At 48.4% G+C, this 138,335-nt stretch overlaps 1 protein-coding gene across 4 annotated transcripts; it reads right to left on the reverse strand.

Annotated features, from left to right (window-relative positions):
- Positions 1-13,951: 13,951 nt before the first annotated feature.
- Positions 13,952-109,476, reverse strand: GABRA3 (gamma-aminobutyric acid type A receptor subunit alpha3). Of its 4 annotated transcripts, XM_065689915.1 has the most exons (13): positions 109,383-109,476; positions 109,185-109,271; positions 76,173-76,301; positions 72,338-72,459; positions 47,483-47,550; positions 43,893-44,113; positions 37,750-37,832; positions 33,890-34,033; positions 32,134-32,286; positions 29,678-29,889; positions 21,848-22,128; positions 20,189-20,290; positions 13,952-18,644 (listed from the first exon to the last, which is right to left on the reverse strand). In XM_065689915.1, exons 3-13 carry the CDS (start codon positions 76,259-76,261, stop codon positions 18,614-18,616), a joined length of 1,506 nt encoding a protein of 501 aa, XP_065545987.1. In that variant the 5' UTR covers positions 76,262-76,301; positions 109,185-109,271; positions 109,383-109,476; the 3' UTR covers positions 13,952-18,613. The 4 variants fall into 4 exon arrangements, with proteins under 4 accessions (XP_065545987.1, XP_065545985.1, XP_065545986.1 ...); XM_065689913.1 differs by lacking the exon at positions 109,185-109,271; XM_065689914.1 differs by lacking the exons at positions 109,185-109,271; positions 109,383-109,476 and adding an exon at positions 85,369-85,461.
- Between the last annotated feature and the right edge of the window lie 28,859 nt (positions 109,477-138,335).

A 138,335-nucleotide genomic window follows, 5' to 3' on the forward strand; every position in this document is an offset into this window, starting at 1 on the left:
TAAACTCTCTTAATCTGAAATGCTACACACGTTAATTCTTGCGAAGCTCAAATTTGGGGTCAAATCTGAGCCGAGTCTTCTTGAAGCAGGAGGAGGAGGAGCGGAAGATGTTTGGTGAAGAGAAGAAAGAGGAGACAGGCAAAGTGGATTTTTCTTTAAGCTTGCAGGGAGATACTAAGCTCAATAATCAGACAAGAAAGGCAACGAGCAGTTATCAAAGCAACAGCCGTTTTAAGAGCTGTGCTCATCTGAAAGCGACTCTCAGTTCTTGTGAAAACTGCCACCTTAACAGCTGTCCCAATTAGAGCCAGCCGGAAATTTCCCTATAAACCAGCGCTTTTTGTGTGTCAGAAGATAATTCGCTGAGTCTGGAACGCTCCGAGTTGGCTGAACTCTTGTTGAATCCAAAAGCAGGGCTCCAGCCGGGCCCCGCGCTCAGCTGCCAGGTTTGCGCTAGGAGCGGCGGCGCTGACGGAAAAGTCAATTTTGCTGAGCAGCTGCAGGCGCCAGGAAGCGCCCGGTTCCCATAATTTGTGTTTGGGATTTGGTTTGAGCTAAAAAGGCAACCGAGTTCCTTATAAGCTTGAACGCGAGCCAGCTCGAATTTGCTCATGCCATGATCCCATATGCCTGACCTGCTTTAGGAGCTGCGAGAAGGAAAATGCCCAACCCACAGTGCTGTGGGAAGTCCAATCATAGAATGGTTTGGGTTGGAAAAGTGTTGAAAATCATCTGGTTCCAACCCCTGCCATGGGCAGGGACACCTCACACTAAACCAGGGCACCCAAGGCTTTCTCCAACCTGGCCCTGAACACCGCCAGGGACGGAGCATTCACAGCTTCCCTGGGCAACCCATTCCAGTGCCTCACTGCCCTAACAGTAAAGAACTTCCTCCTTATATCCAATCTAAACTTATCCTGTCAAAGTCTGAGCCCATCACCCCTTGTCCTATCACTACAGTCCTTAATGAAGAGTCCCTCTCCAGCATCCAAGTCCAACACTAGAATTGGTACCACCAGGAAGAGACCTCATGGCTCTGCCCATGTCTGCATGACCCTAAGACCAGCAGGTCTCCCACGGTGTCTCCTTCCCCAGGGTGGCCCTAACAGAAGCATCCCAATTCCACCTTCCTTCTCTTCTATTTTCTAAGGATAGTGAAAGCAGTGACTACAGTTATTAGTTTTTTCCATCTACATCTTTGAAAACTGTTGTGTTATCACTGAATTTTTTCCAGATGCATCTGGAAAACTTCTAAAAGAAGGAAAAGGTCGATAAGGCTTAGTCCAGGAGACCCTGTACAAAGCTTTGCGCAAGCATGGAGAGACTTTAGCTAGCTGTATTTAAATTGTATTTAAGTAACTAAAAAGCCACCAGGTAGAGCAACCAAGACTCCCCCCAGCCACCTTCCAAGGGTCTGCCAGGCTCTGCGGCAGCTGCTGGGGGTGGATGAGTCCCTGGGCCAAACTGGAGCTGTGTTTGCAGGAGAAAAAAAAGAGCTGTTAATGCTCCGCGCACCTCCTGACCAGCAGGGAAAAGTCTTTCTGTGAGCGGTGATGATTAATTACTGACGATAATTAACCTACAACAACAGTGGCACTGAGAAACTAGAGCAAAGGCACATGTCCCATCACATGCAGCTCTGAACGAAAACAGAGCCTCTGCCCCAAAGGGATTTCTTTTTAAAAGCTCCTAGAAATGATGACTGACACAACTGGAGCTTCTCCCCATGCGAGCTCTCCCCAGGGGCGGTTTGCAGGGCACGGAGCCTGCTTGGAGGTAGCAGCCTCCTCTCCCATGCTGCTGGCTGTTGCTCATGGAGGGGCTCTGCTGCTTCATTGGGTGGCTCTGCAGGTCACCAGTGCACCAAGGCTCCCTGTGCCCTAGGGAGAGGGCCTCACTGCCTCCCCGTCACCAGTCCCATTCTGGTGCTCATCACTCTCTGGCCCCATCACCATGGTACTAATGCTGCCCGTTGTGCTGCCACTTAGGTAGGAGTATGGGGCTGGAGATAGAAATCATCCCTTTTCGGTTTGCTGAAGCAATGCTAAGGGCTTCTTGCAAAGGGCTCTCTGAAGCTAGAAAAAAATAAAAGGCATCTGCCACATTCTTCATTTCATCTTGCAAGCTGTGAGATCCCACCCCTCTCACTGACTATCCCTGCTGACATCCCTGCTTCCTACAGAGCAAATGGGCTTGAAACTCTGCAATCAAAGTCATCTGCATTGACTTCCATGGCCTGGTTTCTCTGCCTGGATTCTCCCCATCCCTGTAGCTACCCTGCCTCTTTGCAGCTGGAGCACCAGTGCCTCATCTGGTTTGGGGGTTTGCTGTATCTGCTTCCTTCCCAGAGGAAGAAACCAGAACACTGATGCTGGATGCCAGTGTTCACCTGCAGTTTAGCAGCACAAACACCCCCCGAGCTGCTTTTACTTGACCCAGTCTCAAGGCAGAGGTGGATGTTTCACCATGCACTGTCTCACATCTCTGTTCCATTGCAGGTCTCATCAGCAGCTTGCCTGTCCGTGGGCTCTCTGTTTCCTACCAGACTGGCTCACACAGCAGCCCCTCTTCATGTGCCCTAACCAACCTCCCAAAGAGCTCAGACCCCAGTGGGCTTTCCTGTAGGGCCAGTTGCTCCAGTGGTTGGAAGAAAGTGTCCCCAACCCAGTCACTCTGGAAAGGACTGCCCCTGATTTGTGTCCTGCTTGGAAAAGGACCACAACAGCATCTCTTGCTCTCGAAGAAAAGGTCTCCATGGCAGCTAGAGACAGCGCTAGCGTGACAGTAAGTAAGACTTGATTTTTTCTGTGCAAGAACTTGATTTTTTTTTCTCTTAGAGAAAATGCTTCTATTTTTGACAAAAGGCCTTTTTGAGGTATGAAAACCTCTTATGAAACTTCTCCCACATCAGTGCTTTACATAAACTATTTTTCTGTAGTTGTGTTATTCATTGCACACATTTTACACCAGCATGAACTAGTTTATCTCCAGAGAACAGAGACCAGAGCCAGGCTATGGGGCAGGGCATCCTGCAAGCGACATCCTCTGCAGGTCACCTTGTCCAAGCCATGCCTATCCCAAACAACACTCCAGCCTGGTGCGATTCATCCAAACAGGGCAGAGATATGCTACAGAGAGAGAAAAGGGTCACACCAGCATAAGCATCACCTCTAGCTGTGCAGGCAGAGTGTAAACAGACCAGGAAACATCACATGGATGAACCCTGAGCCACACAGCCTGTGCTGGCAAGAACTGCAAAGGTAAATGGTGTGATGCTGACATACTCCAAAAGAGCCCATGGCCCCAGAGCCCATGCAGAAAGCAGACAGCTACACCCTTGCAAGGACTAACAGTGTGAGAAGTCATCGCATTAGTATCTCAGCTTTTCCTTTCCTCCGAGCCTGAGGTGTCAGGGCTGATAGCAGATAGTTTGTTTCACAGCAGATATACAGCGATAGGTCAGGGAACAAGTGAAAATGCCACCTTTGAGGGGAATTAGATCATTAGAATGTCACAGTAGTACCTTGGGAAGCCAAGCAGAGAGTCCAGGCACAGCTCTTTGCTCCCTCTGCTAGGAGAAGTAAATAACACCTGCCAAGCGAGACCAGGCCTTTCTTCTCTGAAGAGATTACTATTTCTTTCGTATCACCATTGTTTCACACTGCTCCTCCGGCAAGGGAGTCGTGATCTCATTTTCCATTGACACAAAGTCTGGTTTTAGGGGAGTAAAAGCTTTCCCCTACGTTCGGACTAGAGGATGAAGGGAGCGCTCTAGGGGCAGTAGCACAGAAGGGAAACCTCTACACCCAAGCTCCCATCACACCTGGTGAACATCACATTGACAGCAGGGCTATACTCAGGTTATTCCCTTCTCTACCTTCACACCCTCAGTGCTATTTTCCCAATAGTGATGTGGCTTTGTGGGTTTTTGTTTCTGCTCCCACATCCACACTGTTATTTCTCATCATCCGAGTGCCCTAGAGATCTGCCTCCCATCATGTGAAACAGCGTTGTCCATTGAAAAATATTATGGCTTGGGGCTGTTTGCAGCTCTAAAGCTGTTGTGGTTGGAGCCTCAGGGATTTCTTGGTGCTGAGCTCCCCAGTGGTATAATGGAAGAAATAATCCTTATCTTTAGCACGTGGCCTTAGCAGTGAGGGACACTGTGCTGCTATCATCGACCACTGTCCTCGTTGGAAATTTTCCTTCCAAGTATGTATAGAAGGAGACCTGCACAATAACAGCACATTTAAGAAGAGGCCACAGTTGGTAATGCCAAGTCCTCAATGTGCCTCATGTCCCATCTCCCAGCGGCTCCCCAGAGGAGATGCTAAGGAAAGGAGCAGACATACAGACCCTTCCTGCCTTTCCAGAGGGACCCTCCATGTTTCAGCAAGCCATTCCACGTGAGTTGCCATTGTCTTCTTGTCTCCTTGCCTTTCCAGGCTCCTGCTCCCCCCTCTCCCCTAGAAGGGCTGGGAACTGCTTCCCACACAAGATCAGGATGGAAGTGGAGCCAAAGAATGACTTTGTCTGCCTTTGTCAGGCTTCCTTATCTAGATAGCCAGTCACAGGATGGCAGCAATGCCACCACTCCTGGCTTCTCTCTCCTGCTTCCCCTCCAGAGGGCCAGCTTCACAAACATTCCCAAACCTCAGAGCACTCAGCTCCTCCAAGTGCTCTCCCCTTGCACAATGCCTCAGTGCCTAATTGTTCTAATAGTTTCGCAAAGGCTTCATTCATCTTCTGCCATAATTCAAGCCTTTGTTCCCTGCTGGGGTGCAGAGGGAATAAAGCAGCGTGAGGACAATGGGAAATTAGACACTGAGGGACAGATGACTGCTTCCCTTTGACCAAGCACACAAGGAATATCAAAGCTACCTGGGTTTTTGTTTGTCAACACCAATCTGCTCCAGGCAAGATAATAACCACAAATGCATAGGGCTGGGGTGCAGAGAATGGGAAGGGAGCACACTATTGTGCCTGGCTGAATGGTTCGACTGCTGGCAAAGCAGCAACTTTTGTCTACTGATTATTTTTTCCTTGAAGATTACTTCATTGGTTACCTTTTGTGTTCCCCCTTCTCTCTTCACAAGCATCATTTTACTCAGTTTGGAGGATATTTGAGTTTAGGTGTGAAGAGGATGGTGCAATTCAAAACAAGGACTTCTCTAATCCGAACCCCAGCTTCTACAGGAGGCATTAACTCTGCCTTGCTCTCTGACAGCAGCAGTAGACTTTTTTTATTTTATTTTTATTTTTAATGAGCCATTTTCAGCTTGTCAGGCACAGGCTGACCATTGGGTTCCTCTGTCTACAAAGTGGTGTCTGTGCCACGGATCAGCCGGTGAAGCGCCAGCTTGTCCTTTGCTGTCTTTGATTGGATGATGGGAAGATTTTTTAATCTGAAGAATCACAGATGATAGAAAATAAATTAAAACTTAAAAAACCCACACCAAATTCATATTGATTTATGCTAAAATTCATTTTCCCTTTTGTTTGCAACATATCTGAGCATCAGGAGGATTGCGGCTGTTTCACAGTTCTCTGACCAGCTCTATCCCCAAGTACAAGAAATAAGCTGGAAAGATCTGGAGTCACACCACAGAAGCAGGTTCAAGGCAGGGAGACGTAAGAAACAGAATATATTCACAACTGAGGCTTTAATTCTCCAGTCCTTCTGCTGTTTACAAGGATAGGGAGGGAAGGATTGTTTAACTTTGAAACTCCAAAACGGCCTTGGTGTCCACAATGGTTTCAGAGAGTGGTTGCAACACAGCAGGAGCCAGGGATTAAGCTCTAATTCCATGTTTTGTACCTGAAAATCTGTCCTGATCACTAATAAAGTGAATTCTGTGCTCTCAAGCAGTATTTATTTACATCATGCCCAGCAGTAGCAGAGAGCTTTAATGACTGGCAGTTAGCAGGCAGGAGCAAAGCCTTAGCAGCCCTTCAGCTTGAGCTTGAAGCATCCCTGCTGTGCAGAGCAAGGACAAAGAGAGGGTTGGAATAGCTAAGGGATGCTGACTAGGACAGAGGTGCCTTCTCAGAGCCACGGCAGCAGGGAAGCTGGGGTCAGGGCAGAGGGAGGCTCAGAGCCAGCATCCCCATGCTGTCCAGACGTAAGTGGGGGCTCCTGCCCCCATTTATATGAACCTCATTTATTTCAAATGCTGCAGAGGGGAGAGCTGCACTGTGCAATACTCACTCACCTGGCTCCTGCTAAACAGGCTCTGTGCTTCTCTAACTCCTACAAAGAGATGGGGACCCCTCAAGTGCAACAAGTTGTGACTCTGCAGCATGTAAGACCAAGGGCAGAGGTGATCACTGCCCAGAGGGAGGGTAGCAGCCAGCCCCTGCTACTGAAGGTTTGGCTGGGAAGCCACTTTACACAACTGGGGTGAAAACTGCAACCTGGACAAGATCATTGGAGAGCTGCAGCCCTTACAGGCAGTAGGAAAGCAATGGAGAAAGGGGAGCAAGCCTGTATGCCAAATGAGGAGTCCTAGCATGTTCTGGGTTTCCCAGGCTGATGCGAACCCATTTAAGTGCTGTCCCAGAAACCACCCTTTGGTGTGCTGCTGCACTGGCCACAGGGAGATCCTGGCATATGGGCTTTGCTTGGAGGAAACATCACCAAAGGCATTCCAAAGATGTCCTGTGTCTGGCACCAAGCAGGAGGCACTGAGATACTTAAGATGGGATGTAGTGCATAAAGTTCAAGTGTATAATTGTGAAACAGGCAAAGGATGGACAGGGATCAAGGGTTCACCTTCTCTTCTAATGCAAGCACACAAGGAGACATCAGATAGAGGGGGAAAATCATAGCCCCAAACCTAAATGAAGTAGCTCTTTATACCACAATTGAACCAGGAAACTCCCTTCTGCAGGGCACTGTGGACACAGCTGATATGAATTCAAGGAGCAGCTGGACCAACTCATAGAACAACCACCACCATCAGGAGTTATTAGAATATTTTCAGTTCGAAGTAGTTGGACCTACAATAACCATCTAGTCCAACTGCTCAACTTCATTGCTGGCTGCAAAGTAAAGCAAATTAAGGGCATTGTCCAAATGACTCCTTACCAGTGACAGGCCTGGGGCATCAACCACCTCTCTAGGAACCCTGTTGCAGTGTTTGACCACTCTCTTGGTAAAAGCAGGCTTCCTAATGTCCATTCTAAACCTCCCCTGGCACAGCTCTGACCCATTCCCACACATCATATCACTGGGTACCAGGGAGAAGAGATCAGCACCTCCCTCTCTGCTTCTCTTACTCAGGAAGTTACAGAGAGCAATGAGGTCACTCTTCAGCCTCCTTAACATAAGGATAACAGTTAAGCATAAGCATGTAGCTTTTACAGGCAAGTCCCTGAGCCACAGATTGCTAGAGGCTGGGAGAGCACCCTGGTGAAGCTCTGCAAGATGCATGAGAGTGAAAGAGAGCCTAAGATTATAGGAAGTGTCTGCTGCTCAACTGCTATCAGAAATCGGACAGTGTTGAGACAAGGCGTTGGGCTCTCCCAGTACAGCAGCTCTTCTGTGCCTGCAGATTGTGAGCCCAGCAAACACCTGCACTAATGCTGGGTTAATTTTAGGAATACCTGCCTTGTCTCCTGCATGTAGCTGGGCAATATATTTTTAAGTAAACAACTTTGCTTTAAATAAACGCAATTTCGAGGCATACAAAGTGATGCAAAAATTCAGGTCAATTCCCTGAATAGCTTCCACCACCACAAAAAACAACAGACACTCTGAAAGGTTGAGGAAATCACACGGAAAAGGTTTGAAGTCCTTCAGAAACGCTCCGTTTTCACTATCTCCTATATGCTTCTATTTCTAGCACTTCCCATGTACACTAGGGATGGGTTCCTTGTGAGCCCGAGAAGCACAGACCCAATTTGCTTCTCTCCCCTGGGACTACATCCCCCTAAGAGCTCCCTCCTCACCACCTCACTTCATCCTGCCGTGGTGACCTGCTGGCACTCTGGAGGGCTGGTGCAAGTCACAGGAGCTGGATCAGGACCTTGAACTGGCACAAGAATTCCCATTCCAGACGAGTTTCATCTCATTATCCTCCTTCCTGCCCAAACCACCAGCTGTAGCTGAGCTGAAACACCTTCATTTCCCACATGTCTTGAAGAAAACTGCGTTTTCTATGCAGTAGCTGAAGTGTCAAGGGATTCTTATTGACTTTGGCAGAAAGTTGCCCCAAATGGCCACCCTAATCCAGGCAAAGAAAGAGATACAGCATTTCAGAGGGTATAAAGGATGCTGAAGAGGCTTTGGACAGACACTAAAGATCCTGGTAACAGCAATGCACAAGGTTCTCCTGTAACACTGTGATCTGACCAAACAGCTACACTGACCCAACCTTGGATGTCCCCTTGGAGACCATTTACAAGGCTACACAATCAAAGACCCCTAACCAAGGTGTTGCAGGATTCAGATGCCAAATGGCGCCTTTTGTGGCATGCCTTTGGGTTTGGGCTGATTTTCACTTTGAAAGGGACTCAGCACTATACAGCTTCTGCAGCTTTTAACAGTGTCTCCAACCTGGGAACCTCCCTTCAGAAGCCCAGGGTTTCCATCAGGAAATGTCTCCCTACAACTCCAGTTCATACTAACTCATACTCAGAGGGGCTGACATCATCCTGGTTTGATTTGGAGGGAAACCGCAAGCATTCATAATCAGATTTCTGACTAAGCATGTGGATATCTAGGTCTGAGTGAGTATCTTGGCTTCCAGAGTATTTTGACTAATGCAGTACTCATTGACCCAAATTTTGGAAACAAAGATGCTTATTCATTCAGACTGGATAAAACACAACACACTTGGGATGCATTTGGAGCCTATTCAAGGTTGCTCCCATCAGACCTGCTTTTGTCCCTCATACCACCCTAGCAGCTAGGTCTCCTTACTGGGCTTATCCCTGAGGGCCATTGTTTTATCTCCTCTTACAGGGAAAGGATCTCTTCTCTCCAGAGCTGAGTTTTGGGGAAAAGGCAGCATTAACACATTCTGATTGTATTTAACTCCCATTATTTTTGTAGAGTGCCTCATGAAACCTCAGTTCCTCTAAAAGTATTTTCTCCAACTAAATTCCACTCCATTTTCTTCAGGCAATAAATGAATTTTGTTTACAAAGTACTTCAGCAAGACTTGAAATTTCATTTATGGAAAATGGGCCTCAGCCTTCCAAAGCACTCGAAACCATGCTGAAACATGGCAATTTCAAGCACTTACCTGTCTCCTTCCTGCAAGCCTCCAAATCAAAGGTTCCCATGACAACAAAGCCCACTCTCGGTCCAGCAGAATGAATTGTTTGTACCTGACGTCACTATTAGCCAGGACGCAGCAAAATCACACAAATGAGATCCCCAGACAGCAGGGCTGCAGAGAGCCCCAACAAGCACCACAACAATTACACTCTAAGCTTACCAAAGGAAGGGAAATGTCATCCAACTCCCCTTTAAAACAACAGAGCAAAAGGATGACCTCCCCCGTTACCCCTGCAGGGCTACAGGGGCAGACCAGCTCTGCCCTATCACAAGCTGGTCTTGATTTCCACCCTGGGAGGTGGCATAGTTGCCAGCACATCCCAGCAGGCAGCCACTGATGGTCCCAGTAGGGATGCTGACTCCCAGCATGCTCCCAGGAAGCCGGTTTACATTACACTGTCTATATGGAAACCCAAAGAGGAAAAGGTGTTGCTGTTTTGGGTGAAATGCAGCTTCTCACCACCTTGAGCTCCCCATGCCCTCTTACATGATGCACTCAGGGCTCCGTTTCCTCAGCACCTGAAGCATCTTTACCCCACATAAGGATCTCTCTGCATCTCAGCTCTTTACCCAGACAACCACCATGCCCATATAAACTTCTCTACTCCATTGCTTTGGGGTACTTCTGTTTATAAGCATGGGCAGTGGATCCAATCTTCTCCTCCCAATGAGGATGTGAATGAGGTTCTCTCATCCTAGTCAATTGAGGGCTCACACTTGAAAATGAGTGTATTCAAGCAGCAGCTGTTCTCCAGAGGAATGAGGGGGAGCCACTGAGCAATGAATTGCTACAGATGGTCAGTCAAGTGTAATAAATCCTCCTTATCAGCCCTGTCTTGTCACCCCTCATAACTTAAGCTGGGTGTAATAAGGCAGTATGAAGGTAAAGGCCAGCTTGACAGCCAAAGTGGGGATTACAGTCTGGCACAGATATTTAATGACTCACAACAGCAGAAAGAAATTGTAAGAGGAGCCTAAACAGCTTCCCTTGAATGCCAAGGGATGGGCTCATGAGTTATGGTCATTTCCCAGGCTAATGCATAGCTAAGTTAGGGTCAGACTGAAGATTTGCTGCTCCTGGGTTTCTTGAGCAAGAGTAACACCTGCATGTGCTGAAAAAAAATTGTGCACTGACTTTAGAGAAGGTTTCTGTCTACATTATACGCATGTTTATATTTTTAACCCAGATCGCTCATGCTTTTCTTTCTGTCTCTGGATGAACTCAGCAATACCATTTTGTCTCCTGCTCTCTTTCATTCTTCACAAAAGCCCAAGAAGCGCCTTTCCCCTTACAAGCATCTTGCCACCCTGCCAGGAGCCTTTGCTTTCTGGTTGCCTCATTAACGAAGCTGGCCCAGACCAGTCCTTCCCAGGCCTGAAGCTGATAGCACCATGAAGGGGGGTTTGCAGGTGTGAAAACTTGGCTTCTTTTCCCCAGCTGTAATTAAAAATTGAAAATCTGGGTAATTAAAAGTTACTGCTTTTTCCTACCAGCCTTGCCTCACTCATGTCCTGCATCCATCGTAGGGTGACCCAAATCCTACCTGCGGTACCCATGCCCTGGAGCAGGAGCCACAGCAGTACATGGGGTAGACACTTGCTGTTAACACTGCAGGGCTGTCCAAGAATGAGACCCAAGGAGCCTTGTGGTTCCAACACTGGAGATGTCTCCCCTGCTCTGGAGTCAGAGCAGGGCTGGAGCAGGCTCCTCCTGCTTCCCCTGACCAGGGGCACAGGGAGGCATTCCCTGATGCTGTGAGATGAAGGAGCTCTGATGTGGTTGACACTCACTGCTCCAGGGTGTCATTGCCTGGCTCCCACTGCTTGCGACCTCCTTCGGGGTGGAAGAGGACACCTTCATACCCATGAAGAACACTGAGGATGTGCAGAAGGTGCTGAGCACATCCATGCTGGCAAGCAGCCCCCCTTGCTGCTCTGGCTGTTGTTATCACATCACCCATTGTGAAAAGGGAAGGTGGAGGGGGCAGGAGGAAAGTCACAGCCACTTTCTCTGACCTCTGATTGCAGTGAAAGCATGCTTGTGGCAACAAAACCTGGGATCCCCTGTGAGGGCCCTGCAGCCTGCCAACGTGTGAAAGTGTAAGGGAGAATGAATCCCAGCAAGCCACATATCTGCCAAGCAAGAGTGTTCTCCATGGAGCAGGGCAACAGCAAAGTCTCAAACCATGTTCCTGCTGACAAGCTGCTGATGGATGAGTTCAGTCAGGAGGAGCTGCACTTTGCAACAGAAAACACTGTTTGCTTACAAAGCAGCCAGCATGGATGGTCCTGGGAAGAGCCCTGCCAATGGGAGCACTGGACCTACTCAGAGGGTGAAGGAACCACATAAGAGAGTTCCTCCCTCAGAGGGAACCATGCCTTGATGCTTCTGCTCCTACCACCCAAATGCATGAAGGCTACCTTAGGGCTGGTTTTGGGGCACCTCATGAGGAGGTGGTTTGGCATAAGAGGTTTCTGGAACAACCACTCTGAAGGCAGATGACCACTGTGCCCCAGTGGATCTTTCCCTTCATGGGGCTGTGGGGCTGAGCTGTCCCCACATTACAGCCTGGCATAGGGGACACAATTACCTGTTCCCCATCTTCTGTCACCTCGGGAGCCACACATCAGCAGTGCCCCCTTGCCACTCCAACTCCATCCCCTGCCTGCTCTGAGCACTGCTGTAGAACAAGCACCTAATAATAAAACCCGGCTATTGCGTTCCTAAGACACCTGTCAGCCTGAGCACTAAGTGCTGGAGTAATAAATACTTGCTCAGCTCTGCCTCTTCTCTGCCAATTCTCCCGGCTCTGCCTGTTTTCATTAGTATTTCTTTTTCTGCGGACACTGCAATTACACTCTGTTCCTCTTCAGGGCCCTTGTTCCAGGTTCAAATGGAGAAGTGATAATGCAGGGAAGCTTTTCACATCGCTGTTTATTTTTGTCTTCTGAGTCAGGAAGATCTTTTCAGGCTGGGGCCAACCCTGTGCAGTTTTGATTGAGGAAGGACTCGAGTGGCGAAAGGGGTGAAAACTTCAGGTTCCAGCTCTTGCGGTTTAAACAAGTGGTGGGCTCCTTCCTTGCCTGCTCTTGCCGAGGTCGCAAGCTATGCTTCTTCCTTGGGAGAGCATAAGTCTGCAGCCTACACTGCTAAGACCCATGGTAACTCTCCATCTGCCACAGCAGCTGTGAGCCCCGGCACTCCCAAGCCTCTTCTGCCATCCGAATCTCCGAGCAAGGAGGATTCAGCTGAATGCAGCAAATTCAAATGAGTAACTTTTTTATTCAAGGTTGCAATATGTTTGGAGATATTGTCCCGACAGCAAATCCCTGGTGCGGCATCCAGATGGTGCTCAGGGAATCCGGGAAAAGGGGGGAGGGAGTTTCGTTCCTTCTTCAGACATGGAAAATAACCAGTGATGTCACTGGAGCTGTTTGCTTCTCTTGCTATTTCCCATGGTAATTGAGGGGGTGAAAGTCCACACTGAATATGGGGGATTTGGCTAAATTATCAATATCTTTAAGTTAAAAAAAGTCAAAAACGCAGGGAAAAGTCCCAGGGGAGCATAGGCTGTTTCAAACTTAGTGCAATGGGAAAAATTTCAGCATTCGTTGCAGGTGATTTTTCTTCTATTTTTGCATTTGAAGAGATTTACTTCATTTCAGATCTTTCCACCCAGTGAGAAAAAACTTTCCATTACTTGCTAAATACAACTTTTTGTGCATCCAAGGAAGTGTCCAAATGAAGCTCCTACACCTTGCACTTCCTTGCCAGCAGAGCACAGTCACCCAGACATGTCACACACGTCCATCACACTGTGACATGGCATGGCCAGCTACGTGCTATTAGATCTCCAGAACTGGGATAGCCGCAACCAAAACTGCCTTCAGCAAAGGTCTCTGGACCATGGTACATCCCAGGTCATGACTGGAACCTGTTTGGATGGACCAAAGTGATGGTGGAGTTCGTTGTAACATCTGAACAGCCCAGCAGAGTGGGTTGAACTGCCCACAACCTTACCTTGGCACACTTTCAATTTACCACGTCCAAAGACATTTGGGCTAAGGGCCTCCTTCTCCCCACCAGGGTCTCTTTAAGGCATGATTCAACTGGAGAAGTGTATGTGGTGGCTTAGATAAACCAGCTTCTTGGCCAAGGCCTCTTCTGACGGCCCCATAGAGCAGCAGAAAGCTTGAGTCATGTTGTACATAGAGAATTGCCAAAGACCTCTACAGGAAAAGCAAAGTCTAACCATGGGCCACACACTGCAGAGAAAGAACACACCTCAGTGTCTCCTTGCCCACCCATCACAACACCACCATCCCATCTTTGAGTTGATTCTCAAACTCCCCATCTACCCATCTGCCTTGAACATTCGTAGTGCCCTCCACTCCCCTGTCATTGGAACGGAAAACATTTTAAACATGACACAATGGGAGCTCAAGCTCTTCTGTCTCCCCCTGGAATATCTATTTCTTCATGGGTAGCTTGTCTGCTCATCACTGGGACAATCCCCCCAGCTGTGCAGTTAGCCTGAAGCCCAGAGGACTGGCTCCCCAGGCTCCCCATCCCTTTGTATGTCAGCATCATTCAGCTTTGACTGGTTTGGGACAAAACAGCGACACAGATTCTCTTTTTTAATATGAATTTTAATTTGTTTTGATCGGAGTTCGAGAGAGTGGGCAGAGTGGAAAAGCGGAGTGATTTCATTTGGTGTAAAGGTCTAGTCCCGCCCTGTGTGTTAGATCAGGTTAATAGGTGGTCAGAAGAGTCCTCCTCCTCTTGCTGATCTTGTTCATGTAGTTCTTGTTTCTGATGGTTTCTAATCTCTCTTCAGAACTTCACTGTGATTTTTGGAGATATTTTTCTGTTGCTTTAACTTATTGAAAAAGCTCAAAGCTGAAAAAAACTGCAGGACCCCAAATCCTGCCAATTAGAATGGGCAAGTTTTCTTTTTTTTTTTTTCCTTTTCTGGCAAAGGTTGAAAAATACGGTTCAAAAATACAAACAGGCATTGAACATTGCACCAAAAAGCATTTGAAACACAAATCTCAGAAAGAGAAAGAGAGAGAAGAAAGGTCACAGTTTCCATGAGAAATTCCTTAAGAAAGTGGCTACCAGCTAGTCACTAGAGAAAATAAAACTGACAAAAATAATAATAAAAAAAAGCATTTTCTCTAGTTGTTAATTATTTACAGCTGTAATAACAGGATTGTCATGCATTAAAATGCTGCCAGCTAGATCCTTTCCCATAGTGGAATAAAGAAAGTCTCACAAGATGGAAAACAAAGCAGAAGATGTACTGGGGCACAGGGTGAACCTGAGGCAGTGAAAATGAGCATGTTCTCTGGTGATCTGTTGTAGTGTGCTCTTTCCCATGATGGGCTGCCCTAGTATGATGCTGATGTAACTTCTCCTAGGCACTAGGGCTGCAGCTAACGAAGCAGCAGGTACTGTCACCTTCAGGACGTTTGCCTGTGGCTATCCTCAGGTCAGTCAACAGTGGAAATCAAGCTGATGAAGGATGCTTGTGGCTACCGGACTAGATCTAGTCAGCTCAGAAATTCCCTTATGACAAGTGAGAGGAGCCCTTCAACTCTAACCACAGGCTGGCAAAGGCAATGTGACAAAGACCCAGGTTTACCAACTCTCAGTGTATGACTGCTGTTATTTTTGCTGGGTTCCTAGGAGAAATACATAGATTTGTCAGGGGAAACAGAGAGCTGCTTGCAGTATAACAGGAGCCAATGGGCTTAGGAAGTTGACAGGACTTTCAAGCTGCAGTGAAGAGAAAAGCCAAGAGCTTTCGAAGACTGTGGGAGCATTCTGGCTTACATAGCTTACAGAGCAAACCTGGGACCAGGCTTCCCTCTCTAGGCAGATGGAAGCATTAAAGCAGAAGAAATCTGCACTGGTGTGGACCAGGACAGTGAGGATGAGCAAAGAGTTGCTAGAACATCGTATTTTGTCCTAGAGCTTCAAGAGCAAAAACCAGCATAACCCCACTTGTGGTGAAGGATGGCAGGTCAAATGTTAGGAGTAATCCAAGCCTAAGGCTCTCTGCTGTTTGAAGCAGCACAGATCCTCATGGTGGGAAGCAGGCATAGATGCAGAAAGAACCAGCTTTTTTTTTCTTATGGGTGCTAACATCCTTCATTCTTGTGGCTGGGACACTACCATGCAGTGGTGCCACTAACCACAGCCTTTCTCCAGCAGCAGAGGAAGGAATATAGGAGCTACAAATGCTGTTGCAGGATCACTGCCTAAACGTTTCTTCTAAGACAGGGGGAGACAAAAGGCTGACACTGAGGGAAGCTGATGCTGGGTACCACTGCTAGGGGCTGTACATTGCCCATTTGCTTTGGGCTGCCCAGCATCTGTCTTTGGTCCTGCTTGTGCTGGGGTGAGATCAGATGCAGGTCCAGGATACAGCATCAGCAAAGGCCTACGTTTTGCTGACCCCTCCCACAATTAGAACATAATCATCCCACCTGGGATAAAAAAATAGCACATATCAGCACATCCCACCTGGATGAGCAGCAAGCAGTGGCCAAGTGCCAGCACTTCCCTTTGCAGAAGAGCCCAAGCTGAAGCATAGCCGCTGCCTGCAGTGCTCCTCTGGCCAGGCACATCTGGAATGGATCCCACCAGGCTTTGTGCTCCCTCCTGAAGCAGGTTCAGGGTGGAAACCTCACACTCCTTTGCAAAGCTCAGCTATACATTCCCTGGTTGTGCTATGGAGTGAGGACTAATTGCTTACAGCATTCAGCTGTTAAAGAGCCATGCTGCCTTTAACACATCCTAGAGTCTGGAACAGGACAAAAGCTGCCTGGAGAAGTTGTGGTATCTGGGATTAACTTTTCCTGATCGGTGCTGGGCAGTGCTGCCAGCAGTGACCTTGGTCCAGGCAATCCTGCATTGAGACCCCAGGGCAGAGCAAGGCTTTTCTCCCTTGCTTCCTTTGCTCCCTGTGCCTCTCAAAGCCATCTGAGGACCAGCAGAGAGGATGCACATCCTTCCAGAAGATTTAGCAAAGACAATGAGAGGGAAGTAAAACAACTGAAGGTGGCCATTTTCTCCTTCAAAGAGAAAGAGGTTTGACTTTTAGATACAAAGAGGTTGTGAGCATAAATATACACACACGCGCATATATATATGTAAAAACCTTTGGCTGACTGAACAATAACAAGGTCAAACAGTAAATATTTATACCTGGAAGCCATCAATCTCATCTGTGCTGTGGCCTCTTGCCAAAAATGCCTTCAGGAGCAGTTTAGCTTGATATGGAGAGAGGATTGGTGAATTGTTTGAGGGTTTTTTCTCCCTGCTTTGACATTAATAGAGCATTTAGATTCTCATGAATGTGCCTCTCACCCTGGCTGAGCCCTCCCCAGCCCCAGCAGCCACCAGGGAGTCAGGGAAATGGTATTTCTCTCCAGTCTGAAATATCCACATGGACAGTTGGTCGTGTGGGTTACAGTGTGACCCCAGAAGCATGCTGTTTGTGGGAGAGGGCTTGGGGTAAGGGCTGGCCTGATGCTGCGTGGTGCAACAACCCAGTCCCACAGACCCACACTGGCTCTCTGCAACCCAAGCATGTGGTAGGAGGGGTACTATCATGTCCCTCATGTGAGCCCATTGAGACTGCCTGGTCCTCTCCTGCTCATGGCATGCCATGGCAAGCTGCGAGACCACAGTAGCTGTCCTCAATAGCCACTCGCATTTGACCATGATCCTTCCTTTAACAGCAGTGTGTGTTTAACTGCTCTGTGCCTTCAGCAGCTGCTAAGAGGTGCTTCTGCAGCACCCTCCAGGAGACACAACAGCTCCAGGTTTCTGAAGGTCTCCACGAGGCTGTAGAGGAGCAAAGGGTCTTCCCATGCAAAGTGATCCGGAGCAAGAGAAATCCCTTCCTGCTCTGTGATGCAGCCATATAATCCTCCTCAGGGCATGGCTGAAAGGAATCCAAGATATGAAGAACTCGAGGCAGTTGATGAGGAAAGAATGCACCCTGTGTTCATAGGGTAGATTTGCAGAAGCAGGCTGGTTGTGACCTTGTTTGCTCACACAGCTTGTGTCTGGGAACAGCAAGCATGGGGCTTGTTTGCACAGCGGATGTCCTACAGCAAATGAAGTAGGTAGAACCCTGCCAGTGCCCCTGAGCTCGCAGAGATCAAGATGCAGGTGAGCTGTGTTGGCCACAGCACTTGCCTGTAAAACCTCGGGAATACAAAGCCAGGTTTGCCTATGTTGAGTTTAGTGCACAGAGGAGAACCAGGAAGCTCTGTCTTGAGTGTGTCAGTCCTGCTGGATGATGTTCAAGAAGTTCTCGAGATGTTATATGGGGGTAACTCCATCAGCCCTTTGGAATGGGTGGCACCAAGGGACCACATCTCCCCTCTCCCTTGCGTGTCACCCCGCAGAAATGTCACAACACTGACATGCGCTTGCAGTGGCCATGCTCTGCCTCTACTGCTGAACCAGCCCTCACCTCCCCAGGGCTTTGCCCATTTGTGTTGTCAGAGGAGAGAATGGGCAAACTTCAAGCACCAAAATGTCCCTCGGATATTTTCAGGAGGAATGCCACTGCAGGCTTGGGCTGCAGTGTCTGTCCCAGGCGGTGCAAGCTACAGAACAGGAGCACAGACCAAAGAGGTCACTTTTGTCACTCTCAAAGACTTGTAATTCCTACCTAGGAGATTCTCAGCAAGTCAGTGAGGCTTCGGACCTTGCCAGAAGACAAAGAATATTGGAGTATTAAGGTTCACAGCAAAATGAAGTGCCCATGCTGTGCACAAGTATGGATTAGTCTATCAATGGCCACATAGAGATCTATTCCTATACCTGGTTAATTATAAAAACAGAGCCCTTAGACACTATCACAGCAAGCAGAGAACCCCAGTGACTGGTACTAGGTTAGCTCTGGTGTGCTCTTAGAGGAAGCCTCCTCCATCAGCAGCCTCGTGTTAGCAGGGAAGGAAATGTCCCAATTTGAGCCGCTGACAGATTCATAAAAACCAGAACATTATCTTCTCTGTGATGTCTGCTGGCAGGAGATGTTAAACCACTTATTTATAACCATCTTCCCAAAATGCTTCCCTGCTTGGGAGCCAAACTACAAATCCTGTTTGGTTTGTTGTCTTTAACCAAAGGATGCTGGTATTTCTGCTTCCAGCTGGCAAACAGATCCGGAGCCAGTGCCAGGTTTTGGTGGGAATAGACTTGGCTTTCAAGGCGTGTTAACGCAGATCCAGGAAGGCAGCCTTTTATCAGGCAGAGAGCAAAGTTTTTGGAGTCAGGAAGAGCAAAGATGAGCCAGCAGACAGGTGTCACCAGCAAGCCAGATTGATGGGATGTGTCCTGGGGAGGGACAACAGCCTTGGTATCACAGGGAGGGAAAGACCGGGGGAAGATACAGGCAGGAGGTGCACCATGACAGATCGGATCACCCACAAGAGGGAGGAAGCTCAGATGCTGTCCTGATGCTGTGCCCAGCACCACAGAGAGATCCAGCCCCAGCACCTTGAGCATCACCCTGTGGCACAAAGGCAGTGGCTGCTGAGAAGCAATAAGACCTGACTTCATGAAGAGCTCTGCGAAGCTGGCACCGAGAGACCAGGAACATGTAGCGGGTGATGCACGGTAGGATGTGGCCTTTGGGGTGAAGGGGACTTTGGGGAATGCCCAGGCTAGCAGGAGACCACCTCTGCGCCAGGGCCAACTCAAGTCAGCTGAGTCACTGACCCTGTATTTGAACTTGCCTTTGATGTAATTCTGTTTGCAAGCACAATATACTCTTTGTTACCGTTTTATTGTGTTTGGTTTGTTTTTAAGTGTCTCTATTCCATTCACTTAGGCCTGAGTGTTATAGAGACATGAATGTTTTATGAGATATGCTTCATCTACCTTATCTAAGAGAATGACACCAGAGTAGTTTCCTAAACAGGCTCATGGCTGGTCTGTGTGGCACTTCCCAATGGAAAGCCCAAGGAGCAGAAGGGCAGCACAATGACACTCACTGCTAAAGGGGACGGTGCTGGTGTGGAGGGAGCACAGGGGTCTCGGTGGCAAGGGGTCTGGGGACACAGTGGGCTCTGCTGGGGAGGCCAGGCTGTCAGAACACAGCGGCTGCAACAGCAGCAGGCCAGTGCCAGGGGGTGTGAAAGCAGCAGAGATGTCCCCCTTGCCCAGCAGAAGGGCTGGGGATGGTGAACTCTCCCTCTGCTCCTCCAACCCGATGCTGGGTGCAAAGGGGAGAGCTCCCAAGCTTTCCTCTCCTTGCCACCCAGCAGGGAGCCCTCGGGGATGAAAGGCACTGTCAGAATGTTTTGGGGTGTTGATGTTATGGGTGAGGATGGGGAGAGAACCAGTTTCTTCAGTGTCAGCTTGCGCGTCATGCCTAATGCTGCCTGCTGGTGTGGATGTGCTTATAGACCAAATGCACTGGGGGCTGAGATAAATGCCTCTGAGCTCCGCTCCTACTGCAGCTGTAGGCAGGGGGAGTGACTGCACTGCTGTTGAGCCAGCAAGTTTGGTAACAGACGGGCAGGACATGCACCAATGTCACCCATATTGCAGGATAAAGTGCCCTGGCCTTCCTTGCTCTGTCCTGTTGTCCCCATGGATATTCCAGGTGGGGCAAATCCTATGCCTTGTGCTCAGCCCTGCTCCTGCATGGGCAGGGGGAAACTAAGCTTGGCACGGCAGCTCAAAGCAATGCTGAAGACATCACCTTTAGGGTGATGAAGGCATCACCTTGGCCTGTCTGCATGCACCCAAAACATGCTAGGGCAGCTCAGCCAGAGGGCAAGAGGGAGGTTCAGAGAAAAGGGGATGCATCCCATCCTGGAAGCAGTGCTGCAGGCAGGATCAGTGCTCCCCATGGGCTGGGAAAGAGAACTTACCAGGCACAGGATGTCCTTCCTTGTAGCAGGACAGTGTGTCCATGGGTCCGGGCACCAGGGAGGGAAGACAAATGGCTTGGATACCACCATCTTGTGCTGCAGCTGAGAAGGGGACAACCATTGTTTTGGGTCCTTGACTATGGTGGCCAGGAAAGGAGAAAAAGCCTCTCTCCAAGGCACTGGAGGGCTTTCCTTGGAACAGTTAAGGATTGGCTGTTACCTCAATGGCTTTGTGGGATGCACCTGGCTCACACGGCTCTCTGGGACAGCAGTACCACCCTGCTGTTTCAAAAAGCCCCTTCTGCTGTTCTCCCTTGGTGCTGAGGTTGCTCAGCAGGGCTCAACAGGGGCAGGGAGGTGCTTGGGGACTGACCATCCCCTGTCAGAGTGGCCCCTGGCGTGTCCCACAGGAGCCAGCATCACTGCTGCTCTTAACGCACTGGAGCAGGGATGCACCACGAGCTGGACTTGCCCAGGCTGTGCTCCTCCTTGTCAGTGTGCCTTACCTGAGAGGTAGGGGCTTCTCTGACTATATCGATTTGTGAGCAGTGATATACTACTGGGGGCTGCTGAGTAGCCAAACGAAGATGAATGCGGAGCTGGAAGAAGGTGCTGTGAGAGAGAGGAGATGCCAAGAAGGGTAAGTGGATGGGGCCGAAAGAAAGCGATCTGAACCTATCTGAACATGAACTCTATGGCTTCCAGTCCTGATGCTGAATGCATGTAGCCTTACAGCCACCATCTCCTCCAAGGCTCCTGTCTTGACTTCCTGACTGACCCTGAGAAAAACTATTTCTCTGGTAGGAACCATCCCACTCTCTAACACGAATTGCCCCAGGAGTGCAGGGTGCAGACAGACAAGACCTTTCTCACCTGCTTTTGTCTGGGGAGAGACATGGAGGAAACCAGCAGCTGGGTTTGGTGAACACAGAGGAAGAAGCCCTGTAGATACCTACAAGATGCGGCCACCCTGTTCCACCCCTACAATGGCTCCACAGACCGCAGTGGTGGTGGGTTCACCACCAGCGTTGGGCTACATGCTGACCCCTGCTGCTCTGCTCACCTTCATCCACAGCCCAGGGAATACCACTGAGCACAAAGCACCAGGCACAGAAGATCTGACTTATGCTGGAGGCCTCCATATCCCTGAGCCCAGGCCACCATGAGCATCCATCATGTTAGGGCAGTCCATGGTGGAAGAGAAAGAAGGGAGTGGACCATGGCAGCAGCCCCCAGCAGAGTGGAGTGTGGAAAGGCAGTGGCATGCAGACTGTGGGAATGGCAGGAGATGAAGGCAGGGAGAGGGAAGCACAGGGTGACTCGGGCAGATGGGGCACAGCAGACTCACGATGTTAGAGGCACAACTTGTTATGATCCTTTTTTTTTTCCTTTCATCATTAGAGACAAAGTAAAAGGAAATTAAAGCATAAGAGAGGGTGAAATTAAAATCACAGTTTTGTTTACATTATAAAAGAACAATCTAATAGGAATAATAATAATAATAATAATATCAAATAAACAATAATAATTAAGCAAAACAGGAAAGAAGAAAGCCCTGGAGAATTCCTGCCTGGATGGTGCTCAGTGATGGAAGGTTTGTGTGACCGGTTTTATTGTTTGGGGATCATTCCCTTGATAGCTGACTCCCGGTTTACGTACGTGGCCCAGTAGACTAAGTTGAAGATGGCAAAGAGGACTGGAAAGACGATGCGGGACATCTTGTCTACCTTGCTGACGCTGTTGTACGTCTTCTTACTCTCTGGGAGCTTCTCCTCTGTGCGGAGCATCTTGGGGGGTACGTTGGTGGCAGTAGCAGTGGCACCAGCACTCTTGGAGATGGTGGGCAGGCCAGGGTCCTTGGCAATGTTGAGGGCATATGTGGTGCCAACAATGTTGTAGGTGTTGTTGGTTTTCTTCGCTAGTGCCACTGGCTCTTTTTTCTAGGGTAGGTGGAAGAAAAAAACATAATAGAGATGAAGTAACCATAGAACTGCATGTAGAACATTTTGTCCTCTGAATTTACCTGCTTGTCCAGATGAGGAGATGAAAAAGGGTGCAAGGAGCAAGAGACCAAGAAGGCGGCATTGTGGAGGGGAGGGAAGATGTAGTGAGAAGATGGCCAGAACCCATGACATCTGCCACTTGAGGGCTGCTGCAGCATACAGATGTGCTGGACTACGGTGGACCAGCTACTCCATGTAAGCCCAGCACACATCAAAGAGGTCCTGGCCTGGCAGCTATGTCCTGCTGCAAGCCAAATAACTGAAGCCACATAACTGGGTTTGTTGCCTCCTTGCAGTGGCATAAAAAGGTGTGTGCAGCTGCATTTGAGTAGAAGCAGCCCCAGACAGGTCACTCCTTGACTGGCAGAGTGCTACCACGTCCATTTCGTGTATTGCCAGGTCAGTGCAAGTGAATGCAGGCTCGAACTATACAGACTCTTTGTTTTCTCTCTCAGTTGGGCAATGTTTTCTGCTGCATGCAAGGTTCAGCCATGGAGAGACAATGCAGGAATGTAGTCTTTAGCAAAGAACAGCACCCTGTCTGGCCATTCTGAGGGAAAAGCTTGATTTTCTGCTTTGCTGGTCTGCTTCCTGGGCCAGGTGAGAGGAGGAGACATCACAGAAGATTATAGTTCTTGGGGGTTTTGTTGCCGAAATCCAGTGGCTTTAAGAATTTGGGTGACAGCATTGCAGTATTTTACATCGCATTACAAGGCCATATAATACACTGCCTCAGTGCCCTGAATACCTCACAGGGATACTTCACAATTCAATATCATGATGTCCAAAACGCCTCTGGGACTCTTTAGAGCACCTCATGACCTACCCAAGTAAGGTACAGAACAGATGGAAGGCATTTGCACTAGACCTGGATTTCAGGATTGCTCAACACGGTACAATAGGGCAGAGGGAAGCCTTTCATCTTGTCTTTCTAGGGGTTGCTGTAAATCAAAGGAGGTAAGTGCACACCTCCCACAAGGCTCCAGGGACAGCCATGCTGTCCATGCTGAAGGGAGGAGAGCTTGCATAGCAAATGTCACTTATGTGTCAGACAGGATGTACTGAAGGATGATGGAAGATGCTGAAGACAGCTCAGATGTTAATGAAGATAAGTAGTCAGGAAGACGAAGCTAGGCAATCACGATTGGTGATATCATATCATATAAAGCAATCCAGGTCCATCGGGAGAAGCTCATTGAATGAAATCTGTTAATAAGCAGCCACCAGGCACCCTACTCATCCTAGCACTCAGGTACTCCATACAGGTGTCCACTGTAATTACACCAAGAGCCATTGTGAGACATAGTAATGACTCATGGGGGGAATCAAATATCTAAGCTCAGAACAAGGTGTGACTTTGGATCTCATTTTTTATTCAAAAGCGACTGAGACACAAGGTAAAACTCATGCATGCACTTCCCAGGGGTACTTGGCATAGTCTTGCATGTACATATGAAGGAATCGTATATAAAGTGATCATCAGAAGAATGGAAGAATGTGCAGCCAGCAGGACCTGTCCATCTCCCCACCCAAGTCTGGATTAGGTAGCAGGCAGCATTACTGGGTAGCTACTGGGACAGATCTGCCCAGCCTGCTCCGCAGAGATGCTCCAAGGGCTTTAGCTTTCATTCGGTACTTCCATTTTTAATGTGCCCACAATCACCATGGATATTTCTAGTTACCTTAGGAAATGAATTTTCTACAGTGATTTTCAGAGGGACACTAAACCCAGACTTCTGTGCAATCTTTAAACCCTTCTCCAATAATATCATAACCAGGCCTGCAGCCTTGTAATAATGCCAGCAATTACAGAAATTAGCTTGCTGTTAGAAGGAGGTCTAAATATCTTCAGACTGCAGACCACACTAAGGCACTGATCAGACCATATTCATGGTCTTTTATGGGAGAGGGTGTTATGATCTTTGATGATTAACTGAGTGACTGATTTCTGCAATCATTAGAAACACGTTAACTTGTACCCCCTGCACAGCAGGTGAACTTTTCCTGCTAAAGAGCTGACAAGAAGCAAATAAAGGGCTAAAGAGGTTTCACCTTATAAGATATTTAAATATGCTTAAGTATGATTACTTATTAACACAGCTACGGGAGGTAATAAAGCAATTGATAATCAGTAATGAAATGAAAAAGATTGTTGTTCTAGAATGCAATCTGAAGTGCTCTGGGATTATTTTAATATTAATCAGCCACGTTACTTGTTACAGGAATACGATTACTACAAGTGACATGGCATTTTCAACCTGGCTAGCTTTTCTGCCCCAGAGCGTGGAAAGTGGATCTGTCTTGCCTGATCAAAGGCATTAGGAAACAGCAGGCTGAAACAGAGTAAATTCAGATGAATATGAATGCTATGTGTGGTGATAGCAAGCTGCTGCTCCTATTAGTGTGATCCAGAGCACTCAAGCATCAACCTGGGCTTCTCTGGACCTCAGATCAGGCTGTTCAGGTAGTGCAGAGGCTTGGGAGCCTACAGCAAGGGCCTTTTCTCCACCTGCTTAGGAGTCTTCTGCCCTGGTCAGAGCTGGGAGCCTGGGAAGACTTTGGGAAACAACCAGAGCGCTCACTCCTACACCAAGGCACGTGTGTGTGCTCTGGCTGTGCTCTGCCCCTGAGATGTCAGGAGAAATGGGTTCAGCCTGGAGTATACAGGGCTGTGCTTTACAAATAAGTGTTTCAGGCAAGATTTTGACAATCAAACAGAGCAAAATGTGCTTATTGCTGTCAGCTGCAAAGTAGCCCCCAGCCTTCCCCCTGCACCTTCATCTGTGAGGAGTGCCACGTCTTATTGAAACAGAAGGGAAGAGTGGAGGAACAGGAGGAAACCCCACATTTGCTTTGAAGACTCGTCCTATTTAAAACATCGATGTTGCAAAGCAATGCCTGTGTTTATTGCCCAGTTTGGGCACAGGGAAATTGAATTGCTGCACAAAGCTGTCCCTGCACTGCTCTCCTGAGGGAAAAGCTGGTCTAGAGATCAATATGTTCCCCGGATCTTGCAGTCTGACAAGTTCTCCCACAACACACATACTGGAAATGAATGACATTTTTGTTAAATATTCTTGTCTTCAAGCCTCTCTATTGAGGAGCTAATAGCTGAACCTCTAAATTAGGGGAACTACAGGTTCTGCCTATGATCTGCTGGAGAATTAGTTCTCTGCATTGCTGCTTGACAAGAAATTTGGGATGGAAGCACTATTCCTCCGACAGGCCACTCTGAAGGTCACCATCACTAATATGTGCAGTACTTGAGAAATGCAAGGTATCTACCACTTACCATTCTAGAGAAAAGTCACTTTAATGACCTCCAAACAGCTCTAGCTTCTGATACACTTGAATCCTATAATTCAAAGCCCAGCAACTGCAGTTGCTGTTCCAGGAAACATGTCACTCCTTCCTCATGCCAGCCAAAGTTCCCCTCTGCAGTGTGCCAGAGACTTGATCCTATCAGAGAACAGCAGCAAAGTGTTTTACACTGTGATGCCTGTACCCTGAGCAGAGCCAAAGGCTCCAAACAATGCAATCTTGCACTAACAAACAGGCTCTGTCAATGCCAGGTTGCTGTCAGCTGCTGGTGTAACCTTTAGTATCACTCATCCCTCCCATCTCTCCATTCAGATTATGTGGGACTGAGCCCAATGATCTTACGCTCCCTGGATTACCATACAAAGACTCAGAGGTTGGACAGAGTCAGTAATCAGCCCAACATGTCACACAGATAGTGTTGAGAGAAAGAAGGTGAAATGTTGATACATGGACTCTAGTGAAGATGCTGAGAACATGAATCACTTACAGTGCTATGGAGGGCTATAGGTGCTTGCAGTTGCAGTAGGAGAAAGAATATATGGGCTGCAGAGCATGGTCAGCAAGGGAAAGTGCCAGCCAAAACATATTTACTATAGTAAGGCAGAAAAAAAGAGATGAGCCTGAACCACCACGTGGGTCTTTAAGACTTCTAACTGGTTAAAAATGATGACCTGTCAAGGTTGGTTCTAGTTGCTCTCTGTTGTCAAAGGGGATTGAATCAAAGATGCCACAATAGCAAAGAAACAAAGAAGGATCAAAGGCAAACTTTGTAATTGCTGAAGGGTGGATTGCACAGAAAGTTAGGCTTTAGTCAGTGGAAAAGGCACCTAGTGCAAATGGTGAACATGTCTGTCACTTCCAAAATAGAAGAAGAAGGTCATGATGATAATATCTACAGAAGCATTTGAAGGATGCTTTTGTGATGACTTTCTCTTAGCGAAAAGACATATGAAAAGTACATGAATAGCCTGGACCTAACCTTCTTGCCACGCACTATGGGATTATTGTCTTAAGGATGAAAAGGATAAAGATCCAGGACTATTCCTCCATCTAATGTTTTCATGTGTCTGACTGCAGCTACTTGATTGCTTTTGTTGCTTCTTGCCACCCAGGATTTAGGGCAATGTCATACAAACACAGATACAGAGCTAAAGCAGATTTTATGCATAGACATGGCATTGCAGGCGGATTTAAGTAAGCATCTTCCAAAGATCCAAAGCATCTTCCATTCTGAGGAACAGACACTTTTCTTTGTAGGGAATTCCCTGGTAAATGTCATCCTTGCAAACTTCATCAGTTTCCAGTGTCAAAATCATGATGCTAATAGTTGGCTCTCTGAATTCTCACTCTCACAGACACTCAGAAAATTACCTTGTTGGCTCCCTATGGTTGGGATGAGCGGGATGAATCTTACTCTGTTCAGACACAGTCCTTCTGTCCTGATGTGGATCTTTTTAACAGGATATTTTGAGGACATTAGAGACAGGGAGCTTTGCTGGCTACTGAAACACTCACCTTTCAAAGCCTTTGGCCTCTCACTCTTCCCCAGCTGCTGCCATCTCCCACCCTCCTCCTGATGATGTTTTTAGAAATACCATCTTTACTAACAGGTTTTCCACATTGGATCCAGAAACCTCTCCCCCAGTTTGATCTGCACCTCCAGGTTGGTTGCAGCATTCTGCTGTACAGAGAGGGGGAATCCTTCATCCACAATTAGTGATTGCTGATGGCTGACAGGAAAGGCTTGGAAAATCTTTGGGTCCAAGAAACATCAGTAAAATCTAATCAGAGTGTGAGCTAGTGGGAGTTTTTGGTGACATCTATGGTGACATCTGCCTGCCTTTCAGTAGCTCCCAGAACCAGAACCCAGCTGTAGCTATAGCCAGAACATCATCATGATCATTTATGATGCAGAGATCAGTGACTGATCAAGATCAGCTCATCATGTTAGATTCTACCTGAAAAAATGCTCCATTCCACCTAAATCAATGGGTTGGCTGAAGGGGAGAAGGAAAGAATGGAACCAACCTGAGAGAGTGAACACACTAGGGGTACCTGTAGAAACCAGCAGCTTTTGCAAGGGAGTGATTTCTCTACAAAGGTATGGGAAGCATTGCTGGTGCCTACATTTGAGGTGAGGGAAGGGCTGATGCTTATTGATTTACTTTTTTTCCATGTTCATGTAAGGAAACAATCAAACCTGGAGTGAGGATCCTTGCCATCACGTCAATGAGGAACATTCTTTTTGGCTGCAAGGAAGGCTTTCCAGAGACCAGGGCTCAGCCTGGGCTTGTCACTGATAGTTTTACTCCTTGTACAAACACTTTAAAATGCCAATAGTTATTCTTCTGCCTCCTCTTTCTTTTGTGGTTTCAACCACCTGGCTTGTCAATCGCTTCAAGAAGAGCTAATTAAAGGCTGAAACTGAGCCAATAGGCATCTTCATTGCATAGCAATTTCATTGCTTGGAAATATTCAATTGAATAAAGATGAAAAGCAAATATGGTGACACATCATATTCCCAAGCTCCCTGAAATCCCACCACTCTTCAAGGAGCTCTCTGAGCTGCAGAGGCTGGGAGTGGGTTAGACTTCTAAGGTAAAGATCAGGGTTAGCTTGAAAAAGCATCCATGAATTCGGAGTCCTTCCTGATTCTCCAGCTTGACACCAATTGCAGCAAACTCACAGGGAACATCCCCTCTGAAACATTTCTGGTCCTGCTTTCTTTTCTTGTTTGATTACCATGCGAGCAAACATTCTGCATGCTCCTATCCTACTGCTTCAGCACTATTAGCCTTGCAGTGCTGGGTCATTGAATAAATTAAGGAGCACGCTGCTTCTGTGACAAACCGAAGCTTTTGAGCCTTTGCTGCTTTTCCAGCTGTGCCCAGCTCACATAATTGCCCAAACCTGTGTGAATCCTGACTTTTTGCTGATTTGTCAATCCCTGAAAGTAACATGGTTGCTTTGAAGACCTGTTCTGATCCTTCACTCATGCCAGTGACCTGGGAAAAGCTTTTCTCATCTCTAGAGGCCAGATTAGCGTTATTGTTCCCAATGGAAGCGTAAGACCATCAACTGGCCTCCTCTGGAGCCTTTTGCCATGAGTCTATTTTTCAGACAACGGCTGCAAAAGCAAACAGATAAAGTCCAGGAAACACAAGAGAGACATTCAGCACCCTGTGATGGCTGTGATTCTCCATAAGGCCTCTGTTCTCCTGCTTTGACCTCCATACCAGAGAGATGACCAGCTGGTTGTCGTCTTCTCAAAAGTTACTGCAATTCTGCCAGGTATTTGCATACAGCCCCACCACAATTTTGAACAACACATTAAAATGCAAAGGAGAAAAATATAAAGGCTCCAGAACCAGGAACAAGGGCAAAGCTGATTTTCAAATTGATTCAATAAATATAAACAAGGAACAGCATGCTACAGTAAGCGATTTCTCTGTGCAGCCGGGACTAAATCAGTTAGGAAGGAGGGTGCACGAGCAGGGGTAGCGGTGGCTGTCAGGAAGGAAGCTGCCAAAAAGGCTGATCCCAAGCGAGAAGTGAAAACGTGGGTGATGCCAGGCACTAATTTACTGCCAGTTGCTGTTTCTGATTGCTTGCTTCCCACCCACCCTCTTTGCCCGAGCTTACAAAGCAGCAGATGTGGGCAACAGCACGAGCGTTAGACCCCCCCCATCACTGCACCATGCTTGCCCATGTCGGAAGAGACCTACAGTCAGGGATACCAGCTACAGGGGACACAGCAGAGTGAAAACATCTCCATTGGTGAGGAGTGGCATATTTGGGTTTGTGTGGCATGCTAGCAACATGGAGCGGGGCATTTATGGGTTGAAGGGAGAAGACCACCAGCAGAGCAAGACCAATGCATGCACACATTCATGTTTCCACCGGCAAATAGTCATGCAGAGGGACAAAGGGGAAAGTGGGAAGTCATGCCTGGATGTTTTCCTCCAGCTGAGCATGCAAACAGTCCTCCAAGCCCCCCCTCCCTCAAGAACCGCTCCAGTTGAGACCTGAGCTGGGGACCCCAGTAAGTAGCATCCAGCCTCCGGAATAGCTTTGGTGCTGCATGTTACCCACTCCTGGCCCTGGCGCAGTTCTCTCATGCAGCGTTTCTTCACCACCCCCTTCTCCCCTTGGCCACAGGGCTGACCTTCATCTCTTGGGCCTCCAACACCTTCTTGCCATCCCAAGCCCAGCTGCGCTTGGTGAAGTAGTTGACAGTGGCAAATTCGATCAGCGCAGAAAACACAAAGGCATAACAGACGGCTATGAACCAGTCCATGGCCGTCGCGTACGCCACTTTAGGTAACGAGTTTCTTGCGCTGATGCTTAGTGTGGTCATGGTGAGGACGGTGGTGACGCCTGTGGAAACACAGCAGGAGACAAAGATGGTGTGAGACCATACGCTTGTACCCACCCAGTTTCTTCTCAAACCACACAGCTGGCATGTCCATCATGTAGATTTAGGAGCTAAAGCCTAAGCCATGTGGCCCATATTCTCCTTGTAACTTCGTGAGCCTTACCCAGCACAAGTCTGTGATGCAATTCATAGAATAATATATAATACAGTAACAGCTAGATGGTCGGGAACCTCATGGAGGACCAGAAACTGGCCACACATCCAATGTGGTACTCTTAACACTGTGGAAAGAGTGTCTCTTGACCTGCATGGATGAACACCTGGATCAGGGGTCCTGCCAGCACAGCCAGGACCCCATTAGTAGCCCAAGCTGCCAGAATCAGTGTCACAATGATTTATCTTTAAAAGGTGATCTGTTGCAAAATGCCTTTTAAAGCTTTTTTCATTAAAGCAAGCAACCATTGCTATCCATTTTCGCCAATAATGTGCTTTTCAATTAAAAACGCATTAAAAACATTATAAAAATATTGACTAATTTTCACTTCCCTTAAACCATACTCCTGGTAATTGAAGAGTTTCAATAACATTGTTGACAATACTTTCCAAGAGGCAAAAACCCAGGAATAAACAATTGGAGTTCTCATTATTCTCTTAATAGGAAAGCAAGGCAATTTGGGAGCAAAGACATTTTTCACAAAGGTAGGTTTTAATTTTTCAGCCATTGCTCAGTCTGAGCTGCTGCTTGAGGAAACCTGTCTAATTGCAAATCTCAGACAAACATAGGAGGGAATCAAGTACCCCCAGAGAAGGGCTCTCCCCCAGTGTTGGGAGTGCAGGATACTCCAGCACCAATGCAGATGTAAGAGCCCACTGGGGGCATGGACAGACATGGGCTCTGGTGTGCAGTCTGTGGGGCTCAGTCGCAAGTGATTCACAGATAGATGAGTGAGGAAAGTTCATCAATGACTCTCTGTATGTCTGAGCTGGTCCTATTTTCTGTGTGATTTCTCCCTGACTTTCCCTCTTTTCCATTCTGTTGGATGAAAACACCAAAAAGTAGGTGCTAAGGGGTTGTACACTCTCTTCTTCACTGTTATTACTGTTCAATACAGCTCTTGCATTCTGCATGATGCATACCAGCTTGGTCATACTAACCGCCTAGCTCCCTGGGGATTGCTGTAGGATTTGCCTCACCAGGGAAGGGAAAGCAATCTGGTGCTAAGAGGAGAAGCTGGGGTCAACTGTAAATTATAGAGCTTGTTCATGACCCGCATTTCACAAGCCCCACTAAACACAAAAACCATAATGATTCCCTTCTAGTTCATTTAGGAGGGTGCAGAGCCACCTATGGCCCTCTCTGCATCACATTCCAGTCCACAGCACAGGAACAAGCTCTTGTGGAGAGGGTCCAGAAAGGAAGACAGTAGCCTTGTGGGTTTGTGGGATTACTTCTATCATGACCCTTGCTACAAAGAAAATGCTTCATGATCTTTGAAGCCCCACCACTTTCTTCGTTATTCAGAACCAGAAGCAGGAGGTACCATATATCCCCTCTGCCTGGTGATTTTTGTTCAATATACTCTCTGTTAAGTAGTATCTGCTGGGCAATGTAATTTCTAGGAAATATGAACCTACAGTATCACAGCTGGTCTGTGAACATGTGCATGTAGATCCTGAGAGAAAGGTCTTGGCAGGAAAGCATGAAGCAATTCTGTTATTAAATGTTTGTAGAAGCTACTAATGTATGAGCAGTGCCAGCCTGACACTTTGCCTTGGAGAGAAGATCTGAAACCAGCAGCAGGAAATAATAACAATATATTTACCAAGCAGTTCTACTGCCTCAGACCAGGAACTTGTTATGTGGAGCTCTGACCAGGGGCATGATAGCAATTTTAGAAGTAGAGCTTTAAATGCCTCCCCATGAATCTATCCTCTCCTCAACTCAGAAGCCAATATAGATAAGCAGACCCAGCCAATTGCATATAATTAGATGATCAATACCTTGATTACTGTTAATATTTATGGCTTGGCTTGTAGCAGAAACATGGACAAGAGTAATTTTTGCAGTGATTCAGTGGAAGCAGGGGCACTGGGAAGACACTGAGAGCTATTCTGGGTCATGGCAGCAGCTTCACTGATGCTGGTCAAGGCCTGGAGAAGACCAGCTCTGCTGCTCGCTGTATTTGCCATCATTTGGTGTGCCTTTCTCTCCAGCCTGAGAGGGTGCCCCATGCTCCTGGACTCACCAAAAACCGTTCGGGCAGGGACAGACTCCCTGTTAAGCCAGAAGGAGACCTGGGACAGGATGACCGTCATAATGCAGGGTAGGTAGGTCTGGATCACAAAGTACCCGATCTTCCTCTTGAGGTGGAAGTGTGTGGTCATGACGACATACTCCCCTGCGGAGACAGCCAGTTAGAGATGCTGAGCCACTGGTACTTTGCAGGATGGGGCCAGCTGGCCACCAATCCATCTCTAAACCATTAAAGATCCATCCTGAACAAACTTGCAAGTTCTTAGATGAAATGTCAGCGTGTGTGTCCTGCTCCTCATTGACATGCCCTGGTATCTTATGGTACCGCAGGCCACCCTAACAGCAGTGCAAAGGAAGTATGGATGCTGCAGCATGCTGTTGGCACTGACTCTGCACATCCTGCATACACAACCAGGTGTGTGCCCCAGTGTAGCCTTAGTGACTACCACACAGCATTTCTCCTCTCAAAACACTTCTCTGGAGAATTCTTTAATTCACTACAAAATGGTTATGGGACAAAGGCAAATCAATGCCAATAAAGAAAATTGCAAGAGGCCTACCCTGTTTTATCCCTAGCACAAGATGCCTTTCCCAACCCAGTTCCCATCCTTTTCTGCTCCAGCCCGGGCAGCTACGTTGTGGGTAAGATCCCTTAAGCCTAGAGAGATCCTAACAGTGCTTCAGTAGAATTCCAGAGCAAAGGATTGTGTTTTCTCTGACAATTCTGAAAATATTCCACCTTTCCCAACTGTAACTATCTCAGAAATCAGGGCAAGCTCTGTTATTAAAGGTCTAGGCAATAAATCAAAGAAGCAGCCATCCCTGTTTTCCTTCAGTGCCCTATTCCTCCACTCAAAGCTCTGGATATTTTGCTGGATTATTGTGCCTTTTTGTTGTGAGCATGGTTCTGCTAAATCATTACACACAGGAGACTTTAGCAGCTTTCTTGCCACTTCAGGTTATTCACCTGTACGTTTTACTACAATTTAAGTAGGGAGATCGGCCGGATATTATGACATTTAGTTCCCTGGACTCCCCACGTTTCCCCAGGGGAGATGCTATGAGTTGTTACAGACAGACACTATTAAAATCACGTGCAGCAGAGAGGAAATATCCTCAATTGAGAGAGCTACTGATGCATACAGAGGGAAAAATAAAAGAAAATAAAAGCAGAAAGATGAGAGACACACATGAGGTAACAAAGGCTGTCAGTACCTGGATTCAGAGGGGAAAGGAGGAGCAGCAGATGGGAGAGAAAGATGATTAATATTGGTCATTAATCAGAGAAAAAATTAGTTTGGGATAATCTTTTATTCGCTATGATAATATTTGTGTGAGCAGATGTAGTGAAAATCCCGCTGAATATTGTGTTGCATTCACCTCCCCTTCCTGCAATGATCTCCCAAGGGACTGGAATGGGATTCAAGACAAATGAACATGCAGTACCAAGAACCAGCTGGGCAAGGTGGGCAAGTTTTCCACACAACACATCATTCTTAGGTGCCTGAAATCAGTTTTCTAGAGGGTATGGGCAATAAGGCTCTTTCTAAAAGCTAAACCCTTTACTGCATCTTAGTGACTGCTCCAGATGTCCCCCAGCCATATCTCCCGGAAGATGTCTGTTGAGAAATACTTTGGTGATCACTGCCCACAGGTACTGCCTCTATAATAATGCCAAATTGTGGCATTCAAAGGCCATGGTTCCTGGTGTGCTCAGCCCATGCCTCACATTATGGTCCCACAAGTACCTGTGCTGGATCGAACCATCTCCGTCCCAACAACGTGGCCCAGCAGGTCATACTGGTTCAGGCGAGATCCACCCTTTGCTACTTCCACTGATTTATCCTTCCCCAGTGTCCAGGTGTAGATCACCTCTGTCTTTGTGTAGGCATCTATGGAGAAGAATGAAGAATGAGGTTAGTGCTTCTGCCGACCTAAAATATACCAAAATTAGCCTGTAGCCAAATTAGTCCCTGCTGTGCATTCCTCAGAGCCACACGGCTGAGCACAGCCAAGCATGGCCAGAAACCAGGGCTGTTCAGCAACTGTTAAATCAGATGAGCAAAAGGGAGCTTGGGTTTTCGGAAGGGAACTGGAAGAAGGGGCAGAGCGCGGTTGCTGAAAGACACACTGTCCCCTTGTCATGCTGACTCTGCAAGGGCTGGCTCCAAGCAGAGACAAGATAGGAAGGCGTCCAGACCAGCAGGCTGCTGGGGCAGCAGGACAGCCACAGCCCTGCCGTGCCAGGGATCCGGCAGCAGCTGGTGAGAAAAGCTAAACACAAATGGGGTTGAATTTTAGGTTAAAAGGTTATGAATCTCTACCCTCACCCAGAAGCAACCCCCCCGCAGGACCCTCAGCTTTGGAGGTGGCGTGCCCTCCCACCAAGATATTTTTTCTCCTGCATGACCCTGTGTTTGCCAGCCTCCAGGCCAAGCCACCAGGCAGCAAGGGAGGGCAGGGCTGAGACAGCCTGTCCACACTTCACAAAAGAGACAGCAGGCGAGTGCTGCTGGAACTGCTGCTTAGGGTAGCACTGGGCTTGGGGCCAGGGCATCCTTCCAGGAGCCTGCGAGTTCTCCTCTCTACCCCACCTGCCCAACTCCTCATATGCAAACACCTCTCGAACTCACATCGTCACCATCACCTTCGCAAGCTGTTGTGACCAACCCCCTGCCTGTCCTCATAGCTCTCCCAACAGTGCCCGCATGCTCTTGGCTTTGCCAGTCCTGCGGTATCCAGAAACTGCGTCTGTCCCAGCTCTACTAAGAGCTCCTTGTCCCCATAATGCCCAAGCTTCCTGTCCATAACCACTTTGCGCTATTTTTGGCGAGAGCAAAGTTCACTAAACCAATGTTTTAATTCATTTTTACCACCTGCTTCTCCCATTAGACATTAAGGAATTCTTTGGCTGGGGTCAGGTCAAGCAATGGATCAGGTCTACTACAGAAATGTCTCCTGCTTTGTAGAAGACTTTGTCCTGAGACAACCAGATTTCTCTGATGTTTTTAAAACAACCACTGTTATCCCAGCACTGAAGGTTCTGGCAAACCTGTTAAATACTGAGCAGGTGCTGTGCAAAGTGAAGGGAGTGGCTTTGATGATCAGCCAGTGTTTCTCAGCATGCCAGCCCACTGTCTAAGTGGCTCTGATGCAGGCTGGCTCCTCTCATCCGATGTGCAACATTCTGCTTTTCCAACCCCTCCTTCCAGCTCTCAGCATGCTCCTGGAGACCTCCATCCTCCTTCAGGCTTAGCTTTGTACAGCTCTGGCAATGCTCTTCCTCCTTGATGGGCACCACCTTCTGCTCTAGCAGAAGGATTCACCCACCACCCACCATAGACTCTCAGTCTACGAAGGAAACCTGCCCACAGTTTCATTGCCATCATCTCTGAAAACGTGGCTGTCTACATATCTGGTGAGCTGGGGCAGTGTATCTGGAGTCATGGAGGCATGACACCGGTGCTCGGAACATATTTAATTCCATGAAGCTGTTTTGGTTCAGCTCAGTGCCTTTCTTGCAGTGCAGTCCAGTTCAATCCAAACAAGGACAGCTCTTTGACATTTAGTGGAGCTGGTAACTTCAGCAACACCTCCCGCTAGCCTGGTCTCAGACAGCTGCTGTACAAATGTCCTATGACTGGCTTAGAAACAGTTGTTCTTTGCTTCATACATCCATCTTCTAGGGAGCATGTGATAGGTAAAGCCATTACCTTCACTGCACTGTGTCCAAGGAATGATGCAGGTGGGCTGCATTTGAAATGCCTGATGCCCTTACTTCTCCTGCAGCTCTCTGCCTTCCCATTGTGGGTGGTTACAATGGTGGCACAGGGACAGAAGGCAACTGATGAGCCATTCAGCTTGTGGGGATCACTGGAAGATGGTCATTGAGGCAAATTTGTCTATCCTTTGAACAGCATGCATCTGGCCCTGGCATTGTCCTTCTACTTGCAAATCTGACTCACTCTAAGCTTCCTACAAATGAGCAGCTTCCAGCTGCCGATGGATTTTTGGTGCAAACACTAGTTTAATCCTACTCCAACACAGGAGAGGTGAGCTCAGATGGTTTGTGGATGGGTACTTCAGAAAGAGCCATGCTAATGTTAATCAGGGGCAGCTCTCTGAGCTGTTTGTGTCAAAACTCCCATCATTCAGAGGCCAAATCAGTAAGAACTCAGAAGAACCCCAAGGCATGTAGCAGAAATATGTACATTAATCTCTTTTCCTCAGCAAGAAACATTATAAGCAATTAAATGTGGAGTAATCTGCCTTCCTGCAAGTCTTGTAATAATCCCAGAATTTAGGCCTGAGGTATGAGACTTTATATCCTTCCTCACAAGGTCAATTAACATTAATAATTCATTCTGCTCTAAGGCTTGCTATTTTACTGGCCTTAGTGATGTCTTGTGGCAATGAGTTTTACATTTAATTAGGTGCTGCCTAAGAAAAAACTTTTAGTACTTCTGAGTAATCCAGTTCCATAGATGCATTTTGTCATAAGGCAGAGGGGCAGATGCACATGATAAAGATGATTTCTTCCGGTGTCAATCAAACCTTTCAACTTGCTCCTTAGCTAACTCCCAAATGGTTACAGGAAGGAAGTATCAGTTTAGAAAGGCTGTAATTCCTCTGTTTCCTGAGAGTTCAAAAGGGAGCTTGCTGCTGGGGGCTAATTCTTTGGTCAGAGATGGATGAGTCTTCCATCTAACATAGACTGGGAGTGGTGCTCAGTTCATTGGACCTGGAGGAAACTCCAGGCGAAATGGGACTGGGAAGTTTATTTCTACATTATTGTGAATCAAAGGCTTGGAGTTTGGTTCCCACTCACTTTTAGGAACAAAACCAAGAGAAATTTAACTTGCATACGGGAGAGAAAAGGGAACTTGTTTCCAGGCAGGGTATGGGAAGCCCAATCAGAGGAGCAGCTGCAAGCCTGCAAGGCTGGGACTGCTTTCAACTCACCAGCAGCCTCCAAACCTTCTGCAAACCAGGACCCTTGGGTGTTGGGACTGAGATTCCCAGAGTTTCCAAGCCTTTTACTTGAGACCAGCCTGCTTGACAGGCAGAAAAGGAGCAAGGGGTTTGTAAGCTCCATTGGAGCATGGAGCCAGAGCAACCAGAGATTTCAGGCTCTCTCCAGATGGGCAGTTGTGGTGCAGGGCAGCTGGACAGGACACCTAGCAGCAGACTTTGCTGTCTTCCCAAATCTGTCCCCCCAGGATCACCTTGTGATGAAGGGAAAGCATCTCTGAGTTTTCCAATGAGTTTTTCCAGTCCTGCTGAGGCTGGCAGCGCAGGAGAGGCAGCACTGCCCACCCAAGGCAGAGGCAATGGGAAGCTGCTTTTCCCACTTCCCTAATAAACTTACTGCAAAACCAGAGGTATCCAACCCATCCCGTGAGCCTGAACTGACCACGTATTTGCTGCCGCCCATTTCTGACAATGGCAGGAATTGCATGTAGGAAATACCAGAAACAAATTCCTGTCACATTATCGTTAGCAGTAATTAATAACACTGCCACCAAAATACAGGAAAACATCATCCATTCAAAAGACTGTTCTTTAGCTCTGTACCCACCTCCTTGCAGAGGTTGATCAGGGTACTTACAGCTCCCAAATTTCAGCGGGCAAGCGTGCACATCCATTGGGAAGTCCTCCAGGTGCATGGGGCACTCTGCATGAATCGTCAGCCTACAAGACAAACACAGGGTATGATCAGAAACACACTCCTGTGGAGGCTCCCGCCCGGCCCTTCTGCCATGGTGTCTTTGACATGAGTCCATCAAAGGTGGCAAAGGCCTCAGTGTGTTCACTCACCTCTGGGTCTCCAGGCAGAAGGCCATCACCTTTGGAGGGACCAGCAGGCACACAGACCTGGCAATCTTTCCCAGTGTATAAACCCAACCCTCCTGGCTGAGTTCATCTTTATCCACTCAGTGCAATCAGAGTATCTGCCAAAGCCCAAGTCTTCTGTTTGTTTATGCGCTGTGCACAAAGAGCTCATTAGTGCCTGGGGCCAGGGGATGTCTCATGGACCGTGCTGGAAAGCAGAGGGAAAGGGCTTCCAGGGAGCATGGCCTGCTTTTCCTGGTGGTCTCCAAGTTGCCGAGGGCAGGCAGGTTGTTCATTTAGGAAGCCACAGTGCTACTGGGCTTGCGGAACAAAGTCAGACCCATGAAGTCCCTGCAACTTCAGCCAGTCAGAAGTCATCATGCTCACAGGTAACGCATGAAGGGAGCTGGCTTCCCAGCCAAAGACGGAAGGCAATACAGGCATTCCCCCTCCCAGCTCTTCTCCCTTGCCTGAAACCTCTCTGCTTTGCCCCTGTGCATGCCAGAGTGTGCTGGCTCTAATTAGCAGATATTTAAGTGAGCTGTGGAATCAATCACCACTCAGGAGAGCACCCACATCCCCTTCTGTACCCCCCCCACCTCTGGCCTTCATCGTCACCTCCTGCTGCTGGTGAAGGACTCCTCAGCACCGTATGATTTCCCTAATGAAACATCAAAATGTCAAACCAAGAGGAATGTACCTCACTTTCTAGACAATTGCCACTGCCCCTGCAGCACCGGGGTAAAGAGCCTGTTGCAGAAATTCTCACCTTTACTCCTTACCCTGGGCAAGGGAGCTTTATGGCCAGACAGCCACACGGGCTTGTTTCATTGCTCAGATGACCCGTTCAGGTCCATGCATCTGAGCCCTGAAACATCATTATAAAGCCTAAAAGAGCATGTGCGAAATAGCCAAGCTGCCAGCAATCATACGATCCACTGTTGTATCCTTTGGCTCATCTGTCCCAGGTGCTAGCAATAACTTCTGTAGAACTCTCTTGAAATCAAACCCCAGCTCCTCCTGTTTTCTCTTCACTCTGCTGGCACAATGGCACCAAAAGTGGAACATCCAGGAGAGAAACCGTGTTTTTCTCTTTTAAGTCACAGGAAGTCCTTTGAACTGCTCAACACAATGGCAAGAAGCGTGAATCAGGCTAAACATACCTCTCCCAGGGCTGACGGTACAACAAACCACTTCAGCTTCGTTCTCATGGTTACCAGGAGCTTAGCGAAGCCTTTGATGTGTCATTAGAGGCCCTGCCGTTACCTGCGTTGTGCTGCAGGATGAGCGAGAGTCTCAGTCCAATTTCTGGGACGCAAATGTAATAATCCCTTGGTGTCTGTGTGGTACAGAAACATGACAGCACCCTGCACAGCAGAACCGGCTTTGTTTATGCCAGGGATATTGCTTGAGTTTTGTCCTGACTTCTTCTCTAGGAGATCCATTAATAGCCACAGTCAGGCCAGATAGTGTTTATGGTTTAGGCTGTATGAATCTAGGTTAGGTTTAATTGCTGGGGTTTGAGCTTGAAAGCCAAATTGCTTCTAGGATCCTTCTGCTGGATCTGAAAGCACTGAATTCAGTTTGCATCCTCCCCCAGTCCCTGGAGATTTCAGCCCATGATGGCAGAAACACAGTGAGATAAGGTGATCTCTGAAGATTTCTCCCTCCTGGGACAATTTCCTTACAAAAGTCTGCCTGCACAAAAGCAAGTCTGGAAACACAGAGCATTTCTGTCTTTGAATCCACTCTGGAACCTGTAAGACAGGGAAAAGCAGCTTGTGCAAATTTCATCTTGCCTATTCATACGCTTGCATGTTTAGCAGTTTAGTTTTGGTCTGCTTAGGTCTGTTGTCTAGGATCAGACCTGGTGTGGGATGCAGCCAAATAGCTGCCAGTCCGTTCTACCCAGAGGAGCTAGTGCTGGGGTGTCCCAGCTGCTGCTCTGGCAGAAAGGAGAATGATGGTTGTACCTCCATCGTGTGGAAGAACTCTGCAAGCTCCAGCTTACACCTCTCACAAGTTGCCTGGGGTTAAAGACTGAAAGGACAACTCAAAGCCTTTGCCGGGAGACACACTGTGAAACTGGTTTCAAAAAGCAGCCTGGGAACTTTATCTGGGGTTCAACAGCCCCAGAAGGACCGCACGTGTCCCGGGTGCCTCAGCTTTCCTCCCTGCTCTGCCTCACCCAGGGGTTCACCCACCCTCCTCCCAGAGTGCTCCTGCACTGCTGCTAAGGACTTCACGTTGTCTTTAGCCATACGGGTTCCTGAGGCAAAGCCTTTGGGTATGCAGCTGCATGTGTCAGCCTGACAGTTAGAGAAAACATCCTTCAAGGGTATAACTTGAGCACATATTGTCCTGGAACTGCCCTGACAATAACTACCAATCCTCAACATGCCACTCTGACCGTGCCTGTGAAGAGCAGGAGAGCTCTTAAAAGCCTGGATTCACAGAGTTGAATCTCATCAGCATAGCATTAGCCTTTCACTATTTCCATATGCTTCAAGGCCAGGAAGAACCAGAACATTATCTATGTGCCCCACACAATTGGAGCCAGAGAGTACATCCAGAGATCGCTGCAGCAACTGAGTTTTTTGTCTGTATGTTATGTAAATCCAAACACAGTTCCCAGTTTGTTGTACTCAGGTATGACACCAGATCCTTGATGCCCTAGCTGGGCTTTTGGGAACTACTTGGGTCTTGTTTGAGCTCCACAAACAAGACTGCAGTGGCAGGGCTAGATGATAACACTATGCTGCCCATCCTCTCTAAGGCAGCTGGAACAGCAGGGAAGAAGCAGAGGGATCGGTAATCCTGTTCATTCCTCGGCAGTCAGAAGGATGGGAATAGAGCAATGTAATTCCGTGCTGCGGTCACAAAGGCCATCTTGTTACCCAGCTGCCAGTGCCAGAGCCAGTGATCAGATGCTTGCACCCTGATGTTGCACCAGTCCCTGCCGTGACTAAAGGAAATCTCTGGATGCTCCGCTACAGCTGGTGTGTGACTCCTTGAAGCTCAGGTCAGTGATAAAGAGGCTCTCTCTGGGAGCTATAAATATTGTCACACAGGTGTAATTCTGCTGGATGCATGCGTCAGAGTTGCTGTTCCACCAGAGCAACTTCATCTATAAATGTAAGCCTTGACTAAGAGAAGTTGGCTTTCACAGCAGGATAAATAGGAAGAGACATGCCTCTAATTGCACATCAGCAGAACTGATCCCTCAAGGATATTGGCTGGTACAAGGTAAAGGAGAAGGATGTGTCTCAGGAGTCAAACTGCATGGCAATGTACCAGTCTAGACTGAGCCTGCAGAGCATCACCTGGGCAGCTTTGTCAACGCAGGGGAAATCTGGCGCAGTCCAAACTCACTCCCTAGTCAGCAGAACAGACTGTGCCTCCTTGGGATTTGCACTTTTCTGGATGTCAGCTCTGTGGGGCTGAGACTGGCTTCATGCTCCTGCTCCTTCCTTTGGGAAGGACACGAGATGTCCCTGGGTGTGGGGGAGAATGGCGAATGTGCCACTTGGACATAAGACATGAGTCTCCCCTCAGCCCTTTCCTGGGAGGAGGTTTCAAAGCACTTAACAAGCAAGGGTGATTCTGTCATCATCATCGCTTAGCAGGGGAATTGAGGTGTGAGTGCCTAGGAGTGGCAGAGCCAGGTAGGACATAGTCTTTGAGCCTCAGCCTGAGGCACAGTCCTGGATGATGCAGTCTGTGCCCTTGCATCTTCCTCTTTGCACCCCATTAAAAGACCCTTTGTGACCCTAGGCAGGCATTTACATCAGCAGCTGAGAGAAGGGCAAATATCAGATGTACCAGGACAGATATCCCGGATGTGTTGAACTGTAAACGCAGAGGAGCCTTGCTTTACCCCAACACACTGCCCTGTGCAATGCGCAGTGCTTTCCAGATGATCACCTGGCCACCCCTAACCACAGCTCCATACATCAGGCCGGTCCAATACTGCTCAGATCTTCACACACATCTGCACAGCAGTAGCCTGTGCTGGGTAAGGAGCAGATCTCCATGCATTACAGCTCCTGGTACTGTGCCATACATGACAAAAGGCCTCATATCCAATCCTCAGCCCTTGGGTATGTCTGAGTGGGCTTTTCATTTCTTACAAAGCCTTAGAAATGGATTTAAAGGGGACCTGCAAAGGGAGCTCAGATTCTCCTTCATCCCCCCCTTCTCTGGGAGACAGTGAAACTGAAGGATGAGTTGCATTTATCTGAAAAATCCATGACTCCATTTTCTTCAAGAAGCTCATTCCCAAGAGCCTTGTGGTGCTGCTGCCATCCTGGCACCTGCCCAGTCCTAAGCGGAGAAGTAAATGCAATTCTTTCTCAGTCACACAAAGCTTGTTGAAGCTAATGTCTGTTTTCTGAATAAAGAAGTGAAATGATGTGAAAGCCCTGAAATTGAGTCCTTTTTTTTTTTTTTTTTTTTGCAGTTTTATGCCAGTAGCTCCTATAATACTTTACAGTCGGACAAAGATACAAACGGGGGAGTATTAGTCATCCACATGCAGGTCAGAGAGCCGGGAGCAGAACCAAGTCCTAAGGTCGAGTTGGACTTCTCCCTTCATTTACCCCATCTGCCTCAGTAACGTGAGATCACTGACGTGTGGAGACCTAACCCCCCAGGGCACTGGCGGGATTAGCTCATATTTGAGAACTGCTGCACAAAAGCACAACACTGTTTATCAATGTAGGCTGTAAAACTTGCTGATGCTATATAGATTCACAGCCAGCTTAACTATGAAGAGATGAAATTCTGCCTGGTCCTCCAAAAACAGAGGTGAAAGTGCAGCATCTCAGCACACAGAATCCATAGTGAAGCCTGTTATTAGTAAGATCAGCTTGAAGATAGCGGCAGAGAAAATAATTTATGAAAATAAAGCTTTACACCTTCCCAAAACCAACTCTGTACCTTTCTTGTGCATCTATGAGCAGCTTGCTGTTTCATTTATAAGCCCATTTACCTTGGAAGGCAAATTAGTGCATCAACCCCAGGTGGCAAACAGTATTTACATGGGTGAAGACTTTACAAGCATACAGGAGTATCTGAATAGTTGCAGAACAAACATACAATTAACCCAAAGGCATTTCTCTTAATGTTCTCCATCTATTGCAGCTTAGTGGTAGATGTATGTACTAGGGCTGCTTGTGAGAAATCTAGACAAGATGACCGCCCAAGCATGGTTCCCCAAGTGGCTCGTGTTTTAGAAGGAATGCCCCAGTTGCTGGAGCTCACAGTGGGGCTGCACAGGCTCTATCACTGCCTGGGGTCTCATGCTGCAAGGCAACCTCATGTTCAGGGTTCCCACTGAATGCTCAGTGATTTTTTCCTAATGATGATGTGCATTCATTACACAGATTTGGATTTTTGATTCCATGAAACAGGAAACACGCCCCCCCCTCATTGTTCAAACAAGCAAGCTTGGTCTCATTAGATGTTTCAGATAGCTCTGGTGTAACATGCTGAACAAATTTAGCTGCTGGAGAATAACAAATTCTCCCATCTTAATGTTCCCTTACCAGTACTGGAAACCTGACTTCATATCTCATCAGAGCTCAAGAACAAAAATAAACTGGGTGGTGCACCAACTCCACAAACTATGGATCCCAACACTTCTACCTCATCACATAAAAGAGAAAAAACAACATGAAAAATGAGGAAAAAGCTACCTGTAAAAACAAGCTGAGGATCAGTGATGCTATGTCAGTAGGAAGCAAGGATAGCCAGCAAAGCAGCAGCATGAGACTTAAGTGTGTTAACAGATTCAGTGGAAGTCTGCACAAGCCCTGCTGTAATGCAGGAGGGACCCTGAGGATGGGACCCTGAGGTCCCATCCTTGCCTGCATGTGCATATGGATCGAGAAGACCCTGGCCCGGGAGATGCAAACTTACCTCATGGTGTACAGGAGGGTGCCGTTGTCCACCAGGCGCAGCAGCTTGTTGGGTGTTGTCATGTTATGAGCAACAGATTTCTTCCCGTTATGGAAGAAGGTATCAGGAGTCCAGATCTTACTGGCCAGCAGGTTGTTCAAGGGAAGTATTTTCATGGGACCATCAAACTTCAGCCTTTCATCTCTCCAGGACTGCCGGAAAAAGACATCAATAGTGTATTCCTTTGTGGAGAAAAGAGAGGAAAAAGAAGTCTTGTTTCATTCAGCTCTTTGTTGTAAAGAAGCTGCTTCAAGAAATGACACATCTCTTTGGTCACTGAGCTTGTGTTTGGTCATTGACACTGTGTTTTAGCACACTCTGGTCGAAATGAAGTGTGATGCAGTAAGTAGTGATTAGTGGTAGTGGAGAAATCTGTGGAGAAAAGAGGACCTTTACCACACTTTGTATAATGACTTACATTTGTGTTTCAGTGTTTCTGACCACAGCAGACAAGCGGCAATACATCCTCCACTGGCCAATAGTCAGTCCTGGGGTAGCCCTGATGCATCACCACCTTTATTCAGATGTTTCAGGGGAGGAAGTGTCATGACACAGTCTTCATGTTATTTTGGTCCCCAGACCACCTCTAGAAAAGCAGCGAATGAAGGACCTGACAAACTTGCACTACAAGATCTTGTGGCTTTCCCCCCCCCCCCCTTATTTTTTCCCCTCTTATTTATTTTCTTTTTCCTTTTCCTCCTTTTTTTCTTTTTTTCTTTTTTTTTTTTTCAGCTGGTGTAGAAACCCATTTCCCAGGCCAAATTCCAGCCGGGGCAACTGGAAGTCATCTCATTGAGATGTGGCCAAGGCCAGCCCCTTGCCCAGTGCACGCAGCCTCAGCATCCACTTGACCAAGCAGCAAAGGCACTACCAGCTCCACAGCCACCCCAGGGCAAAATGAAACCCATCTGCCCAGTGCCTGGCATAAGGAGCTGCTGTTCCCTATGAGCCATTCAGTGCCCTTTGAGGTTTCATGTCACTTGAAGGAAAGTCTTCGCCTGCCAGCATGGGCTGCAGCACTGCTCACCTCTGCAGCACACACCTCCTCTGGCTAATGAAGGAGCTCATTAGCTCATGAGGCTTTCAGGGAGAGATGGGAGTTTCAGCCGATCTGTGTGTCCCAGCTGTTCTTCCCCTGCCGTTGCAGACTCATAGTCTTTATTTACGGGTTCCTGGAGGCTGCAGGACCAACTAAACTTATCATTGTGAGTGATTTCTTTCCTGCAGCTCTTCTCAGCAGCATTTAAAAGCAGCTGCGCATCAGTTTCCTACAGGTCAGAGGAATTCCTACAGGTTTTGCAGCAGATGGCAGCTGAATGAAAGCATCTTGGTGAAGAAATTCATCCCCGCTCCCAGGCCACAGAGCCACTGCTGCTCAAATGTGAAGTTTCTGAAGCCTGGCTGGGAGAAGGAAAGAGAAGATCCTCCATTCCCACAGGCTCTGCCCTAGATAAGGTATTCTGCCCTTCATGGAAGTGATCTTCACTTTGTGGTTTTAAGCTCAGTAAAGGAATGAAACCAAAGGAATGAGCTTGTGTGCAGCCTCAGGAAGTAGGTTTGGGAAAGGTCTTTATCAGAAAAGCCAACTTATTCTTAACTCCCTGTTCCAATTAAAGAAACAAACAAAGAAGCAAACTTTCTTAACAACTTCCCAGGGTCTGTTTTCCTTCTTTTATGCAAAGGAATTTTTCCCTGAGAAATAAGAAATTGTGTTCAGATTCTTCTTCTCTTTTCTATATTTCTTTCCATGAGAGCATCATTCCAAAGTTACCCCTTCCAAGAAGCACATTTTGTTCTACTTTATGCTCTTCTCCACCTTATAGAAGTGATCAGAAACATCAAGACCCAGTCTGTCTCCAGAGTCCATGCACCAAAGTATAAAACTCCCTTGAACTTGGTTTCTTCCTTTCAATTTTCTGTGGGCTGAGGCAAAGCTACAAGAGCTCAGTACCAAAGATTCAGGTATGTGTCAAGTCCTACCAGGCTCTGTTTTTCAAACCAAACTGAAAGAGAGATTAGAAGTCGCTTGGAGCGTCTCAGGGAGAAGGTCTACACGTCCTCCTCTATGCTTCAAAACCAGCTGCTCTCCTCTGCTCTCCACAGCAGCTTTACCTGCCTCTCCTCCATCATCATAATTACAGTCTCTGTCTGCATCAGGATGTGCAGGAGCGGCTTTCCATCACAGTGAGTAATGGCTGTGGGAGGGACGGGAGCAGGATCACCGGGCAGAGGAGAGCAGGGAAGGAGGAACTTCCCCACTTCCCAGATGAAAGGAACCACTGAAGAAGAGCAGGCTCTCTCCATGCCTCCTAACGTTTATCTTTCTCATGTTTCTGAACGTATGTAGCACCAGAATGGCAGGCTAAAACACATTTGCTATCCATTTGTAAAATACATGGAACTAAAGCACACGAAGGGGAAATAATTTATTATTCTTTAACTATCTTCCTGATTTCAAATTCATTTTGTCAAATCACATTGCAGAGAATACCTTCCTCTCTTCAATACCTCATATTTCTTCTTCACAGTTCATTATACACACTCCCTTAATCAAATACGCTCCACCTTGGAAGTAATTATCAGATACTCCCCAAGGGCTAAGATTGCTGAATATATTATGGGTCTCTGCTGCGGTAGGAAAGCAAACGAGATGGAGAGGGAACTGAGATGAGATTAATGCTCTTGGCTACACTGACACGAACTTCTAACTCTGGAGCGAGTGGTCTTTGCAAAGCAGATCATCCAGTTCATTTTCCTGACCCTGCTGCTGAGAGCAATGCCTGCTCCTTTTCCCAGAGTATGCTTCCTGCAAGGCCAGGACTGCCCAGAGCTGCGCTGGGCTATACCAGCACCAGGTCATGTCTGGGACTGGATGTGCAGGAGGCTCTTAGTCCTGAAGGCATGGCCAGCTCTGTGCGACTGGGCATGCAGCATGTGGAATGTAAGCTGCAAGAAACGCTCTTGAGAAAGCTCGCTATTAATTATGCTCCACAGTCCTGTTTTAATTAGGAGACAAACTGTTGTGGGAATACAAGCCTAAATTCAGACCTCAGGCTTTTTCATTAATAATTTTCCCAAACATGTCAAAATATTGCAATCAATTCACTCTTTTTCTTTTTTTTTTTTCTCTTTTGCCTCCCTTATAGTTCAGGCACGAAGGACACTTTGATGGTGATCTTCAGGCACCACCAGCAAAACAGCACAGGTCCTGACATCTCCCCCTCTTCCCAGGTAGCACCCTCCTTCCTCTACACAGTGAGGTCAAGGAAAGCTAGCCACAGTGTAGGTGTTTGTCAAGGCATGTAATGGGTGGTGCATGCTACACACAGGTCTTGGTTGTGTGGGCAGACCTCGCCATTTCATTAGGTTGCACTTGCAAGAAAGAAGAAGACCCAAAACTGCAACGTGTGCTTGAGTGTTACAAAGGCATTGACCCTCCAAGGTTGGGTTCTGAAAGACCAAGATTGTCTATGGATGAGGATGGGACATGTCCGCTGATGCTGCAGGAGAAACCAACATCCCCCATGAGGCAACCAGACAGTGGCACCTACCATATCCGTGTCTGAGACAGGGCCGAAACTCGTCACGTAAATGTCTGTCTTGACTTCAGTTACACTGTCTGGGACAAAAAACAAGAGAAAAGAGGGAAAAAAAGCAATTAGAAAACTGAATTTCCTTGTGCAAGGAAAGGGTTTGGTTGTGTTACATGGCGGGTTTTCCTGCCAGGCGCCTCTCTGGTGAGCCCTCAGCAAGCTGGCATCCTGCTCTCTGCTGTGCCCTGAACAATGGCCAATTTTATCACTCCTAATTGGGCAAATTAATCTCTGATGTAGCTCTGCTCCCTTCCATGCTTACACTGAGGATGAATATGCCCTGCACAGCCAGACAATGCATATTTACAAATTGTATGTGTCTACATGATACATAACATGGTACAGAGCCACTCATTTTCAATACAGAGGTAAGCCCTGATGCTTTGAAACGCCTTTTAATCTGAAATGCCTTTGTGTCTCCCAGCCTGATAAACAGCCTAGCAATGTACCAGTGGTTTCAGGAAACCCTGGGTTTGTTACAGCTTCAGGCTTATCGGTATGTAAAAGGAATCAATATTCTGATTGCCTTTCACTGCCGTCGTGCTTGCTGCTCTCCTAAAAGCCTTGCTCTGGTGAGCGACTGCTCTTGCAAAGCTGCTGCTCGCCTGCATCACACTCTCCCCTGCATCCCAGCATGTGCTGCCCTCCTGGATGCTGAACAGCAGCCTCCCTGCCCCAGTCAAACTCCAGAGCCCCAGGTCCTACCCCAAGCACTAAAACCCAGGTGAAACCTTAACCACAGGCCTTCAGGTAAAGATAAACTGAAGTACTTTGCAGAACAGAGCCACCAGCGTGTGTGCTGAACAGCACATACAGCTCTCGTTCCTGACTTCATTACAATTTTGGCATGTTTCCTAATTGAAATCTCTGCTGCTGTCCCATTTTGCAGGGAAATCAAGGCACAGTAAGTTGCCAGATTCCTACACTCTGCCCACTAGGCTGTACTGAAGAAATGATGGATGAGGTGCATTGACTTTACCATAAATCCTCACCACTTTAGGGATAGTTCATGCCATTGTGTTCCTTCTGCATTGCATTAGCTGGCTCAGAGCTGCTTTCCCAATGAAAGAGCCAATTTAGAGCCCCAAAGAATTCATGGTTTATGCACATTACCTCATATTAGCCACTGCAGAAGCTTTGCCAGTAGCCTGGATGGCCCGTTGCTCAATTCAGTTAAGGAAATCCGTCTGTCCCCTGACAGTTATTTTGCAGTAGTATGAAGCTTAGTTTTGTGCTTCAAAGTTTTGTATCCAAAAATAAGATAATGCATTCTGGCAGGGTTTTCTCCTTAATGGCTAAAATATACATATACATGCCTTTAGTTATTATGGCTGGAAAGCTTCTGACGCAGCCTTTGGCTGATATTACTGTGCTATATAAGTAACCCTTGATCTCATCTTGATGTGATAAAAAGGAGGTTAAAGAGAAATATGTATGCGGTACACTTTCTGAAACACCCAGAAGCCGACAAGACATCATCCTGAACAAAATTAGTTACTTCTGAAAGACTTAAAACACTCGGAGTATTCTCTCCATCTCCAAACAAGTCCCCGAATGAGATACACAGCAGACAAGAACATTTAGTGAAGCGAAGCTCTTTCTGCTAACACATGCAGTGAGAGAAAGCTAATTATGTTTTAGAGAAAACACAAACTATCTCTCCCTTCCCCTCCTCCCTTCTTGGCATTCAGTCTGCCCAAGATAATAATCTACAGCCATGGTTATCAGATGAGGATCCATGGTTGTCCATGGCCAGTGAAGCCAGTCCTTGTAAGGTGCATAATGATTTGACCACTGCACCTTAGGGGGCAGAGGGATCCACGACAGGACCCATGCTTTACAGTGTGATCCTTGGGATCCAAGGGAAGGGATTCAGGAAATGATGAGGAGGTAAAAAGGCAGAACTAGTTCTGGACATCTTTTAATAGGATGCTGCTATCTTTACCTGAGCCTTTATGTCCATATCCTGCTGTCACAGAGCTTGAGAGACCCTTTACCACCGCTTCAATCAACTGGCAAATCCAATCAAAGATAGGCCATTAATTTACTAATTACAGCCCAGGTGTGAAGAGGATCCTCATTTCCAGGCTGCAGATGTACCCCCTGGGCCAAGTCATGCAAACCCGCTGAACTTGGTGGGACCCTTTTGAAGGACCTTTCATGGCAAAAGGCAGACTGAACTTTCCCTATTAATATGTGCTGCTAAGGGCAGGATTGAGTTGGGATTTCTGAAATTCAATCGTTGCTGCGCAAGTAGAGATTTCAGCAGAGCTGGGAAATCCAGAGATAAGTAAAACACCAGCAGAACAGAACAAGCTCCAGCCTCAGAGATGTGCTTCCTTTGTGATCCTACAGCCAAAGAGCATCTGCACTGCTTGCAGCTCTGCCCGAGCTCATCAGCTCTGTATTAGTGAGGTGATCTCCTCCAGAGAAATCAGGAGCTCCCCAGCCAGCCTCCCCTCTCCTTACCCTCACACCTACACACCCGGAGCCTAAACAAGAAGAAACTGCATCTACTGCAGCAAGAGCAAGGTAGAGAGGAGCATCTCCTGCCTCTGCTCACAGACATGGCAGCAAAATGCTCATCCTTCTCCATCCACAGCCGCTCTCACTGCAGCTTTGTTGTCTTGCCCAGTTCTCACTAAAGATTTAATGGTTACGGACTGTACAGTAGAGGATCAGGCACTTTCCCTAGACCTGCTGAGGAACATTAAATGTCATTTTCTTCTCCTAGCATCATCCTTCTCTGTGACTCAAAGTTTTTTTACATGCACAAGTGAGTTGAGCATTCGAGCCTGCTGCGGTGGCAGGCAGATGCCGCCAATCCTGTTTTATAAGTGAGGAAACAAAAACAGGAGAGACTTGGTTCAGGTGGGAAGCTGGAGTGGAGCAAGGACCAGAGCCCACCTCTGGCTGCCACAGGGAATGGTGCATTGTTGAGTCTCACAGCGCCCCAAGTTGCTGCCACCTGGAGACTGTCACAAAACAAGAGATTTTCAGGTTCAGTGTTTAAACATGGGCAGAATTTAGAGACCCGAAGGGCATGCCGTGTTCCCAAGCCATTTGTCTGAGGCTCATTCCCTTTTCCCATTTATAGGCTCAGTTTATCGCCAAGCTTCAGCACAGCTTTCTTTCTAAAACCATCTGGAGCAAGTGTGTGAGCAGGAACAAGGTGCTGCAGGTCAGTCACAGCCACCACTCCCCCAACACAGGCCAAAGCCCAGTCCCTGCCAGGCAATGCTGCCTTGCTCCTGCCTGCAGAAATCCCCCACAGCTGGGCAGATCTGCAATGCAAATGTACAACAAAAGCTGTAACATCCCTTCCCACAGTGTTACCATGGCACTCCCTACACCTGCCCGCGCTTTAAAAGCTACCCCTCTCCTCCAACAATTCGCGATGCCAGATCTAGCTGCTGGAGCAGGTGATAAACATCCCTATTAGCTCTGCAGAGGGCAGATCCTGCCACCAGGATCCCACACCAGCAGCATCAATTGCTTCACTTGTGCATGCAGAAGGTGTAAAGCAGCAGTTGTTGCTGCTGAGGTGCTTCAGAGTTTCCATTTCATCCTCCCCTCCCTACTCCAAGTCCCCATGTCCCATCTTCCTGGCCCTGGCTCAAGGCAGACATCCCCTCTTCCTGCAATCTCCCTTTAAGTGCTCATGACTCCCTGCGCCCGTGAGGAGATAGCTATTATTTACACAATGACGGAGTGCTATTTTTACTTGCTTCTTGGAAGCACTAGGAGCATTAGCAGAGCTGGAATACAAATCACACTGCCTCACTGCCTCTCCCCTCACCAGCTGCGGATGGTAGGGCTGCCTCTACAAGTGATTATGAGAGGCGGGGGGCACAGGGGGCTGAGGAGGCTCTTATCAAACATCCCGCTGCACTCATCAAGTGCTGTTTATTTAAGAATCTCAGCTGTAATATAATCGACTCGGCCGATCGTGTTTCAGCTCTTGAGGTTTGCGGATGTGCTGAACACAGTCACGTTTCCCAGGCAGGGGTTCCCAGAGGCTATGCCGCAAGCTGGCACAAATGATGTGCCTGCATCCGAGCGCTGGAGGCTCCCAAACCATGTGCACTATTGAAACAGGGGCAAAGCCACTGCGGCTTCATGCAGGGGATTCCTGGCTGCTGCTCTGACGTCAGAAAGGCTGCACAGCCCTATCTTGGAGATGAGCTGGATAAGGGAAGGGATGGGGACCTCCTGGAGTCTGTGCTCCTTGTGGCAGTGCCCCAGCTCTGCCCCAGGGATGTGCAGGGTTCTGAGGTTGCTCAGAGGCAACGAGCCCATCTGTACTGGTGTTTGCATGTGTGGCGGCATGGCTGAGACTAGAAAGGAGGAGAGTGCTGTGCAGGCTCTTCTGCACCCAGGGGTTCAAACCCTCAATCTGCCCCAAGCCAGCTCCTAGAGGTAGATGTTTCCACACTGGGCTCCTGTCGTGGTTTAAGCCCAGCCATGTAGCCACTCTCTCACTCCCCCCACTTCCTCTCCCCGCTCCCAGAGGGATGGGGAGCAGAATCGAAAGAATGTGGCTCCCATAGGCTGAGGTAAGAGCAGTCCGGTAACTAAGATATAACACAAATCACTGCTGCTACCACCAATGATAATAATGATAAGGGGAATAACAAGGGAAGAGAACACAACCGCTCACCACCCGCCAGCCGATACCCAGCCCGACCCCAGCAGTGATCTAACCCTTCTGGGTAACTGCCCGCAGTGTATGTACTGGGCACGACGTGCTGTGGTATGGAATACCTCTTTGGTCAGTTTGGGTCAGGTGTCCTGTCTCTGCTTCCTCCCAGCTTCGCCTCCTCCCTGACAGAGCATGGGACTCAAAAAGTCCTTGGTCAGAGTAAACATCACTGAGCAGCAACTGAAACCATCGGTGTCATCAGCGCTGTTCCCAGGCTGAAAGTCAAAACCACAGCACTGCACCAGCTACTGAGAAAGAGAAAAATGACTGCTACTGCTGAACCCAGGACAGCTCCCTATAACCTGCTCGGGATTCCATCCAGCCCAATATCCTATCTCCAAACTAAAAAGTGCATTAACAGATTGATAATACCCCTTAACACCCTCCTAAACTGCAAACGCATTTAGCCTCAGCTCAAGGGTTTCTCAATTTGATGAGATCCCCTTATTTCAGTGATCCTTTTCCAAGGACCAATCCAGTGTCCCATCAAATGTACAATATCCTTTGGGAAGGACTCCCACTAGCCTGCACTGAGGGTAGTGTCACTGTGAAGAGAGCAGGGATGCTGCATAGCTCTTTCCCGAACATAAAGCAAATACACTGAACAGGATGGTGCTTTACAGCTGACTCAGCATCCCTGAGAAGGGAAACACAAGAAATTAGTTCCTACTACCAAATGACATCTCGTGCCTTCTCCCAAATCCCAGCCGTGCCTATTAATAAGCAGCAGAAGGTAATTTTTGCTGCTGTAAATGGAAGCTTTTTGGGTGTTTCATTCTTCGGTTTCTCAGCCTTTCACTGGGGTGACTTAATTTTCCTTCCAGTTTTAGCCTCTGGAACAAAAGAGGTTTCCATGACCTTTACTACACGCCTCATGAGCCCACTGGAGCCAAGCTGCACCACAATCCAAGGCAGCCTTTGCCTTTGGAGGCGGCACAACGCAGCCCGCAGCCAGAAACTCCATCGTCTGTTCACTCCTTTCTGACAGCTTCAATTCCATCACACCAGGGCTGCTGCCTTTGCCTTGGTCCCTACCTTGCCAAGTTCCTACCTTGGTTTCTCAGATGGCTTTTTAACCTGCGGTGTTGCCCTTTTTTTGGGAAGTGGGAGCTTAGCTGTGTCTCCTTTAAGTGAGCACAGAGGCACTGAAGAATGAAGGGCACGTCTCTGGATGGGTGGCATGCAGTAGCCCCTCTGTGACTTTGCCCTTGGGACTGCCATGCCGGTACTGGGAGAGGGGTAGGTGCCTGCAGGGAGCGGGTTACCTTGCCTCTCCCCACAGCCTCCCTTGAAAGAGCTGCAGAAATGGAGACACATCATCTTCTACATCACCATCCATACACAAAAACCCCCTGACGTAGCTTCACTGCTGCTCTCCTGCCGTGGGGCCATCAAGGCTCTCACATATGATGCTTTTCTTGCATTTTTTGCTAGGGAGCTCAGGAATAGAAGGAAACATTTCAGTGAACATCACTGCAGTGCAGTTAATGCCTTGTAGGCTTGCCCAGCCCAGCCAGGGGATAAAGCTGACTCCAAGGACATAGACTGATGGAGCTCCTGCCACCCAAATGCCAAGAAAGCAGCATGAGCTATTGCTAATGTCAGGACCACAAACATCCCTACTGCACCGGGGATGCTTTCACAGCAAATATCCTGGGAGAAGAGGCTGTGCATGGGTCAGGAGAGGAAGGCTGTGGAACAGAGACAGCGAAGAAACCCAAGGAGGTATTGGCATTTCCTCCAGCATCTGTGAAAAGGAGAGTAGAGCTGGAGTGCAGGTCTCAGCACCACCCCTTCTCTCTCCTCAATTGATTTTGACTTGGGGATCTTAGACAACATACAGAGAGGTCACAGCCAACCTCTTCAAACTCCCATTCCAAAGTGAAAATACGTATTGGCTTGTCTTTTAGTAACTCAGATCCTTTAATATGAGATTATTTGTTCAAAAGCAAAAGCCAAGTCTCAAATCACAGACATTCACCCATGTTTGACAAGTTCAGCCTTAGGCATCTTGCCCAAAAGTGGACAGCAGCATGCGTATGTTCTTCTTAGAAGAAGAATAAGCCAGAACATACACAGGGTCTCTTGGTCCTGTCAGCAGCCTTCCTTACATAGGAATAAATTGTAACGGCCTCCATATATAGAACTGAAACAGTTCAAGTCAATAAGAAGCAAAGGCTTTTTGGTAGGTCACTACACAGCCCACAGAAGTCAATGCTGAATGGTAGTGGTGATGGTCAAGAATGTCACCAGGAGGGCTGGCAGCTGGCCCAGTCCTTTGCACACCAGACAGAGCAAACAGCAGCATCAGGTTTAATTCCCCAAAGTTCCTTAAACACCAACACGTCTCCAGGAAAATGCACTTGGGCAGAAGCATCAAAACATAACACAGACCCCATTGGCCCCATTTTGTCTATGGGGAAGAATAACCCCAGAGATAGGTCAGCCCACCCTAACTCTGATGGTACTTGACTCTCTCTTGCTAGCATAAAGATGAGGGTGACCAGGAATCCATGGCCGATGGCTGCCCTTAGCCTCATGCTCCTACCGGGGACAACATGGTTAAAGATGACAGGATGCTCATCCATTACAAAGTGGGGACAGCCAGGGATGTAACACTGAGAAACTTGCAGTCTACAGAATAAAACATGTAGTAAGGAAAGAAACAATACAAATGTCTGAAACAAATGTCTTATCTCAGCAAAACCAGGGGTGAGTAAAAGCCTGCAGGGGGTTGTAAGCAAGACCTTTGGATCAGATCCTTATCTAGCTGTGCCTATGTGTCAAAAATTATTTGTCTAATGCAGCTTTGCTTGGCTATTTGCTTGCTTGCAGAAGTGCTCTCCCCGTCTTACTCGTAAAACTGAAATAACTCAGTCCATGTAACAGATCTGACCACCTCAGTTACACTCCCAGCGACTTCTGCAGAGTGATGATCAAAAAGGCATCACATTTACACAGGAAACAAGGTTATCTGCTGCTCTCCGTGAAAGCACCCAGCCTTTCCCTCCGTCCTGGGGCACTGAGGCATCTTTTCACAGGGATTGGCTTATTCCCCACTGCTGCTGCTCAAATCCCCTGGGACTGCCAGCACTTTCTGTACAGCCAGTTCCCAAGTTGCTGCTCTGTGAGCCACAGTGATTAATCGCTACCTTCTCTCTAGTGTGATAGTACATCAATGTCTACAATTGCATGTCCTCCAGCCAGACCAGAGAGAAGTCAGCAAATCTGTAAACACAGATATGCATGTGCTATCACTTCCAGCTGTGTCCTCTCTCCTTTCTCCCCCCAGATTGGATATTTCAGCATAGGGGAGCAAGAAGTCCTAAAGAATTTCAGGGTCTCTCTCAAGAGACAACAAAACCACTCATACATGGTAAAAGAGATCAGCATGGTCTTCAATTACACGTGCTTAATTTCTTAGCCCAGATGAAGTGAGATGATGCCTGTCAAATCCCTCAAAGAGACAGCCTGCTGCCCTGGCTCTCTTTCTCAGCTTGGCCATGGGAGAGCTGATGCAATGAAGAGATTTATTCCCTGTCTCACAGAGCATGCCGCATACGCAGCTTTCTAACGTGGCTGCATCCAGAGTCCTCTGCAGAAACTAGATGCAGGACCATGAAATGACCCAATTATCACTTGAGCATGGCTTATCTAGGATTTATGGCACACTGTAATGCCTAGATGGATGTCTAATTCCTAGGTGAGCCCTGAGGCAGAAGTCGCCTGAGGCACAAACTCCTTGAGGGAAGATCAGCTTAGTTCATGGAATTAAAAAACCCCCTAAGCTGTCTCCAAATGCACTATACATGTGCTCTGACCCAGGTCTGAGCTCTCTCCATGCCTATGTACCACGTTGGCTATGGAGTTGGGATCAAGGCATAATTACTGCTGAAAGCAGAGGAGTAGGGCATACCTTGTTCCTCCTTGCTACCAAGTGAGCATTATCTCACATTTATCAAGAGTAGGGGATGCAGGTTAGAGCTCTGTCCAGCAAAACAGCCTAAGAGAGATGCTGCTTTAACAGTAGTGGACCCAAAAAACCCTGCTTTCCCACAGATCGTTTTTTCCTGCCTGTTTTCCTGATGCCTTACACCGCTTCATCCCATCCAGCTACTTCTCTCTACTTTGGGTCTTTTTCCACTCAACTGCATAATTCCTCAAATCTTGCAGGGACTTAAAATCTCTGAGATACCTTTCTGCCAGGTTGTGTTCAGATCAGACAACAAGCTCAAAAGCTTTGGAAGACAAAAGGCAGAAGATACGATAAGCCTTATTTCATTAGGAGCCCAGGCAATAAAAAAACCTCACTGCACGACTCAAAAGAGCTATGCATGTGGCTCATGTAGTTTAATTTAGCTTTCCCTCATTGCCACGTGCAGGCATGCATATGCATGTATTCTTATTAGTGCCTTAAGTGACAGAGAACACACATCCAGAGGTTAGAATCAGGATGTGGTGCTCTTGTAAAGTCCAAGCGAAACAGGAGAGTCGGATAGAAGCGAGTCAGAAGGAACAATTGCTGGAGGGTTTGCAGTCATGGAGGCTTTACACACACCCCTCATTCTCACACATACAGACTACAAACAGAGACTACAAATTACTTGTTCTATTTTTACTACAGACAGAAACGACAGAATGAACAAAGCTACTGTAGTTACTATTTTGAGGACTTAGGACACCCTCAGATGCCATGAAGACAGAGGAGGAATATATATGTATGAGCATGCTTTCAGAGGTTCTACAGAGCTTTGAGACCCTGTGGTAATGGGGGAGAGATGCAACATGTTTGTTATATATTATAAATACAATGAGAAAATGTGTGAATATGAATTAGCATGCATAATCTAACATATTCAGTATTAAAGCTGTCCTTGATGGCTATGCCAGAAGCACTGAGGAAAGGGAATCCCTGCTGCTCCCAGTGGGCACGGGAAGAGCATTTAGACAACGCCGTGCTGCTGGCAGGTACACATGGCTGTGGCCCTAACGAAATCAAAGCCAGGGGAATTTTGCTGACCACAGTCCTGCAGGATGCTTGCATGGCTATACACATGGGAGAGAGCAATGAGATGAGGGCAAAAATGCCAGACTGGTACTTCAGCATCAGGTAAACCTCTCCATGTTACCTACAAAACACCCATGTTTTGTGTTGGACCTGCCTTCCTGACCTCACCTGCAGTTCATTTCTCTCTTTAGGGGTCAGTAAAGATGTTCCTGTTGACCACAGCAAGGGATTTTTGTGCACAGCACCGACCCTCAGGGAAAGACTGCAGCAGGTCCTGTCCTCCAGCACTGTGGCTGACCATGCACATATACAAAAGAGAGAAGGCACCAGAACAGAGCAGCCATAGGGATGCTGCCTTTGCTGTATCCCTTCATATGTGTGTAACTCGGCCAAGAGAGTCAGTCATTCAGCCAGGCTTAACCCGAACCTGCATGGACATGGTCCACCTCTAAAGCTTCTCTGTCAGGGAGCCTGCAGACTGGCCCCAGCAGGTTATTGCTTACTCCATTTCCTAAAAACACTGAACCTTTTGTTACCTCATTCTCAGCAAGCCTTTCTTTAACAAAAACCATCACCTCCCAACAGGCCACGTGTGCTTGAAGAAGAGCTGAAAAAACTTCAGATCAGTGACAGTAAAATCCTTGGCATTTGTAAAGCAATTACTGAGCTCTGTAATTCATCACAGATCAAGGCATATCCCCAGGAAAAAGATAAGCACAAGGGTGCAATACAGAACTGCAATTGCCAACCTGTTAGTCGTTGATACATGGAAAACAGATGGAAAGATTGGAAAGCCAGGAAGCAAGCAAGGAAATGCAAGAAAAATCAAATGAGAGACACACTGCATTGCATCAACTTTATGTCATTGTGGAAGGAGAAAGAATAAACAAGATGTCTCAATCAAATGCATGAAGTTTGCAGGCTGAGCTCTGAGCTCCAGCCCATCACTGATGTTAATCTGCGCTATGGCACTGAGCATGCAATGTGTTTCTGCTGTGCCTAAGTTTCCCCATCTGCCTTTTAGCCTTAGCGCTGCCTTCCCATGCCTCTGGCTGTATCTTGTATTCCGGGCTGCTCTGCAGGCTGAGGAATGCCAGACCGCATGATGGACTGCAGCGTGCAAAAGAGAAAAAGAGTGGTGACTGGGGTTTGTGGTGGAGCTGCAAGGAAGGGTCCCTTTAATTCACAAGCTTGTCCCTTGAGGCCAATGCCAGGTACTGAGACAAAGATACAAGAAAACCATAGCAGGGAGCAGCACAGTAATTTGCACTCTGGTTCCCCTATCCATTAGCTCCTGGCTGGCATTTCCTTCAGTGAGAGAACTTAATCAGCTCCTGTGACAGTGTTCCTCCGGTGACGCTGCTGGCATCCTTCACCACCACCCCCAGGGCAATGCAGACAAATGCATTCCCTTCCTCACACACCGCAATGTGGTCCTTGCTTGTGTGAGCGCTGTGCAGAGCCAAGGTCCTCACCGAGCTGTCTCTTCCCCGTCATGCACAGGTCACTGGGCTGCATGGCCACTGCTCATTTACTTCTCAGCAATGCCAATGCATCATACAAATCAACGTGTTTAATTCACACGGCCTTGAGCTGGTCAATTTAGCACTTCCTCTGGTGCTTGAGTCCTGCTGTACAGCACAAGCACTCCTCACCACTGGCTCACCCAGCTCTTCGTGCTCCCTTTGCTGCCACTATACCAAGAAACTCAGTAGACAGCACGGACTGCGGTCCACCTCTGCCATGCAGAAATAACCCCTCCTGTGCTTGCTGTCCCAGCCTTGCAAGGGTAAATGGAGACTCTCCAAAGCACAGGATAAATCCCTGTACACACATCGTGCTTCCCTATGCCTCCCAAGGAAGTTCCTGGCTGACAAATGGGAACAGCAAACCCTGGGAGCAGCGGGGGGGATCGACCCACAGCGAGATGGGCTTATTTGTGTCCTCGGGCTGTTGTTTTATCCCCAGGTGAGCAAAACCCTTTTAGAGGAAATTCCATTGTGGCTCTAAACCTTCCCCTCCCCAGCGCCGTTCAGGCACAAGCATCATCTGTCCTGCGGACAGAAAAGCTTTTTATCACAGTTACTCACAAAAATCTAAGCACCAATATCACATTTTCTCTTCTGCCCACTACATGAATTATGATACACTGCGTAACACCCGATACTCCCAGAGACAAGAGGAGGGCAGGTGCCTCCAGATGTAATTTTTAATTTCCTTTGCTGGGGAGAATGTTTTCTCGTTTTAGCGACGTGCGTTCAAAGCGTTCCAGTTCCCATGGCAACTCCCTGCTTCCACTGGAGATGTCATTTTTCGTGCCATCCTTTCAGAATTAGACATCTCCCAGCAGAAGTTTTGAAGAAATGTCTCTCTTAAATATATATTTATTAGAGACAGTGCCTGGAGTGTGCTTTATTGACACGTTTCTTAGGTGACTCAGCCTACAGAGGAGAAAGCTGTCTTCAGGAATATGCTGCCTGCCAATCTGCCTTTTCGCAGCTTCTGTTTTCAGTCAGAACTCTCCTCTCTTTTTCTGCCACATACATATTACCCAGCACCCGCTCCCCTTTTTAGTGTTCCTAATTCCTTTCTGTTCTATTCCCTTTCCCCCCCAGCCCATTGTCAGCCCAGCTCCCCAGTAATGCAGCAGGGGAATGCCCAGCCAATTCACAACATGCTGAAAGTATCTGCACCCGTTCACTGCCTGCTGGCATGGGTGCTGTTTGGAGACCCCCTCTTCTCCTGCAGGCAGAGACACATCATGGGCACATTATATGTTTGCATGCAGAGAAAACTCAGAAATACTGCAAAATAGAGACCACTATGAGAGCCTCTCAGCCTCCAAAGGCAGCATCAAGAGCATTTGAACTGTCTCTGCCCCCAGCTGCTTTCCATGTGCCATATGCCTATAGCCCACTGGGCACCATGTGCCCTCTAAGAAAGAGTGAGAACTTCAGAGCACTGATCCTGCTCCCCGGAGCAGAAGCCTGTGCATGGGGCTCCCACACTGGCTGCGGGAAGGATTTGTGCCCCAGGTCTTGGTTATCTGATGCCACTCAGGTTCACAGAGTTGTGGTGCCTCTCTCTGCTCCATGGGTGTGGAGCTGAGGGATGCTGAGATGGACCTGCCTCACACTCTGCCTCCCCTATGGCACCAAGACATACCACCCACCTCCCTCCACTCCTGCACAGCCCTCACCTCACCATCACACCCCAAACCCCTACATCTCTTGCTCAGAACACCCCTGCAGAGAAAGGGACATCTAACACCCCATCCACAGCAGCTCCTAAAGTGTTTTTGCAAGACCCCTGAGGACAGTTCCTATTCAGGCTGTGCAGGCAGCCCCCAGCCCCACTGCCTTCCAGGAGCACAGAATTCCTCCTCACCACAGGGATTTCCAGCCTCCCCTGCTCAGCGTGTTCCTCAGCACCCATGACCCTCACTTGCACTGCACTCAGCATCTCCCACCCAAGCTCCTGACAGCTAGTTGGAAAGAGGCAGCACCAGCCATGGCAGGTGTCCCAGTGGGAAAGCATCCTAGAGCTCTTTAATAGAGCTGTAACATTACAGCTTCAAATTGCCTTCCTTCAGGAGACAAATCCAGGTAAATTGGTTGGAGCTGAGCGGATCCACAGGCTGACGGAGCTAATCCCAGGCATGTTTAAATTCAAAGGCCCAGGGAGCCTCACTCAAACCCGACATGATCGCTGAAGCTCACTGCTGTGCTTAATTCTCAGGTGCAGCCTGCTCAGAGGGGTGTGAAAAGCAGACGAAAAGGCAGAGCACTGGGGGCAAAAGCCACACAGCAGCCTCAAGGTCAGGACGTCAGCCCTCAGCAAACCCACCCACCAGCCAAACAGCAGCACAACAGCAGCTCCTGCTCACCCCATCGTGGAAACGACATGGACAAACATTGCTGTTCTCTCTTGGAGAACGTTTAGAAACATTTTCTTAGCGCAGCCTCCAGCAGGGACGCAGAGGCTCGGGGGACACTTCTTGCTGACTCCAGACTTCACAATAATTGTACCATCCCAGCAGCCATTAATCAAACGTCTTCCACTTGCATTTTTATTGAAAATCAATTTAATAAAGTAGGTGGGAGTCCACATGCTTCCATAATATCAGATAAATATTCATGGGAGCTTGTGCTGCTTTAGCTAAATGAGTTTTTTAAATTTAACTGGTGCAATTTCCTTGTTCCTTAATATATAGCTTGGCTTGCCCTTGTTCAGGAACAGAGAAGAGGTGGGATTCAGCCCCGCACTGGCCCACCCTCACGCACAGCGAGGAACAATCCTTTGCTATGAAGCCAACACTGCGTGGCAAGGATATTGTCACCTGTAATTGGAAATACACTGGTCTGCTGGGGTCAGCATCCCTGGGTGCGAATCCCCAGAGCCGAGGCTGGATGCAGAAGGGCCATTTGGAGCTGAAATCTCATTCCCAGCCACTAAGAGCGTGGCCATCATTTCTATCTCCAGTGGTGTGCCATTTGATTTCTGCTTTTCCCTTCCTGTTTTGCTCCAACAGCAAGAGCTAATGAAAGCCATTAGAAAGCACATTCCCCTACTGCTTGCTGAAGGGGGTTAAAAGGCTTCCAGCTACTAAAACACACAATGCACCAGCAAAGGAACCGAAACACAACGCCACAAAGCTTCAGATTTTGTGGGGCACATGAGTCCTAGGAGCAGGGATGAGCACCAAGCTCATCCTCACTGAGACAACCTCCATCCACAGCCGTGGCCATGAGCATCTGCCCTGTGGCTGGCACGTTAACCCCTTGTTCCCAAAGGAGGCTGCAGAGCAGAGCAGTCACCGATGCTCCTCAATGCAGTCTCCCTCCTCACAGGCAGTTATTAGAGTCCAGACTGAAGAAAGGCAAAATCTGACACATTGATCAAATTTAGTAGAGAGGCAGGATTCAGACAGTCCTTATCAGTGAGAGATTTCACAGCGCCTAACAGCCTCTTTGTTAACTGGAGCAGTGAGGAGCTGCAGCTTCCAAAGAGCGGCAATGCAGGCCAATTCAAGCACTGCCAGGACTCTTGTCACATTATCCTGGTGATACCCTTCTCATGAAAGGCAGTGCTTTAGAAATCAAGCGCATCATCATTCTGCCTTTGTTATTAACGCAAACTGACTTGTTTTCATCGTTACAGCCTCGACCTAATTCCCCGTGAACACGCTCCCTACAGCTGCTCAGATCTCTGGACAGGATTTGCTTTTCCTGTGCTTTAATGACATGAAGGTTGTGACTAGCCCTGCGGGCATGCACAGATAGCCTGAGCCCAGGAATAGGGTGCAAGCAGCCTCGACCCACCCCCCCCACCCACACCCCGTGCACTCCTGCTCACGAGCTACTGAGGGTAATGTTTCCTACTCTTGCAGCTCCAGGGTATATGAAGACTACTGGAGTCCATGAAGTGCCACCATAATCATTTCCCCTTCATTCCCAGCAGCTGCCAGTGCAGCAGAGGAGGGCAATGCCCACTTTCTGATGGTCCAGTCGCTCAGTTCCTCCCAAAACATAACATCAGCTGCAGGGATAGTTTTGCAAGCCTCTGAGCTTACTGATTTCCCTCCTACGAAGAGAGCAGTCCTGCTTCTGAGAGATCATCCTTGCTAGAGACAAACTGCCTGTCACAAACAGCATTAAATACAGGGTATCATATTCGATGGATAATGGTATGCTTTTATGTTTTTTCTCTCTTGGATGCAGGTCACACAACTAATGTCATCTCCAAATGCTGAAATCCTAGATGTGAAAAGGTAAAGCTTAATTGCCTTGAACAGCAACCCTTGTATTGACTCCAACATAAGGCCCATAAATATTAATACAGCTATATTTAGCCCCTTTCAATTATACATACAAAATTAAGCATCTTTCTGGGAACAAATCAGTCTAGATAGGGGTTTGGGTTTTTCTCCTTTTCACTTTTTAATGCATCCTGCATCAAAATAGTAATAATTTTAATAAAGCTGAGGCTTTAAAATCAAAACACCAAAAAGATGCAGTGGGTGGAAGGAGCCTTAAAGATGCTTTCACCTGCCCCAATCAACTTGCAAGTATTCAGAGGCACTCGCATACCTCACCCCTTCCCTACCTGACTCCATTCTTGTTCTGTTCAGTCTCTTTTCTGTCTGGCAGCAAACTGGGACTCACTGAAGGTGCATACACAGAGAGGGGCACACAGGAGAACCAGCCTGAACCAGGCCCTCTGAGTCTCAACATCACTGCTGGGAGGGGGATGCTCAAGGAGGATTCCTGGCCAGCCTGAGAGCAGAGATCCCATCTTCAGCAAGTCCATGCCCACACAATGCCTTCTGCAGTTAAAGACCTTCTCTTCTGTATAAAAATCACATCCACTTCCCTGATTTGCAAATTAATTATACATCGCTTTCCTTGCCAAAGTGGACTTAATGGTATTAAAGTTACATGACAAAGAGAAACTATCAGAAAGCTTCTCTCATAATGATGGCTAGATTGATCAGGAAAGAAGAAAGGGGATTTCATCCTTTTGTTCTTTAACCCTTCCCCACGCAAGCAAAAGGGGCCCTTTTCTAGGAAAAGGCTTTTTCTAATTCTTGGGCAAGCCCAGGTTCATCTCTCCAAAGGGAAGAGCATCAATCTTTCAAGCATAAAAGCCTCTAACTCAATTCCCACATGACCCTTTACAGACAACACAACTTGTGGAAAGAAGTTTGATCTTCATTTTTTGCAAGACAGGGGCTTTAACTGGCTAAAGTGACATTCACAGCTCTCCAGGAGACATGTCTTCAGGTACGTAACAGGAATGCAGGGCTGCAGAAATCTGATGTATCCTATATGGATACAGCTTCCTAGACCAGAATCCAGATGGGTGCAGCAAGCCTTGCGCAGAGCCTCTGCCACCTTCCCTTTTGCAAATTGCTGCGTCAGTTTCTGTTTGTTGGTTTGGTGATATTTTTTATGGTCATCAAATCCTTTCCTTGAAGTTTCTTGTTTCAGAACTGACCCTTCCAAAAAAGAGGCATCTGAAACAACTTTTGCAATGTTGCAAATAGTGTCCTGAGTTTTCAGACATGATTTTACTCCAGTCATGAATCATTCTGTCTACTAATTCAGCCTGAACTTTGTCATCAACAGGATTTTCCAGCAGGTTTGGAGGGAAGCAAAATAAATCACATGCTTTTTCCATGCCAGCTGTTTTCATCACTTTGGTTTGAATGATGTTCCTCGAGAAGATAAAGTGAATAGGGTGTCCTTTTCTCACAGTGCATAGTGCAGATTAAAACTCTCTCTAGGGTGTTCTTTATGCTTAAAATTGCCAGCACTCCACAAAAACTTTATTTTTTAATGAACATTAAAAATCTGCCTCGCAGGGACAAACACCTAAAGCTGCAGGTTGTACATACAGACAAAGCACATTACATGAAGTCCCTGCCCCACTTCAGTGAGAGTTTTGCCATTTACTGCAGTATGGTGAGAATTTCACTCTGACTTTTAACAGCACTTGGTTAAGGCATGCTGCATGATTTAGCCTCATAATCCTGCAGCATCTCACTCCTCAAAGCCCCATGCATCTCTCAGAGCCTCATGAACACTCCAATATTTTTATTTAATCAAACAATAACCTTTAAATAAATGAAACGGCATTAACAAGCTAACAGGTCTGAATCAGCAGCATTAATCCCTCTACCACAGGGGGCCCAGGTAGATGTGATTTGATTGCTTCTTCTAGATGGAACAGGGCTAAAATTCACCACCAACATGATCAATGACTTTACCTCATCAGACATAATCAGTGCCTCTGTATAGGCACATGAACTGATGAAAACATTTTATCCTCTAGCACAACGAATAAAATAACTGCTCTTTCCTCAATATTTGGAGGGCTGTTTTACCACCAGCTTCCCAGAATAAAGCAACTAACATTAGTTTTTAAGCTCTATAATATATAACAATAATAATAATAAAAATCTTATTTCACAATCCAGAAAGACAAGCTATAAATCCTTTACGTGGGACTAAACGAACGGAAATCCTAATGAGTAGCTGCTGTGGTCCAGCAGATCAATAAAGACATCCTTACAAGAAGTTTATAGCCATCTCTAACATCATCTACTAATGTTCTTAAAACCATCTAACACATGTTCAACATGCTTAAACATCAGCTCCCTGCTTCCAAAGTTGTTATAAACAAATAGCATCATCTCACCTCTGACAGCTTCCCCTTGGGCAGTGATCACCTGCCTAACAGTCACACTGATTCACTGCAGGTTTTACCTACCATTCAAGCTGTGGGATGTTACTCCAATACAAAAAATGCCTCCAAATGGATTCACTTTCCTAGAAAAAAAATAAATTCCCATCCTTTGGGAAAAGCATTACTCCTTGCCTACATGTGTGGATATGCGGACTCCTCACTGGAAACATACACAGCAAGCAAAGGCGCCATCTTAAAAAGGCATCCAAAGAAACACCTTCCCCTCCACAACCCTGGCAGCCTGGGGACTTGGTTGCAGCCCCTCTGAAGAGCACAGCCTCATTGCTGGTGACTGGCAACACAACTGCCCCATGTAAAGGGTGGCTGGGCAGGGACCCATGGTGATGGCCCACTCCTTCCCATGGCACTGCAGGGGAACAGGCAGCCCCCGGAGGACCTGGTGCTGACCGGAAGCCGAGGCACTGTTTCACACCAAAAGCCATGATTCTCTTTTCACAATGGGTTTCTGACCCCTCCGGAGTGTTTGTGATATCCCTGAAGCTTTGATACAGGCTTGTTGCCCTAAGCAAATTCATAACTTATTTAAGAGAAGACTTTCACCCTTAGGCATAGCTGTCAAGCTCGTATTCCTCAGTTGCCTTCTGATGTGTGCATGCCTTTTCACACAGAGCTTCCTCTCCCTGTACACCGTGGGTTTAAACAGCAGCACAACTGGGATTCCTGAGGAAAGGAGGAAAGCAGTGGGGCTGTGCAAATCTATGGCAAAGCTGCCTTTAGAGAGCTGCACCCAAGGGGAAGACAACCTTTAATTTGTTCATAGATACTAACTTCAGAAGTTTGATGAGACAGAGCAGGGTCCCTGTTGCCCAGAAAGGTAAATAGAAGAAAATGCTGTTAGGGCAATGCTTAAGCTTCAAATTAAAACTCATCAAGGAACCTCGGGTTTTTGTCTTTGTCTGAGATAAGGCATGGATTTTGTTTTTCCTAAGAAAGGATCAAATTCCTCCCTGGAGTAATCAATACACGGCATGAAGTCAGATCAGAGGGAAGAGATGAGAAGTCAGGAGAGGTGGAACATTAAGACGGAAAGAGAATAAACACAGTCCTGAAACCCTGGAAATCACAACGCACCACAAAGGACCACTGGGTTTGTTATCTAACGCTTCTCTTGCATTAACAGCAGACGTAGGTGATGTACATGACAAACTGCAGGCAGCTTCATCAGGCACAGGTGAAAAAGCTGCAGAAGAGCTCAAGACCAGATTGATTCCTGGTGACAATGCTGCAGTGGGGAGCAGGACACACTGCAGGACTCTGCCACCACTGCTCAGGTGTCCCCACAGCAACAGGCAGCGCCTGATGCTTCTGCTGAGGGACCACCTGCCTCCACTGAGCACCCAGAAGCTGGGCTGCTGCATGTTGTGGCTTCACATGCATCCGAAGGGCTTATGAGGGTCCCTTCCCCAGGGCTTTGCAACCTACCTGCAGAAGAAAAGGACAATTTCAAGATTTTGTCCAGATTTTAGTCAATCTGAACAGTTCAACAATTTCTACCACTATTACAGGTTACTCTCACTGCAGTCAGATTTCTCCTTGCCAGGCAGGTAAGTTCTCACTGTTTCAGCTTGAAGAGCAATGTGCTTTCGAGAGAAGGAAGCTCTATAATTTAATTATTCCAACTATTTCAGCCCCTCCGTCTTCATGTTCACATGATAACAGCCAAGCCCTTACCTGCAGGAGGTCAGGACAAAGTGACAGATGCATTGAAGTGTGATACATCAAGCACCTCACAGGAATATCTCAACCTAAAGAGAGCTGCTCTGAACCAAAGTCCAAAACCTCCTGGCCATCAGCACTTGCATCAATGATAGACACGTGGCAAGACAGGGATACAGATGTTTCTTGCTTGCTCAGAAGCCATCCTACCAAGCTACACCATCATTAACAAAGCAGGAAGAAACACTGCACCACAGAAAGAAGAGATGGGATAAACTCCAGCCAAGGAGTGCTCACAAAAGAATAAAGGGAATACATCAGCAGGATAAATATTAACAGGTGGCAGCAGATCAAAACCATTAGCAGGGCAGAGCTGACATAGTGAGGCCAGATGAAAGGCAGCAGAGGTCTATGCTGGGCATCGCTGATTTGAGTTTTATTGCGAGCAGAGCCTGACCGCACCAAAATATGCTTGACCCCAGTGTGGGCAGGGAGATGCTGACAACTAAGCCACAAAGAGCAGCCCAGTGGAGATGAGCAAGAAGAGGAAGCCACCAGCTTGGATTGCTTTTACTCTCTGGATATGCCAGTTGTTAAGGTACAAACAGCAGCTTCCCCTCTGCCTGCATTAGGACCCTCTTAGTGTCAATCCTGAGGACAAGGATCAGGCACCATGCCCTCTCCCCAAGGAAGAATAAACCAAAGTGGCCAAGTGCCTTGTTCTGCCTAGGAAATTGCATTGCTTTAATTCAGCTGCCTATGTTTGCTGGTCCCAGTAAACCCCATGCTCTGAAAACTTCAGTAGGCTCCTAACCCACAACTGTCCAGAAGCACAACATGCAGTCAGAACAGCAGGATGCTCACCAGCCCTCAGTGGGGCCAAGTCAGCCTTTTAGGGACTCCAGAGACATGTGGTAGAAGCTTCAAGGAAATACTGTGAGCGGTAAGCTAAGCGATGCTGCATCCAGGAGGGATAACACCGATTGATCGTCGCCTGGCTGCTTAACATGGTACAAATTGCTTTTTAATTGGAGTCGCAGAAACTGGCTTATCTAGAAAGTTCACAACCCATCTTTTAGATAACTGAGCAGCCTCTTTTCTCCTCCTCTTCCCTGGTGAACAATCTCTTCCTCCTCAGCATCCCCTGGAAAAGGCCAACAGCTTTCTGGAGCACAGGTCTCCCCAGACACCCAACACAGAGACCTTGTCCATCACTGCTCCAGATGCCCTCTGGATTCCTCATTCTTAAGCTAAAAAGCACCTCAGACACACCCTGTCCCCCAAGATGCAGACAGTCCCTGGCTGAACTGGAAGAAATCCCTATCCTGTTGTGCAAAGAGCTACAGAAAGGCCCCATGTGCCTCCTCCCTGAGCAGTAAGGTGCTCCCCAGTCTCTTTGTATTGCCAAAGCGTGTTAAATGGATTCTTGAGGCTGTAAGGAAAGAAAAGGCTGGGGCAAGTCTGGAAACCTCCCTACTTTTCCCTCCCCAGGCACTCACGAGGTGGTTGTGTTTGGGTTGCAGCCCAACAAACCCAAACTTCATCAGATAGGAAATAAGGCTGCAGGAGGTACAGCTGCACAGGGACCATCACTGAACCCCAGACAACCCAGCCACCCACCTCTCTCGTGCGCTGGGCATCACTGTGCCTGTGTGAGGATTGCAGAAATCCACTCACTCTTCAGAGTAAGGAGCACAAGGATACGCAAGGTATTTTTGTGCATCAGTCATTCTTGGAGGATCACTCATAGCTCCATCACTCACATCCCACTCCTTGAGCATCTCTTCTTTTTGGGTATGTGATGTCTCTCTCTTTGTCAGGCAGTTTTCTCTCTTTCTCCTGGCCATATCTCCCCTCTCCTACTTCTGCAAGCAAGGCAAGCTCCAGGTTCAAAACTGAGTAAGGCCTCTCCACACACCAGCTCTGTAGGAAGCCCCAGTAAAGAGAATTTGAGAGCTATAAATAGATGCCCCTAATCACAGCCCCTGCAGGGCTGGGCAGAGGATCTGTGCAACTGCACAGCTCCGGATCAGGAGTGGAGGCCAGTGCTGTCCGTAAGAAAATCTCCTACTGAGAGAGTTTTTATCTTACAAAGTTGGCCATGACAACAGATGTCTCCATCCCCTCGGGGTCCATTTCTGTTCCTTTTCTGACTTAATAACCAATCTGCCTTGTGTTTTCCTAAGGGAAACATGGGTTATCTGCTGATGGTTCTCTGAGTTCTATAACATGATGTTTATGCAGCTACCCCTTCCCTATGCCCAGACTCTATTTTAGTGGTATGGGCCAAACAAAAGACTAACTTCTGTCCCTAAAACCAAGCCAGTCCTAGCTCACCTGGCAGAAAAAGGGAGAAACCTCTTACCAACCATGGAAGACTTCTGTGACACCAGTGGAAGTGTCCCATGTGGCACGCCTGCAGAATGAGGGGTCTGACAGCCACCTTCCCCATTCCCCTCACCTTTGCTCTTCTAAGCTATCCTGGAGTATGCTCACAAACCTCTACTTGCCATCAAGACTACAAGGACTCCTTGCTGGAGAGCCCAGGGAGGCAGGAGCAGCAGCAAGGCACAGGAATACCCTTGCCTGGAACCTGGCTCTGCAGCACCGGGCACTCCTGAGCAGCCTCATCACTGGTGTTGCTTCAGTTTGTGTCTGCAGCATCCTTGTAGAAAGAGGAGCTCTGGCATGGGAGCTATTAGAGTGGGTGGCAGCAGATGGTGAAAACAGAGGGGATAAGAAAATAAATACAAAGAGGCTATCTTGAGGGGAGAAGTCGCCACATCAACACTCTGTTGCTTACACAGTCTCTTCTCCCAAAGCCTAAACAAACACTGCTCGGTTCTCAGTACACAAGGAAATGGCTCTGCCAAGTGCTGGGGACAGGCACCTGGGCACACACAGCAATGAGAGGTGCTGCAGCCCTCCATACCCCAACCCAGTGTTTTGGGGGGACCTGTCTCATACAGAGCAAGGAAAGTGAGGCCAAGAAGGGGGGCTGCATGTCCTGGTGATCCACAACTTAGACACCTATTGTGTGTGTGTGTACAATACCACCATGTCTGTCCTTTCCACAGACACCAAGGCAGGACTGTGTGGTGCTAATGGATGCTCTCATCTGATACCTTCAGAAAAGCAAAGGGAAGATATTCTTGATGGAAATGGGGAGAGCCAGCTCTGGATCTACAGGGACTGGCAAGTGCTCTCTCAGGGAAACCAATATACCCTGCATCACACAGCAGCATAGCTGCTGATTTGAAGCAAAGTGATCCCTCTCACAGATCTCACGTAACCCATCACTTGCTGTCTATCACGCCAGGCCATTTGATTAACCCCTAAGTCTGGAGTCTGCAGCAGGACCCTTTCTGCTTCTTTGGCCACCAGCAGCACGGGGAAAAGTCTTTCCCTCTAATGTTCTTCCTGACAGCAGCCCTGACGACCCTTCTATTCCAAGGAATAAAAGACTTGCAGTAAACAGGTCCAGCTATAGGTGGGAAAGCCTGGCTCACCAGGCTGCCCCATACACATACACTGAGGATAACTCATTACCAGCCAAGAGCTCCCGAAACCTGTAGCCCTTGTTAAAACTTCCCACCTGGGTCCAGAGGAGCGCTCCATGAGGGAGAATCAGAGGTGAAAGCAGTCTTTAGACATGCAAAGTCTGGCTCAGGCAAAGGCAATTTATTATGCTAAACATGTTATTAAAGGATCTAAAGCAACAGAGTAGAGATATTCCAGCAAAGGTTTTAACTCCTCCAGCAAGGGGCTCCTGGGAGTCCTCTTGTTAATACTTTGCATGGGGTTGTCTGCAACCAAGCCTACTGTGAACATAAATGCCCCCTCAGTCCCCTTTCAGAACTCATTTCAGTTAAATCAATACAGCCATTGGGGAGACTCGAGGAAGCAAAGCTATTAGCAGGACTGCAGTTAATTCTGGGGGAAAGAAACAAGCAACCAAAGCAATAAAACTGATGGGTGGCTCATGCAGACACAGTAACCCTTTCCTGCTTGGGTCCTAGCAGCCCATCAGGGGTGAGGTGCTCACTGGAAAAGCCCTCCTTCCCATATTTTGCATGGTTTCTGCTTGGGATCAAAGTGCTCCTAGACTTTGGAAAGGCAGAAGGCCATAGCACAGAGGTGAACATGGACCTGGGAAGAGACAACAAGAGGAACGGTGGGGGCAATTCCAAGCTAACACTGTATCAACAGGGGCCCCATCAGCATGCAAGAGGTCAGGAAAGCTCGTTCCCAGCTTCCCTTGGCAGCAGGACCTTCCAGAACAGTGGAGTACACAGTGACTGCAGCTTTGGATGGGAATCGTGGTCCAGCAGCACACCTTTGCAGCTGAGCAGGAGAGCTCAGAGCAGTGTAGGGACATCACCCTGGCAGCCCCCATGGCACATGGCTGCCAGCACCTGAGAGGGGTCATCATCCCTGCCACAGCAACACTCCTTGACAACAGCGCACCAAGAAACCACACAGCTCATGACTCCCTCATCTCACTAAGGAAGCTCATGTCTGTCTTCCCCACACATCTCCCTGTTGCTTCTGCCCCCCCTCACATCCCACTACATGTATGCCATAAACATTGGGAAGGGAGGCTACTACTGTGATTTTGCTTTCTAAAGCGCCTTAAACAACTGTAGGTGCTTGGAGACAAAGCAGCAGAAGCTCTGATAGCAGCAGTGTTAAAAGCAGCTCAGGGGACAGCAAAGCCTGGCTGACTGCCTGGTGCCCAGACCAGCACACACAGAAGAGCTTGCCAGGTGACAACTACATGGGAAATAACTGAGAAGATGTCAAGATAGAGGCTCTGCAGCAAAGCCCACTGACTAACAACCAACAGCACGAGTTGAAGGTCCTGCAAACTGGTAGTTTCATCATTTCTGAAGTGGTAATGCCTATAAAAGCAGAAATAAGTTTAATTATATTTGCTCCATCTACAGGCCTATCAATGTAATGTCATAGAAGACCACAGCAGTCAGACTTGCACCTCTCATCTCACAAACCATCAAACAAGGTAGCACAGACTCAAAATAGGGAAACTGGCAACAGACTGCCTCTGGCACTGAACCATCCTCCCCTGACCGCATCAGCCTTCATAAGAAGTCATCTGGGCAACCTCTCGTTTCTAAAGCTACACAGCTGTGGAAAACATCATCTGTCCATCCCAACTGACCTCCGAGTCCGGGTCTGAGGCGGTTGTCGTATCCATCCAACAGCCTGTCCAGGATGCGGGTGAAAATGGTGATGTTGTCTTTGCTGTCATCGACGATGTCTGATACATGTTTCTGAGAAAGCCTGGCATATAAAGGGGGTGGAAAAAGGAGATAAAACATCATCAGAAGAGAAACCTACACTTTTCATGCTCTGAGCAGTTACCAGAAACGAAGGGATGTCAGCTCATGCTCCAGCCTGCACTGCAGTGGGTCATGCATGTTCATAAGGCAATGAAACCAAATAAATTCTCATGTTCCTAACTCTGCTCAATGCAAGAAGCTTGGAATTCTCCAAAGAAGATGATTTCCTCGGGGAATTTGCTGCCCCAGGTGAACTAAGATAAGTAGTAAATTCCTCAAGAAAAGCTGATCTTCCTAAACAAAATCCTCAGTGCAGTTTTACAAGCCCAAGGGGCACAAAAAATATATTTGATTTGATATTTGCAAATAATTTGCATTTCACATCTCCCTTTCAATCAACAGAGAAGGAGCCTGAGAATGCTTCCGAAACTGGCTTTCCTCAAAAAGAAATCTCAGACTACACAGAGTACCAGTGCTGTGGCTCTAAGCACAGCTTTCCGCAGCAGAAATAGCTGTTAGGACCAAAACAAATGGAAGAGCAGGAGATTAAGTAAGAAAAAAACAAAAGAAAAATCTATAGAGATGCAGAGATTGCAAGGAAGATGGAAGAGGAAATAAAAGAGACACCAATGAGGCCAAAGAGAGATTAAGAAGCACAAACGGGCAGCAGGATGGCTAAGGAAGCCCAGCCAGGCAAGGCAGGAAAGGCTGACAGAGCAGAGCGATCCTCAGCAATGGCACCAGGTAGCCTGACCGGCAAATCAGCCCTGTGCCAGTAAACAGAGAGATGTGTCGTAGGGGAGCACTGCCCATGTGAAGACCACAGACACAGCAAACTAGAGACACTGTGGTGCGAGATGTAGATGCAATGGCCAGGGAAGGCACCTACAATGCACTGAGGAACACTCCGCACAGCTGGGGCAAGAGAAGCCCCTAAATTGTTGGTTTCTAACACTTCTACCCCTTACCTTCTTCTCCCACCTCTCTTTCCTTCCCCTGACCCTTTCTCTTGCTCCAGTTGATGTGTGCAGCCGTGGGTTTAAACATGCCCAGAAAGTAATTGATGGAAAAAAAAAAAAAAACCAAAGCAAAAAACCCCACAAAAAAATCCCCACAAAAAGCCCCAAGCAAACAAAACCAAACAGAAAGATGAATATCATTTATAGAGTTTAAAGCTTAATCCTGCTGCATCCTATCTGGTTAGACTCATCACCCATGACACTATGGGTCTATTTGTAAATACCCTGTGAAGGGTCAGTAGGGTGACAAGCAGCACAGCTGGTTTGGAGTTCTCTATCAGAATGTTCTCCCAGCAGAAACCCCCACTTGTCTAAGACAAATTAGAGCAAAAAGTGTTTTCTAGCAGAAGAGGAAAAATCGAGAGCAGGGTATGAGTATTTTTAGAGCCAGGCTGAATCAATACTATACAGCATGTGGCAGCTAATTGAAATATTCCATTTTGGGCAATTTTGACATTAATTTGCATTGGCATCAATAACCAAACACTCTGGGAAATTGCATTTCAAGTGCTTGAGGTTTACTTCTCAAGGGATTGGATCCTATCTCTCACAAGGCTCCTTAGCCTCTGGTTTTAGCAAACTGATACCTGGTAGCATGGGAGAAGAGATCAAGCCAGCAAGCTTGGCTTTATAAGAGCCTAAGAGGGTAATAAAGTGCTTAAACTGCAGTTCCCATAGGGGATGGGAGGTGAGGTATGGTAGGGAAAACATCCGTTCCAACCCTAATGCCACCCATCAGATCAAAACCGTCAAACCACCGCTGATATTACAAACTGCATCACAGCCTTCAGGCCTTTGCATTCCAATCAAAACACTGGTTTTGGTTTTCATCTGGACTTGAAATATTTGAAATAGCTGAACTCCCTGCAGAAAAGCAGAATTTTGAAGAATTTAACAAATGCCTGCTGTAATTAGTGACTTTCAATTGTAACAGCTTTCAATAGATGTCATGCTTAAAAGCAATCTGTACCAGTGTCTGCTGATGGGTCTATAACCATCTATAACTTATGAATAGCTACCGTGCTCATGAAAGCTCATTCATTAATGTTTTATAAGCTATCTTTAAAAATCACCCGCAATATAAAGAGCGGGAGGACAGATTTTTGTGAAGGAATTCCTGGCGGAGGCTCAGCGGTGATGGGAAAAATGAGTTTACAAATTTCAAAGCCGTTTTACTTAGCCTGACATTTGAGGTTTCAACTTCAGTGCGAGCAGCATGGGATTCACTGAGGAGGAAAGAGCAGCATGGGCAGGGCAAGGTAAGGATGCAGGCAGCACCTCTGACTGGCACTGATTGTGGCTAATTCCCCAGTCCAGCCAAGGTCTGGGCTGGCTCACCTGTAACCTTAACACCAAGCTAAAGCTGCCCTTTAGCAAGGTGTAAAGGAATTCCAAAGACATATGGGGATCATGGTTTTAAGATAATCAAAAGCCTTTAGGCACGGAAGGCAGAGGTTTACAGCAAATTTAATTAGGATAGGCTTGAGGAAAAGTCATTCCCTCACCACCCATCCCTGTGTACATGCTCTGGAGAGCTAGCTGCCACAGCAGCACACCAGCTCCAAAAAAGGGTCCCCTTGTATGCAATTTAGGAACCAAATCTTCCTGTGGACCAGAGCGATACCCGCATGGCAGGCAGAGAAGGAGCAGCATCAGCATCAGTGACTATGTGATGGGAAGCAAAAGGGCAGCACTGGGGAAGGCAGAGGCATGTCAAGGCATGCTTAGGATGCATTTGCTTATGCAGAGTTAGATCCAAGTGGGTGAAGAGGGGTGGGCAGGACAAGGCAGGAGCATGCATCTGGACAAACAGCTCCACGCAGAGGGGTGAGGTACAAGTGACAGCAATGACATTCTTTCATGCATAGAAATCCCTGGTTGCTGCTGGACTTGTAACTCAGCAGCAGCACCTCAACATCCATACCTGGTGCTCTAAAGGCTTTCCTAAGTTTTTCATAGGAGTCATGTGTTATTTGCCTTTCTCTCCCTCTGTGCAAAGCTCATTGCTCCCCGTGGCTGCGTTGGTGGTGTCTTTGCTTCCCTTCCTTGAAGGGCTCTCTGAGCTTCCCAAGCGTCAGCAGAGACTCCAGTGGGATGCAGAGGAGGGCTGCAGAGCCTGTCAAAGGCTAACAGGCTTTTGTCTTCTCCTGACAGCTCCCAGAGGCTGGCAGCAGCATTGCCTGTGCTGGGATAGCCTCGACACAGTGCAGAGTGCCCAGCCAGGGCTGGCCAGAGTCCTGCCTCATGCTGCAGCACATCAAGCGTAAGGCTCACAGGTCCTTATACCACAAAAAGCCCAACAACTGAAGCAGTTTCATTTTCTTTCCTTTAAAAGTATTCAGAAATTAAAGGGGGGGGGGGGGGGGGGGGGAATCTCCTTTCCAAGTCCTTGCCCAAAGTGAATTGTGAAGAGGACAAATCTGAAAACTGGTTTTGTTGCAAAAAGTGCTGACAACTGTCCTTAGTGAGAGGACCTCAAATAACACTAATGTAATCAGTCAGCTCAGCCATGGAGGACTGAACAGTCCCTGGGGTGAAAGGCATGGGGATGGGGACAAGTGGAGGGTCAAACACAGCAGAGACACTTCTTAGCACTTTGCCCTGGACTACTTCACATAGGTACTGAACCCGGGATATTTAAGCATAACAAGAGAACTGCAGCTTTGGTCAACAGCCTTAGCGCTCACCACCTTACCCAGCATCAGCAGGGAGAGCCAAAACCAGGACTAGGAGTCCAAGGCTAACAAAGGAGAGTGAGCCCGTTCCCGGGAGCCTCAGCGCCATGGTGTCAGCACGCAGTGACCGTCACACAAGCCTCCAAGACCTGCCAGGGTATGCACAGAGGGGAAGGAGAGAAGAGAAAACAGGTTTTATTTATTAGGAGAAAAGCAATCTGCTCAGTTCATTTATTTGCAGCAGTTTATCCATGTTAACCAGCAGTCCATATTGCAGTGGTAATCGTATTTGAAATCCCAGAGACCCCACTAGGACCAAAGGCAGCAGCATCCACTTTGGTGCTGCTGGCCCTGGGGAAGTACCAGCAATGGTTCAGAGCCATGCGTGTATATACACATACAAACCCTCACCCTATTTTCACAGCACATCCATCAGCTTCCCAGGTGCTTCAGTGAGTGCAGAGCTCCACTTCCAAAATAACAGCACTGTTGGTTCTTCCACCCATCTCTTCCTTCTCAACCCATACTCTCAGTCACTGCCCTCGCCTTGCAGCAGTTCCCAGCTCCCTGCTACCTGCACTGCCTTGGGGACACCCACTCAGCAGAACCACTTGCAAAGCCTCAAGACCCATTTTTTTCCTCAAACATCTTTTTCTGAACAGTTAGGCCCTCATTTAATTCTGGTAATGACACTGCCAGAAATTATTATTAAGTTTGGGCACTGAGGCCCAAGGTAGTGGGAGTGCTCGGCTGTGCTGCACTTAGCGTGCTCAGATTCTTCATTAATGCTCAGTTTTACTTTTATTGTGATGTTATTGCACATTTAACTGCCTTCCCCTTTTATGTATCTCATTATGTTGATGCACCTTGGAACAGCACTGCCAAGCAACAGCCTGTATAAATACAGCTTGTCGTGATGTCTCCCCAGCACGACACCATGGCTGGCACACAGGAGATTTAGCGCAGTAGCAGCTCAGCACCTTGGTAGCCAGGCACAAATGGCCAGTGTGAGCCTCCAAAGCCATAAACGAAGGCTCACTTTGATCACAGCCTGCAGAAAGGGCATAATGTTGCTGTCAGCCAAAGCTGACTTCTGGATTTCCCCATTCAATAGGCACCAATATCGCAGAGCCTCAGGCAGCAACTTCCAGCACGAAGGAAGGAGATGCTGGGTTGAAAGCCAAACCCCACCACGTGAAGAGCATTTCTCAGCTGGCAGAGGGTGCTGAGGATGAAGAGGGCAGGTGAGCTCCCAGTGCAAGTGCTCTCAGTGAGCAGGGACTTCTTTGCACGGACTTGGAGGCAGGAACCTGCAGCATAAATCCTCCGCAGAGAGCTGGGAGCTCAGCCCCAAGCAGGATTCTGCATCTAGGTAACCCTGGTCACCCACATCGTTTTGGCACTACAGTCTTCTGGATGCTGTGTCTGATCCTTGATTTTTAGCTCAGTACAGCTCTAATAGGCCATAAGCTGCCACAAAAGCAGACAGAAAGAGCCAGACACTACAAGTCCTTATCCATCCACCTCAGCTTTTGTTCTGGCAATATGTTCACTTATGGCAGGCACAGAAGGGAAAAATAACATTGCCTTGAATAAAGCACATTCATACTTCAGACGCGTTACCTTTATCTTCCTCCCCATTACTGAAAATCCTTGCAACTATCAGTGCATGGATTAATTTTGTGCATGAGACCATTTGTAGGTGTTCTCAGGCCTTATTTAATCAGGATGCTACCTAGGGAAGTGCAGCCTTCACACCAAAGGAGCACACACAGAGGCTGCAGGAGCCTTTAGGCATAGGGTCACCTACCCCTCTGGTGAGCCAAGCCCTGATTCAGGATAGCTGCTCTGGTTCCTGCCACCCCAGCTGAGAAGGGACACACAGTCTTGGAAATTCATGTATTTGCTGATGAAGCACAAATTAAGAGGCTGAACATCTGTTCTGTGGGAAATTCCAACAGTTTGGGGAGACTCATTCCAAATCACAACAAGGACAGCTAAAATGTTGATGTTTTCTACAAGGCAAATTCAAACCTCCTTCAATTAGAAGCTCCTCAACAGATTTCCTTTCAATGTTTCCCTTTCATTTCACTTATACTTGCGAATTATACAATAGGATTTGATTTTTTTTTATTAAGGCAATTTCAAACATGAGCCAAAAGCCAAAATCCCACCATTGCTGTTTCCCTCTCCCCTGCCCACACCACCACTGAAAAACCTCACTGAAATCAACACTTTCCCATTCAATTGCTGAATTCAGTAAATAGTTTGTTTTGGCAGAATTTGCCCTGCCAGCAGCTTTTGAGCAGAGATACCCACACAAATAAGAACCTTTTGGGTTTGCAGCGGGTGCCTCCTGGCTCTGCAGGAACCCTTGTGACTCCTCTAGAACATTTTGGAGCATCTTTATTAGATTTGGTGAGACCAGGGACTGAGGAGATTGCACACCAAAGGTGGGACAGAGGAGCTGAAGAAAAGAGGACAAGGAAACAGAGCAGCAAGATAATTCAGAGATAGGGTCGGGAACAGTGACAAAAGCCAGAAGCACACTTTCCATGTAGGTGTGTGTAAGATATGCCTGTCTGTGCCAAGAAGCTCTAAACAACCACATTCTTATCAAACCCTTTCTTAATTCCTTCAATATTATATGGAGATGAAGGGCTAATTTTCTACTTGGATAATTCTGTTGAAGAAGGTGCTAGCCAAGGATAACAGGGCTGGTTGAATAAAGTTAAATACATGCTTAAGTCTCATTTCAAGCATTAGAACCAGTTCTGTACACCTGCACCGGGAAGAAAAATCTTGTTTCACTACTTGCCCAAGTGATTGGTTTGCTAGCAATGGCTCGGTTTACTGGTGCACAGAATGCCCCCCAAATGGGGTGTGAGAATACATGCATGGCTGGTTTGCTATGGCTGCATTTAGGGACTTGGGAAGGACAACACAGCATGGAAAATAACTTGGCAGTGTTTCTTACCATTTTCCTTTGGTTCTTGTATTTTTCCAGGGAGCTGGATACAAGAGAATGCACAGCGTTTTCCCTGGGTTTTGCCTCCTTTGATTCCAGGAGCAGACCTGGTCCTGAGGACTGTGATTGGCATTCCTGATCAACACCGGGGCTTAAACTGTTGGTGATGAACCCAGGTAGCCCTGTGACATTGAGCCAGGGCTGGCTAGGGAGTGCTGGGGCAGCACCAGAAGGAACAACCCCTTTCCAGCACTGATGCTCATTACCCTTTTGCCAGGCAGCAAGCATTTCTCTGAAGGATGTAAGGAAGCTTTTGCAAAGGCAGCGCCTTCAACGTTCATACAGTTCAAGGGATCTTCCAAAGCTCCCCATAGCCAGAGCCTAGCAGGGTCCCCACGCCACAACAGCTCTCAGCATCACCTCTCCCCTTTCCTGGGGCTTTTGCTCATCCAGGCCAAGCACCAGCCACAGGGACACACAGAATATCAGCCAGAGCAACGGCTTTATGAGCCTAGTAGCTACGGGCCACACAGCCTCTCTAACAAAAAGGTTTCTGGGCTAGCAGGTTTGTAAAACCAGTCGTGGTTTCAACAGCCCAGTAATGGAGCTCCTTAGGTTGCGGCACAAAAGAGTCACCCTTGCAGAGGTCTGTCTGCCCCACAGCACTTACTGCAGGGAGAAAGGGGTCCCTTGGTGTGCAACACCATCTTGAGCAAAGGAAAGGAATGGAAACACCCAGGGAAAGGAAAACTGGGGCTACTCCAGCCTGAATTATGAACTGGTGCTGTCCTTGCAGAAGGTGCTTAAGCAAAATGCTATTCAGCTGTCACTTACCACTCAGGAAGGCACTGAAACAGACAGTGTCTTGATCTGAATACTTTCAGGGATCCCTGATCCTCTTAGAAGGGGAGGGAGGATGCAGGCAACACAGATGTAACTGCACGTAAACGAGTGAGGGTTTAGGAATGTTACTTGGATGGCAATAGTCCCAAAGAAGAAAAAAAACCCCCCACGATTTCTTACTAGGTCTTGTGGAAAGGAAACAAGCACAGTATCCGTTAAGAAAAAAGGCAGAATACAAAGATTTATATGCTCAGAAAACAGTGATACAACTCAGACTGACCCCTCTTTCACGTCAGGTAAAGACCATCACTCTCTAGCTTCTGGTGCTCATCTACGCCTATGCAAGATGGAGCCTATAGGGATTGTACGTGTTCAAAAGAGCCCTGCACTTCCTTCCTCCATCTGTCCATTGCTCATTTCTTAATGGCACAGTTAGTGAATGCATTCATCACTAATTCTGCAGTTGCTGGTAACCTCCACAGCTGAATCCAATGCAGATTTTCTAAGGAGCCCAGCTAACACTTTGCAGCTGGAATCCAGCAATTCTTGAGGTTTACAATTCTGTGCACTCTGTATTTTGACAGGTGTCTTTATAACCACATACTAAAGGCATCATAAACATACCCACTCCTCTCCAGCACACTCAGTCTGTCCAATCTCCAGAGCATCATAGCATAACAACACTCCCCAGAAATACAGCCTTCCTGTTGGATGCGCAGTTTTGGAACAAGGACTTGGAAAACCTTTATTGTCCTCAAGACACTAACATGCTCCAGCCCCTATTCCTACTGAGGTGGGTTTGGGAACCAAGAAGGTGATGACACCTTCCAGGTCAGCGTGGTACCCAAAGTTAACATAGTTACTAGGGTACCTCCTGACTTGGCATGATGAGCTTGATATTTTCATAAAACCTTATTCTACAAGGATTAAATATTCTGAAATGCCTTCTTACGAATGAGTGATTAACACAAGCTTCTGCTGACAAGGGAAAGACAGATAGAGCTCTGGAGGTGGAGAAAAGTAAAGTTTGCAATAAAGCCTGGGCGAACAGCAAGCATCAGAGAGGGAAAGAAGAAAGAAAAGACACATAAACCCACCTGTGTTCGCTTGTGAGAGCCACATCAGTACCTCTCTCAAATTATTGCCTCCTTGGAACATGCACAGCCAAGGGAACAACCTGATTCACTTAGCAGTACTCTAATAATGCAGGCGGCATTTGTGAAGCAGCCCAAAGGACATTTTTACCCCACCGCTGCACCCAGAGATGCTGTGTACCTGCAGTGTCAGTAGGTCAGCATGCCCACACACCATGAACCAGCGGCATCAGCTGAAGGAGTGCTGAGCTCTCAGAGCTCTCGCTCAGCCCCCAGCCCCTGCAGCTGCTCCACTTCTTTGCCAAGCGAGGTATCTCAGAGAGGGCTGTGCAATGAGGAGCTGATGCTGGGAAGCAGCTGGAAAACAAACTGGAAATTAGAGTGCAAGAGCCCAGCTACAAGCACTTCCATGCAGGGATAAGAGGGTGATCTTGACCCTGTGGATGACAAGCACATCCATCCACCTGCACAATAACACATCTGAGCACAGCACTATAGGTGACCTCACAACACCTGCATATTTACCCCCAAAGTCTGGCACATTTGCACAGCACAAGAAGCTCCTTAAAGCCCTTCCTCATTGCACTACAGCCTCTGTAAAACAGGTCCCAGGCATCAGGAAATGTCCTCCGACACCTTTCAGGGATTCCAAAGTCATCCAGACTGCACAGACTGTGCTCTGCCCAGCCATCACCAGTCCTCCACGGGCACACCAGCCTTGTGGTGATCATAGCTATGCCTCTTCTAGCACGTCTTCGGGTAAAGCTCCAAGCTCTCTCTGCAGATAGAGGCAGCCAGCAAGCCCTCAGTGCAGCAGCAGTAAATGCAGGCAATGTACATGCTACCCTGTGTTCCTGTTGAGGAGGTTTTGCTTCAGTTCTCAACTTCTTCAGCTTAAAGGAGGGTCTCTCGGAATAAAACTCTTTACTTGAGGGCAGGGGGGACAATGGGCAGCCAAGATTCATCTGGAAGCCTGAAAATGATGGCATAACATACTATGGTGTTTCACAAAACCCTTGTCCTACTGCTTGTTTGCATCCCTTTGTTCTGAAATGAGCTATGTGGGGTGCAGGCATACACTGCACAACAGAGGCAGAGACACCCAAGCCAGTGTCTCCTGGAAGCAGTCCAGCTGTGCCAGCATCACACTCCACCTGCACTAGTCAGCACAGGGGATGCTTAGTTTGTTAGCCTGGACCAAGGCAAGTGCTCTGCTTCCATCATCTGATGTAGCCTAAATTTCTCTGACTTGCCTCTCAGTTTAGCACTGCTTTATGCCATACAGATGCTGCTGAAAGCCAGAAGCTACTACAGTGTTTTGCACGAACAGAGACAGGCAGCAGTTCCTCCACCTACCTGAATCAAACTTGCTGTTTACAATCTACTTCGAGAAACAGCCCTGGCTCACGGCAAGAGGCATATGGCAAAGGAACCACATAGTCTTCAATTCACAAGCATGAAAACGTTTGTGCTTACCTACCCGAGGGCGCACACTAGCTTGTCCCCATAAAACACACGCACTGCACAAGCCATAAACAACCTTCCCATGAATGTGCCACACACATAAGGTATGAGGCACACGTGATGGTTACCAAACGCGTCGTCTGCAGCTCTGCAAGAGATGCCAGCAGAAGAGGACACCAGCGGCACAAGTTAAAGACATTAAAGGTTCAGATCAACATGGAAAGCTTGGGAGCAAGCCTTAAAGCGGATCTCTTCAGTAGAAAGCTGGTAACTGAGGAGCAAGCTCTGTGCCCAGCTCCCAACTCAGCTTTAATTTTTCGAAATGAGAAGCTGCTTGACAGTTTTTCCTCATCAAAACAAAATTAATCCCAGTGTTGCATCTCTCTACTCAAAAAACACATCCAGAGGGATTGTAGAGTGATTCACACCCACAACCGCTATGGGAAACCATTTGCACTCAAAGTGTAACAAGCCAACACTGATTCACCCACGTAATTACAGGCAGACACTGATTCACAGCTACTGCAACTGCAGACAGACTGACTCACAATCAAAGCAACTGCAGACAGACTCAGGCTCACAAGCACAACTGGAAATACAACCGTGCTGACAGTACCCACAGTCTGCGATCAATCACACTCATCTTTGGAAAACTAGCTAGCACCCTAACCAGTGCAGACACGGCTAGCCAAGCTCTGTGCCTTCTGCTGGTGCTCTTGACCTTCACCTCACAGCCATCTTTCCTTCACTGATGGAACAATATCCACACCTCAGCAACTGTGCCTTCCCTGACAGCGCTCACTTGCCAAGCATGACTGTCAAAGCCTGAACGCAGGAGCAGAGCTGTATGATGCATATTCAGGCACGGGATGCATACAGGCACAGTAAGTGTACATGGTGCAAGACATCAACGTACATCTCCTTTGATACCATATATCTGTGCACTGACTTAGTGTTTCCAGAATATAAGTAAATACAAGCCAAGTATAATACGTTTAGCCCATGGGCAAAAGAGATGTCAAAAGACTCACCACTGGGCAAAAGCTTGAAAGGCAGTATTATTTACTACACTCTCTGGCTGGGTATGTAATTATGTCAGTGTTCAGTCTGAGTATTGTGCTACTTTTTGTAAACAGTTGGCAGGAATACTCCTACTGAGACGAGGGGCTGGGCTGCTTCTCCAGTGCTGAGAGGAGCAGGCTGAAGAGGACACGGTCTACTTAGGGAGAAAGAAACTGAGGTGAAAGAATGGATTAAGCAGGAAAAGATGAAGTAGAAGCTGAAGAGTGAAGAGGGAGAGGTGACAATCTACAGACAAAGAAGAAAGAGGAAATGAGAAAGAGCAGAAGGAGGAAAGCTGTATGATGCACACTTGCAAAGAGAAGCTCCAGAAGCAAGGAAAAGCAGTAGCTTCCCAGAGCTAAGCGCATCTCGCAGCAGTGCGGACAATACATCTGCGTATCCCCATGCACTGAGCTCTGCTGTGCTCTGCAAACCAGTAGGAGATTCCAGAGGAAAGGATGCAGCCTCCAGCCAAGCATGTGCCAAGGAGGTCATGGTGCAGCCGCAACCCTGCCAGCTGCCCAAAGCTCTCTTGGAAAAGAGCAGGAGCATCGGCTCATGCACTCCTCCGTCTGTGCACGCATGTGAACGCACTGCAGGGCACCCTGCCACCACAGGCACAGGCTGAAGGGCAGGCTGGCAAACACAACAGCATCACCACCTCAGAACAGCCCAAAATCCTTTATCCTCCAGGGTAAAGAGAAAGTTAAGACCCTACAGAAAGGAGAGGACTTGCCTGAACCACACATAGCATCTTCTAGTTGTAGGCTGGACCTGTCTTGCCACCTGTTATTTATCTTCTTCACACTCCCCACAAGGAAGCTAAAAGGACCAGAGATGAGGGAACAAACCTCCTGCTGCCTTCAGAACAACTCAGGTGAGCTTGCTCTTGCTGGGTCTGAGTGGCTGTTCAGAGCCTCACCAGAGGGTCCCAGCTCTCCCTTTCTGCCTGAGGACGCTGCTGTGTTTGCAGCCAGACAGCAGCAGATACAGGGGATAGACTAGGGATGCAATTGGCTAGGGAAATGAACTATTTGTTCAATTATACTTCTCTTGTCCAGATGAGAATTGTTCTGGCAGAAGGCAGCGCGAGGAACAATGGATTAAATGTTGCAGCGTGGACTGTCTAATGCTTAATTATATTATGCTACTCCTCAGTCCTAGTAACTCTGGGGGGAGGAGGAAAGATCTGGAGCCCTTTTCCCTCTCTCCTGCCCCCCTGACACAGCATCAGTGCCCATTAGGCCTGGCTGCAGGATTCAGGGGGAAACTTGACTTGACTTTACTATACCGCCCTCCCCACTCAGCCCTTTCCCTGCATTCACTGTCCGGCTCTAGCATTATCCTCATACAGACATTTTCTCTCACAGCCGCTTACACCTATCCCCACTCTGCAGCCGGCAGTACCAGGCAGGCGGGCTGCAGCCCTGAGAGTCCCCAGCGCAGGGAGACCCCTGCCCGGCTCGGGGCACCGCTCTGCTCCGGAGCGGCACGGTCCGGAGTTGCTGCGGGAGCAGAGATGCTCCGACCCTCCCGAACCCCCGTCCCTGGGGGATGCGAGCAGGGACGAGCCGCTGCTCCCCGCATTGTTCTCCGGCCCTTAGACAATAACCGGCGGGCAGCGCAGCGCCCGGCAGCCCCATCCCCGGCCGGGTGGTCCTCGCTGCCCTCCGCTTCCCGTTACCCCAGGCAGGGCGGGTACCCGCCTCTCGGTGCAGCCGCCGAGGCGGCGCGGGGAGACTCCGGGGGAGCCAGGACGCGAACCGCCGCCCCGCCCGCACTCACCGCCGCGTCGGCTGCCCCAGCGGGGCCCGGCCGGAGCCCGCTGCGCTCCTCAGGGCTGCGTGCCCCGAGCCGCCGTGCCGGGCTGCCGCCGCCTGCGCTCCTGCGGCCGCGGCGAGAGAGGGAGAGAGCGAGAGCGCGATGGAGGGAGGGAAGCAGCATCCCCCCGCCTTCCTCCTCCTCCTCCTCCCCGCGCGCCGGAGGAGGGTTTACCCACCCGCTTTGTGCGGAGCTGCCCTCCCCGCAGCGCGGCTCGCTGCCGCCCTCCCCTCCCCAGGCTGGGGCCACCACCCCAAGCGATGCCCCGCGGCCCTTCGCCAAAACCCCGGCCACGCAGCATCCTTTCTGCGCAGGAGGACGAGCACGGCTGGCTGCTCCCAGCGTCTACCTGTTGAAGGGGGGAGAGCTCTCCACGGCGCTGGTGCTCTGAAGGGAGATGGCAAGCAGCCCGAGGGGCACTCTGTACCCCAACTCCTGCCAACCTCCTCGCTGCAAGGCCTGGCCAAATCCCAGATCTGCCAGCGGGGCAGGGAAGTTTGGCCTGCAACTTGGAATTGCCAGGATTTGTATCACAATAAAACGGCACAGAGAGGAAAATAAATGCAGAGAAGGAGTAGGGGGGGTGGGGGGGGTGTGTGTGGAAGAGAGGTTAAAACGCAGCAAGGAGTAGGCAGTGAACACAAGGACAGATTCAGCGTGGCAGTGTAGGGATCCCAAGAAAGCCTGATGCAAGATGCACTGGACAGAGCTGGCTGGGCTTTGGGTGCTTTGCAGAGCCATACACCGATGAAGCTGGGAAGGCGAAAGCTGACAGTGAGGCGCACTCAAAATATATTGTCCCTGCAGAGCTCTCCCTATTACACACACACTGCAAGACTCAGCCGCAGCTCTCACTCCAAGGTACATAACCATTCCTCCATCCCTGAGGATGCAGGAGGACATCAAATATCATAACCGCAGCCATTATTGACCACCCCAAAATCCCTTCAAAATACTTTCGTTCCCGAATACTTACAATAACATGCTAACATACTTCAGGGCAAATGTCCTCAAGGCATGAGTGGTTAAATTCAATTTAACTATAAGTTCTCTGCATTTTGATATCAGAAAATGATCCAGTTCTTGTTTCCAGGAGGAAGTTTAGGGTAATCACTAATTCTACCTTACTCCTACAGACCACAGCTCATCCCAGTTTTGGTGAGATAGAAGTATTCATCATTACTTGCTCCTGGACAATAGGAAGAGAACTTAGGCTCTCTTCCACAGCAAAATTTCAGCTCCATATGATCTGAGCATGGTCTCTACCAATACAGGCATCAAGACTTGTACCTGTTCAAATGTCAGTAGAGTTCTTCTTTCCACTGCTGGACAGGGCTCATAGGCAAGAGCTCACATGATCTCAAGGTCACTGTCTTGAGCAAAACTTGAGCTTTGCACAACACAGTGCCCCCTCGCCCAAACCTGACATCTCTTAGACCAGAGGAGGAAGACCCCTTAGTGTTACTGCAAGACTTGGCTCTCTTACAGGAACTTTGTGACTACCACAAACCATGGATAATCAAAGGAAGTTCCTCTAGCCCTCAAGACCACATCCAAGCCTACTTGATGGAGATTAAGTACTCCTAGGATAGTTTTAAATCATCAGTTGAGTCTTGAAGTTACTATTTTCCGATCTCCAAACGGTATTTTTGTTTGTACTGCAGGGACCTTACTTCTGAGATCTCACACGGATAGCTAGAATTTTAGTTGCCCTTAGACTGCTCATACACGAATAACAGCAACCAGTACATGGTGTTGGGCTGTTCCTGTTTTAAGAAGTATAAATTCCTTCTGCTGTAATCAAAAGCATCGCACAAGACAACAGGGGGGTTTGTGTGCCAGCAGAGGAAGGCTTTTGTTGGTCTCCACAACTGGGGAAAATCATAGTATCTTTGGAAAGTTCACATTGGAAGACATTTCAGGACATCATCGAGTCCAAACTCCTACACAAAGCATGGTCAGCTAAGGAAAAGTGTCGTGAGAAACACGTTGGCCATGGTGAGACATTGGCATAGATTGCCCAGAGACATTGTGGATGTCCCATGGAAGTGCTCAAGACCAAGCTGGATGGGGCTTGGAGCAACGTGGTCTAGTGGAAGGTGTCCCTGTCTGTGTCAGGGGATTGGAACTAGATGAGCTTTAAGGTCCCTTCCAACACAAACCATGCTGTGGTTCTGTGATACTCACACTGAATTTCTGCTTACACCTAAGGCTCCTCCAAAGCACATCTTCCATTCCCAATTTACATGCTTGCGAACACAGGAGTGTTGGCAAGGAAATGGGGAAGAGCTCAGGGAGTCCCAAGGCACAGCCATTCACTTAACTAAAGGCCCCAAGGATCTGGTCCAACATCTTCTCACTGGAGGCCAATACTCCATTGGAGAATATCACCAAGATGACCATGCCAAGAGGTGGGATGAAATACAGGACCCGGCTAACTGAAGAACATTGGTTGCCTGGAGGCTGAGAGCAGAAGAGGCCCTTATACTTGCTCTTCCTCCTTTCCAAACTGACTCAGCTTTCTGGCATGAACCACCTTGGATATAAGAGGCATGCAACAGAATCAGAGACACAAGCATATCCGGAGACAGAAATTACTCAGGATTTTTAAATGGCTCATATTGAAGAACATTCCAACATTTACAGATTTAAGTAGTGCTAACAATAGTCACAGGCAATGGAAACCATGCTTTTGCTGAGGCTTGTTCATCCATGAGCAACAGCGATACAGACTTCCCCAGGAGCATCTCACCCCACTCTGAGATGCCTTCTCAAAAGAGTGCCTCCTCCACTCAAAGGTCTCCTCTGACACTGGTAGCAGTCTGAAAGAGGCTTGGGCATGAGGCCCTTTATTGGAGAAGTTTTCCCAGGAATATACATATCAAACGAAATCCCTCCCCTTTTAGCCACACCACAAGTTCTCCTTACTAAAGTATGGGAAGTGGCCATAATTGGGGTCAGACAGGAAAGAAAGCACAAGGCAAGGAATTAAAAGGGTGTAGCCACATGAACAGTGAGTTGTTAAGAGCAGAGCAAGAGGGGCAGAACCTAAAAGGCACCCTAAATGCAGAGGTCTGTGGACACTTACATTGCAAGGCTTCCCACGCCTCCAGATGTGCTGATCCACACCATATCAGCTCATGCAGATTCTGGGCAGAGCAGGGCACCTGTGCACCACAGCAGGGCCTGCTTCTAGCTACCAAACCGCAACAATCAAGATCTCCACCAGTCAAATCCCTCCTGGATTGTAGAGGCTGCTACACCAGACAGACCTCAAAGTCTTGCACGATCTGTGCTCCTTATGGTTAGGCTGCAACAGTAAGGGCTGGATGGCTCACCCCACAAGCTGGCCCCGCAGAGACATCAAGGGAGGCAGTGGAAGTCCTCCTTCATCCCAGCCAGTGCCTAAAGCCTGCTGACCCATAAGGGAGGGGAGTACTCCTACCATCTGGATAGTGCATGATGACAGAGTTAAAGACACAAGGACTATTCACCAGCAGCACAGGATGGTTTTGAACATGGGATGCTGTCATGGTGGGGAGGCTTTGACCAGGGAAGACGGCAACTCAAGTAGTCCAGCTTTAGACAACCTTTTCTATGGAGGGTAGGGTTATCTATAGCTGGCATTAGCTAGCTGGAACTGTTGTGGTATCTGCTCTGTCCAGGAGGAAAGGGAACCCTGCACTGTGAGCATCAGTCTCTGTGAATACATCCATCAATTCAGGAGGCATAAAAACATCTTGTGAAACTTGTAAGCAATTATCTTTTAATGCATCACTCCACCATAAGGCTTTTTATTTCTTTCTTAAAGCATATAAGCTTTCACCTCCCTTAACCTGCTGGAACACCTGCCTGAGCTCTGGCTCACTCCAGGAGCTGATGTCTGTCAGGGAAAACCTTTCTTATGGTGATCAAGGTCAAAATATGGCTGTCACCATATTATGGAGGAGTAATCTCTCAAAATGGAAGTACAGCAGTTTGGGAATATCTCACTAATAATTAGCTAAGTCTTCCCCTCTCATCACCTTACCCAACTAGCCAGAGTAAAAGCAGGCTTAGTATTAGGTCTATGATACAGTGCCTTTGAACTGAATGGGATTGCAGATTAAAACTCTGCTAGCAAAGCAGAGCAGGTCCATTCTGAAGGTGCAAGCTGAAGCAAGAATTTAGGGGTGTGCAGAATAGCTCCAGTACACCCATCTCTTTGGAGGCAAGTCCATGCCATCCCCATTCGTCCCACCCAACACCCATACATTTAAAAGACCTGGCTGCAGTTACATTGCAATGGCTGGGATGGAGGACCAAGTAAGGGAAGAGATGACCTTCCCCAGTGCTGAAAGGCAGAAGGGCAGCATATCAAGGGAGACATGCACCAGTAACACACTGCTTCACAGGCTGGTGCAGACCTGCTCTGAGGCTGAAGGCACATAAGCGCAGGGCTTGCAGTTAGAAAGGGTCTGAGTACTTGTGTGCAGGCATCTGCCTTGGCATGGAGGAGGTCCAGTTTTCCCTATACATAAGCCAACACTAAGCACAGCAGTGTCCTCTGCACCAGTCATGCCTGAAGCGACCTCTGGAAGCTGACATCCGCATTGCTTTCCCTCTCATGCTGCTGGGAGAAGCAGCAAGCCTACAGTCACTAAGCAGACAGGTGGCTGATACAGGCAGTAGACCAGGACAAAAGACACTTCGGTTGCACAGGATTCCAGCCACTTCACTGAAAGCTGTTGGTCCCACTCACCACCAACGAGCACCATGCTGACACCCTCCTTCCAAAGAGCTGAGAGAAAGGACTTTCTTCTCCCATCATCCCTTCCTTTCTCAAAGCACCCTCAACAGCCTTACAGACCCAAGTCCTATCCCAGTTTCCTGGTGCTACCCTGTTCTCACTCTCCATCCCCACCAGGCCAGCTGCCCCTTCTCCCCACCAGCCTGCTCCTTGCAACCATAGCAGCGTCAGAGCCAGCTGCTGCCTGGTACTTTATTAACCCATCTCCATGGCAACTCACCTACAGTTTAACTCAGAGACCCCTATCTTGCCTTGGCCATAGATCAGCCACCCGCCTGCATTCTGGGCTGGAGATGGGGGTCACCGCTCATGGTGCATGATGCTGGGAACCCTGATGCCACCATCCTATCCTCCCATATATGTACAGAGCTGCTGTTTGCCCTCTGCAGCACCATGTTTGCATCCCTCAAGCAATGAGCTTGTGTTCTTACTTCATTGGGCAGGGAGCAGAGCCCTGGGCCAGCCCCCAGCAGATAGGCATAGCACCGGGCTGAGGCAGACAGACACCTCCTTCCCCCATGGTAAGGCATCCTCCTCCCATCCTTGTCCATGGTGAAGCCCTCAAAGCCTGCCAGAAGGGAGCAAAGAGCTGCCTAAAAAGCTGTGCTTTCCCTGCTATAGAGAAACAGCTCAAGAGCAAACTTCCCTCTAGCTCAGTTTAAATGCAAGGCTACCCTTCAAAGTGTTCTCTCATCAGGACTGTCCTTTGGGAGCCACCTCACCAGTAAACCCACTGTTACTGCCCATGTGCTGGTGAGTTACAGGTATGTGATTGGTAACAGTCTGCTGGTGCCCACAAGAGCAGACTTTCCCCACATGTTTTTCCCCTGTGGCACTGGGAAGGGGCTGCAGGAGACAGTTTTCTTTTCACCCTCTCCAATACACAGTGAAAAGGTGTTCTTGCTGCTGAAACTGTCCACCTCTAACACTTGAAAAATAGGGGGAGCTTTTTCTTTGTATCCCATATAGAACCACTTAGGTTGGAAAAGAGCTTTAACATCATTGACTCTAACTGTTAACCCATCACTGTCAAGCCACAACTAAACCATGTCCCTATTGTGCACTAGTGGAAAAGATATTTTTTCCACACCTTTCCACATTCTCTGAGCAGTACTGGCATAGGTATATAACCCCAAGGGATGCTTGAGGCACAACATGGTGTTTCTGTACAAGATCACATAATCCTTGCCGCTTTAGATAAGGGCTCCAGCGTATCTAGGGTTTTATCCATAGCTTAGATGTGCCCAAGGAAATCCAGAAGTAGGCACTGGGATGGCTATATAGCTTCACTTTACATAGATGCTCTGCACATATACTCACACAACAACTCAAAGAGCTAAATCACCCTTCCTGCAGGACACTGCAGAGCTCAAGGTCTGCATGTCAGCAGATCCTGACAAAGCAAAGAGCTGGAGCCTTGCTTCTATGACAAATGTCCATCTGGACTTCCAGAAGCCTGGTCCAACTACATGGAGAAGTACCAGAGCTTTCTTAGCAGAGATGGCTGTCTTGAATTTCAAAAACTATATGCTGGCAGAGGAACAAATTCATAAAAGCTAATGGGCCTGAAAGAGACTGTACTTGTCCTGCAGTCCCTTGGCAAGAGCAAAAATAAACCTGGAGAGAAAGACCTGTTCACATACTCCTTCTCTCTTCTGCAGTTACAATAGCAGCATCAGTTCGAAAATGCCCCTGTGGAGCCATAAGGTTTTGGATGCCTCAGCATTTCTATTTCTAACATTGCGCATGCTTGTCAAGTCCAGATATGCTTAAGCAATTTGGGTACCTAACACTCATCTAAATCAAGCGCTTAGGAAGGCTGGCTTTTAGAGTCCTGCTTGATTCTTTTCTGATGCAGGGTCCTTCTCAGCTGGCCTCTGCACCCACAAAGCTGTGAGCTTATTTTTTGTTTTAGAAAGAAGTGGGCAGTGGCATGAAGACAAAATCTGGAACTTGAAACAGGGCCAAATACAATTAATTTCACATTAGAAATTGCAGGAGTTGATAACACTTCCTGAAGTGTTTGGAAAATGCCCCATGTTCATATTACATGGAGTATATTATTCCAGGTCTTCCCTCCCCTCTAGATACCTTCCTCAGCTTTCTTTGTCATCCCAAAGACATCCCTGGTCTCATCATACCTTGATAACTGGGCTCAGTTTATAGCTGCGCACCAAACAACAGTGAGCCTCCTGGCACAAAGATGTTGATGATTTCAGGTGCAAAGGTGATGAGGAGAATAAATCCCAAGGGAAGTATGAACCCCAGTGCGCCCAGGGACCTACCATAGCTGGAGACTAACAGTACAGGCGGTTCTTCAAAATAGCAATTTTAGGAACAAGACAGGTAGCTAGCCACATAGTATGGATTTGGATAGAGCCTGTCAGCATGAAAGCAGAAAGTTCCTATAGGCTTCAGCTGAACCTGCTACTTTAACAGGAGCTTTAAATGTCACCACATCACCTGTGCTATGGTCCCTGAAAGGATTAATATCTTGTCATGTTTGGTAAACTTTACAAGGACCACAGAAAGCTGAGGGAGAAGCAAGTGTCTAACACTGAGTGGGTCTCATCAGCTCTAATTAGCTGAAACAAAACAGCAGAGACCCAGGTAATAAGAGCTCTTCATGATATTACAGTGAGTGGTGGCTGCAGGAGACAGGACACTCCAACTGCTGGCTTCTGGAGGCAGCCTCATGGGAAGCTGAGGCTGAGACAGAAGCTCAGTAGTCAATAAACAGGGGAACTGCTCAGAAAGGGTTCATATGTTCGTGTTGTCCTGGCATGTGGCTGGGCACAGAAAAAAGAGGCAGTTCAAAGCCTAAGGGCTGTCTTCCTGTCACTCACACAGCTTCTTATGCACACAGCATCTGCACAGCTAGTGCGGGGATGGAAGCACGCTTATCCATCAGTCCAGGTCCTGCCCATCCCTGACTGCATTAGGGTTGACAGTGACCCCCACTCTCAGAGACACCTTCAGACACAAGCATTGGAAACCACTACACCAGCTGTCTGCCAGAACTGAGCTAACACTGAAGCAGACATTAGCCTATGGGACCCAAGGCAGGCATCTGGGACTCCTTCCTGTCACAGTGCTTTGGAGAATCCCGCTGTAGTTGTGCCTACAAACATACCACCAATCATCAATGTTCTCCCAGGGCCTGTCTGCTTCAGGAGGGGTTTTTAGTGTAAACAGATGAGAGACAAGCAGCAAGAAGAGTTGTGCATTTGATGATAGGAAGGCACATAGCAGAGCAAAGCAGCTAGGCGCAGGAGGAAGAGCCACAGGGCAGAGACAGGCAGATGTTCTGCTGCTGCTATCAGCTGTCTGGCAATGGGACATGGAGCCTCTGGAAATGCAGTCAGCCTCAGCCAAATAGGAAAACACAAGACTAGGGAATTAAAGGACACTCAAGATGAGAAAAGAGAGGCTGTATTTGGGAAATTTGAAAGAGCAACTCTTCCCAAGTGTTCTCCCTCCAATGCCAGATGAAAACAGGCGGAACAAGACAGTCTTACAGTGGCTTGGTCAAACACCTAAAGATTCAGGTTAGTTTTTTCCTTCATATACCTCCATAGTCCCAGGTCCTGGGCAGCAGCCATTCAGAGCCAGTATTACCCCCTGTTACTGTGAGTTACCCCCAGTGCTGGTAAACTTCATGTGCAGGGCTGGACTTGGGCTCCAGTTGTTAGAGGGCAGCAGCTGCAGCACCCAAGCATCAGACTCTGCAAGATTTACCATAAAAAGCTTCACTTTGTTCCAACTGATTGGAAGGGAGAGGATAATAATTAGCAGGATCCATTCCTCTTTTCCTAGTCCAGCCAGCCCCACCATTAGGGAAGGGAGCTTCTGCTGTCTGGGAGCCACTGCACATGCCACCCTCTTGATTTATAATTAGTGGAATAAGACTGCTCAGTCAGCTGGGAAATCTGCCTGAGTAAATGACATCCTCAAGTGCTTTCTAATCTGAGGAAGGCAGCCTCTCACTTCACTGCTAATGGGCTGCAGTGGGGAGCACCAAAGTTTCTGCTGTGGACCCACATGCACCCAGGAACACTTCCTTAGCTCATTCCCGCCAGGATAGATGCCAGCCACCTGGGAGAGCCTGCTAGGTCTTGCCAAGAGCTTGTGTCAGTAATTAAACTGCCTCAGTCTCACAGCATTTGCTCCCTCCTAAAGGCATGTACTGCTTAAAGGAATAGCTCAGGCAGAAAGGTCAAGGAATAGGGGAGCTATGGAAAGCTCAGAGCCAGGTTCAAGGACAGCTGCAGTGCTATTTCCATGGGCTTTAGAAGTGAAAGAACAGCGATTACTGCTCAAGACAGAAGCTGCACAGCACCTGGCAAATCACACACTGGAATATTAACTAAAATAACCTTCTGCCTCATCTCTTTTACATTCAGATGCACAGGGGAATCCATCAAGGTAATTTACAGTGTGTAGCTGCTGATATGCCAATCAAAGGAAGCCCAGAGTAACAAGTGTGTTAAAAGAGACCTCATTGATCGTTATCTCCACAAACACAGGCTTAATTCCTTCAATCCCAGTTAATCAGGCTACTTTGTTATATTTCTTATACAAAAGGGTAAGTGATCAGTGGGAAGCATTCGATATGCAACCCCCAGATAGCTTCCCTTGTCTGGAGGGAGGCTGTGGAGGTGGTGTTTAGAATGTGTTTAGTAGAGCACATGTTCTGGAGCAATTCTGAAAGGGCCCCAGCCAGAGGTTTTCAATAGAACATTTGTTTCTTTCCTAAGTGGAAATTTCTCCACGTACAAGCCCCCAAGATTTTGATGGAAACCTGACAATTTGCAGTCCTAGAGATCATAATTAGGAAGGCAGAAAGAAAAGAGCTTTGCTAAATTCCAGGGGCCCACAATCAGCTTCCACAGAGGGAGCTGGCACAGCAGCAGAATGAACCTTTCTCTATGGATTGCAGATCTGGAGCCATTCAAGGTGCCAGGAGCCGGGGCAGGAAGAGTACCACTACAACAGCTTCTTCTTCTGTTTAACAGCATACAGAGGTCTCTTTCTAGGTCTGATACTTTCATTCTTTGCTTGAAAACCAGATTGGTAGGGACCTTCTTGCATGGAGTGATGTGCTACTGCATTGCTGCAACATCACGGCAAACTGCAACGTGTTGAGAGAGCAGGAGGTAACACACACATCAGGACTGGATCTTATTAGATGTAATAATTACTGATCTGGAAGTGGGAATAAGCATCACATTAATTAAGATTGAAGAGGATCTGAAACAGGAGCTGCCAATAACAAAATTGAAAAAAGCATACAAAGAGGAGGGACGAAAAATCAGGTGCGAAGAAAGCAGAACCCATCAGCAAAGGAAAAGACAACAAAGAAAGGCTCGGCAGGGACAGGCTCAGCCCTACCTCACACCCAAATAGCCCCATAAGTCCCTTGCTTATCTCTACATTTTTCCACAAAGGGAAAGCAGCCCCCAGGCAGAAGGGGCTTCGGTGCATCAGTGCCAGCAGACAAGTCCTCCCAAGTACTATTAGGAGAGAATGATGGAAGCTTTGTCCCCAGGTAAGATGCGAAACTCATACCCACTTTTAGCAGAGGACCATTATGGAAACCTGAAAAGATTCACCCAAATTCAAGTCTCTTGCAGCAGGGCATGGCAACAAAGCACAGCATCCAGCCTCACACACAGACCAACACAAGGTACTTGTAAAACTTCACCCCTTCCTAAGGATAAAAATGGGGAGGTTTGGGGTTTTTGTGGGGTGGTTTCTTCAAGAAGTTCAGAAGCTACAAAATGCTCTTAGCAAAACAGTTTTCAGATGCCAAGGAAGCCAGGGCAAGGCTTCAGTACTGAGCAGCAGCATAATTGGATGACTCTTCAACCTCTGCAGGACAGAGATGCACTCAGAAAGCCCAAGTGACTACCCTCAGAGAGGCACAGACACACACTCCTCTATCAAGCTGCAAAACAAAAGGGCCCCGACAGTGGCAGCATGTCCAGCTCTGCCATGGCTGTCTTAAAGTTGCTGCACATTATAAACTTTAATGCAGATTACTTTGTTGAAGATTATAACTCCATCCAAAGGTGATGTTTCAGCTAACAGGATGACATCACCACTAATGGATCAGCAGCTTCTGTCCTTGGCACTTCCCAAGTCCCCTGAATTCAAAGCACAGCAACCAGTCGTGTATTCCAGCAGGAAATGCCACCTTTTTTTCTTGCATTCCTTCTCCCAGTTCTTGCTTGCACACATGCTCTGTAGTTGAGTTGCTGAGCCAACCCTAGCATCCATCTGCAAGGAAAATAATCACACGGCATTTCTTGAAGTCCGTATTTGCCCATCATTACCCCGATAGGATGTTGGCCAACATCAGTATTAACAAAAGCAGAAATGCAGAGGACAAAGAAATAAGTGTTTCCCATACTCTAGCACAGAGCTGGAGTCCACTCAGCCCCCAGGCAACCTTTCTTAATGCCCTTTGAAAAGCAAGGGCATGAGCACAAATTGAACATGTACAAACTAACAGGGACAAGAGGGAGAGTTCAGTGGCTGACAGCTCGATCTGTCTAGTCAGGGATGTTGGGTCTGGCTGGGCAGGTAGGAACAGCTGAGATAAGGCCGCATTGGTCGAATGCTGGACTGAAGACAGAAGACCCTGGACCACAACCAGCAGCCAAAGCATGTGGGGAGGGAACCATAGCCCATAAACAGTGCTATACCCCCAAGTGTCTGCTACCAACAGTCTGTGAAGCCTCTTCAGAAGCAATACCCACAAGGCTGTAGAGTCTAGCACTCAATCAGGAGCACCAGAATTCAGTGCAGCCCTGATGCCCTTACATACAGATGAAAGGGCAGCAAATTATGATCATGTTTAATTTTGTAATCCTATTACTTCACTACAGGACTTCCAGCTCTTTCAGCCAGCCAGATGCATCTATCCCAGACTGAATTAGCACAATGAAGTAGCAGCAGTTCCTGTTTACAGGGAACTGCTATTTGTTGCCCATAATGAGGGACAAATAAAGCTGCAGAGAGATAGAGGATGCTCATCTTGTGAGGGCACATTGTGGGAGCAGGTGTTGCCTCTGGCTCTTACAGAGTACCAACAGAACCACTCAAGCCCAAGTTTCCATAGGGAGCCACTTTGGTTCCCAGTTATATGAGATCTCCTGGGTCTGCCTTACAGATGTGCCAGACACCCACTACTGTTAGTCAGGAGCAGCTGCACTGCAGAGAGCCCCCTGGGGTTAAGCATTCTGAAATCATGACCCTAGATATCTTCAGTTTGACAGCCAAAAGCATTCACTGCTTTTCTGCTTGAAGCTCTGCATGTGAATTCTCACAGATTTAAAGAGAGGATAAAAATAACCTGTCTTCCAGTAGTGGTGGTGTGAAATTAAATTCATTACCATGTGTGAAGCAGTCTGATACAATAGGGATGAGTACTACTGTGCAGCAAAGCAGTGGATCCTACAACAGGCAAAAGAGAAAACCTAAAGGCCACATGGAACGCAAGCACTGGGTGTCCTGTGCACTCAATGAGGCAGAGGTGCTTCAAGAGAAGATCCAGGGGGATCAGGTAATTGGGCTGTACTGATGCATATGCACAGCATGGGGTGAGGTAAGGTAGAAAGAGACAGATTCAGTTTCAATATCCCAGCTCCTCAACATCAGGCTTCACTGACAGCACATTTCAGCACCATGAGCATACATAAAAGCTTGGTTCAGAGCAGAAGGTTAAAATGAAGCTAAGAAAAGAAGAAAAAAGTTTGGCTTAAAAGACTAATGATATCAAGGTGGAGAACACCAGGGCTACAAAAATGCTTGACTGCTTACAAGGAAACACAACTTCTTGAAAAGGCTGATCCAAGAGCCAGTGCTTCATTCACTCTCTATAAACCATAGCTATAAACAATACCTATACTGTAGAGGTCACAGGAAAAGGAACATGGGCAGGTAGAAGAGTCTGCATCTCTCAGTGGGAAACACACAAGAACCTTTTTCTATCTGGCAAGAAGGGAGGTACAACTGTCCCGTTTTTCCCCTCTTCAATCTGAGTTTCCAAACCAAAGCTTACATGAGTTTTTGGCCTAAGTTTCTTGCCTTCACTCCAAATCACCTCCATGGGGCATGGCACTGAAGGAGCTCTCCAGATGCTTTTGCGGCCTGCAGACAAGGCCAACAGGTAAGAATGCTCCAAATCCCTTCGATGGAGAGAGGGAGGGAATTGGGAGAAGACACGGTACAAAGGCACAATGGAGATGAGGAGCTGCTGCCAAGAACCAAACAGACCTCACTGCACATCAGCTGCGTCAGGCTTCAGCACTGCTCTGCTAGTAAGAACCAGAGTTACAAGGATGTGGTGTTGGCAGCCTTTTAATTTTAAAGTGGCTTCTGCTGAATTTTCTATCTTTTTGAAAAAAGAACTTTAAAAATGCAAAATGAAGCTTTGGAAAACTACATTTTTATTCAAGGTCTTACATTTCCACTTTAAGCTCTCTACCAGCCAGAACAGCAGCAAGATAGATGAATTTTTCAGAGGAAACAGAACAATCTCAGTTCTTTTCTCCTCTTTATCCTTCTATCTTCACCCGAGTGAAAGAGAAATCAGAATATTTGAGCAAGTAGCTAATGCCTTAGTCCCTTTTTTCATTCCCATTTTACCCACAAGAAAAGCGATGAGGGTTTTCCATCACTTTGAGGGAGGTGGAAAGGCCTGATAAGTCTTCCTAGTAGGAAATAAAAAATTAAACCAGAACAAAAAAGCTTTGTTAGGTGAAAATGGATGAGAACATTCAAAGAAAGAGAAGGTCCTCACCAAGGAACCACCCATTCGAACCAGCTTCAACTTTTGTGCTAAGACACTTCTCAAAGTGGAGATTTTGCAAAGCAAAGCCCTGTGATGGGATAGTAAAGAGAAACAGTAAAGATGCCTTCAGCCCTTCATAAAAAAACCTCAGAGCCTCCAGAGCCAGGCAGTGCTGTGCACTGATTGCTATGCTGCAAGGAACAGACCCAGACCTGGTCCTGGCCGTGAGGACAGGGTCAAGGGACACCACCACAATCTGCAAGAGGTGTTTTGCAGTGGGATTAAACACCCGTGAAGGTTACTCAGGTATTGGGAGATTATAACCTGCAGGATAAGAACTGCACCTTTTCCTAGAACACCAAGGGAAGGAAAGCCACAACTGGAGTGATGCTGGCTGTGCAGATCAGGACCTCTTTCTAAAGGGGAATGTTGTCCTTCAGCAATGATTAGCACCCAAATATCCTGATTTGGGAGATCTAGAAAAAAGCATCCATAGAAAGGAGGTTACAGAGGGATTCCCTCAGCTATTCACACATGGAGGTATTTGGCACAACACTCGCTCTGGAAACTGCAGAGATACAGATGCTGTGCAAGCTCCCTCTGGGGCTTTTAAGAAGTGTCTGACTCAAATGGAAATCGATGAGAGGCTGGAGTCAACTACTCTGGAGAGAAAAAGCTCCTTCCAGAGCCAAGCCCAGGCCAGCCCCTTTGCACTGCCCTGCAACCAAGAGGCAGCATCACCAGACGTAAGCAGGGTCCTAGGCTGGTGGTGAGAGAGCAGCACATCAAGGGGAGCCCAGGGGTTTGCACCAAGACCTTCTTTTCATCACAGCACTGAGCTCCCCCCCAGACCCCTCAGTTTACCTCCCTTCTGCACTTGATTTTCTCAGTCTCTACCCACAGCCTGTGCTGGTCACACTCCCTTCCCTATACCTGTGGCCAGCAACCTGCAGTGGCGCCAGAGAGGATACAGCAGAACTCCTCCTGGGCATCAGTGCACAGACTGACCAAGGGCTGGGAGATTTGTTTTTCCCAAAACCAACCACTTCCATGCCCAGAGAAGGCTGGGAGGGGGGATTACCTGTAGTGCAGGGAAAGCTGTATCAGGATCCATGCTAGGAAGGTTAGCAAGCCCCGCCATTATAGAATCACAGAATGGTTTGGGTTGGAAGGGACTTTCAAAGTCCATCCAGTTTCAAGCCCTCTGCTAATGCTGCTGATTGCCAACATGGGACAGAAATGCATTCGTTCCAGCTGAAATCCTGCCGTTTTCTGTGGCCACATACCAGCAGAAGGCTCACTGCAGACAGCACAGACCCTTTCAGCAGGCACAGAGACGAAGGCAAGAGGCCTTGCTGGCAGCAGCAGCATCTGCCTGCAGGCTTGCCCAGGGAAGGAGCCTGGATGAGCCCAGTGGATAAGCCCAGTGGATGAGCCCAGCCGGGCCAAGGCACCAGCCTGACCCTGTCCCCACCACCGCCGCGCAATTGCCTCCGCACCTAACCCGGGCTCGCAGCCTGTTCCGCGGCTTCTGCTGCCCTCTGCCAGCCACGGGAGGGAAGCGCCGCTGCTGCTGGGCCGGGACCGGGACCCTGGGGACTCTGGCACCGGACGTGGAGCGCATCCCTCCGCCAAACCGGAGCGGACCCTCGGAGCAGCACCCTGCAGGGAGACACCCATGTTCCCACCCCTCCTGCCAGTGCTGGAGCTTGGAGAACCAACCTCAGCCCGGCCACAAGCACTCATGTGCTTTTCAGATAGAAACCTCTGCACCTCCGCTGGTGGTAGCGGATTGCCGGATGAGCACTGCAGAGCAGAAGCAGCAGAGGTACAGCTTGTTTTGTTTATGCATATTTATTCCTGCAAAGAGCGATCAAACAGCAGGCAGGGAGCTCCCTGGGAATTTCTGTGTACGCCAGCACCTGGTTCCTAAGGAAATTGGTGCAAGAGCCACTCTCTGGACCCCAGCAAAACCCAAGCAGCTCTCTAGTTAGATGGACACAGTCCTGTCTTCTCAGAGGCTTCCCTCCCTCCTTTTACACAGCCATCTAGCCCCCCTTAATGCATTGTTCCTGCAGTGTCTTCACTAGGCTAAGCTGCTCACATGCTAAGAAAAGCTATAAAGCAACAGTAGTGTCACTGGCAGACATGTGCCACAGCCTTTCAAGTCAACCAGTGCATTTCTGATAAGTGGACATGTCCATGGGAGACCTCTGCTTTCCCAGATGAATTTCCATTTTAAACTGAAGCTTATTCAAGCATTTGCATTCCAGTGAAGCATAAAAGTGCCCTTCTGCAGGTAAGTGACTGTAAGATGGCATTTTAGTGTATCTGGGCTTTTTTCTAAGTTGAGCTATGGATAGTAACTGAGTCACTGCTTTTCAATAGAGTTTGGGTTTGCATTTCCAGCTCTACTGCACCAGACAGGCCCCAGACTGTAAACCTACCCAACAAGGTAAGGAACAAAGCCATGGGGCTAAACCCCTAACCCAGCAGGTGCCAATCTGTAGGAGCTCCCTGCCTACACAACTGTCCCAGTTGGACATATGAGGAGTCACTGGGTTTGGTTTAGAGGGATTGGGAGTTCAGGCTCCCTGCACCTTTGTTAACATCCTGTGGACAAACTGGCAGCACCTCTCACCCTGGCTCTGCTGGAAGAATGAGCTTCAGCACAAACAAGCCTCATCCCTGCAGCTCCCAGCCATAGCCTGGAACCAAGCATTTGCCATCTTATGCTACTGCAGACATACAATGGGCTCACTGCAACAGGCTCATGCCTCTCTTTCAAACTCCCCTTGCCGAGCAGGCAGCAAGGCCCATCAGAAGACAAGTCAGTTCACAGCCCTCGGGGTAGTCCACCACCAACCCCCTGTGGTCCTGTTTGTGCCCACCATAAGCCACAGAGTCACAAGTCCTCTCTGCCATGCAATGCTATAAGCTCTGGAAAAGCCCCATAAAACCATGGGGTTTGCTTTCCTTTCCAATTAGAACTTCTTGGCTAGTTACAGCTTGTGGGCAAGCAGGTTGAAGAACATTGGCTTGATCTCCAAGAGGAAGATCAGCTTTTAAGACACTGTTCAGACAAAGTGTGACATAACAGTGTATCTGTTTCTTCAACAAATCTGCTTCCCTGCATTTGTTTGAAGTCTGACCTGATTATTCTTGCAATTGTATTTTTAATGCTCATCAGGTACCCTTAGAGGAATTGATACTCACTTTTTTTTAGATCATGCATATGCAATCAAACAAAATATAGCTCACCTGCCTTGTTCTTCCCCTTTAGAGCGAAAAGCACAACCTTCACAATTGCTCCAATGAAAGCATTAGCTAGTTAGATGGGACAGAGCACCAGGTTCTGCTCTGCCCTGGGCACACGCACCAGAAGTGCCATCTGTCTTCATTGTAGGGACAAATGCTACCCTCGCAGTGGAATAAACCAAAGAAAGTTGTTTCCTTGTCACCCATGCAGTTGCCGTACTCTTGTTAGGAGTCCATACATGCTCTGCCTTCCTTTAGTATTGCTCACACGTTTGTACAAGTTTACCTAGACTTTTAAATTGAGAAGTTCAACTCCATGAGTACTTTAATTCCTGTTTCATACAGCCTATTGACCATTGCCTAGACAAGACAGAGGCAGGGAGAAGGTACTTTGCAGTACTGACCTTGCCATGAATGTGCTACTAAAAATGAGAGGCCCTAATTCAGTAGATGATGCAGCATCAGTTCAGCACTTCATGGCTGGTAAGATGCCACCCGCATAAGCCGGATCATACACACCCACTACCTCCCCCAGCAACATAGCATTGGAACTGAGGGAATGATGAGTTAAAACTGGAATACCTACCGAGAAGGCAATCACAGCAGCTCAGCCAGCCCACCCCACAGTGTGAACCTGGGACATCAGCTCCAACCTGTGAGCACACCCCAAGCCCCTCTGGCCTCTGAGGCTTGGCAAGTATTTCAGTTCTAGGGCACACAAGACCCACAGGCAGCTCCTGACATCTCATTCAGCTGCCTGTTCAGCTTGGCCCCCAATCCTTGGTGAGCCATGGCCAAGACTTCATCTCTCAGCCTTGCTGTTGAGCAGCTGCTCTGTCAGAGATTTACCTTCCTTCTCAATTCCTGCCTCAGCACTCCCAGAATTCCTTTTGCTTCTACTAAGTCTCCCAACCAGGCAGGTTTGGGATTGGGGTCAGCAAGCCTGGGGTACAGAGGAGCTCCACACACCAGCCTCAGCAGCAAGAGCCATGGGAGCCCCCGCTGGGGCCCAAGTTGGAGGCAGAAAGTTTGAGATGCTGCAGAGTGCTGCCATAAGCAGAAACCATGGACACAGGCAGTTTCTGCAGCTCATACATCATCGGGAGGGGGCAGAGAATTAGCCACCATTTCATCAGTTAATTACAACTGTTAATCATATTTTCATTACCCTGAAATGAAACTGCCAGCATCCCCCTCATTTCTACCCCATGCCCCAAGTCCCATTTCTCAGATGGTGATTCTCTGTCAGGCAGGACACATGCTGTCCTCTGCAACATGCACGTGGCCAACTGCCTATGTACAGTAATTTCTAGATCCTGCTGTCTTGCCTCTTTTCCACATCTGCATATGCGCCCCTCAGCAGGCACACATACTGCTTTTGCTATACAGGTGGTACTTCTAATCCTCTTGTACTCTCCTAACCCTGAATCAGGTAACCTCCTAGCTCTGCTTCGGATGGGGAAAGCCTGCAAGGTCCGTATTCCTGACTGTCATGCTAACATATTGATCATGATGGTATAGTAGCATGACTCGGTTTCCCCTACTTTTTAAAAAGGGCTGGTGCTGTAAGCCTGCTCCTGTAAAGCATTTTTAGTTCTCCATGGATACTTGTAAACTGAGCTGCTCAAACCAGATATCCCATAGGACAGACAAGAGAGACAGGGAAGCCTTCACCCCCTTCACTCTGCCAGGGATGAATAGCTGAGTCCACAGCTCATCAGTAATCTTGCAAGTCAGGTCTTCCTCCCCCAGGGACGCAAGAGTGTTCTGCAAAGCTCAGTGCGCCTCCTGCAGCCACAGCAGCTTCCATCAGAGGCTCTGCTCCCCTGTCAGCTTCCACTCATGGCTCCCCATGAGAAGGGGTATTGATTAATATTAGAGACTTCAGGTGCTACACCTTTCCCCAGGGCTCACAGACATAGCAAGCAGCATGGCATTTGAGATCCCCTTTGCCTATGCAGGTACAGCAGGGTGCCTCAGCCCTGCTTGAGGCAGCAACTCACCTCTGGGGCAAGACGGGGCTCAGCACCCACATGCCTTAACTTCTCTCCCTTTCCTGCTCCAGCACTCAGCCCCAAGCACGGAGAGCTCCTTCAGACTGAGGCATCACATCCCTCATGTCTTCCTGCTCCTGAGAAAGCAGCCTTTGAGTACAGCCCAAACACTTCCCAGAGAATCAGCGTTATCTCCAAACTTTCCAAGCACAGCGCACCACAGCAGTGGAGCGGCATTAACTGCTGGTGGAGGAGAGGGAGGGCATGAGAACAATCACAGAGCTTAAAGCTTCTTGCTAAGCTTACTCTGGTTCAGCCTTGGTCTGAATAGATGCCTTGAGAGAAAGCGGGCACCACCGTGGTCCAAAACAAGCCCTACAAAGGAGCAGGACAGCACTTCCTCAGCCTCCAGAGCTATCCCAGACTTCTCAGATGCGGATGTTGCACCTCTTCCTCCATTTGCTTCATCTCTTCACCCACTCCTAACATTCAAGAGTTAACTCAAGTCTTTGCTTGCTTTACTACCTGTGGGGCTTGAAAGGAGGTCAGAAAGTGAGCCAGGGAAGGGAGGAGAGTTTCATTAGACACCAGGACCAGAGGCTCCAAGCTCTGCAGTTGCCTTTGCCTCCCTCTCCTCTCCCACACCCTCCAGGAGCCTCAGATGTGCTAAGCAGCCTGTAAAGGTGTTATTGGGGAACGTATCACCTCTGTCACAATTGCAATGCAGCATGGCACCTAGCACAGAAATGAGATATAAAAAGTGTACTTACTCTCCCAGTGTGAAAACTGCTGGGTTAAATATAACAGAGGCTTGCTGGCTCCGGGAAACATAACTGATCTCTTCATTTGATGGCAGAGTGCTTACTTTGCCAAACAGCCCTCAATCCCCATGGAGCAGGGGATTTCTCTTGTGTTAAATGTGTATATGCATTACGAGGTATGACAGAGGTGCATAAATTGCCCTTGTTACATATATTTCCATGGGAAGTGTCACAACACTATGTCTCAACAGCCAAGCCCAGCCTTTTTGTTCCGTGAAGCTTTATTAGGCCCTAGTGGCGCTGGTTTCTGCAAATGCATCACTTAATTAAAGAGGTGAGCTGTAAAGAGGGGTCAGCAAGCCTTCCTGGCAACCTCAAGCTGAGACACAGCAAGCAGGACGCAAGATTGCTACCAGTCAGGATCTGCCTTGAATCAGCATCTGCCCTCCAGTTAGAGCTTTAGCCACAGCTTTCCTCTCCTCTTTGTGCTTACCTGACCCATTAGGTCCCAGCCAGTCTTGGAGTAAGGATAAGCTGCATTTATAATACACCATCACACTGACAGCACAGACTACTTGGCATTCGCCCTCGGTCTTCCACAGGATCATTTGTAATCCCTTGGACTCGAGTCCAACACAGGACATGCTTATCAGCTACCACTGAGGAGAGCTTAAATGTCAAATAAACACCACCATGAGTTACAGACCTGCTTTCCCAGCCAAACAGCTCCCACACCTTGCACCACATTAGGAGACTGCAGGTACCCACCATCATTAAAAATGAAGCTTCAAATGCAAAGCCTTCCAAATTCAGCAGTAAGCTGAGTTAGCTTAGCCATGAGGAAGTAGGTGAGAAACAAGACTTGCTTCTACTTGCTTCCAAAATGACCTTCAGAGTTTGAAATTAACCAAAAGTTAAACCAAACACTTCTAATGGCAAGGGTAATTAAGTATTGCATTCCCTGCAACTGTATTCCTTGTCTGTTAGGTTGCATAGGAGCTTCTATTTACAGGAGGTCTACAAGTTGAAATACCACCCTTCCAACAAGCTAGCCTTGCCAAACACCTACTCTGCCTTCATCCAGCTGAAGTTACTGGGCCCATCAGCTGAGGGGTGTTAACCAGCTGAAACCTCAGGACATCCCAGATAGAACAACTAATCAAATAACCCTTCTGGCCTCAAACTACAAGAGCTCAAACACTCTTAAACCCTCATCAAAAGTTGAAGCACTATAAGCCATTTCTTATACCAGACTAGCTAACTGCCAGAAACATAAGAACACACCACCCACCTTAAAGTCAGCATTAATATTTATTAGCTGAATGCAAACTACATAACAGCTCTTATCTGTGCTGCTTATCTGTGCCAGGTTTAAAAGCAGCCCAATAAAGGCATGTGAGTAAGGCTTCTTTTTTTTGAAATGGGTGCCAAGGGATCTTCTTGTAAGTGAGGATCTTTGAGGAAAGTGAAGAGATTCATTGCATTAAGTGCATGGCATAAAACTGGGTTAGACAGGACTGCTTTCCTGAGGGAACTGGCTTTGCAGTCACCCTGGGGGGGAAGTATCTTTTAGAGGGAAAACCAGACAATCTTCAGTATTACCCAATGCATTTAAGATTGCGTCCCTTACCAACCCAGTTTTCCTCCTCAGCTGGGAGCTGAGTGGATGGCACCATCAGCCCCCTCTGTACATTATCCTAGCTGGGTGAGGGTGTACCATGACAAAAGGCATACAGCTACCACCCTGCTAACTCCCCTGCCACAGCCCACATCTTCATGGCAGCCACAGCTTTAGCATCGCCTTTGCAGTATGTTAAGCTAATCCAGGTCACTGTCCATAGAAACTCTGAAGCTGCTGACACCTCCCAGCCCATTTTCAAGGGAAGCCCACACACAGAGTTTGCCAGCTTTCTCATGCCTAGGATAATTTTATATCTCTTCATTTTGTTACCTAGGCACGGTAACACAGAACAGTGCAGGCTGCAGCTGGAACACCATGCCCAAGTTTGCAGCAGCATCTAAGACTTGTAGACTCACTGCCAGGAGAGCTGAAAAGCAAGAGACTTATTAGCCTTGTTTCTTCAGGCTGAAAGAAGTGCTTTGAAGACACAGGCAACAAAGGGGGAAGTTTCAACTCACCTGAAGCATTTTGCCAAAAATAGCTACTCTACCCCCATCACAGGCTTGTGTTAGACTGTTATAGTATTTTAAAAGAAAGGTTATACACGCAGGTTTCTCTCACCTCACTAAATTCATGCTCAGCAGCTGCAGCACACACACACAATACAGCATGTATAGCACCCCAGCAATCATTCTGCCCTTAGGGCTCATCAGGCATTAAGTCCAGCTCAACAGGCAAAACCTAACACATTTGCTATGGGGCAGTAATTGCCCAAGTCCCTTCAATACTTTGCAGAGGACTCACAACACTCAGCAGCTCACTGCAGAAGGAAGGTGGCTAAAACAAAAGACAGAAGCAAGAAACAGTACCTAATCAGGGCAGGGACTAACCAAATATCAGAACAAGCTCTGCAGTGCCTTAGACCCGTCTCTCAGGACATCTGGTTTCACTGCTGACACTGGGTCCTTCACCAAGGTCCAGAGCACTCTGCCCTACGAATGAGCCAAGTCCAACCACAGGAACACAGCCCCCAGCAATCGGTATATTGGGATCTGCAGGTGATGAGTTGCAGATTCCCCTGCAGTCTGTGGGGTGGATACAGGGGCTCCCAGCAGTACCACAGCGGGGAATGGTTTGCAGCTGGAGGCTGGCACCTCCCCGTGGCTGGAGAGAAGAGGGATGCTGGCAGCAGCGCCTAGGCTGCTGCTCCTCTGCTCAGGTTTTGCTCCTGCTCAGGCTGGGAGTGCCCTTGGTGAACACAGCACTCTGCTAAGATAATCAGTGCTTAGAATAATTCCTCAGCAAACATCCCACCTGGAGAATAAAGTCTTCCTCTCTAATGCTCTGCTTTTGCAGCAAGATGTTTTTGTGGGAGGGTTTTAAAGTCATCTAGTCTGCTACAGATCACCAGTGAGAGATGATGCTCAGGCTAATATTCAACTACATCTCCTAGGGCAAAGGCCAGGGAGAAATACTGCAGGAGAGTGGAGAGGGAGGGAGAGGAATTCCCTTAGCAGAAATTATTTTGAGCAGAGAAAGCTGCAGAGCGGTGTGGAGTGAGGCAGAAGAGATGCAGGAGAGGGAGGTGGCTGTGCTGGGGGAGACAAAGAACAGAGGAGAGTGGAAACTCCAAAGGCTCCTCTGGGGAGGATGAGGGAGGAGGTAGGGTGCTGCTCACTGGGGCTCTATAGAGGATCCCTGTCAGGAGCTGGCTAGGCTCAGCAGTGCTTACCCCTGCAAAGGGATTCCCTCTACCACCCGCTATTGGTCCTGGCGCAGTGACGAGCTGCTGGAGTGAATGTCTCATCCCTGCATACGTGGTAGAGGTATAGGAAAACAGCAGCCCCATCCCCCTTCAGAGCAGCAGGATTCCTTCCTCTGCCATTGCTGGATGTTCTGCACCAGGGCTGAGCACTCACACAAAGCCACACAACCTGTCCTCAAGGAAGTCCCTGGGTTTGTGCTCAACCTGTCCACAGGATACAGGGGAAAGGTTGTTGTGCTAGCAGGGCACTGGAGAAGAGATTCAAAAAGCTCAGTCCCTGGTGAGAGGCAACACATTATCTGATGCTGGCACCCCCTCAGCCACACAGCCATGCTAGGGTCCTGTCTGTCCTCACAGAAACAGACACAAACTGGTCTTGCAAAGCTGTTGTGCTCCTGCATGTGCAAAAGGTGCAAGCAAGGCAGCCTGGATGTGGGACCTGGGTTGATGCTTCCCGCTGACCGTTCTTCCAATCTTATTTTTCCATTCACAAAAAAGGGACACAACCGCCTACCCGCCTATTCAGGATCATGCCCAACCATGTCTGAATGCTAGATATAGCCTAAAACCCTACCTTAAGTTAAAGGTAAATTTTAGTGACAAAGCATCGATCTGACATAAACCTCCTAAGTGACCTTCGGACACTCCTCTTGCCAAAGGAAAGACCTTCACTTATTGCCTCAACAGATGCTTAGGAGCAGGAGCTGGGTCCTGCTCTGCACAATCCCATAGAAGTCTCTGCCAAGCTAGGAAGTACTGCAAGAGAAACTACAGAATAGAGAACTCAACTGGTACCTTCTTTCTGGGAGTAAAACTGCTATCTGCCTTCCTGCTTGGATATCAGCTACAGAAGGGTCCTCAGAGAGCTGCTCCTGTTGAGTGCTGGGGAAGAAGTAAGAGCAGAGCTGCTCCATGATGGGGAGCAAGCCAGGAGCCAACAGCAATCACAGCACACATAGTGTCCTTACCAACCTGGGTGCAGCCCCACTGTACCTGAACATGGTAGAGCAGTCTCCCACGCAAAGCAACAGACCAGATCCAGACAGTCCAGATCCAAACTAGGTGTGAGGATACACTCAGAGACAAATCCAACAACAGCCCAACCCAAAATATTGTGGGATTGAGCTTAAATAGAATCACAGCCCAATGGTTGGGTGGGTGTCCGTAGAAAGACCAGGGTGGAGCTGGTAGGGGCAATTGGGGTCTGGTGGTTCATTCAGGGGCCTGACACAGCTGCAGCATCATACGGCAGAACTCTCCAATGTGGCTGTTCTGATGGGTGGGTGGTTTTAGGTGTCACAGGTGGCTTTGCTTCTCATCACATGTTGCTTTGTGCTGTTTGTGGTTTGCTTTTTTTAACCCCTCTATCTCTTCACTCCTCTTTGCTCCTTAGGGAACACTTTGTGTGGTTTCTAATAATAAACAAGAATTGCCTAGTGCTTAACAAGCCCGGGATCTTAAGCCACTAAAAACCCTGTAATTCAGATTCACTCTCCTCATCCTGTATTGAGGAGGGTAAAAGCAGTCCAGAATGATGATGAGATTCATGGAATATCATGGCACAAACAGAGCCTGGGTCTCCTGCTTGCACCCCAGATCCTTGTCCACCGCCTGTCTTTGCCTCCCCAGGGAGAAATGTTGGGGAAAAAATGAGAGGATATCAAGAAGCAAAGTGATTAAACCCTCTGTAACCCTTGTCCCTGGCAGCCTGGGCACAGATTACACTGTTTTTCTCCCACCACAATAACGTCGTTATTCAACTTGGCAGCACAAGGTGGAGTGAGTGAGTGCGAGAGGGAGGGTGCGTGCTGTTGGTGTTTTTTAATCTATCAAACGTTTCCCATTCTGCCGATTGCAAACTCCTGCCCGGCCGTCCCCGCCGCAGCATCCCGCGTTGCCATGTCAACAGCGGCTGTCACCACTGTACTGGGAAGGAGCGCTCCGCTCTCCTGGGGGCTGGCGATGGAGGGATGTGCATGTGCCTGGCTGATGCTGACCCCTAACCGGGACGGCTTGGGGTAATTTTCCCCCAGAGCTTCCAGTGCTGGGAGATGATTTACCCCTCATCAGCCCCTTTAAGATGTCATCATCAGTGCTTGACTTAATCAGGACATCTTGGCATGAAAAACAGCTTCCTGACCCCTGCTCTTCCACTGTGAATTACGTATAATAAAGCAAACAGCTTTTCCACTCCACACGATGCCTGGCTGCCTTCCTGCCCTCGCTGCCGCTGTAGGGGAGCAGGCAGGGCTGCAGGGCTGTTGCCCACTTTTTTCCTTTATGGGAGCTAAATCACGGCAGAGGAGCCCCACACCAGCATGGCTTCTTTTAGAGTGTATTTAAAGCCCCAGCTTCCCAGGGAGATGTCCTGCAGGGCTGGTCAGGAAGCAAAGAAGAGAAAGTCTGATGAGCGTTGCTTCTTTCTGCCAGGATGAAGATGCTTGTGGAAGAGTTGTGGATGTAAACCTGAGTGCCACCACCAGGAGATAAGTGCCTCCCCCAGGGTGTTGGCTGACTCCAAGGACAGGGAAGCAGTGGATATGCTGCCTAGTCCAAAGCTCACATGAGGACATTCTCCCTTCTGTCCCTGGGGTCATTATAGTGGTGGGAAGGGGTACAGGGCTTGTGCTGGAAGAGAAAGCAATGGCATGCCAACCAGCACTTAACTAAGACTGGGAAAACAAGAATCCCCTTGGATCAAGAGTGCCCCCTGCTTTGCCTGCTGGTTGCGAGCTGTGAATGGCTTGCAGTGTGAGGGGAGGTTGGACCAGATGATGTCCAGAGCTCCCCTGCAAGCAGTGTTTCTATGCTTGAATCTCTGGGTATCACCAACGTGTTGGTTTCGTTTTCTCTGCAGAACTAAGCAGACGTTGCTGAAAGATTTGTTAAACTGGTGGTCTGGAAAACAGCCGCACAGGCAGAAGCTGGGACAGGAGGCTGGGAAGCTGCTGCTTCTCCTGTGAGGTTGCTGGCTGAGGCACTGAGGCTGAGGTGCGTGTTCCCCGGGGACACAGGCATCCAGCTCTGTCTCTGCTCCTGAGTTTGCCCCTGGTTATGTCTCGTCTTGTCCCTTATGGTTATGTCTACAAAGTGCTTTGTCCTTTCCAGCTGTGGAAGAAAAGTGGTCCCTGCTCTGGGAAACAGAGCCTGGAGGAAGGTGATAGCAGAAATACAGGTCACCTCACTCCAGTATGAGTAGCGGTGTGTTATGTCCTCCTTTTTAGAAGACCCAAGAAGATATGAAGGTCAGGATTTAGCTTGAGCTGAGGGTTATTTAGGCTTTGCTGTGCACTTCCACTGGGTCCCCTAGGGAAATGCAGCAGTTGGATTTGGTTTTATTCAATTAAAGAAGAAAACAAAATGCACCACTGATATCTTCAAGCCCCACATGCCTAGCCTCTGACTTTGGAAAACCCAAATTCCCATTCATAAAGGAAACTGCCTTTCCCTCTTGGAGGAGGTTCGTTCTGAGCAGCATTGCAGGAATGCTTTATACTTCCCCTTCTAGTTATTTTGTTCTCTTGCCTCCCTGCAGTTTCCTTGGAAAAGCTAATTTTCCCTGTGGACTTTAGATGGAAACATTTCCCCTCAATGAATTTGGTAAGCACAGAAAACACCAGTTTGGAACCTGAATGGAAGCAAGTTGAAGCATCTTGGTGAAGGAAAAATGGGCATGCACTGATGTTGTGGTTTAAATCCTGCTGAACTCAGGACAACTGAGAAAGCTTGCACCCTATATCCGTGCCTCAGTTTACAGTAGACATGAGATACAGCCTAAATTTATGTCCATAGCTTTCCAGAAGCTCTTCTGCTAGCTTCAACTCACTTTCTACTACCTCCTGCAACAGCTGGCACCAGTAGAAAGCAAATGGAACGTGCTACCAAAGTGTTATGTCTTTGCAGTCACTTTAGGTTGGTGCTAGCTGCAGCAGGATGTGTTGGTTGGTGGAAAATCAGATGTTTCAGCTCTTGCTTCAATTATGGATAGCTCTTCCTGAGAAAAGACTCTTCTGCCCAAGAAAAAGGCCGTGGTGTGAGAGGGCCAGCCCAAGGACAGATGAGGAAGGCTTCAGAGCTCCTCTCCATCCTGCACAGGGAACACGCTTGTAACCGTCTTCTCTGTCAAGATTGCTGGGTATTGCTCTTAAAAAAACCCACATTGTTTTCCTCACAAAGCTCAGGCTATGGCAAGGACAGCCATGGTTATCAGCATAGCTGACACGGGCAAACTCAGTGCAACCAGGGCTAGTCGTGGTCTCGCAGCTGCTTCACCCTGTGTGCACCAGCCCCAAGGAACGCTGCCTCTGCTTGTGTCCTCAGGTGATTTCCTCAATACTCACAACAAAAGACTGTAATAAACTTTGTTCTAATAAGTGCTGCAGTTGTTATCAGTTTAAATTTAGTATTGCCTCATATTGGAAATGGAGAGAAAGGTACAGCTAAAACAAAACTTTATCCCAACATCTCAGTAACAGCTTACTTAGGAAAAGCATTTTGCTCATCTTTCTAGATCGGGATAAATCTATTGCTGGAGTTGAGGTTTTCTGCCAGGTCGAAGTCCTGTTACAGCACTGTCTTCAGTCAGGCTGGGTGGAAAAGCATCAAGATGGAAAGAACTGAGCTAAAAGGTTTATCTTAATAATTAAGACTCTAGAGCTGAGCACAGGGAAACCGCAGTCTACCGCAACCCTACTACTGCATCACTGTGCGAGTGTGAACAAGATACCTTGTTTTATGTGTCCCAGAGGCAGCAGGGATGAATGCCTCCTCCTGAGGACACTGTGAGATAGTGTGGTTACTCTAAAAAGGCAAAAGGGGGAGGCAGAGATGGCCAAGAGATGGATGATGTCCTTCTGATAACATGCAGGGATAGTTACAGGTAGAGGAAATGATATTAGACTGACACCCTCTGTACTGACCATGCCTGACCCCTTAGTTTGAGTTTCCTCAGCTTGGGACAGAAGAACTGGGAGTGCTATCCTTTCAAGTGGTGTTATTCACTTTGCAGTCTACTGTGGATGCTCCTTTTGCAGAAAAACTCCCTCAGCCCAAATCAGTGCAATTAGTTTCAAAACTTGTCTGAGGTCTCCAGGGGTTGTGAGGGCAGCAGGACCATGTGAATCCCTCACAGGTGAAGAAATGCTGCTAGTGCTTAGGGGAAAACTGCCTTTTCCTGCAGTAATTTGGGTCAAAGCTTGGACATATCTGAAGAAAGACAGCATCTCTCCCTGGGAGATGAGAGCCATGAGCCTTTGCAGCTCAGTGGCTGCTCAGATGTCTTCCCAGGGCTCTGCTTTCCTCTCTCCCTCTCTGACTTCTCTCCCCCTGCCCTGAGTCTTTCATTTCCCTCTTGGTTATTCTCACATTTTTGTGCCTGTGCCTTTGCTTCAAGAAAAGTCCCTCTCTGCTGGATCACGCTCCCCTTCTCTCTGCTAAGTGCACACACACAGCGGCACTGTGCATGGAGATGATCCTCTCCAGCTCAGCCCTGGAGAAGACTTGCCCTGTGTTCCATCACTCCCGGCCTGTTGCCAGGCAACACAGCATCACATAGATCTCACTCCTAAGCTTTAAAATAAACTGTATATACAGGGGATTTTCCTTCTTTTCCCCCAAAGAGGGACCTCAGAGTCATGGGGACCGGCAGGGCTGAGGTGTCTCCAGCAGTCCCTACTGGCTTTGCTGTGGTGCTGGTCTGCCTGGAGCAGGAAAGCTGGGACAGAGTGGAGTGGTAAAGGCAGAAAGCAGAAACCTGTAAGGCCGGCTGAGACCGACCATGGTTTCCTTGTCCCTCATGTGCAGCTTGCTCACTCTTGACATCTACCTCCCACGCTGCAGTCACAGGGAATGGACAACAAGACTTGAGCCAACCTGTAGGACCAGTGCTATGTTTTCTGTAATGCTGAAGGTAGTTTCTTACCAGTGTAAGAGGAAACACAGAGATCATTTCAGTTGGTTTCTCTTCCAAGGCAGAGGCATAGCTAGCACACAATTCCTGCCTTTACCTTCCCAATTCTGCACCTGGGAAGTCCCACACTGAGTTTTGTTTTAAGGCAACAGCTTCCTCTGGGCACAGCCCCACAGGCTGGAAGCCGGACACTTGGGAGCAGTAGGAAGCACTGGAATGATCAGCGTTTCCCAGGAGGATTTGCTTAACAAGTGCCCTGCCTTCAGCCTGCACAGGACTTGCAGTCTGCAGGCTTTCATTTGATACTCTGCACACTTGCACAGGAGTTTGATTTTCACATCTAAAGAGTGAACACTAAAATGACTTCAGAAGTTGAGGCATGACCTGCGCTTGCTTGTTGTCAGCAGCCTGATGGACTGTCAGACCTATTTCAGGAGCAAGACACACATCTCACTGTCTTCCATCCTATAATGTACAAATTGCATTTCATGACAGCCATATAACACTCCTGAGAGCAAATTTCAGCACAATTATCACCTTCTTCAGGTCGTAAAAGTCATTCAGCTCTCAGTCACCTGTTTTAGAGCTGTCAGCCACTGCAGTGGTTAAACACCATGGGAAAGCGCACACGAATTATCTCACATAAAATCCTGAGTTAAGGAGCACACATCCTGTTTCCAGTGAGAACGTCTTGCAAATACCCTGTCCCAGGCAGGAAGAGTCCTAGAGGAAGCATTTGCCTTTCCCAAAGCAGCATGTGCCTTCCGAAAGCACATTTCCAATGTGTCCTCTCACATTTCCACACTAAAAAGTGGACTCAGTATACTAGCTCCATCATGGAAACAAGGCTTACATGTCCAGTCAAGACTAAGAGAGACCAAATCTGGAAAGTCGGGGACATCCCAACTGGGAATGTGGCACTAGCACTACCAGTGGGGACCTCGTGGTCCAGCACATAATTAGGGGGTCCTGGTCTGCTCAGGAACTGAGCAGTGTGGCTTCCTGGCATGGTGTGACACTGGAAAGCTGTAGGTCGACAGCACTGCCCTGAAAGACTTTCTGCTGTCGGAGTGTCCATGGCCCTGCCTACAGGGCTGTACTGTGCTAAATGCTCTGCAGACACTGGGACACAGGAACCTAAGTGCCTTCCCTCAAGAGAGGCAACTGCCATGTAAGTCCCTTTGGAGGGAACAGTCTTTGGGATTGGTGATGCCAAGGGAGTTTTTCCACCCATTTTTTCAGTTCCACATAAATAACCACTCATTACTGGTCTCTGTAGCTCAGAACAAAATCAGAGCCTTTCCCAGGACCCAGGCATGGCAAACCCAAACTGGTGACCCAACCAGCCCCTGCTGAGCAGGAAAGTCATGGGAGAGAGCCTCAGCTGTCTCCAGCCACCAAGGAGGAGACATGGAGGACACCGCAATGAGCTTTGCCATGGGATAAAACACAGACAAGGACTCACCCTCTCCTATGTGCCTGGGACACAGGAGATGTGGGCTTGACCTCCCTGAGGCTGATGGGGCAATGGAGTGCAGGTGCCCCCGGGTGTGCAGGAACAATCTCTTCTGTCACGTTGGCTGTGGCCCCTCAGTGCAGGTGTTGTGTGCTGCAGGGCCTGGGAGGACACAGCTCCAGGTGGCACTTGCTATGGGAACACATTGTGCCCATGGCCAGCAGGAGCCAGCAACTGGGTGACAGTGTTGAGCCCTGACCGTCCCCAGAGCAGAAAAGTTGCAGGGACAGAGGGGAAAGAAGAGCTGAAACCATCCTCACCTCCACGTGGTGGAATTTTTTACCTAGGACCTTGCAACCCATTTCACTGCTGCTTCCAGCAGTTCTCCTTGGGGCTGGGCAAACAAGGAGCTTTGCCTTAGAAGGGTACTTCTCTGCTGGCATAAAATGAAAGAGCATCCATAGGAGCAAAAGTTGCTATACCTTCTGAAATGGGGATGCTTCATGAGAGACATGAGCTCAACAGACACACTCTGTGTCAGAGCAGATCTCCATCGTTAACAATAATGAGCAGGGAGGCACTTTTTGGCACTTCAGAACTGTCTGCAGGGGCTGAAGCGACTTTTCCTTCCCTTGTGCCCTTCACACCGCCAGTCATAATAGATCAGAAATGCCAGTCCCAAAGGGCATCACTGCTGCTCCTAACCACCATTGTGGAAATGAGAACAGAACAGAAACTTGGGGCTTTTTCATGTGCTAAGCTCAAACCTGAGCAGGCCTTTGCCACAGCTCAAGAGTTTGTGTTTACAGCCCTGAGGTGAGATGTGCAAGCGGTAAGTAGATGACACACCATTACAGTAAGCAGGGCTGGGCAGGATGACACCATAGAGGAGTTGAACCCATCTCCTTGTCAGTCTGTGACCAGAGTACGTACAGCCAAACATGCAAGTAAGACTAAGGCTCTACATCCCTCAACATGCATGCAGGAACAAATTCACACCTCCTGGGGTACCACAGCTCCTCTGTGGATGCATGTCAGCCCTAAGGCTGCCCTGCAGACCCAACTCACCTGCCTTGCTCATCACTAGCCTTCAGGTATGGCTGGAGGAGATTGTCCCTGTGACACAAACTCAGCAGCTTGTCTGTGCATGGCAGAAGGCTGTGGCATGGGAAGCTGTTCTTGCATTGGAGAAGTGGGACTTAAATCTTCTCAACAACCACAGCTGCCACAGCCTCATAATCAAAGCACCTTCAGTTGGCCATACCATTTTTCAAGTGACAGAAGCCCAAACTTAGACTGTGTCTGCAGCCTCACAGACTAAAAGAATGGGAGAATGGTTAGAATGGGAGCTAGTGCATGAACCCATCTCCAAAGATAATCCTTTCTCCCTTCCCTCCACACACTCCATCCCCTAGTTAAAGAGATTTGGGCACAGAGGAGGTACTCTGCAAAGCTCTGCTGGCCAGATCACCCATTCATGGTTCCTAAGAATGGTCAATATTTCCACTTCCTCTGAAGAAGTCTGCACTATCCTGGAACATGATGAAGGATCTTAACTGAGAAAAGATGAGCAACCCTGTGTATCCACTATGCCTTTGGAATATTTCCTCAGGAACATATAACATTTAGCATAGAGTGTGCTGAAGCAGGGAGGGCTTCCAGTCTAATACATTAGGAGTGAGTTAGGAGACACGGAGTTGTTGAAATGCCGGTACCCACTGTCCAAGGAGCTGCTGTCCAAGGTGGCTGTCACCCCATCAGTACACAGGGATGGCAACCTGTGGTCTTCTCCTGCCAGCACCCAAAGGTGATTAGGTGGCCCTGTAATTGCTGATGGAGCATTTGTCCCATGGGATAGCTTGAGGGAAAACCTTTCCTGCTGGAACCTAGAGCTGGAAATGTGAAGGCTCTCTGGTTTGCTGAGTTCAGTCCTGGATGCAGTTGCAGCAGGAGCCAGCAGCTGTTTGCTACACCAGATGGGAAAACTTCTATTCCACCTCTCTTCCCACCTCCTGAAGGTACACTTCATTTACTTTCAGGGTGTTTTCCACCTTCCACACAGAAATGCTGGCTCCAAGACTGAATATGTTCTCCCTTCCTGCTGGGCCTTTATTAAATTTTAGTGCCTGGTTTGTTTTGCTTTCACTTCTCTCATTCTTTTTCTGCTTTAGAAGAAAGACCATCTTCTGCTGTGAGTTGCTGGCTTGGCAGAAAAGCCACCCTGCCAGCAGGGAGAGGTGGCCAGAAAGATTTTCCACCTTGATGGTAAGCCCTTGGGAAAAGTAGCACTTAGTGACAATCGTGATGGCAAGGAAAAGAGCTCCTCATTCCCTCCTTCAGCAAGAGGAACGCATGAAACCTCCTGGGGCAGGAAGCAATACAGCTAAGTGGTACTGGTACACCTGTGTTTTGGGTGATCCCTAGCACTCGTTCTAATTATGGTATTTCCTAATGTTAAATACTTTCTACTGAAATCTATTTGCTGAGTGCATCTGAATGCTTGGAGAGAAGGTCTAAAGCATCCTTTGGTGCTGGTAAAGCTCAGCCTTCCTCTTTCCCAATTTTTCCTAAAAGGCAGAGACAATCTGATTCACTGCCTCACTGCTTTATGCATGCAAAGCCCTCAGGACAGCACTGATTCCTCTCTCCCATGCCATGAACCCAAAGGTGGAGGTAGCACCCAGCAAGTGCTCAACTGCTCGACACCATGGAGAAAAGAAGAAAAAAAAAAAAAGAAGAAAAAGAAAAGGGGAAAAGTAAAGAAAAAAGGTAAATTGCACCATCTCTGGTGGCTATAGAAAATAAGCCATGAGGCTTTTGGCACAACACTGTCACAATGACTCTAACTTGGAGTCAGTGGAGGCCACAGGATAAGAAGGGAGGTCAGGGTGTGGAGCTTGCAGCACAGCAACAAGTAAGAGAGAAGTGAAAACAAATGATTTAATAGTGGAGAACAGCAAATGGCTATGAACACAATCCTCCATGGCCTCTTCAGGGTGATTACAGCCACAGCACATCATCCCCAGCAGTTTCTTGAGCTCTTTTTAGACTCAGAATATGAACCTCAGAAAAACCCTTTGCTGGGCTCCTATTAGAGAGCAGACAGCCCCAGAGGGGAGGGACGCCCATCACTTGGGATTCCTGGGGGGGCTCAAGGATGACCATCTTCCAGAGGCAAGAAACAAACACCTCAGCAAGCATCATCATGTGTCAATGTGCATCAGCTTTAATGAGACTCAGCAGAGATGGGTGACTAATTCCATAGCAGTGCTTTATTTACGAACATGGCTTCAGGTAGATTATTCAAGAGCAGACCACAGCTGCTTTGAATGCATTCACTGTTAAGGAACGGGCTTTCTAAAGTTTCCCGTTGTGGCTGAGTGGTCAGATAATTCGTGTGACATGGTTTCTGCTCCTCACTGGGTGAAGTTGCAAGCACAAATGTCACCATTTGTGAGCGTAGTTTTTCCTCTTCATGTATGCCTCTGACATTTGCTTTCCCCTTACCTTTTAGCCAGTAACATGCAATCATAGCTGGTGGGAAAGGGCAGTTCTAAGGGGCCAGAAAAGGGAGGACTAGAAGGACCCAGGAGGGGCTAAATGGGGTCTCTGGTGCCCAGAGCCATTGCAGAGGCAAATGTTTCTCATTTCCCCAAGAGCTTCTCCCTGGTACCCAGCAGCTCAATTCAGAATAAGTGCTTCAGAACCACTCTGCTGCCAGGAGACCTGTGTGCTGGCAGCAGCAGCAGAGGTAAATACTGTACCTGTACAATTACTGGCACCCGAGAGGCACTGAGGCAGCTCATCCCAGGCTCAGGGCTCTCAGTTGTACCCATGTACATGGGGAGACCTTGCAGGACCCTGGCATATCTGTGCCATGGCTGGCTGCTCCTTGTGCTGCAAAGCCAGGCACAAAAGTGAAGCACAAGTGACCACACAGGAGACAAATTGCCCTGTGGAAATGGCTGGGGTTGAGTCTGACCAAGCACAGTCCATGTCTGCTGGGCTGGCTCCTCTTCAACAGGCACAAAAGGAAACTCTGTTGCTTTGGCTCGATTTCCCACAGCCTGTCAGCAAAGAGGAACCCCTCAGCTACAGGAATCAGGGAGTCACAAGCTTCTGGGCGGGTTAGCAAAGTGTGTGTTACTCATGGGACCAGGGCATGTCAAAGCTGGGGCACATCTAAGGGCATGCATCCTTGGCACAGCAGTCAGTTCAGCACCAAAAGCCTAGGCAGACAGGCAGTGGTTGCTTGGGGCTACGAAGCAGCTAAAGACCACCAGACATAGCTGGATATCATGGTTGAGTCCCTACATCTAACTGCAGCCTGGGAAGCCCCAGTGAGTGGTCTGCAGTCAAAGCCTGTGGCTAGCGTGCTTCATCCCGGCACCCACAGACACATTTGCTGGCATGTGACAAGTGTCATTTATCTGCTTGGCCTAGGAGAAAACGCAGCAGGGGGTCACTGCTCTGGGCTTAACTCACAGGGGTCTGGAGGAGCAGGAGTGGTCCAGGTCTAAACCAAGCAGAGATCATTTTCCACCAGCCTCAGCAGCAGGTGAGAAGATGCACTCTACCACAGCCTTGTTGTAGATGCAAAACCTTCCCTGAGCCCTCCTTGTCCCCACAAGGTTCACAGGCTGGCTCAGGACCTCGCTGCTGGGACATGGCCTGAGCTGTGACACCAGTACAGGGCATCACACAGCCCAGCTTTTCCTTGTTTTAATGTCTGTGCATCGCAACAGCTCCGTCTGCCCTGCAATGGCAGGGCTTTTCAAAGTGGTCACTCTCCACCCCCCTTTTGGGGAGAAGGGAGTGTAGAGTACTCAGGCATGAGGGAAGGGAGCACTATGAGCCTGAGAGCCAGGGCTGGCACTGATCTTTCTGCAGGGAAGGGCAGGACGAGGCTGCGGCCCAGTGGCCATTGCTGGACCTAGTCTTGCCCAGCTGCAGTGACACATCAGCTCTTCCCTCTTGGCCAAGAAGGGTTTGGAGACCATTCACACACAGCTGCCAGCCAGCACCAGGGGAATGGAGGCTTACCTGCTTGGAGGGTCTGCCCTGAGCTGCCAGGCAGATATAGAGGAGATGGCATGAGAGATGGTCCTGGTGTGAGAGCTCAGACATTTCCTCCTTCAGCCACGGCTTCTGCTCTGCATTCAAAATGCTGCTGAATTTCTTCTTTTTCCTAGGAAAAAAACCTCCATGGAAATACATTACTGCATAACCTGATGTAGAGGTCTTTAATTATATTACTTCTTTTAAGACAAAGATGAGAGTCTGATGCACAGGAGATTGTGACTGTGAAGATTCCAATGGCTGTTACCATGTTAGCAGGCAAAGCCACAGCAGCAGGAGATGGTCCTCAGCAGCATTTCTGGAAGTTCAGGCTTCCCGTTCCCACAAACTGTATTGTACCCATAACAGCACCCTCCAGGGAAAGCTGAGCATCCCTGCAGAGCTGAGCTTCCCTGGCCTAGGGAAGTTTCCAGCCCCATCAGAGGCTTCAGCTCTTCCCCAGTACCCCAGGAGGAGGCCCCTCTGCCCCCTGGCATGGAAAGAGTCTCAGTAATTCACCTTCTTTCTTATCTCTGTGGCTGTAGGAAGAGGTTAAGCCTTTGCTGATCACACTATTTCAGGGACCACAGCACCCATCAGCGCTTGCAGCCGAGACACTCTTCCAGAGGTATGTCCCCCCGCTTGCCCAATGCCACCACCTTTCCCATCTTCTTCCCTGCTCACACCCCCCTGGTTAAAAGAGAAAGAAAAAATCCCCTCTGCAAGGCAGCAGGGGTTAATGTTGTCAGCCATGACGTCAGGATCCCAGTTTGTCGGAGTGTCCCCCTCCCCATCCACAAACTCCCTCCTCCCTCCTCCCCTCCTCTTGTGACTTTGCAATGAGCAGCAAAACTCCACAGGAGCTGCGGCAACAGCACTAGGGAGACATCCAGTCCTCCCTCGGAGAGCAGCTCTCTCTGCAGACAGGGATTTTTTCATTTTCTACACATGCATAGATCTAGTTATTTCTTTTCTGGGTTGCATTTGTTTTTCCTTTTCTTTAACCCTTTTAGAAAAAGCCTCAAACCTTCCAAGCGACGAGGCTGAGATTTCCCTATAATAAAAGAACTGCACGGTGGGGCTGGGTTGCTTCCCTTTCACCCTCGGAAAATAAAGAGGGAAGGGGGAGCAAGTAGGTAAAATCCAGAATAAAATCATATTGCTAGATAACGCACGCCTCCCCCCTCACACACACACGCACACACACACACACACTCTTTCTCCTCCTCCTCCTCTGAAGGTGGGTAGCAGGAGCCATGCAACATCTGCAGAACCGGATGGCAAAAGAGCAGGAGGAAAAATAATCCAAGTGGAGTGCTCGGGGGACTCGGAGTTCTTTTTTCTTTTTCTTTTTCTTTTTTTTTATTTTCTTTTTTTTTTTTTTCCTCCTTTTCCCCCTCTCCCTCGTACCTGTGAGATTCCGCTTCGCGTCCTGCTGAGCCCATTTTGGGGCATTTTATTTTTCTTTCTCTTGGGATTTTCTCCGTTGCCAGAGGATGTCTCTTGTTGAGAGGATGCTGAAAGGAAGAAGAAACGAATTCTTTGACTGGCACTGAAGGAAGGGGGGTGGGGGGGGATATTTTCCCCCATATTTTTTAGGGTTTTTTTTCATTATTCTTTTTCTCTAGGAAATCATTGCCGGGGGGGGGGTTGGTTTCTTTTTTCCCTCCCCCCCTTTTTTTTGGAGGGGGATTTCAGAAGATCCATCCTTCCTTCCCCTCCCCTCCAAAGATTTTTTTTTTCCTCCTTCGTCTTTGTGGAAATGTGGACATTTCAGGCAGACAGATTGAGTGGAATTGTCTCTGCTTTAGCAGCTCTTTGTCTCGCCTGCTGTGCGCAAAGGTAAGGATTGCGATCCCAGGCTGCAGGGACAGGGGGGCTGATCCAGGGTTTGTTTGTTTGGTTTGGGGTTTTCTCCATCGATCTGTACGGGGGAAACGGGAGGGGGGGTTCTTTCCCCAGATCACTTCCCCTGCTGCCTGCTGTTGTTATTTCCCAGCCCGTGTCATTTTAGGAGGAAGAGGGATGCTCATACATGAGATGTGGTACAGGCTTTCTGCAGATGGAGCCCACCTCGCAGCCCACTTGCAGCGCATCCACACACACCCCCCCCCCCCCCCCCCAGTACGTGACCTGGGGGAAAATGGCAAAATGAAACGTTTTGCTGTGTAACATGGTGTCTGTGGGAGCTGAAGGAGTGCATGGCACCGAGCTGTGTGCATACGCACCCGGCACAGGGCTGCCTTGGCTGTGCCTGTCTGCACACACAGCGCACACATACAGCACACACGCACATCCAGCCTGTAACACAGCCCTGGCTCTGCGGTGTAGTGGAGGCAATGTCTGTGCCTCCCTGCAGGTTTATGGCATGCAACATCATCAGCTGTGGGTGCAAGGCGTTCAGATACATCCCTGCATGTGCGCATTCATCCATGCCTGTTCGGGTGCACACACATGTGTCTCACAACGCACCTACAGAGCACAGCACGCTTGACCTGCTCTGCGTGTAGGCATGTAAATCTGTACCAATACCCTGCATACTCAAGCTGCAGCTATTCCTGGTTTATGCCTGGAGCACTCTGAGTGATCCAGGCACCCATCCAGCCCGGACAAGGTGTACAGAGAACACCTGTTTGCTCCGACACAGGCGTTTATCCACTGCCTTCACACACAGGAGTAGCACTGCCTACTCCTCCTCGCCCTCCCTGCTCACACATGCAGGTGGGTTTGTACCTCTGTGATGACGGTGTGCATGAAGCCTGCTGGGAGGGGAGCTGTGGCATTTCCTTGCTCAGCCAGGCACGCTGAGCAGTGTGTTCCCGACGCAGGTCCCTTGCAGATCTCTATATACAAAGATTTATGTTCCCATAGTTATAAACACGCACATGCGCAGATCCATGCCCACCTTACCCACACCATTCATGCCTGGTTCCACTGTGTATGGACACATACACCAGCACACTTAAGAGGCAGTGTCCAAGCAATGCTCATATCAAAAGCCTTTGCTCAGACATGACCTGGCATGTGTGTTTATATCTGCTTATGTCCAGGGCTGCTATTCATCTGTGGTCTGCATGTATAATCTGTACACCTTAGAGACAAAACACCCTCCCATGTGCACATGCCTTCAGCTGCTCCCACACATCCCAGCCAGCAGCACATGTATGTAGACGTTTGGCTGCAAGTGCATGTGCATATGCGAAGCACACGCACACCCACAGCGAGTCAGGGACACAGCATTAAAAAATCCAGTTCACGGGCTGGATGAACGTGCTCCCTGAGCGGATGCAGACCCACATTTGCCAGGAATAGCACTTAAATGCAGCTGCTTGCTCGCAGCTGGGTTTGCCTCTTCAGCAGGGGGGACATGTCTTTTTGGATCAAAAATAGCACCAAGAGGCCTTGCCCTTGTTCAGGGTGGCAGTGTATGTCCTCACTGGGCCAACTTGTAGCTGATGAGGAGGAAAGAGGCCCTATATCTTTCTTCCCACTGCCCCTCTCTGCAGGGCCCCTGGCACATTGGTTACTGCCTCTGTCTCAATTTCCTTGCCTGTACCAAGGAGGTGACACTGCTTCCTGAGTTTATGTCCCATGTGAAGCTCTACAGAAGTGTCTAAATCCCTTGAGAAATACAGTGTCTATATGATGAATATGGAAATTATGACTACGGAAATCTATGTATCTGGGAATGATTGTCTAGAGATGAACAGATATTGGTGAACACTATCCATCCATGGTGATCATATATATACAAGCATGTTGCAAAACCTCAGATACCTGCATAGAGATCCACAGGTGAAGTGGGCCTTGCCAGCCTAGACACAGTGTGGTGAAAATGTCCACCTGTGTGCCCCTCTCTGGCCTTTTTACAGTGATTAAAGCAATGCAGCGAAGAGCTGTACCCCTCTGAGTTCCACACTCAGGAATGTTGCTCAAACATTCCCCACACACACAGCCTCCATCACTGAGCTGAATGGTTTGTCCATGCACCAAAGCTGGGCCTGCAAAGTGTGCTGTCTCACATTTGCACATCCCTGTTTGGTTGAGAAATCCCTTCACATACACAGCCTGTGCATCCAGAGCCTTAACGCATGCCCGTACTTCCCAGTGGTCCCACATGCCTCCACCTACACCTCTATGGAGAGACTGGGTTGGAAGGGACCTTAAAGCTCATCCAGCTCCAACCTCCCTGCCATGGGCAGGGACACCTTCCACTAAAGCAGGTTGCTCCAAGCCCCTCCAACCTGGCCTTGAACATTTCCATAACCCAAGCAAGTTCTGCACCCACAGTCACCTTCACACAGACTTGGGTATCATCACATACGTATACACACATTTGTGCACTTATCACAGCTGTACCTTCAAGCTCCAGCACCTTCATGTGTCTGTATCTCTGTGTGCATAGGCAGGAGTCCAAAAATCCTTTGTACCATCAGGAGAGCACGTCTGTGTGTCTGTCTATGTCTGTGCGGACACACAGACATGTCAGTGCAAACCCCTGTGTCCAGTGAGGCACGGGGCTGGCTGGCAGTGGTAGTGCTATGGTGCAGCTTTCCAGCTTGACTTGGATGGATGTGGAGGTGGTGTTGACAGGGAGACATGCTGTTGTGGTAGGTGACTGCAAAGAGCAGCAGTTGTCACCAGCAGGGTCTCTATTCTCATGCAAAGCAGGGAATGAGGGTGGCACAGAGGCTGGGTATTCAGGCAGAAAACCTATATACCCTGCAGCGCTGAATAGGTTCAATATTTTTAGCATCCTCTGCTTTCTGGTTTCCCACCTTCAGTTTTGCTTTGGCTCTTGGGCTGTTTTTAGAAGAAGCTCCCTTCTTTCCGAAATGGCTGGATCGGTGTTAGGGAGGACAGATGCCCTTTCTGTGTGCAAGTCGTGGGGTCGGCAGGGAAAGGATCGCTGCTCTGGCACAAAGAGGGAAAAATGGACTCTCCTCCACTGCCTCTGTCTCTTGATTCGTGTTGCTAAGAAGCCACAATGATGCTGAGTGACAGAAGAGGCATTTTTACACGCCAAAGATCAGCCGTATGTTGAGGCCATAGGACTAAAGTAGCATTGTTTTTCCCTTTACTTCAATAATATGAAGAAACACCTGGGTGCACTGAGAAGCAGAGGTTGCACTGGCGTGTGTGACAGTGCAGGGTGACTGCTGGGGGGGACTCAGGTAGTCGAGACCTCATTGTGTGACCAGTCCATGCTGTGCAGGGTGAGACCAGGAGCAAATGCCCTGCATGAAAGGCAAAAGGGAGTGAGCTCTGCAAATGAGAGGCTGGAGACACCCAATGCACACCTTGGTGGAACAGAAAGGACAGTTTCTGCCTCTGTGTGTGTGTGTGTGTGTGCACCCACCCACGAGAAGGGCACAGTGAGGCACCCCAAATGTGTGGGTCAGTGGCCAGGAAGAGTGAGTGTGGTGAGTGGTGCCCACACTGAGGGGTGCACCAGCCTGGTGGCACTGCTGGGATGCAGGCACACGCCAGGCTGGAGTGCAGGGGGATGGAGTCTGTGGTACCCAGGAGTCAGGGTGAGCCGCAGAAGAGCCAAAATACTGCAGAGACTCCTGTGCCACTCCCCAGGATGGCTTAGGAGCCCTAGCAGCCCACTGGGGCTCGTGTGCAGGCCAAGACCTGTGCAGGGACATTCAACATGAGTGGGCTGGGTGTCTGTAGCACACACAGGAGCTTTGGTGCCAAGGGGAGTAAGGGATGCTGCGGAGGTGCTGCCCGGCCAGGATGGCACAAGGGGTGATGAGGACTCTCTTCTTTTGTCTTTCAGCCCATCCACTGGGAATATTTCTGTGGTGAAAGAGATTGTGGACAAACTGCTGAAGGGCTATGACGTCCGCCTCAGGCCTGACTTTGGAGGTATGGTGATGGCCGGTCGCAGGGAGCAGAGCATGGGGTTGTCCTGTGTCTGTGCTGCCAGCCTGGCCTCATGAAACACTCCCATCTGACACCTCTTCCCTTCCTTTGCTAGCCCTCAACTCCTTCTTGCCTTCTCCCTCACCTTTCCTTCTTCTCTCCTGGTTTCCTTCCTCTCACTGGCTCCTCTCCTCCCACTGTCACCCATTCCTGCACACAACTGGGTTGTCCATAGCGTGATGTCGCTGGGGACATTTTGCTGGGACAGACATCCTGCTTTTCCTTTACTCCAAACTTCCCTCCATCACAGACTCCAGGTCATCCCTCCTCCACTTCTGTTCCCATTGCCATTTATTTTAGCTCTTTTCCCTGCAGAGGGTTGGGGTGAACGTTGGTCTGTTGGTTGTTCTGCCAGGCTGCCCCTTCAAGCAACAATATGGGTTAAAATATTCCCTGGGAGCTGGTGTCCTGGCTGCTATTCAAAAGGAGATGTAAGGATCTGCAATTCCTCTCTTGAGTCCTGTGAGCAAAAAAGAGAATGGGAAGGGCCTTCTCTTTGTCATCCTGGTGGACAAACCTTGGGTCCTGTCATACTCCCGGGTACGGGTTGAGGACCATTTGTTGGAGAGGAGCAGGCAGTGGAGAACCACAGCTGACAGCACAGGGAGGGGGGTTTGGAGGACTTTGGAGGACTTCTGTCTCCAGCCTGCCGAGCTTGGCTGTTCTCAGTCTTTTCTGGGCAATGCTTTTTCCTCCTCACAAGGAGATGTGTGGGATTGGGATATCTTCAGCCTGCAGGAAGACAGGAACCACGTAGAGATGTCCTTCTCCAGATGACTGTTGGGTAGCAGATTCATGCTTTTGCTCATAACGAGGAGAGATGCCAGGGCCAGTTCCACAGTGATACAAGGGAGGAGTTTTCTCTCAAGGGGTCTAATCCAGAGTTCCTTGAAGCTGGGGGTGGAGGAATATGGCCACTGATTTAATCAGATTTTGAAGTCACCCTCGTGTATTCCAGTTTCTTGTGACCCAATGAACAAACCTGTCTCTCCCTGAAGCTTCTGGTCTCCCTGCAACCTACTCAAACTTGCCCCCGCCCACCGACTGCCCCTTACCCTTCATCAGAGGCTGCCTTCCCTGCTCATGCACACAGTCCCCACCACACTCTACCCTGGGGTGGAACAGGGGCTTTCAGGTGTCAGCACTGGGAGCTGCTGGACCCTGGCCTGATGGAGGGCTGTGGGCTTTGGGAGATGTTCGTACCTCTGTAGCGCTCAGGGGCATCTGGGAGGTCACTTCAGTGCAGTGGGAACCATTTCAGAGGGGCTTGCAGTGCTCTGCAAGGAAACGGGGATCCCCCCCGCTCCCTTCTCTCCTTTGGACATGGGGTATGGGTGGATTTGATTTATTAGCTCTGTTTAAGAAACATGAAATGTCCCTATTAGCTCAACAGTCCCAATCACAGGAATTGGTGCAGTCACATTTTATGAGGGGGAGAACTGCAGAGATGACATAAAAACTGCAAGAAAACCATCTTGTAAGCCACTGAGATGATTCTGATACAGTAAAACAGTAGGTGGTCCAGCTCCGCGGAGGCACAGAGCAGAGGGGTGCAGCGGGGAGCCATGGGGATAGAGGTCCATCAGTGCAGGTGCATTTCACAGCCTATGTGCTCTGATGGCAGGGCCCTGCAGTACCCAGGACACAGACACCCCTTCCCTGAACCTGGGCAGGGCACACGGGAGTTGGGGCAGTGCTGCTGACCCTGCATGGGTCCGTGCGATGAACAGGCTGGGGTTGGCATCCTTCCTGGCTGTAAAGTGCATGTTGTTGGGCAACCATTGCATTTTATTTGATTCTACTTTGAATTCCCAAAGTACAAGCTGCATTTTCACTCACTCAAGCAGAGAAATAGAAAGATTATGTTAACCCCCTTTCCTGCACTCATCTCACTGTTGCCTTTCACCCTTCCTTTTCCTTCTCTTTGCTCATGAGTGCAAAGTCCTGGCTGGCAGCACCAGTGGCCATGCCTTTGGTGCTTGGTGTGCAGGGATGCCCTCACTCTTGGCACATCTAGTCCCCTTCCTTGTTAAGATAAGCTTATCTGGTCAAAATTGTCCCTGCAGCATTTACAGCTGAGGGCGTGTTGAAAGGTGATTCTGAAAGCTGGGCAAGCATTACAAGCTTAGGGGAAAGAGGGGGAAGTTTCGTTGCTCCATTGCTATCCCCAGTGCTCACCGGTTCACTGTGATTTTGGGGCTAAATCAGTTGCCAGAAGAAATCCTGTGGGATCATGCCAGGATCTAGAAACCTTTGTGGCTTCTAGTTCATCCAACAGCCCTGCTGTGAAGATGGCAAATCTCCCCCCAGTGAACTGCGTGCAGCTGAAAAAGGCACACTCTGGGCAAAACCCTAGAACATGTGTGTATGTCTCTCAGGGATGCATGGGACTGGGCTGAACCCCCTTTCCAGCACCCTGAGCTGTTTTCCAGTTCACTGCCCTTCAGCCCATCTCATGCTCCACTTGGACCAGCCTGCCACCCTTCGGCTGCTTTCTAGCTGGGCAAGATGGGTGTAAGCCATCTCTGTTGGGGAAGGAGATCACTCTTCACTCAGTTGTGCACCCATCCCAGGAAGTCCAGTCAGGGTGAGCTGTGAACGGCCAAGAGAGCATCTCAGAGGGGTGGCAGGTCCTGCTTGGAGCTGTGTACCCTGGAGGAATGGCATGGGGCTGTCTCAGGGCTGGCCCAGCAGTGATGTGGCTGTCTGGATGGACAGGCAGCTGTCTGCAGCCAGAATGGAGAGGACTGGAACAAAGCAGCTGCCACTCAGCTGCCCGTGAGCCAGGCTGAGCTGCTCCAGAGAGTACGTCTAGAAACCAGAGCCCTCGGTCCTCTGCAGCTCAAGGATGAGGGCTTTGGGGGCAGGAGGGCTGTGCTGGTCACCCCAGAGGTGTGGGCAGGGAAAGGTCCTTCCCAGATGATTCCCATGTGAGAAATTCAACCCACAAAAGCAATAAACCAGGCTCCCCTCCCACCTCAGCCCTTTCCTTGCTTGCTTTCCCTCTATCTTGCTCCTACAGGAGCATTGTTTCCTTCTTACCATCCTCCCCTCACATCATCACCCTTGCACTGCCCCTGCCTGCTCAGCCCCACAGGCAGGGTACCACCTTTGTACCCTGGGGTGCCTGCTCCCCTGTTGCTGCCCACTGAGCAAGAGGTATCTTTGGATGTAGAGGCACTGGAAGAGCCTATTCCCATGTACCATTTGTGCTCCTTCCCATGGTGAGGCAGGTCTTGCCCCTCACAACCCTTCTAAGAGAGCCAGTACTCCTGCAGCCTAGCCTCTTCGTTACAGCATCCCCTGGATGTGGTGTTTCGATGGCTACAAATGCAACTCGCGGCTCTCCAGTCCTCTTTTTGAGAAAGAGAACTCCGACTAATGCCAAAAGGAGGACAGGCCTGCTGGGGATTGCAGTTCACTTTTTAATTTGGAGATGCCTCGTTAGCTCTGGGCCGAGCTGAGTGCCTGGGAAGCGTCAGCCACGCGCTCTCCTCCCTTCTCCATCACCCCCTTGGAAACCCATTAGGCCAATGAGCAGGTCAGCTCTCAGGGGTGGTGCTGTGGCAGTGAGCATGACATGCTCATGTGGGGAGCTGGGCTGAATGGGGGGGACACATGGGAGAAAGGGGGAGAGTTGGAGCTATGGGGATGTGATGGAAAAATCTGGGAGAAGCTCCTCCAGAAAGACATCCCTGTTCAGTGGGGGCAGCCTAGGGGGGTCAAGCATCAGGTGAGGTGAAGTGGAAGAGTTGGTGTTGAAGATGATGCAGGTACATCAGTTCTTGGGGTGCAGGTTGTGTATTCTTCCAGCCTGGGGAGCCCTGGACAGTCCCACAAGCCATAGGGTAGCACACCATGTTGAAGAGATGTGGAACAGCTAGGGACCACAAAACACAGTTTTCATGGGCTGAGCAAGGAGACAGCCTGGGAATGAAAGGGCAGGGGGTCACTGCAAAACAGACCTAAAGGGTTTGGCCACTATTGTGGTGGGGATCTAGAGCAGCCTTGGAGGAGGGATTTGCAGGGTAGAAAACAAATGCAGACAAGGGCTTTTGGTCTGCTAAAGAGGGAGATCTCTGTCCTGGTACAAGAAGAGCAATCATGCAGAGGGAGAACTTTTGGCAGGGAATGCTGGGGACCCTGCTCAGCTCTAGGTGTCATGGCAATGTATCTCACAAGGAGATCAAATCCAGCTGGCCCTGGGCTGGGGATGGACAGTACAGTGGCAGTATTCAGTGGGTATATTGCGAGCACAACGACAACACTGTAAGCAAAGCAGGATGCTCACCATTTAGGACTGGATGAGGAGAGGATGCTGCAGATCAGGTCTGGGAAGCATTGCAGGGCCACGGGTTAGGGAGAGAAGAAGCTTTCAGAGAAGCATCCTGGTTCTTGTAAGTGCTCTCAGGCACTTGCTTTCAGAAGCATTAGTTCCATAGGAGGAAAAAAAAAAAAGCAAGCAAAAATACAGCAAGCAACCAAAGACTGTATTGCCCCAGGGTAGACAAGGAAATGAAGGAATGGCAGGAGGATCCCACTTGAGCTCAGTGACTCAGCTGCTCTCTGCTGGTGCAACATCTCCAGCCCAAAACTTTGTGAGGGTCTCGAGGGCTTGCCTCTGTTTCCCAGGCATGGATGGAAAGGGACCCCTTATGGTTTCCCAGCAGCAATCACAGCTCTTGTTAGCCAAAAACAAGGCGAGGGCATTCTCTGCTCCTTGCGCGCAGCCCACCCAGAGTGCAGGGTTCCTATTGTTTCTCTTGGGTGGTGTGCACGGTGTCTGAAAAAGCCTGGTGAAAAAGGAATGACGGAGAAGCCTTCAGGTTTACACACTAAATCCAATGTTTTCATGCCTGTGGATCCAGCAGCTTTCCATGCTCTATTTTTAATTCACACTTCCCTAAGGACAAATAGCACTTAGGGGGTCTTGGATTGAAATGAGCCTGTGTCCTGCTCCTCATGTGCTCTGGGGCATGGACCTGGCTTCCCAGGTCTCATCACCTTTGCCCAGTCTCACCCCTCTCAACCTTGACACCCAAACCCTGCTTTAATCTTGGTATTTTGGACTCCCTCCTTTCTATCCCTTGCCTCTTCTGCCCTCAGCCCCTCTGCTCCATCACACCTCCACTCTTCTTGGGACCCAGCCTGCCTCCACATCCTGCTTGTTCCCCAAGGGTTCCCCTTCTTCAAAGGCCACTCCAAATTTAGTGGACCTGGGGATGAAATCCTCAGTCCTTCCCTGCATAATAGCATCACCTGAAACATCGAACTGTGGAAATAAATGATTGCTGATGCATAAAGTGCTCCAGTGAAGCATCATCAGTAGTTCAGGGCTCTGAAAGTGGCTGCTTTGGTTGGCATGGATGCAGCAGGAGCTGGAGGGGTGGCCAAGCTCTGTCCTACCAACCCTGTGTGTCTGGGAAACGGCTACTCTTAGTGGGTCTGTACAGGGGGGGGAATGGGAATTTGGGTTCTTGCATAGCCAAGTCTGGTGGTATTACACATCGCTAAGGCTTCTTGACAATGTCCCTGTTTTCTACTGCATATAAGACTCAGCCACAGTGGTTGTGTTTTTTTCCATGCATCTTGCTTTGACTTTTTGAAGGGGAGGGGGAAATTTTAAGCAAAATGATTCAGAGATTTCTGGGAACAAGCTGATGCAGGTACCTGCTGGGCTTTTTCCTCTCCTAAGATGCTGGAGGATGAAACTGGCAGCATCTTCAGCAAGGCTGGCCCAGGTACGTGCTCAGCAGGCAGGTTCCCAAGGCTGCCAGTAACCCAGGCAGGACAAGAACCATGGTCTCTCTCTCTGGTCCTGGTGAAGCATCCAGAGTGGTGGTGCTGATGCGGGAGGGCCAAGGTGTGGGGCTGGGAAGGGGCAGCCCGCTGATCCTGGGGTGCCTGTCCCAGGGTTGTAGGAGCTGCAAACCTGCCCTCCCGGGGCTTAGCCCTCAGCTCTCCAGCTCTCCTCCCCTCCACTTCTGTAGCAAAAATGCTTAAATCTCAGAGCAGCCAGATTCAATTTTCCCAACGCTTCTGAGATGCCTTGAGCCAACTCTTTTGCACGCTTCAGGGCAGGGAATTGAGGCTTAGCAGGAAGGCACTCCCCCCACCGGGGCCATCTCCTTCACTGTACACAGGAGAAATTGCCCAAAGCTGGACACAGGGTTAGCCTCAAATGCTGCACTTCACAGAGCCTTACTACAGCAGGAAATATCACCCTCCCTGCTCTATACCCTGGGAGGGCAGAGGATTTGAAAGCAGAGGGGTGAATATGCACCACATTGGGGAAAGGGGTAAATTGAGGAAGGAAAGGCAGGAGTTGTCTGGAGAAGGCTGCAAGCCCCAGTGTCTGAAGGAAAACTGGATATGCCACCAAGGCTGCCTGTAGTCCCAGTTTAGTTCCTGAGGAAAGGATCTTCTTGGTCAGTAAAACTGTCTGCAGCTGTGCAGCCCTCAACTCCTCTCTCATTTACGTGACTCCTGGCTTCAGACCATGGGTCACATCCTCTCTAGGACTAATCCAGAAGGAAGATGACAACCTCCTGCTGTTGTGTCTTTCTTCATTAACTGAAGTGGCAGGAAATGAAAGGATCCAGTCCTTCTTGGGACATATGTGGATGTTAGCACATTGCCACATGATGGAATTTCTATTTTTTTTTCCACTTTGCTCTTTTTATAGGAAATATATGCTGTGAAAAGGACTTTGAGGCTGTAAAGTCAGACTCTCAGGACTTCAGCAAAGCCAGAATTGAGGTTTCTCCATGGATCTATATTTGGTCCCATTGTGAGGGTGCCTCAGGAGGCAAGGTCCAACAGTTGCTTCCTCCTGAACTCCTCCATGGAGCACACAAGAGATACCATTTACACGTGGAGCTGATCTTTCTTGTTCCCTCATCCAAGAAGGGGACAGGCTGGAATCATGACAGTGGGGATTAGCTGAGGTGGTCATGGCAGGTGATTAGGACAGGTTGAGCCAGACTGGAGTGAGGTGAATGTTTGATGCAAAGCCTGGGAATGAGCAAGCAAAGACCATCTTGGACTGATAAGTATCTTGACTGTTTCACATTCCTACCCACTCACAACACAGAACTGATTGGCTTTATATCTGCTGTCAAGCTCACCAGTGCAGCATGAACATATTCACACCTCCCCTCCAAGGAGCCAAAGGCATCCCCTGCTGTGGGGGGCCCAGCTAGAACACCCGATTCTCCAGAATACTTGGCAGCATTGGCATCAGCACACTGCATATTGGAAGCACAGCTCCCATTGATCTCAGCCACATCTCAGAGCTCAGTGTAGTGCCTCAAGAGAGAGACATGCAGAGTTCACCAAAACCTGTGAGGTTTAGGTGAGTTGTGTAGGAAGGAGCGCTAGGAACCCCTGTGACACATCCAGTCCTGGAGAACAGGACTCAGCTACACCAACATCTTCTTCCCTTTCCCAGAGGCCTCCCCCTCACTCACTGCATACCTGCATCAGCTTCTTCAGCAAATCAGGCAGGGACCCCACTGTCAGCACTGTCCTTTGGCATTTAATCCTGCATCATCCTCCCAGCAAATCCATCTTTATCAAACAAGGAAAAGGAGTGAACAAGAATCTTGTGGACTGTTCAGTTAAGAACTGGCTCCATAACATCCATTCATCAGTGGGCATCCTTCCACCTAATTTTAATTCATATAGATTTCACATATATACCTTTTTAGTGTAATAATATTTTATAATATTAGACCCTTCTCCCAGTGTGATAGAGCTTGTGAACTTCTTGCTGCATCTTGGACATATTTGTGCATTCATCTATGGCCCCCCAAGGTTCTTATTATCCTCCTTCAGAGACAGAAAGCTCTGACACAGAGCAGTGGAGGGAGTTTTGTGTGGCTCAATGAAGATAGAAATGAAGATGAGATACCCTGAGTTTCAGCCCAGAGTCAAATTGAACTTGGGTTTCTGATCAATCTGCGTGCCTAGAGCTGTTCTTGGTGGTACCAATCACTGTTTTCTGGGTTTGGTATTAGGTGGTGGGCACAAAGTCTTGCTGTCATCCATTCAGCCAGTTTACTTTCACAGGAACTGGAGGAGATGCTGATTCTCATGTTTGTGCCATGTTGGATAACTATATCCAGCTGCCTTCCTCCTTCCTTTTCACCCTCAACTGGTGCACTATTTCCCTGCAGCTCAGCCACTCACTGACAGTCTCTTCCCAGCAGTGCTGGAGGTGGTCTGTAGTAGTTCATGGTGGCTAATGGGGGGCTCAGAGATACCTCTCTGGAAGGAAGATGTTATCAGTGTTTTAACAAAGCATTTAGTCCATGAATTTCGCCTCTTTTCTTAGTCATAGATTTTTTTATGCCCAAATACAATGCATTCAACTTCCTGATTAGTAGAATAATTCCTATGTATCTTAATTATTTAACTCATTAAAAGCAGATTGTTGCTTATGGCCAGTCAGGAGGCTGTTTGCCATCTCACCTGGACCCATTTTCCTCCTTGAAAAACATCTACAGAACACTCACCATTGCTGAGATTATTCCTGCTGGTAAACTTGCCTTCAAGGGACTGCCACTGAAAGCACAATGTAAAAAGAGTGTAAAACCCATTAGTACAAGTCCTTTTGATTACTCAAAATATATTCCCACAGCCCTAGAGCGGTTCATCAGAGCAGCTTTACATATCTGCATTGTTCATTTCCTAAGTCTCCAAATATCCCAGTTAGGCAGAGAGATATTTTTAACCCACATAGCATGAAATATAAAAGCCAAGAAATGTGCTGTAGTTTTACTGCTACATGAAACACAGGCTGTGTGTGCGTGTCACTTTTGTCACCTATGTCTGCTTCAAAGAAAAAAGAAGTTGGAGGCTACTAGAGTGTCAGGCTGAACTGATGTAAGGTGGTTCCTCAGCAGCAGTGACAGCATTTGATGTGGAAGTCTGCAAGATCCATTCTTGTGGATAGCCCTTGGTGGGGTTTGTTAAATGTCTCTTTATATCTTGATATTTCATGTGAAATATAATAAATCTGTTAACACATTGCTAGAAATATGGAGAAGGCAAATGATGTGCTTACTGTTGGCATAAATCCCATTAAAGGATTTCACACACATATGTGAGAAAGAGAAATGTGGGATGGTGGAGCCCTATAGCAGGAGCTGATCAGTCAAATAATAAACAGGTATTCTGGAGATCCAGTGACTGATCCTGTTCTCATTAAATGGAAATAAACAGCTCTTCTCAGTCAGCCCTCCTTCCCAAGGTGTAAGAGAGCTGCTGTTTGCTTTGAGCAGGGTATGAATTTCAAGCTGGTTTGGGGAACACTGACCATGCAGTTCCTATAGGCTATTCTTCTGGTTTTGGCATTCATCCTTGGTTCTGTGTTGGAGATAAAAACCTTTTTCCTCTCTGATCTTTCCCCCCTCCCTTTCCTGTTTCTCCTGCTCTTTGTAGTCCTGCAGAAATAGTGCTGTTAAGTAGTTGTGCACTTACAGATCTCTCTGCTTGTGACAGGGGTGAGCCTTAACCAAACCTATCGTGGCTTGAATTTCCTTCCTCAGACCTCAGGATCTCTTAGTCCAAATCTGGGATGGCTCAAAATACCGTTATAGTCGGAAAAGGGCCTCTGTAAAAATTACATCTTGTTGTTCCATATTTATTCTCCCTCAGTGGTTTCCATGTCAAACTTGCTCAGTTTACCAGTCAAAACAAGATATTTCTACCTGCCAGCTCTGCCAGCTCAGCCCGGGCTCTGGAAATCAAGCTGTGCTCTCTCTGCTCTGGACATCATCGCAAGCCAAAAAGGATTCTCAAATCAGGGCTGAACTGGATGTGATTTTGATTATACACAAATACAATTTGTTCTCAGGTGGTATTATGAGTGACAGATAGCAGCAAGTCTCCTGTGCTGTACAAACACTGACTAACAAATCTTCCCTACTACCCGTGGGGTGATGGACCCCTGCTACATCTATTTTACATCTAGGGGACTTTAAGAGGGGGCAGCTTGTTGGAGATGATGACACAGAAAACCTGTGGCAGAACAAGGAATAGCTTCTTGCTATTGCTCTTTATTCATGAGAACAGACCTGAGCACCTTTAATGCTCTGGTCCACCGCTTGGTCACCAAACCGTGACCTTTTCTTTGACTGAAATCCTCCAAGGGAGCAGGCAGTCGGGCCTCCTTCTTGCTGCAGAGAAATGGAAGGGCTATAGCCGTGGAAAAGGTTCTGACATGCAGTGGGCATTAAGTTTGTTCACAAACAGTTCCCCTTCTGGCGGATGGAGCAGAAGGGCATTCCCTACCACCCTTTTCAGAAAAACTGAAATTGTGAGGATTTGATCCTTGGATGAATATTTCAGAAAATTGTGTGTGGCAGATGACGTGTTCACTGTGTACGATCGTGTCATACAGGAGAAAAAGTGGGGAGGATGTCCTGCCTATTGCACTAGTTCCAACCTTCACTCTTCTTGTGCTTCTGTAATGAATCTCACCATAGGCTGTCATCAAGAAAGGACACCAGAGCCTTCCCTGCCCCAGTGCAAGACTCTGCTCTCTGAGCCGCAGGGTCATTTCAGTCACTAAAAGCCATGGTAAGCTTTTATCTCCTACACAGACCAACCCCTACCAAGAGCAATGACGCAGAGGCAGTGTGCCTTACTTGATTCCTTTAACTGTTTATCATCCTGTGCTTACATTCCTGACCAGGGCTCATCAGTCAGCTGAGATGTGAGAACATCAAACTGCCCCTTTGTCTTCCACAGGTCTTAACAGCAGCTACACCACAGAACCAGGATGGGTTTCCTGATCAGGACATCTTTCCAAACACATCCCCCCAGCTACCAGGCAGCTTCCTGGTGTTCTTGCTCTTTTCCTACACACTGGCCATAGCAGAGCAATCCACCTGCAGACTTCTTTCTTTAAAGAGCTTTGCACTGGTGAGACCACAGCAGATGACTCCCCCAGGTTGGGGGAAACTTGTAATATGGGAAAAGCCAGGTCTGGGGGCTGCACTGGGCAGTTCATAGGAATGTGTGAAGAATGGGGCTACCCACTGCAGGAGCAGCATCAGAGGCTGTCACATCAGGAGAGGAGGACACCCAGGTTAGAGATGGGAGCCCGTTGATGGGGCATTGTCACCTTCAATTCACCAATGAAGAAGGAAACCTCCTCCTTCTGGGGAGGTCTGCAGGAAAGCAAGGTCTGTCTCTGGGGAAGGGTCTCAGCTTCATAGGAAATTTATGGAAGTGAGGGACAGGGTAGGCTATGAGCTGAATTTTGATTCTTATCCTCCTTTCATATCAAAAATAGAACACCCATCACAAGCTCCCCTACATGTTTTTCTTCCCTATTGCACACTAGCTCCTTGCTAGTATTTGAAGCTGGAAAGAAAAAAAAAGTGATGAGTACTCAAGTTAATAATGCGTGATTATTATGTTGATGAATTGCTGGAGATGAATATATATATAAAAGCTCTGCAAGATTCGCTCATCCGTGCATCCTGAGTGAAAGCAATTATTTTGGTGAGCAAATGGCAGCTAGTTCTAGCTCTTAGTAAGAGGTGCTGGGGTACAATATAACCTGGCAGCTTTTGACCTGCTG

Source organism: Lathamus discolor, chromosome 9 (genome assembly GCF_037157495.1).
Source record: "Lathamus discolor isolate bLatDis1 chromosome 9, bLatDis1.hap1, whole genome shotgun sequence".
Taxonomy (NCBI): domain Eukaryota; kingdom Metazoa; phylum Chordata; class Aves; order Psittaciformes; family Psittacidae; genus Lathamus; species Lathamus discolor.

Coding starts and splice junctions, on each gene's coding strand:
- GABRA3 (XM_065689913.1), bottom strand. CDS start 76,261: ATGGCGCTGAGGCTCCCGGGAACGGGCTCACTCTCCTTTGTTAGCCTT. Junction 44,114..47,482: donor CTGTCTCAGACACGGATATG/GTAGGTGCCACT, acceptor TTCTCCACAAAG/GAATACACTATTGATGTCTT. Junction 22,129..29,677: donor TGGAGGCCCAAGAGATGAAG/GTCAGCCCTGTG, acceptor CACCTACCCTAG/AAAAAAGAGCCAGTGGCACT.